General features: G+C 38.8%; 2 protein-coding genes across 3 annotated transcripts; both read right to left on the minus strand.

Annotated features, from left to right (window-relative positions):
* Positions 1-203: 203 nt before the first annotated feature.
* SMC5 (structural maintenance of chromosomes 5) lies at positions 204-38,536 on the minus strand. The gene is made up of 24 exons (XM_068176423.1): positions 38,398-38,536; positions 37,039-37,180; positions 35,921-35,973; positions 33,666-33,828; positions 32,353-32,487; positions 31,609-31,749; positions 29,090-29,251; positions 24,674-24,745; positions 23,630-23,885; positions 22,329-22,483; positions 19,684-19,797; positions 18,614-18,708; positions 18,282-18,414; positions 17,234-17,407; positions 16,946-17,115; positions 12,182-12,305; positions 10,820-10,942; positions 7,813-7,938; positions 7,076-7,171; positions 6,615-6,719; positions 6,291-6,410; positions 3,357-3,536; positions 3,174-3,269; positions 204-421 (listed from the first exon to the last, which is right to left on the minus strand). Exons 1-24 carry the CDS (start codon positions 38,496-38,498, stop codon positions 281-283), a joined length of 3,177 nt encoding a protein of 1,058 aa, XP_068032524.1. The 5' UTR covers positions 38,499-38,536; the 3' UTR covers positions 204-280.
* A 2,222-nt stretch (positions 38,537-40,758) lies between these two features.
* MAMDC2 (MAM domain containing 2) lies at positions 40,759-98,420 on the minus strand. 2 transcript variants are annotated; one of them, XM_068175637.1, is made up of 14 exons: positions 98,343-98,420; positions 98,100-98,213; positions 68,236-68,501; positions 67,430-67,514; positions 66,313-66,450; positions 63,778-64,034; positions 61,025-61,118; positions 58,287-58,433; positions 57,130-57,395; positions 47,423-47,516; positions 45,548-45,700; positions 43,502-43,761; positions 42,803-42,887; positions 40,759-42,493 (listed from the first exon to the last, which is right to left on the minus strand). In XM_068175637.1, the coding sequence occupies exons 1-14, from the start codon at positions 98,371-98,373 to the stop codon at positions 42,432-42,434; spliced, it is 2,052 nt and encodes a 683-aa protein (XP_068031738.1). In that variant the 5' UTR covers positions 98,374-98,420; the 3' UTR covers positions 40,759-42,431. The 2 variants fall into 2 exon arrangements, with proteins under 2 accessions (XP_068031738.1, XP_068031739.1); XM_068175638.1 differs by lacking the exons at positions 40,759-42,493; positions 42,803-42,887 and having other exon boundaries at positions 43,600-43,761; positions 45,552-45,700.
* Between the last annotated feature and the right edge of the window lie 33,800 nt (positions 98,421-132,220).

Raw genomic sequence — 132,220 nt, forward strand, 5'->3', positions numbered from 1 at the left:
CAATTATTTTAAAAAGTATATTTTCATGGAGGCGCTGGCATCGTGCCAGTGTCAAACCATGACACCTACTTTGGAGATGAGTAGGTTATTTGGAGAAAGTGACCACTATGAAAGACTTGAAAAAGAAAACCACGCATTTCAAATCTGTCAAAACATTTGTGTAAGTTTTAAGAACCAAAGTTCTCAGTTATCAATTTTTGAAGGGTTTTCCTCTTTGACAATTTCTGAATTCTTGAAAGCCAGATGTTTCAATAAAGATATATAAAATACTTCTGTAGAATTAAGATTCAATCATTCTTGAAAGGTGCCGTTGCCGTCTCTTGAAGCGCTTTATGTTCCATTTGTATGTCTCCAGCACAAAAGGTCCATTGCAGACAAGCAGCACAGTCATCCTGTCATTATAAGTGAGATTCTGCAGGAGCTGGTGAAAAACAGAAACCAAAGTCAAAATAGCTAGATGTTCCCCATTATCTAAAAAAGCTGAATATGATCTATGAAAAACCTTAGATCTCAAAAAATCATTACACTAGGATTACAACATGACAAATGAAGTCTATTTGTTCCTAGAAACCACCTCAAAGGGACTTATTCTTCAGCCAATTTTCATGCATTGCTATTTTTATGAGAAGAAAATTTTTGTTTCTAATCAGTACTTTCTCGCTGCCATCAATCTCATTGCTTTTTTTTGCTGTATTCATAGAATAACCCCACTCCTCTGTGGGCAGAGAATAATGTTTTTCCCTTTTTTCCCCAGGGCAGGACATGAGACAGTAATTGTACCCAAGTAAATCTATGTCTCTCTTTAGCCTTGTGCTTCTCTGAGCTAAGCAATTTCCATTAGTGGAAACTCAGAACAATCAAAATTACTTAGAAGTTGTACTGCTACCTTCTGGAGTAATTCCAGCACCTGGACTACTTTTCTGAAGTCTAACAGCCAAAGCTGGATACTTATGATAATCCAAACCGTGCCAAACACAAACCCAGCAGACAAAGATGTCACACAAACTGTAGATTAAAAGCAGTGCTCAGGATGACACTGAACAATTTACCTGCAACTGATGCTCAACTGGCCGCTTCCCTCTCCCCTGTCATTCAGGCATTACACCTGTTGTTGATTTTTCCCACTTAAATACAAAATTTTGTGTTTGTCTGTACTGAAACGAATCCTGTTTTCAATAAAATTTACCTAACCTTATTTACAATTTTACTTTACAGTGAAAAAAGGCCTAACTCCCAACATGGTAATTATCTGTAAGTTTAATAAATGTAATATGTTTCACCAGATTTGTATTAAAAATACTAATTTTCAAACCCACTTCTAAGAACATATTCAGTGCATCTACTCGTTATGACAGTGAATCACAACTACTCAAAATACAGTATTCCTAATCAACTTTACTGCACATTAATTTATATCCCTTCCCTCTGCAGCTTGCTTAAAAATACAACCAGGGGAGGTGTCAATACACTGAAAAAAAGTGTCATAGTTTTTCCTGTATCCACTGAGTACACACACGGAACTTGGCTTAGTAGGAAAAATTGTCACACTTTTTAATAGGTGATTCCTAGTAAGTGGTGACATATAGCAGAGGCTCAGGAACTGCAGGTAAGCCATGAAAAGCAGAGTCCGGCCTTCTCAGCCCGCCCTGTGCAGCCTTTTTAATTATCCTCTAATGTAGCCCACACAAACACTCTCAATCAACTAAACCTTTACATAACGTGCTCTCTCACTAATTTTTCTTGTGACAGGCCATTGTAACTTGCTATGTCACCTGCTTGTGGGGGGAAGAGGGAAGGAGGCACAGAGAATATCTTCAGCCACCTCTTCATAACCCTGTCTCTTGTTGCTTAATAATGCTGTAACATAGTCCATAGTTCCTCTTACCATGATGTTGAGTTTTTTTGCTTTTTTAAAGTTCTGAGATTTTTTAAATTTTGCTTTTTCATTTTAGTTTTGATCTTTCTGGTTAGCTCTGCATACTCAATTTTCCCTGTCTCTATTCTTAGTAATTTGACAACAGAGTCAACTTTTACAACAGACTCTGGACCCCAGACAGCAATTTTCTACAACTCCTTAAATTTGGGAAGCGTGAGAGTTAGTTGAGCTATCTATCTTTCAACATCCAAATCATTCTCTTCTTTCTCTAAGTAGGAGAGTGCATGGAAAACCTGATTCAATAAGGAGAGGAATCACAAGATGACAAAAGGGAATAGATAACAGAGAACAAAAAAGAAGTAATGCAGTCAGGAAATGACCAAACTGCATGGAGGTAAGCATACTGCAAGATCAGAAGGAACAACATGCATTACCTTCCATCTCCTTCCAGTAAAGTAAATGCTATGAGGTAGCTTTACTCAGACCCTTCGATTTCTATTTACTGAAAAAACAGGACATACCAGCCAGATTTTCTAAAATACATTGTATAACAGGATACAGGAGTGATTATCTTAATGAAAACAAGCACACTACTAACTGCTTGTCTCCCTGGTGTACAAGTAATATTTACTTGTACATAATTATTTATTTCAATTTGTCTTGGATCAACCTCAACATAGCATTAGTCTCTGTTAATGGTGCAAGTGGACAGCCACCCTGTTTACCCCCTTCAAACCTTGGCACTGCCATCACTGCATGACTAGTAAATCAACTGCCTTTTTTAAAATTTTGACCAAAGAGTACAATTAAACTGCTCACTCTCAGAGCATAGATCTCATCTTTTCTGAGCCTCTAAATCTCAGATTAATACAGGAAAACTATTTAAGTAATCATGTAGGACTCTTCTAGTTCTGATGTCAGCAGCACTAGCCTGCTCCTTCTACAGTATCATGATCTGAGTGGAAGTTGGTCTCTGCCACAGTCTGAATTTTGTGTTAGCTAGAGGCATTACCTTTTACAGCCTTTTCCATGGTAACCCTGTCCACTGGTAGCTAACACATGATACTTCAAGTGGGGCCACAACTTCACAGCAGGTTTCTGAGGAGATGAGCCTATGAGCCTTGGTCTAAATAGTCTGAATTTTTGCCTGACTGTCCTTAAAATGGGCAAATACTCGCTTTAATCCTAATTTCTTAGGTAAAATACAGTTAAGTTATACAGTGTTTATCAGTATACTATCACACAAAATCCAATTCTCCTACACTTTAAACTTCCTATTTCATTTTCTGCCACATACCTTTGGTGTAATGAGGAAGTACTGAGATGTCCTTTTTTTACAAGCAGTTTCCACAACCATTTCAAAAACTCTTCTCTCATTCATTGGATCCATTCCCTGAAAAGGAAAAAAAAAGTCTGTTCTCTCCACTATGTCATAAGCATCTGTATACAGAAAGAGCAATACCACACTATTGATTCTCACCTGATTTATTTCATCAACAACCCTGAAAGGACATCTGTTGAGTTCTTGCAGAGCCATCAGGTATAACATAATGGAAACAGTTTTCTCACCTCCACTCTGATGATATGGAGTCAATTCATGAAGTTCAGTTCTACTGTGGAATTTGACTCTAATGCGAATTCCATACTTCTCATACTCCTCCTGTGAAAGCCAGTACCTTTTAAACTAATTTTCTTTTTAATATAGCTTATTTTACAGTGACATGCAAACTAAAGGACATTTATACAAATGTACATGGGTCTACCAACTACTCAGGTTCAACTTAAAATCAATTTATTAATTCTGCTTCATCTATATATATTATTACTGTTTCATCTGTTTTCCTTCACTCTTGTCCACTTTTGTTACATAATTTCCAAAACCATTCCCTTTCCATGACTATGATTTGTTAATTCCTGTTAAGAAAGGCTTTATATGCAGTAAGAACATCAACAGGAAAATAAAAATCTTTGCTAGAATAAGAAAAAAGCAACGTCCCTATAAATCCCATTAATCAGAAAAAAATTGCCTCAGGATACTATCAATTTGAACAGTGGAGTAATGGTGCTTGTGTAGTTGTATACCAATCTGCACATCTTCAAGTGCAAGCAGCTCAAAATCCATCAGGACAGCCATTTCCTTTTCATACTTCAGTGGGAAAACCACACACAAGGATTCCAGTGCTGGCTTTTCTTTAACAGGAAAGTGAAACTTGTCAGCAGCCTCAGCCAATAATGCAAGGTATCAGGATAACAAATGTGGCTCAAAAGAAGGAACATGTAATGAAATGGATTCATGCTTAAGATGAAAAAGAAATCTCCAGAGGAGTCTCTATGATTCCTGAAGTTGTGTTCAGTGGCAAGTGAGTTCACTTGGCTGGTCAGAGCATGATGCTAACAACACCAAAGTTGTGCATTCAATCCCTGTATGGGCCATTTACTTAAGAGCTGGACTTGATGATCCTTCTGAGTCTTTCCAACTTATCTGGGATTCTGTGAGTTGTTCTGATTACAATTTCATGAGAAACAAACCCCAGAATCTAACGTCTCCAAACCCACTGTAATTTCAGATGCATTGGCAAAAGTAGGTTTGAAAAAGTGAAGAGACAGGGTAGCAAAACCAAATAAAAAAAGACTGCTGAGAAACACAGCCATGATGGCATCAGTCAGATCTTGGCTACTGCCACACTATTTTGAATGCCAGTTTGTATAACTGACAGACGTTCCAAAACCTGACACAAATGATGCTCAAAACTCCTTGTGGCGAATCAAGGAATGCAAGCAGTACAAATTCTGGCTACTAAGTGTTAGCAAGGAAAGTCAGACTGTTCCCAGAGGCTTCTGCTAGGATGTTAAGGAAGAACCCAGTGAAGTGTTTCACACAGTATCAGAGACGTTTTGGCTGGAAAAAGCCTCTGAGACCAAAGCCCAACCTATGACTGAACACCAATCTGGGAAATAGACCATGCCACTGAGCGCTCTGTCCAGTCATTCCTTAAGCATTTCCAGGGATTGTGACTCCATCACCTTCCTCCTCAGTCCATTCCATGTTTAATCACCTTTTCTGTGAAGAAGTTGCTCCTAATGTCCAATTCCTCCTATTATCCAATGGTGACAGCAGGTAGCGTCACCAAGGACATCCATGGATCTAAAGATTCCTATAAGGCAGACTAACAAAGTCTTGAACTTCAGTGTCACAGAAATATCTCTAATAAAAAGTAAGTCCACCTCAAGAGTCTCACTCTTCTTATCTACAGGTCAGGCAAAAGATTCTCCTGCAGAGAACGACAAGGAGTACAAACCTGAGAAGAGATTATCCACCCCACTATATTGTAGCCATTGATCTCTTGAGGAAAGAAGTTTTACTCACTGGCACAGTACTGCTAGCTAATCTCTTAAAACTATTTGTGACATCTTTGCAATAGAAAAGCAAGACCTTCCAAAGAAGAGATTCAGAAAGGCAGTCCACATGCCTTCTGCTTTCAAATCCTTATTGTTCTTTCTGTGTTCTCTCTTTCAGCATACTTATCTCTAAAAGACAGTTTTTGTGTAATATAGATCTGTCAAGGTTATTAGCAGAAGACATGAAAAGTCTATGTTTTAATGTTTTACTTTTTTGTATTACTAGTCTCCAGGTAAAAATTTTTATGCAGTTCATGTACAGAGCCTTACCAGTTACTCTTCTGCCCTGAGTAATAATTGCCACTGCTATTTAAAAAAAAGCTGCTTAAGTAATTTACAACAAAAAAAAATAAAAGCCAGAAAAAAATTGTGTCCACTTTCACTATTGTGTAGTCTATGTGTTAACATATGCAAGTCTTGACATCATCATTTCAGTGATCAATTTAAAACAAACTACCAAATTTCCCTCTCCAGTTCATCACACTGAATATTTCTCCTCAAGTTCTACTGCTTTAAACTCTTCACCAGAGGTAAACCCTACCTATAAAAATTACTGAGAAGATAACAGGATAGGCCAATTGATGGCTGCTTTCAGAACAGATCAAATGCTCCCAGACTCCAGTAGAAACTACATGTAGAACCAAATCAATTCAACACCTAATAACAGAAGATTTAGATGATAATAGAGGACAAAAATTAGCTGAAAATTCAGAATTAAATAATGAGCTTAATAAATCTGAGTAACAGCTAAGTAAATACAATGTTTCTAACCAAGCTTTGTAAGTTGTAGGCCTATTCCAAAAGTCAGGAGGTGAAGTCCTAGTCATTTGGATTAATACTCACTTGCCTTCAATCAGACTGGTAAGTCAGTTCTAGTACACCAAAATGCTGAGTAAAAGTTCAGTGCTTTTTTAAAAAAAAATCACCACATGACAATTTGTTATTTTTCTCTAGCAATGTATGACCAAAACGTTATGCATGAAAATATGAATGTTATATGAAAAATCAATCATACCTCATTTTCCATATGAAGATCAACTTCACCAACACACTGCATAGAACTAAAGAACTTACTGAACTTTCCATTAATTTGTTCAACCATCACTTTCAAGAGGTTTAGCCACTTTTCTTTGACCTAAAAGCAGACATATCCACATAAAATCAATTTAAGAACTTAATTTTCCCTTGGAGATAGCATTCACACTGAAAAAACATAGTAATTGGGGAAGTTAGTACCTCAGTTTACACTCAAAACAATCTGAAATGTTACTGTTTATTTCTGTACATACATTCCTACAATGACATAGAATTATGATACAGAAGTAACTTGAGCTATTACCTGTGAAATGTTTTGCTTATAGTTATTCAACTCATTTTTCTTTTCCTCTAGGTATTCTGTCAACTGCTGTATTTCTTGTGTTTGCTTATTGTATTCTTCAACAACCTGCCAGAATAAAAAACAAGCAGTCAGCAAAATATTTGCTAACTGTAACCCTGACTGTAAAAATACCACACTGCATCGAAACTGCTCAAACACAATTACACAGATTACTGCAGTGCACACTAAAGACAGATTTCTAACTTTAGAGCAAGGAAACTATAAACCTTTGTTTCTCTCAAATTGTTGCAACATCTTTTTTTTTAAAGAAGATTGAAACTAATTGAAATCTGAGTAGATGCAGAATCTGGTATTTACAACACATTGTTCCTACTGTCTAGCTTATTATACCAAGAGATCTAGCACAGAGTGGGAAACAAGTACAATGTAAGTAAGAGGGGGAGGGAAAGCAATGAACATACTGAAGCACTGAGGCCTGTGAAACAGGAAGCCCTGGTTTTCTCTTCATTCAGAAAAGCATCAATTTCCTCCAATGTGTTTGGAAGAGTCTGAAAAGCCTTTAAAGACAAAGGATTGCACATTACAAAGCAATACTAAGGAAGGACTCAAGCTTTCTTAAAAAAAGAAAAAATTGGATAAACCATAAACTATTTTGTTACTTTTAATCAGGATGTCACATACTAAAAATTTAACATAGCAAGGTTCCCCCAATAACGATTCTGGACAGAAAAAGAAAGTTGAAAGTGCTGTTACATAATTAAGATACATAATTAGTTGCTCCTTTGTTGCATAAATTGTGCAGGCACAGATACTCAGAGATTAAGTGTAAGACATGGACTATGCTAGATAAGTCATGCAAATGAATACTTCTAAGAGGCTGGGTCAAGACCTCAGTTCTTTTGTGTTGCTCCATTAGAGCAGGAAGGTATAAAAATATGGCCTCTATTTACTTCTGTGAACACAGGACTGTGGATTTCAATTGAAATCACAGGTCTAATTTTCTCTCTCCTATGCACAAAACAAAGCAGTAGTCAAAGGGTATCTCAGCACTATTTCAAAGGTGGTTTAAAAGGCTAATGACAGTAACAAAAGTACACGTAACCCTTTACTGAGAACCTTCTAATAAAAAATATACAATACTCTTTGCAGAAGAAGTTAGAAGTTCAAGAGATGTGTGAAAATTTCTTTTTGTACATACAACTTGAAATTCTTTTGGAAAATCTTGATCTGGACCCAATCTACAGACGTGTCGAGCTTGTTTCATCAATTCCATGCACTTCTCATAAAGAAGATGCTTCTTATTATCCAATTCAAGAAAACGTTGCTGTTAGAAATATTAAAAGATATTTTAAAAAATCACCACCTTTTATTTTTTAATATTATTGTGAATTTTCAGAGGTAACACTAGTATACTAGCAACAAACCACATCTGAAGCAGAAAAAGTAGATAAAACCAAAATATTAAAATATAAAAAAAATTGCTTCAACTGACAGAACTCATTATACCTCTCTGTTCATCAAGTCAACAGATGCTAAGGTAAATTGATCAAAAGCAAGTTCTTCAGAAATAGCTAAATTTATTTTCTCTCAGCTTAACAAGTGTGCATGAAGATTCGAGAGTTATCTTTTCAAGTATTACTGTTGTGTACTTCAGCTAAATATAGGAGCCCTCCAGTGGTGAAAAAAATTCAGTTTTCATTTGAAATCATACAGTTAGGGAAATTCTTGTTCCACAGTTTTAAAAACAGGACACAGACATTGATAGTCACTCTCATTACTTTCTGAAACTGTAACGGATCGTTATCTACTAACTACAACAGAAGCGGTAGTAATAGATATGATCATTAGTGATCATCTCACATTCACAATAGTTAGTTACCTGTTCTCAGCAGGTATCAACTCAAAAAACCTGTTCTTCTCTCCCTCTCCACTAAGCACTACTAAATAGATCTTTGCATTACAGATAAGCATTTCACAATTTTCACAAACACACTGTAAAATTATTTTTCTATACTGAGTTGGTGTTTTCAGAAAGGTTGGAAAGTTTTTAGAAGAGGCTTTTTTCAGACTACCCCTTCTACTTCATGAAGTCTCTTGCAAAGGAGGGAAATGTCACATGGGTTGCAAGGACTGGCATTAGAGCTGTACAGATAAAACAGTAACGGGAGGACATCCGCTTTTTTCTTTACAGGCAAGAACTCAAGCTATAATGAATTAGCATAAACATTACTATACAGCACAACAGTTACATTCCACTGGATATCTGTATATGCCCTGCAATAGTATTTTGGATCCCACAAATTTAAAAGTCAAATGGCTTCATCTGAAATATTTTGACATGATAATGAAGGCAAAAGATCCTGTGAGAGGCACTTATACGTTTTTTCTACAAGAAGTGTAAATTTTGTGTTTGATAATTTGCAGAGCCCAAATCAATTCTGAATCATCTGAAGTGGAGAATTTCAATTCTCAATTGTATATAAAGCTCCCACTTGAAGGGAGCTCTGCAGAGCTGCATGTAGCAAGGGTTCAAATGGATCTGTAGGCACTTAAAATCTGAAACAGATTCAATACTGAATATGCCTGATCCAAGCAAAGGCAAGTAAAATTCTTCAGTGAAGAGGAAAATATGTATTTGGCAGGAGAAACTTCAGTATGCAACAGAAAAACTAGAAAGCGATAGATATTTGGTGTTACTAGGAAGCATGTACTAGAATAAATGCATTGACAGTTCAACAAGTCACGTTTCAATTTTCACTCAACTTTGCCAGTTTACTGTCAACGCCCACAGCAAAATAAAATTTAGACAAATATAAATAGACAAGTTATTACACATCCTTATTTCTTCCATATAATAAAAAGTATGTGGCAATGTTAATGTTCCTGTTGGTTTCCTGAAGGGGCCTCAGTGGGACTCCACTTGACTCATACGCACCTTTTACTAGAAAGAAGGCAACTTTTAAGAATTATCAGAATGTTACAAATCACAAATCCTGTCTATCGATCTGACCAGACATCTAACTATGTAGCAGCCAAAGTTTTTCCCTAAATGATAAAGATGTGGACAGAAACATTAAATGAACTTCCCAGTGACAATGCACATTACTGACATGAGGTTCATGGCTTTGTAATACTTTCTTGCTCCTTACTGAGCCACAGCAAATAAATGATTTTCACTAAACTTTGATAAACTGAGTAAAAGATGCATCATATGTAAGAATTTATGCAACAGTGGTTTTCTGAGTAACATGCTGGATTGCATCTCTGTGTTCAAGTTACTTTATGCTCCTCTTTAAAAAGTTCTCTGCCTAATTTTCCAGCAAGTGATGGTAACTATAACTCGACTAGTTTTCTAACTACATGCTAAGACCATTCTTTTTGGAAGTACCCATCCATGCAAAATATCTCCTACCTTTCAAGCTGCTCTCCAATTTTTACTTCTATCTTTATGATCAAATTGAATTACTAGCTTATAGTTGACTGAACTCTTGAAAGACAAGGAAAAATCCCCAACTTACCGCCCTTTCCTTTGACAGTTTATTCCCCAGCACACTGAAAGACTGTACTACTACACAAATACAAAAACTGACCTTTGCAGCAATCCACAAGCAATGACAGCATCATCTGCTCTTAGAAATGTGTCCTTGCTGTGGAGCTAACTCGTCAGACTTTCTACCTGAACAGAGCATAGCTTCCTAATAAGAACTATCAAAAGAAGGATCATTCAGTCTCTTTTCTGTTCTCCAAGAAACACATTTAATTAGTATGAAGAAATGAGCTATGAAAGAAAGGTAAAATAGCTCGATTATGCTGCTGCACTTTCTGGTTCATCTTGAGCTTGTATTTCCCATGCGGCTTGGATCTACTTGTTTATGGACAGACTCAGAAGAAAGCAATTCTTTGAGTAACACCTGGCTTTTTAACACACTTTTTATTAAGTGATCTTTTTATTTAACACATCCAGGATAAGATGACTAAGTGGCACATTTTCACAGCAGCTTAGCTGTCTTAACTGAGGATGGCAAAGCTAGTATCCTGCTTTAAATGAAGAGGCTGAAGTCAAATTACAGAAATCAAGGCTAAATATTTAGCAGTACTAACAGCCACTTTAAACAAGGACACAGAAGCATCCTTTTCAACACCATAAAGGCTTCCCAGTGAGACATTTTCATAGTTGATACCCCAGTATTCATAAATATTGTTACCTGTGCAGCTCTTAGCTGTACAGTTCCTGCTTTGTACTCTGACTGTAGTCTGTTCTTCTCAGCAGTCACTCTGGTCATTTGAAAAGTCAAATCTACTTTGATGACATTCAATGGTACAATCCTCTAAACACAGGAAAACAAAGCAGGTTTTTTTTTCACCAGACTCAAAATGATATAATCACTACTTCAGAAACTACCCATCCTTTTAATCATAGCATACAATCATACAATCTCACATTGTGTTCAGGTCATCAATACTGCTGCCAAATTCAATGAAAAGTGATGACTCAGTTTCTTCAAGATGTATAGTCCACACGTACTTATAAATATCTACAAATACATATATAATTTCAACCAAATATATATAAATGCACATATATATATATGCAAATATATATAAATGCACATCTACATATGTAGATACACACACACACCTACTATCAACCCACAATTTTACATCAACCCTCCCTCCCCCCATTCTCTTTCCCTTCACTATATACCATCATGTGAAATATAAGAAGAGCTAAGGCCATCTCAGCTGTTAGTCAGAAAGAAGAATCCAACAGGTGGATACTGGTGGACATTGTATGTCACACAGAGATGGAAAAAAGGTAAAAAATAAACACTAAAGACATACACATTTTGTAATGACATTACAGTTGACTGACAAGATGTACAGCAAGTCTTATATCTGATGTGTTAACTGGAACAGCACATGACAACTTAACAAGGCTGTATTTTGGAAGTTACGCATCAGACTTTAATGACCACTAGAATCTGGTTTGATGACATTGACATTAAAATGATTGGGTTTTTTTCAAACAAGTCAGCCTCAGGAACATTCTAGAGGCTTCAAAACCATCAACAGATTGTTTACTGTCTAAAGGGTAGCTACAATTATGGGCCATTGAAAGCAACTGTTTATCATGTCTTTATGATCAGCATACAAATACAAATAAATCCTCTCCCTTAATGAAAAGGAGGATAAGGTTTCAACTATAGACCTAGACGACCTACAAGATAAAATTTTGAGGGTTCTAGCATCTGACCACAGTGGTGAGCCAAGGTCTGAGATCTTCTCTATTTGTAATTTTAACACAATGTTTCTACACTATGACATTGGGTACAGGTAAAAGTTTATTTGTTTCCAATTCTCTTAAGCAACTTAAAAATAATTATCAGAAACACAGACTGGAAAAAAAATTAGAAGGAGATGAAGAATGGAAAAAGTTAAGATTATTCAATAATTAAAAAGCTAGCCTGAAAACACTGACAGCAACAAATGTTGCATGCCTCCTACTTAAATTACAAGAATTGGACTTTTCATAAAAGTGGAACACATACCAAGTTAAAAATACATACCTTCATGAGATTCATCAATTCAGTAACAAGTTCTGCTTTTTGTTTATTTATTTCTTTGATCTTTACATTTGCCAGCTGAAATTCTTTGTCTAGGTCAATAGCATCTTGTTCCAGCTGTCTTAAACTATGGGAGGAATCAATATTTGATTCATTGTGATTAAAAATAAATTGTATTAAAAATACTAACATTCTTAAACTTGATGACTAACAGTTAGCAAGAATAGGAATTTGTACTCCTAAACATTCCAAACACATTGGAGGTATTTCCACTCTATGCACTTTAAACCAAAGAAATACAACAGACAAAAAAAAGCAACAGTTAAAGAAACTCCACTTTTTGCTACTAACAGCATCATTGAGCAAGCATAGTCATTTATTTCCGTAAATTTCACATTAAGAGAAAAAAAATCAGTGTAAGGAATAAATTTTTCTTCTCCTGATAGCTGTTTGCAACAATACAACACAGGTGAGTTCAGGAAGTTTACTTAATTCTTGTTACACATTCTAGCCAAAAAAAAAAAAAAAAAAACAAAAAAAAAACAAACAAACAAAAAAAAAAAAAGTATCCTCATCTCAGCGCAGAAAACCAGTTTTCACTTGTTTTAGACCTTAGGAACATGGAAGGGGAACCACGACATTTAGTGAGCTGCAGAGCATTTGGAGATCTTCCAAAACTCCTAAACAGGCCAAGAGCATGATACAGGAAACTGATCATTTTTGCTTTGATCCCTGGGAAAATTGTAAAACAAGTCCCTTCGGGAAGCAATTCTAGGGGCATAATGGAGAAGATGATCATGGAGACTCATCAAGCATTTACAAAGGGCATGCCATACCTCATGAACCCAAATGTAAAACAATGAGGTGACGGAGATCAAGTGGTTGCTGCTTATGTCAATTTTAGCTTTCTGTCAGGGTACCTGATAGAAGCTCACCTCCACACATATAAAAGAGACAACAGCAGCTGGCAGAAGTCCAAATAATACCCTGCATCTTAGCTACACCCAGGCCCACCACATGAGCCATGAGTCCATGAAATGCTTATCTCCACAAGCCCAGAGGAGCACAGGGCCATGGTACCAGATGGGAACGCAAATTCAGGACTCAGAGAAAGGGACACCCTGTCCCAGGACAGCCTCAGTACCAGTGGCCAGGTGTGAAAACCAACAACATAGTCAACACCAAGGCACCCTTTGGACTGAGGGGGGTTGCCTTCTTGCACTACAACTGAATCACAGATTTGGTTGAGTTGGAAAAGACTTTAGGATCATTGAATCCAACCACTAACCTAAAACTGCCAGATCCTTCACTAAACTATGTCCCTAAGAACCACACCTACATGTCATGTTACAAACCAAAAAAGTAACTGAAATAAAACAAAAAGCCACTCTTCCAGGTAATGATACAGCTCTCATGTAATTTCAGGCTCTGAAATGCAAAAGGAATACCTGAAAATTCTATTGTCAAGTAAGTCTACAGAGGTACCACACTGGGCTTCAAGGAGATGAGTGAACACATACATGCCTGTCTGTGACTCCATCTGCAAGACTGAACAGCAGTCCCCTACCCTAATTTAAGTAGTGGCACAACTTTTGGTGACAGCTCTCCTGGCAAAGGGAGAGTCTCACCACCTTTCCACCTTCCTTCCTCTTTAACAAACCAGCTATTCTCCACTGACTGCAGTTCACCTGGAAACCCTGTGGTTTCATGGCTTTTTCACATTTTAGTGGGCATTTCTGTTTGCATTAGCAGTACTGTGACTGCACCAAATATGCTGCAGTATATTTATGCGGGATACTTTGAATTACCTGAATTTTTCAGTGTGGCTGAGCAGCCTCACTGCTGGCCAAGTCCTGTGAAGGTTCACCAAGGCTACCAATTGCTTGCTGTAGCTCATGAACATAAGGAGGTTTTTGTGAAGCAGCATAGCATAAAAATTACACAGAGGAGACAAAACAGTGCTCCTACTTATGATAAAGAAGATATCTGAATAAAAAAAAGTAATTATATAACGAGTAGTCTTGTTTCTGACAATTTTGTTCTTATCTCTGGAGATTGCCCTGAATCTCTGTTCCCAAAGGCTAAGTCCTCCAACTTCACTAGTCATCAATTCAGTGTCAAAAGAAACCTCAGTTTGTAAGTGGGTACATTAGCACCCCTGACTGACCAGAGTCCTTTAACCTCTGCAGGCAAAAAGTCACTATCAGCTGCTGTTACTGAAACTTTAACCTCTGCAGTCAAAAAGTCACTATCAGCTGCTGTTACTGAGACTCCTCCCAAGCTGTTCAGCCCCCAGTGCAGTCCTTTGCACCTCCTGTAGAACAGCATAACGCTGGACATTGTATTAATAAATAGACATGATGGGATGCAGCAGAAAAGGATAGGACTCTTACTACTATATATTCAACGGTGCAAACAAACGTGAGGAAAGGGCGGAACTAGATAACTTGGAGAATAACATGTACAGGAAAACAGAGGAATATGAGGATAAGAAGGACATTAGATGTAAATAGTGGGCTCATTGCTACCCTTGTTCAGCCATGCCCAATTGGCACATTCTTTTTACTCAACTCTATTCCTCTGTCTTTTCTTGCTTTCTACTCATCACTCATGTGTTTGGAAATCTAAGTGCAAACAATTGTCACAGGGGGGCCTGCTTGTCTGTGATGGCTGCACCTGGCTGGAGAGACCACAGTGAGTGTACCATGGGATGATGTGATCATCCACGCTGCCAGCACCATGGTACAAGTGTGCAAGAGAGTGTTTGATCCCTAATAAAGACCATGGCATACTAGACAGCAAGTGGCCCAGGAGCTAAGACGTGTATGAGTCACTAAGGGTGACACCACAGGAAGAAATGGCTACTGGAGGGATCAGCCTGGCTGACACAGACTGCTGCCAATGTGTATGTACTTAGGAGTAAGATGACAGGAGTACTGCCTATGGGGTGCAAACTGGGGGAGTCGTGGCTACCTCTGTACATATATATTACCTCTATATCTCTGAGACAAGGACCACAGAATGAGCTACTGGGAAACTAGGGAGTCACAGCCACTTCAGCATGCAGGCACACATGGGTGAGGGAGGCAGTCTGTACAGGCCAACAAAAGCAGGGCTACAGCCTCAAGGGTTTGCATTTCCAGGTACAAGCAATTCAGGAGACTGAGGTCCAGGGGTAGTGACTGTGCAGATTCAGTGTGTCTGGAACCAGCTGCCAATGGGATCCACACTGCCCATAGATATGCACAATGAACCAGGGTAATTGTAATTTCATGCTGCTCAGACACAATACAAACATGAGGCAACCACCAGTGCTGCATCTGTCCAGTTGCTCTGTATGACCACTCTGCAATGTGTGGTCATACATACACATATGCTTTAGATGTGTTTAGATGTGTTCTGTGAGTGTCTAGTAGGAAATCAGGCTTAGCCTCACTACTGGATACATGCAGGAGCATTAACCTGCATCATCTTCATCTTCCTCTGAGTCTACTGGATCTAGACTAATTTCTCTCATTTTTTGAGTGCTGTGTTCCACACCATTCATGCATTCAAATTTGGAGACCACAGTCTGGATTAACTGAAGACTAAATAGGTAAACAATGTGGTTCTATAGTGATTCTTTGTTTGTTTCATCTTGCCCACAAGTCAGTACCACAGATTATGTTCTGTCCTGTTTAGGACTCCTGCAAGTCACAGGGAAGAGCAGAGAGAGGAAACCTGCTGTCAGGTTTTTAGACACTGAACTGGGTAATAGGCCTGCAGTTCACAGAGGAACACTGAAGCTGGGGAAGCGGTTGACAGAAGGTTCGTGAGATTCAGCAAGGACAAATGCAGAGTCCTCTCCTGGGAAGACAGTGGGTCTGGCAGTAATACAGGCTTAGGACAGACTAGCTGCAGCAAAGCTCTGCAAAGAAGAACCTGAGGCACTGGTGAACAGTGAGCTGTACATAAGCAAGCAGTGGACCCTGGCAGCAAACCAGGCTGTGTGAGTAGAAGCACAGGCAGGATAAGTGATTTTTCCTCTCTGTTCAGCACTGCACTCAGTTTGGACCACAATATGATACAAACTCAGAGAGCAATAAAGATGGTCAGGAGCTACAGCATACGCTCTACAGCACAGGATGAGGGCACTCTGTTTGCTCACCGTAGACAAGAGACCTGGAAACCACTGACAGGATGGAACAAAGTTCTCTTATGAGGTGCACAGTAGAAGAATTGATAGACAGTGTTCCTAGGTTAAAACAAGAAAGGTCCAGACTGGATAGTAATGTTGTCTACACTGCCTACTGGGAGTGTGTGCTTAAATGAAATACCTTGTTGAATCATGCCCTGACTCTGCCTTATGACAAACGGTAACAGAAAAACTAACTGCAGAGGCCCACAAAAACAAAAGATATGCAATGAATAATACTATGGACAATTGGGGTCTTACTCAATCCCTGACATGCTTACTTAGTACCATTTATGCACATTATGGCATTATCTAGGTATGTGCTACATAGTCTAGAAGTCAGAACAATAAACTAATATTTGAGTAAATACATGCAGTGATATTTAACTGGAATCCTATGATTTTACTACAGAAAATAATCTGGAACATTGCTACATATTGTCTCAGATACTGTCGTAATAATTTCTAAACACCTTCCTTGTCTTGAAAGGGTAAAAGCATCTGCAGTAAAAGAAAACAAAAATATTTCTGCTTTTAAAATGATAATATAGATATTATAGATTATTTCATAGATAATGTAGCTTGTTTCCTACCTATCATACTTCACACCAATTTTTGATTCCAACTGCCTCCTCCTGTTTCCTCTCTCTAAAAGCTCCTTCTTTTCTTGTCTGAGCTTATTGTCCTTGTGATCCAGAAGTTTCTGTGTATTGAACAGTGCAGTCAAACGTGCATCCAATGACTTTAACGTATTACTGATGTCCTGAAATAAAAGAACACGCACCACTAGCATACCATACTAACATATGCAGGCTCTGCTTAATGCATGATAAAACAGCTAGTGGTTCACAACATATACAGTTACAGAAATACATTTCTACCTGTCTTTGGTTTTCCAGTTGTCCTCTTTCCTCCGTATCCACTGAACTAGTGAGATGCTGTGCCTCCTTCAAGCATATGTTACTAGACAGGTTTTGTTTTGTGTAAGAAGACACTTTAATAACGTATTTTTCTTCTGCTGTATATATTTGCCTCAGATTGGTTTCCTTTATGACCTAAGAAATAAAGAAAAATATTAATCTGACAAAAAAAAAATTAATCTGATAAATGCTTTACTTAAGGCAATACTTTTCAGAACAAGGAATAAATGTGATTGATAAACAGAATAAAAAAACTTCAGCTTATTCAGGACCTACTTATTAATTACAAAAAACTCTGCAAAAAGATGTTAAGTTTAATGCAGCATTACCCTTGTAATTCAGACTGGTAAGCAAAGAACTGTTGAGATACTCTTGGAGTATATTACCATAACTAAAGAAGTCTGATTGTTAAGATATTACAGACAAAAATAAAAAATTATTAGCATTGGTACTGCATAGTGAACAAGGATTCTATTTGGTTCAGATATGTAACGTTACACAAGTATTCTGTATAACAAAGTACTCAAGAATGAATAGACGAAACCAGAAAGTGAGCTGTAATGTCTTAGTCAAGCAAATGCATCTGTAGGAAAAATACCAGAGCTGATAATTTTAAAGGACTCATATCAAAAAGGATACTACAAATAACCAAAGATTTGCTATAACTCAAGATACATGAAGAGAAAAAATATCCAGTAAATCAGAAATAGCAAAAAGCCTCCATAGGATAAGGTACATTTGACTAAAAATGTTGTCCAGTTTATATATGCAGCTTCATCAGCTATATTCTGTCAATTAGGTTTAGTGAATAATTAGGTTGATTGAATTTGTTAACATGTCTTGAAATATGTTAGCCCATAATGAAGTGTTCCCACTTCTACAAGGTAAATAAAAAGGATAAATAAAATTGCTAAAGCAATTTTTTGCATTCTCCATGTTTACTTGCCAAACAACTTCCAAAATAAAACTCCACACCACAGGTGCATTTATGCTTCTTCAGATACTTTACCCTTTCGATCATGTCTCTAGTCTTCTGTGTTCCCACAGGAACATTATGAACATGGTACTGGTAACAAAGGTAACTCATCACGGGAGCAGGAGCATCAAATAACTCCCGTAAATATGAATAAAATCCGTATCGGCTGAAGAAGAGATAAAAAAAGCAAGTATCACAATCAAATTCAGGTAAGCAAGCTGAAGTTACTGAAGAGTCAGAAAGAAGTCCCACTAACCCAGAATTGAACTGGTGATAATTTGATTTGCATAAAAATTTCTAATACATAGCAACAAAACAAACCCACTGCATTTAAAACTATTTCCCCAATACAATCAAAAACATACTGTAATTCTTCAATAGGTCTTGAAGGTAAATTTTCAGCACATGATTCAGCAGGTGCACATACAGCATTCACTCTTAGTTTCTGACGATCACGCACCTATATTAAAATTGTATTAGATTATTTGGTAAAGACCAGAAAAAATTACTATATGCAAATAAAATATTAATTAGTGACTCAAAGAGTCAGAATTATTTTCAACTGATGACCTCTGGAAGAACCTACAAATCCAATCTGGCTCAGAAATAATCAAGTTCTCTAAATGCAAACTCTATTAACGTCTCTGAAAACACTATTTGCTAGAGAAAATAAAAGCAATCAAAGAAACTCAGAGCCAAATGCTCAGTCTAAAGAGCTAATAGTATAAGTGAAGATTAGTCGAGCTGGTTAAAGCAGACTTGAACTGAGTTCCACAACCATGCAAGCAAGAAAAGCTCCCAGAACCTGAGATATCACCAGTACTGTTCAGGTATAAAAAAGTGGTTAGCTTCCATGAAGAGTGGATGAGTCTTCAAAAACTGCAGGACAGTTTGTCACTAAATTCACCATTGTGTTGACTGTAGTTGGGAAACACTGCGACAGTTTAATACCATATCTTCTGGTTTTTTCCTCCTGCATCATCTGCCTGACTTTCAAAAGGAGCAATCTTCTCACCGATTCAAGAGACAGTAAAATTATGAAAATACAAGCTTGATTTGCTGCTTGGACCACTGCATGTCACAAAAGATGCTTCCTGCCTCTTTAGTCAAAGGGCAGTGGAAAATTTTGGTACTAAATTTGTAATTTCCACTCTAGCAATTTTCTTGTACACACAGTATTTTCTATTTAAGTGATTATTACCTTTCCAAGGAAGACAATCTAAAAAACAACATTTCCTTAATATTTCTAAATCCCTTCACTTAGTCTAAGGTTTAAGAAAACCTTAATTCTGAAGAAAATCTTTGAACACTTCACATTATCTACTTGTTATGATATAGATATCTATCACTGTCATACAGATTTACTTGGTAGACTTCCAAGTTCAGGGCTCCTACTTCAATACTTAATAAAGTTTTAAAATTGGTGCCAACTTGCCTCCACCAGAAATGTCTCCATATCTTCTTGACTCTCGAAAACGAAAGCCCTCATGTCATTGGATGAAATGTGATTTTCAACATATTTTGCATGTCTACTGTCTTTCATATTGATCTAATAAAGAAAGGTAATGAGCAAGTGATTTAATACAATTCAACTTATCATCCCCAAAAAGCACTTTAAATAGTCAAGATGATATCCACACCTACATTTAATGAAAACAAGAATATGTCTTTAAATTTTTTTTTCCTTTTTTGCAACCAATTCTCTTGGGAGGAAACCTATGGTAAGTCACAGATGGCTTAATCTTTAGCCATCCGTATCCTTTTTCAGCACTCCTGAAGTTATCACCATCTCTCACCATACTATCTCTCCCTCTTCTGCCCCATCTTGACCTTACAATTGCAACTACCCCCCAAATTATGTGTAATGGCTCTGCTCCAGCACTAGTAAGGGTTTTTCAGTTAGCAACAGAAAACACCACACTCCTTAAACTGAAGTGTCTTTGAATTCCTAACAGAAAAGCCCCACATACTTAAAATTGATGAAGTTTTCCAAATCTGAATGAACCATTAATGTTTGTGGTTTTCAGTTAACTTTCATTAGTAATTAAACATTATGTCACTATACATGAAACATAAAGGCAAAATTACACAGAACTACACAATTTAATGATCTCAAGTTAGCGAAAGGGTGAGCACAGTTAACAGCAATTTGAAAGCTGGAATTCGTAATTACATGAGACTAATTTACATGATACCAAAGTGTACTGGTTTTGACCGAGGTAGGGTCAATTTTCTTCACAGTGGCCAGTATGGGGCTGTATTGGGCTTGTGCTGAGCAGAGGGTTCATTATACAGAGATGGTTGTTATTTCTGAGCACAGGTTACACAGAGCCAAGGCCCTTTCTACTCTTCAAGCAGCCACAGTGGTAGGGTAGGGGTACATGGGGGAGTGGGAAGAAACACAGCCAGAACAGGTGACCCAAAATGACCAAAGGGATATTCCAGATCATCATCCTCAGTATGTAAGGAGGAGAAGGAGAAGGAAGGCACTACACTTGGAGAGATGGCTTCCTAAATGTCATAGTATAGAAATGGTATTCTTAAATTTAGAAGGCCCACTAAAACCATGCCACTGGCTTGCTCCCCTTGTCCCCTCTCTGCCTCCTGCTCGAGTCAGATGGAGTTGAAAACTAGAGGCAAAAAAAAAGGTGAAAATTATGGGTTGATATAAGAATAATTTACTGGAAACAGAAATAAGAAAGTAACCAGTAACTGCAGCAATTTTAATAATAAAAGGTGTAAGACTAACAATTTACACTGAAAACCCCCGACAAATGCTGACTGCCCAATGTGACGTCTCCCAGCCTGAAAGGGATGCCATTCTCAAAAGCAAGAGTCCCTTTCCCTTACTCATGCTGCAAAGAGGTGAGGTTATATGGAACAAATTAGGGTCTGGCCACACCCTCTCAAGCATTACCAGAGTTTAACCCTGTCCTAGGCCAAAACCAAGACACCAAGTCACTGTCATGCATGATGGAGCCCTGCTCTCCTGGAGATGGCTGAACACCTGTCCATCCACAGAAACAGTGACTTAATTCCTTGTTTTGCTTTCTTCATGTGCATGGCTTTTGCTTTCCCTATTAAATTGTCTTTATCTCACACCACAAGCTGTCTAAGCCTTTACTTTTCTGATTTTCTACCCAATTCTGCAGATGGGGCAGTGAGTGAGCAGCTGCCTGGGGCTTGAGTGATGGCTGGGGTTACACCTTGACACAGAGAAAACAAATCCACACATCAATTCATGTTACAGAGGTTAATGAGGCCTTAAGTAAAAGTAAAGATATCCTTATTGAAGCATTTATAAAATTATCTTGATGTGGTCTTTCAGGCAGAATTCAAAGTTCCGGTAATAACAAGAAATAGTTGGGATTTAATTCTAAACAGAAGTAATTCTGAGTCCTAGTACATGCACCAAGTGTAATAATTTGTATATAAATATTCTAATATACTAATTTAAATTGTAGCAATATATTATTAAGTAAGTTTGCAATTCTGAAAAGAAGTGCAACTAGAGATCTTCTTCCTCTTCACATTACATGAAGCGTATATTGCAAGAGGTGCAATGCACTAAAAAAAGTAATATCCTCTTTGAAAATTTAGCCCCGCTATTCCTAGATCATACAGCTGCTATCAAACTAAACCAACACACAAAACAAAACTAGCAATTGATTTCTGTGTCTCTAGATGGCTGGGTAGAGCAAACAATAAAAACCACTCGGAGATCACAGAGGGAAGTAATCATAGCTGAGCAGGTTGTGCTGTAAGGGAAGATACTCAAATGGCAACTACCACCACTGCTTTTTTAAGTAGCAACTAAGAACCACTTAAGTAGTAAGATTGGATAACAACTGGTTGCACCAGAGGAAACCTGCAACAGGCATCCTCTTGTGGAGGAAAGGAGCCATCTCACCTTACTCAATTACTACATTGCCTATGGAATTCTAATTCTGAATATCTTGCATGTACTTGGCAGTACATTCCAAGATGTGTCTTAAAAGTTTTCCAATCATTCTCAAAGCCTTGCAAGACATAAATAATCCAACTGTGTTAACAGAGTGGTATGCAAGTAAATCTTCTTACCTCAAGCATCATGGGTTCACAAATCCTTTTTTTAAACTTGTCTTTGTTGTTTCTTAGCCACATAAGAGCAGAGTGTGTGTCTCGGAATCTCATTTTAAGGTTCTCTTCCTTCATATGCATTATGTTATTAAGTTGACCAAGGCGATCAATTATTCCTGCAATTTAAGGCAGTTTCTTAATCAGAGTCCACAGCAAGAACACATTGCAACCAGCATTTTCTGGTATCTAGTGACTACACTTCTCCAAAACTAAGGTTGTTAGTAAATGGTAAGAACTAAGTTTCTCTTTCCAGAATTGAGATGCTGCTACTTCTGAAGAAATCTTAAAAACTATAAATGCTTAAAATCTAAAACAGAATTAAAAACTTATCCAAAGAATAACAAAATATGGTAAGCACAGTAAAAATACAGGAATTTTGCCCTGAAGGTATCTTTTTTCAAGACTTGTTCTACCTTTGTACCTAAAAACGAAAACATCCCCAGAGAAAAGAGACAGTGGGAGTAATAATGTGAAATATCTGTGTTATTTCATGCTGGCAAAAACGAAAATGTGTGACAATAGACTGTGTATGAAAGCATCTGCTATTCAGAAGAGACAGAGATCAAAACCTGACAATTTTGTGCTATTCAAGATAAAATATAGTGTCTCCTTCCCCATGTCACCTGGACTCTCTACCTCAGTTTCTTCTTGGATTCTATGGCAAGTTAAGTGCCAGACAGGTACGTACAAATGAGCAACATTCACTGAGGAATACGAATACAACATCCTCACCACCTGTCAAGCTTCAATTTTTCAATTTCATTTTATTTCTTAGAAAAGACTAATTGCAAATCCCAGACTAATTTAAAGGAACTCTGGAATTAAGGTTACCCAAGTTCATCTAAGAAGGACAATTGCAGCATCAGCAGCTAATATATTACATATAATATATGAAATAGCTAAAGTATTGCCTCTTCAAAGCAAACTGCTTACTACAGACCTTCCTTTTTAACCAAAAAATCCCCGAAACCTCCAAACTGCCAAAGGAGTCTCCTTACCCAGAGATCAAAAATACTGATTCTTTGAAGGATAGTTTTAAGGTCAATTGTTACTTTTGAATCTTCTTGTTCAATGTTGAAAGTGGTTGTTACTTTTAATAAAGCTGTTAACAAGAAAGAGGACTGCTTTACAAGTAAGCCAACTACAAGGCTTGAAGTAAACACCTGGAATTATTTCACTACAGCAGGACTAGGAGATTCTGTACAAGCAGATTCATTAAAATAGTAAAATAAATTGACAAAGAAAAACCTTAAGTAACTTACTTTTCTCTTCCCGCTCTTGGTTGTTTTTTTCTGCTCTTAGATCACTGACATCATTATCAATATTTGCCCTCTCTTCTCGTATTTTTTTCAGCTCAGTATTAACAGCATCAATTTGTGGCTGAAGATTCTCACAGACTGCCATTGTATCCAGCTCACTCTGCCACTCCTCTATTATTTGTTGAGTTTGGTGTATTTTCTTCTGCCTGTTTGTTTCTTCATCTTTTTTCATTCTGAATGCTTGATTAATTTCTTCAATCTAAAATTTTAGTATTTCCAACATGAAATGAGTTTGGTATACAGAACCTACAACTAATACCTAGGATACCTGTGCAACTGCTATTAAATGCTGACATAACCATGCATCCAAACCCCAAGAGTTTGTTACAGTTCCAACAGCACTATGACACTGTTCCAATAGCAGTATGGCAGTTGAAGAACATAAGCAAAAACACAAGCAAGCCTATAAATCAATTTCTGAAGTTCCTTCATTTTCACAAAAGCAGAACCTTAAAGGTTAATAAATTGCTTAACAATTGCTTAATACATCTGAAGCTTAGTCTATGATTAAGTAAAATCTATAGCCCAAACAGAACCTGGAAGTTGACTTTGCATCCTTATACATGTCATTTACTATACATTTCTTGACCAGGTGCTTAGATGAGAGACTATTTCACATCCTTGCAAGGATGCCTCTTTTACAAGATGCAAATCCTTAGAAACAATAACCCCAGCCTCTCACACTATAGAGGCTGTAGCTTTTCAAGGAAAGCATATCACAAACAGCATGTGTGTATATGTCTCTGTCTATCAATATATATGCACACATTGTCTATTTTAGTAGGCAACATAATTTATGCAGTACACACCTCTCTCTTAGTAATTCCTGCTTGACTGATAGAGTTCTAAAGATATATCATGTACTGGAGGGAGTGAAGAGTGCAAGCACTTGCAGCATCTTCATAGAAATTTGACACTCTGCTAACAGAAGAGCAGACAAAAAACCAAAAACAAGCACCAAGAAAAATCAGACAGCAAGACTCTTACCTGTTTATCTTTAATCTCCAATGCATCTTGTTTCTCTTTACATTTCTGGGAAATACTTCTGATTTCAGCAGTCTGCATAGAGCAAGATATTTAAATTTACAGTCATATATTCAGTTGTATTTGTAAATAGTCAGATTTTGAATAGCATCTTGCATATGCATATTTAAGTATTTACTCTCCATTTTACTACTGACAAAGCCATACTCACCCATTTCTTATTCTTAACTGTGGCTATCTGTAGCATGTATAATTTCAGCAATTTGTGAAGACTTACATAATGGCATACATACTGTACTGTTAACAACCATTCAGCTATAGGTCTGCAAATTTTGGCATGATATATGGAGGAAGCTCCTAATCTGAAACTAAAATACCTCCATCCTTGATTTCAATACAAATATTACATTCAGATGCCTGCAATTACAAAACATTCTTGCCTCTTTCTCCACACCAACTCTGCAAAGAAAGGTGATAGTAAAGAGCGAGCAAGGTTTAAGCTCCTAGGCACAGGATGGCCAAATCAGGTTTTGTCCAAGTCATCCTACCTCTGAAATGCATTGTGCTAGAGCTAGATCCTACACAACTGAGCCTAACAACTTGTTGGCTCATGTGTAGGCATCCATGTCTCTGCTCCTTCTCTGTCCTCAGCTTCTATGAAGTGGAAGTTAACAATATAGGTTGGAAGGAATTCCTTGGCATCACCCAGTTCCATCTTTCTCAGTGCATGCTTTATTAGGTCAAGTTGCCCAGGTACTCACACAGCTGAGTTCTGAACACAAGGGAAGTACACTATCCTTTCTCTGAAAACTGTATTCCTCCTTCCCTGAACCCTCAAGGCTGAAGCACTGTGAAGAGAATACTGGAACACTGCAGAAGGATGGAAAGACTGCAAGGAAATTCCAGTGCAGACATGGAAACCAACACAGCACTCAGCAGAAAAAATGTCTTCCTACAAAAAGTCATACTGAAAACACTAAGATGCATCAAAAATTGAGAAAATAAAACTATGCAGAATTTTCTCCCTACCACAACCTCAAAAATCCCCCAAAATTTTAAGACTCATGAAGACAGTTTGCATAAAGCCAACACAGAAGAAATACATCTGAGTCTTGCAGTTGACTGCTATGAAGTACTGACTCTGTGATGCTCTTTCCAAAGAGCTCAGGGAGGCAGTCTGAAGAGGAAGCTCTCTCCAGGAAACTGATGCACAATGTTCACAAAACAATTCTGAAGGCTCTCAAAATTAGGACACTACTAAGGAACTGGAATTCTGCTTTTCATTCACCATTGTATTTCCAGTTATATGTTTATAGATAGACCTACATACAGAACAGAAGAACAATTAGAACTGTCTTTATGATTTTCATTGTACAACCAAAAAAGATGGCTTTACACTATTAAAGATTGCTAAAAAATTGCATTGCATAGTTAAGTCTGTTCAAATGCCTTTAAAGAGCCTGAAGAAACAGTTCTGAAAATACACCATTTCAAACTTTTGCTATAAAGTGGGTCCATTTCTTTTTTTCACATTCTACATGATACCATTCACACCACCAAGTGTTACTAAAAATTTTTATTCCAATCCAGAAATTGAAAGGGTTTTAACACAAAGAGACAGGAGAAAAAGTCATGCAATGTGTGGATATATTCTTTAATATAATTCCCAGATTTATTCCACCTTTCCTTGCTGTCCAGCTCCTTCCAGACAAAACTAAACTCCATACTAGGCTTTTAGCCAACAAACTTCAAGAAAGACAAAATGAAGATGTGGTTATTTCTGCTTTCACATATATATCCTCAAGTCAAGAGAAAGCCCTCAAGAAGCCGTCAGAATTAAAGTCATTTAATAATGGATATAAGCTTGGAGGAAAGGATCTGAAGAGAATTATATTCCCTACACGTCTGTGTATCCAGAACAGAGCAGACTTAAACTGCTTTCCCTTAATGCCAAATTGAAACTAATCAACTTCTTCTGGCTTACAGAATATTTACCTGTGAAATTCCTGCCAAATGCCTGCATTTATACAAAGATAGAATTCTAAGTTACAAAAAATTCATGCAGTCTATGAAAAGGCGAGGAACTAATCAAGACATAGCAGCTTAAGCCATTTTAAGCTACTTAAGCCTTGCACCTTCACATTACATCAAAACTATCTGACAGTGCAATCAGTGCTGATTCTCCTTTCCAAGGACATTTCAACAGCTGAACACCGAAAGTATGTGTGAGGGAAATAGATTTCAGCAGCTGAAAAAAAAGGTACTGCCACAAAAGAAAGCAGCAATACATCTCTCAGATCTTCTTAACTTGCCTGGTATCTTGCAAATAGTTCATGCCATAACCACATATATAATACAGTGTCTTACATCTTTTTCCACAATTCTGGACTCTTGAGTTCAAGACAAAAAAATAATCATTCAATTTAGACTTGAACATATCATTTAACATCAGAAAAAACAGGTTTGGAAGTGTCTCAGTATAATACTATATAAAGAATAGTATAAGTTATGAATAAAATACAAAATTGTAACTCATCACTGGAAAGCCATATTAGAGTACCTCAGTAAGTCTTCTATAAATTACTTAATTTCCAATTTACCCTCTTTCCTTCTTCCTGTATTTTTGGCTATTAGAATACTGCAGAACAAATGTACCAAATCCAATTTCCAGACATAAATTAAACAATACTTCAGCATACAGTTAACCTTCTGAATATAAGGTATGCAAAGGCTTTATTCATCAAGTTTAGATTGAAAAGAAGTATATGCTGATTCAAGAATATAAATTAATCATCTTGAACATTCTCTCAGGGTTTCTTCCACTGTTTTGTAGGAATTGCCTATGCTGAGCAAGCTCCCTGCAAGTTAAAATAATCACCATTTGTCCTAGGTTTCTCATAGAAACAAAGTAGAAACTTTAATGTAAAGTATTACTTTTATATGAATACAACCCAATGCTTCCAAGAACAGTGGCACCAATGGTGAAGTAGAACTGTTACCAGTTTCAAAATAACACAGTAGCTTGATACATATAAGTAGAACCTAAAAGGATAAGACCAAGCAGTGAAAACAAAGTTTAGCAATTCACAAGCATGAAGGCATTGTTGCACTATGAAAATTGACTTAAAATTTCCAGATGTTAACTTTTCTCTAAGAAAGTACACTTAACTTTAAACAACAAAAACCTTCAAAACAAAAAGCCCAACCAGACCAAAAGAAGGCAACTGCAGTAAGACTGCAACATTTTGGAGCAGTTAGGTATTTTGCTGCACAGCATAATAAACTCTTGCAATACTGCAGGACACAAAACCTAAATACTTTTACCAAAGAATTTTCCTATAATTATGAGTTACTTGAATACTTCCTAATGTTGGTGTAGTGTTTATCACAACAAAAACAACAATGCTGTGGAAAACAATCTGTAGGAGTTTTTTGTCTGGTTTTTCTGGTCTGGTTTGTGTTTGTTTTTTGTTTGGGGCAAGGGTGTGTGTTTTGGCTTGTTTTTTTTTTTTTAGAGGAAGTACATGACTAGTTTACTAACTCACAGTATATTAAATGCCACTGAAGTTTCAGACCCTCATGCTTCAAGGCAGCAGCCCTCTGAAGGTGTTGCATGCCTCCACATCAACTCCTCTGAGTAGGTCAAACAGAACTGACTGCGGCAAACAAACATTCTCATGTCATCATTTAAGTATGGTTATCCACTACCAATTTGTGCAGCTTATGCACACAATGACTTCTGAATAGTAAATACTACTTAAAATCCTGCAGGAAGTTACAGTACTCTTATTTTTCATATGAAAATAGTATTTTTCTATGAACCCAGGAAGAGCAGCTGTTGAAAAAAAACTTGCATAAACTGTAACATATAGGTAAGTTTCCCATTAAATAACCTTATGCATAAAAATATTCAAAACTGATGGAAGAATATTGTCTAATTAAAAAAAATCAAGTCCTTCTTATGCAATTATGTTCAATATTAGAGGAATGCTTTTAGGTCAGAAAAGTTATAATTTACCTTAAATAAACCACATTTTAAAAAGATAAAAGGAGCGAGCATCCCACAAACTCAAACCACAGAACAGATGAAAACAGGCAACTAATTCAATGGAATTATCTAACTTGGAGAAACTATTAACATTATATCCCAGAAGATTTTTAATGTACATTGAAGAGAAATTTTATGATTTGCTTTTACAAAACCAAGAGCAGACTGAAGAACTGCTACTAAAGGTTTACTAAGGAATGTATTCCTTGAACAGACACAGAAAAGGCACTGAGAACCAAGGGCACAGGTGCTTCACAAAAATTTCTGCTGAAACATCAATACAGCTTTAGAAACACACACTAGAGCTTTAGAAAGCTGAACACAGAACACCTGAAATATTATCTGTGTTAAACAAGGACTTCAGTACCTACATTATCTCTGATTTTCATATCCAGATTCTTTAAATTTTCTTCAACTTCTTGGATTTTTTTAGCCCATGGGATATGCATTTCTTTCAGACACTTCAGTTCTTTCTTAACTTGCTTTTGGCACTGTTTCACTTCTTCATGCTGTTCACGAACATTTTCATATTCCTTGGAGGAGTTGAAAGTAAAACAATGAAAAACTGCTGTATTATATTGCAGTATTTTAAACTGTACAAACATTTTTTTTTCTAAAACTGATGAGTGGTTACATAAAATCTCTTTCAGAAACTAGTATTAGAGCAGCTATGTAATTAATACTGTTACTAGTTCCAATGACAAAGAGTTGTAGGGATCATTCAGTCCCCAGTGAACAAGGATGTTCCTGAGGTGAAAAGCAGTAGAGTCTTCAGAATTAAAATGCACTTCAACAGTGATCAGAACATGAACAAGCTCATCGCTAGACTTCCTCTTTTCCTCTACCTCTATGATTAAAAAACAGTCTAATGTCATATTTGAGTTATGGTATTTCCAGGCTGTCTACTTCTTTATTTCACAACATCACACAGTGTTTACACATCTGCCTTCCAGCTGACTTGAGAGCTCAGGTGTAGCTGCGCTGCTTTGTTATAAAGGTAAATTCAACAGGTAGGTGCGTTTAGTCTTCAAGTTGAAATGTGCATTTTGGGGAGGATGGAGCAAATGAAATATCCACAGAAGGAAGAATAAACTCCCATACTACTCTCAACTTTAGTAAACCCCATTTTAAAACACAAAACCACTAATTTATTCTTAGGATTAAACAGTGCTAGGTGAAAACAACAAAAAAAAACCATGCTCTTGTAGAACAATGCAATTCTTCTTTTAGAAAGAGCTTGGTATTTTGCAATGTAAGAGAATACCAAAAATTCTGTCACAATTTGACAAATCACAAAACAGCAACAGAATGTGAAATTTTATTACAGCCCGTAATTCAGATATCCTCTACCTAGTAAAACAATTACATTGATGCTCTTCGATTTCAAATGTAAATTAAGTACATGAAAGATCTCTTGTTAAAATTTATTAGAATTTCCCTTTAGCCACATGCTAAAGTACATATTTACCTCCAGTTCACTTCTCTTTTCCCTGAATCTAATATACACTAGTGATTCTCTACTGTCAATCAGAACTCCACCAAGGTGTCAAAGCATACTGTTGTTTCTATGGATTCAGTGGCCAAAAAGTTACAGTTAACTGAGTACAACCACTAAAAGCCTTTAACATACTGAGCAATATAAACTGCCTAGAAGACATCAATGGAAGTAAGGTGTGACAAAGTCTGACTATACTAAGTATCACGTGACTAACAGCAATGTTCTCTAATTTATGGAAGGCAACTTAATTGACAGCAGATAAAGTCAATAGCTTAGTTTTCCTCTGCCAGTGTCCAGCAAGTCTTTAGAGTTCTGTAGAAGCAAATATCTTACAGCAGAGAACAATCATTATCAGTCTATATTTATTATGCAACACCAGGCCAGCACCACGTAGTAAGAAAAAATCCCACCATTCAGCAAGTACTGACATCACAGAAGGTATACCCTACTTCCTTAACATCTATCACCATCCATCTCTTTAAACTGCTACTCCTAAATCCTTCTGCTGTTAGCAAAAAGATTTGAAGGCAGTGATGGGATTTCCAGTTGCTCAAGATGCAAAAGCCATAATGTTCTTTACATAGCCATATCAGGCTTTGTTATATGCAAAATTGCAAAAGTATGTTTTCTGCATGCTTCACGAGCAGTAAATCAAGTTTTCTGGAAGTTCTATATCTGTACTTCATTAACTCTATACTTATATATATATAACATAACTCTAAGCTTGCACACAAGCCAAACAACATATCATTTCAGTAAACTGAAATCTCCGTCAGTTTTAACTGTTTAGAATCATTTAATATGACTAATCATTCAACACTAAACTAAGGTAGTATTAAAGTGCTCCTCAGAAAGACTTTGATTTGTGTAAATGACCTGCTCTTTACTCTAGGTTCTTTCAAATGTGTTTTAATATTTTTCTTTCCAAATGCTAATATTTTTGAGATTGGCAACTTAAATTCACTGACATGTCTGTCATGCACACTAAATTTAAACTAATAAATTAAGAGGAACATAACCTCTAAAAAAATTTAACAAAAAATACATTAAAAAAGTTACAGCTGAAGAAGCAAGCAGAGCTGTCTAGAGCTTAAACCACTTGCCTCTGCACAGAATAAAAGGAGTACTGCTCTTGGCCTGCACTGCTGGCTTTCCTAACTGTGCAGGAACTATCTGAACTACTTCTGAAGCAACCTATTCAGCTAGGTGTGTAAGCAAACATCACAGTTAGACCAGAATTTCAAGAACTGGCCTGTTTGCATTAAGCAATTGTAATGATATTCAGATGATACTCCAGTCACACTTCTTCTAAAGCAACTTTTGGCCTATTTCAAATTTCACAGTCTTACAGAAAACAGGTTAAGTGAGAAAAACACTGGAAATGAAACTTACCACCCACGGCCTTTTCCTCTCAAGCATCTCTATTAAGCCTACATGGCGCTTGCATTCATGGTATCTTTCAACATCTTGCTTGTACCGTTCAACCCTTTGTTTCATTTTCTCTAAAGAGGTGGTTTTTTCTCTGCACAAGTTCTGTAATATATATTTTCAGGTTTTACAGTATCTAAACAGTTCCCAGAAATAGTCTACATCTCACCTGTACATTAAAGCAGAAACTTAACATCAGAGGAGACATTTTAGTACAGCAGTAACTAGAGGGAAACCATCCAAAATGACAGGAACAGGAGAACAAAGGATTAAAATAATGGCCTGTATGGGTAAGGACAGACATCATTCCCAGAACACTGGTCCTTTTCCTTTTTGTCTGTCTCTTTATTTTCAAGGAAGTGAGCAATACTCAAGCAAAGGACCAAGCTTGTTCATAAGTCAATGACTTACAGAAGACAAAAGATCTGTCTAGGGAAGTTGTTGCCAGTCAAAAATCCCAGAGAAGAAAGTAGTACTTGACAACAGGCATCTCTCGTCTTTTGGGTCTGGACCATTTGCACACGTCTTTGTACTCAGAAGCATGTGAGTGTCAGAGTGAATGAGTTCTGAGAGAAGATTAGCATTATTTGCTAAAATCAACTTACCACAGACTTTGTAAATAAGTACCACTTTCTAATTCTGTTATATGTCAGGGTAAAATTTATTTCTTTTTTCCTGCATTCACTGCTGTCTGAAGAACGTATTTACCTCTACTTCTCTTTCCTTTTCTCTGAAATTTTTCAGTTCACAATGAAACTGGTACATTTCCGGAGAACCAATGGATTTTTCAGTGGCTTCGAGCAACTCAGTCTTACTCAGTTTTGTAAATTCTCCTATTTTGTCCTACAAAATTTTTAAAAAGTTATAAAAAGCATAGGATTAGCTAGAACAGTGCAATACAATAATACTGGATTTATACATTGAAACATACTTCTCATGAACATGACCTCACTTACAGTTTGACACTAAATAGCTCTGTCATAGTTAATGACCATCTCATGGAGTAGCCACCAAATCTTCCAGAGCATTTGTTCTCAGGCTGCTGAAGCAGCCTTGCAGTATAAATACTATGAGTAACTCAAAAGTTAAGCCACGTAGAAGTTATTATTAAAGCTGGCAGCTGAGGCTATTAGGAAGTATTTCTGTTGAAGACAGAAGAGCTCAAAACTGAGACTGATATAAGAAGCATGCTTGCTGTTGATACACTGGGAAAGAACAAATAAACCAGAACTATCAACAAGATAATACTGACTGAACTGACATTTATATACTAAATGAGAAAAAGTTTTTAAAAACAAAGGTATTTTACCAGAGTATGCTGGAAGTTCCAAACATATACTGTATATAAGTAAAAATGAACCATACACCACCTGGCATATTTTTATTTCTGCAGTATTAGCTTTCTAAACTTTAATGCTCTTCTGTATGTCTTCTTGAATTCAATAATAACCCCACGGCTAGGCTCTGATAAGGTTTCCTTTTAGTACCAATCCTGATGATCCACATGAACTGGGAAGAAACCTGTCACAACTTTAAGGTGCAATGTGAGGCAACTCAGCTCTCTACACAGGAATTCTGACCTGCATGAACCTGCATTCAAATACAGAAACTGCCAGTAGTATTTTCTTTATTCTCTCTCCTTTAGAACTTATTTTCCATTACAATGATTTTACTTTTACGTAACTCAATCCTACACATCTTTCAGCCCTATGCTCAACAAACTGCTGACATTACCAGAAAGGCTCTATTAGCAAGTGCTGCTACTTGACCACGAAGACAGGGAACATCAGCATCTTTCCTTTCAGAATCAACAGGTACAAAATTGTCCGATTAGTGAGCTTTAAAGGTCACACAGCTCTTCTTTTCTTTCACCATTACACCAGTATGGCTGCCTCACCCCTCTTGTTCTTTGTGCTGTCCCACTGAATTAGGTAAAGTGCTGCTAAAGCTAACCAGCAACAAAATCTTCTCAAAGTACAGCACTCTATTTGCACCCACTGTCTTTCAAAATTATTTCATACCTGAGGAAGAAACTGGCACAAATTGTCCACCTGGATGTTTAAGGCTGTAATCTGTTCTTCTACTGTTTTCAAGGTTGCTGGTTTTCCATTGATAAACCACACTGATGTGTTGTTCATGACATAAATCTCACGTTTGATAAGAATATTGTCTGGTGACTTGAACCTGATTAATAAAAAGAAGTGTTTACACTTTCAAGAACACCTGAAAATGTTACACTTTCAAAGGTTACTCAGTGTCAAAGTATTGTTAGAATTTATAGACAGCTAAATATTTAATGTAAATTAATTGGACAGTAGCATGAGATTCTCATTTTCATGATTCAGAAAAAATCCAGTACTTCAGTGATGAACTACACTCACATGGGAAACATCAAGAATATTGGCAAATCTTAACTCAGAAGTTACTTATGTAAATGAGATGCTCATGCTGAATGTATGAAATACTTAGAAGTTGTTACAAATATGAACAGTTTCTATAAAAGCATAATCTGTGTGACATTTAGGAAGTTTTAAAATTGCTGTGAATGAGGTACAATACATGTGTAAGTATTAGTATACAGAAATACATCAGTAAGCTGTGTATATATATTCAATTTGAGAAAAAATAGCATACAACACAAAAAAATACTAATTTATTTTTATTTTTTTCTGCTTTTAAAAACCACAGATACATTAGTTTTCATTTAGTTTTCTAGCTCCATACCTATTTTCAAAAATTTAGTCTGATTAAGATGCAGCAATAACAACTAAGTCAAACTCTTGGAATTTTAGTTTACTATTTTGATTTAAAAATTGTCTAGTGCCTATTAAGCACATTGTTAAGGATGGAGAATATAGACTTGCAGAGTGGCCATGTACCTCAGGACATTTAAGAATGGAGTTCAATGCAGAAGTGAGTACACATCTGCTGCTGGTGTTTGGACTAAGTGCCATAGGGACATGATCCTATTTCTTGATTACTGAACTATTACTTTCTGTGTCACCTCCTTTTAATTTATGAGACTTCCTTTGCTCCTTTCTTTCATTAAAATAACATCACTGTACTATCATAACTTGGGTTTAGCTACACTCCAAGCACCAAATTCAACAAAGGCAATACATGCCTACAGATCTTCAATTTTTAGTTCCTGTCAAAAAAGCAATCTTCTGCATCATTGGTCTTCCATTCTAGATACTGTATTTAAATATTTTCTACCAATCAGACAAAGGACTCAATTACACTGCAACCATGACATGTTATGTCTAATGAGCTATGAAATGCTAAATCTTCACACATTGCAAGATTCTTTCCAGAATTTCAAGTAACATTGCAATACATTTCTGTTAAAACAACCACACCATCTACCTGAAAGATATCCTATCTCCTGAACATATTGCCTGGCCAATCTCTAAAGAAGGTCTTACTTGATCAATCCCACAATAACAAAAATTGACAGACAAAAATTTTTCCAAGGCTATGCTGCAGTATTTCCTTTTCCTCAATAAAATTTTCAGAGAATCTGATCAAGGTGGCCAATTGCTATACAAATTAACACAGGCTATGAATCAGTTGACTATCTCTACTTTCTCTTTCATTCACGCCAAAAGACCAGGCTAAGGCTTATTAAAGTCATCTGTGCCATAGCATCCACAAAAGGATGCATGTAGTACTGCCCTATGCAGAAGCTATTAATGGAATATTAAGGCCAAAAGATTTCCAGTTGCTCTGTTTTATAACAGCTTACCTACAAGACTGCATTACGTGGAATTAGTCAGATCATTTATTTTACTTCTTTTCTAGCTGTATGTGATATTTTCAATGAGAATGTAGGCAAGCCCCTCCTACCAGCAGTATCAGTATAAGAAAGTGAAGACAGATCAATCTTTTTTAAAACTTAGACTTTTGTCTTTTTTTTCTTCAATTAAAAGAATTCCAACCACCACATGGTGATGGCAGTAGTGACTAAACCATCAGAACCTTAAATGGAATCAAAAGCTAAACACACCATATAGAACTATCTTTTTCTATGCATTTTTTGTACATCGAAACAAGGTGAAATGCTTCAGAAAGTGCGATCAAGAGTAGCCATCACTGCTTATTTCTTGTGTGATAATTATGTAACTTTATGTTTTGAAGCCTGAAGGAATTAAAAAAGTACAAATTAAGCTTAAAGACAGACCTCTGCACAACAAAATTTTTTCTCACAAGTTTGTGAATGACTGTGGGGGGAAATGATCCAATTAAAAGCACACGAGGAAACAGTTTTACTACTTACAGTTCAATTTCCACTATGCCTTTCATGCACCCCTGCTTCACAAACAGACCGATCTACAAAATGAATTTACAAGTTGTTATTGCAAAATTAAATGTATTATCTTACAAGAATAAACATTTGTATAATGGAGCTACTTAACAATGTATTTTATTGAAAACTTAAAAGAAAAATAAAGCACTAAGAATAAAGTAAGACACTATCCTCCACCAGAAGCATTAGCACCTCCTCCACAAGTTAACAATTTCTAATCAACTTCAGCCTCCAAAACTGAACAAATTATAATCAGCAGAACCACAGGAAGAAGTTCTTGTGAATTTGGGGAACAAAGACAAGACACTGCCAAGTACCTGTACTAGAACTGCCAATTCTAATAGTATGAAAACACATCATGAGAAGCAAAGAGAAATACCAAAACACAATACTGCCATGCAATCAATTCCCATATTCACATTTGCTTATGACTGAGCAGCTACAAGAGAATATGTGCAATCATTTAGACCCAGATTTATTGCTCCAAATCTACTCAGAGAAATTTCACCCAATGAGAATATCCAAGAAAGCAAGTGCAAAAATGTGAAAATTTCAAGATATACAGTTCCTACTACAGCGTCAATGCATATCTTGACAGTAAAAAGTGAAAACAGAGTAAAGCAATCCAAATTCTATTTAAATCAAAGATCAGTGCCACTATGCTTTTAGCTGAATTTTCAAGACACATTAGAAGTACATTATTTCTAGAGGTACTATGTATTTTGGAATTTATTTCAGACTGTGTCTATTTCTCCTTTAGTTGGTACTCCTTATCAAATGTTTAGGCCATTAAGTGGCATTTTTCTACCCCACTGTGGATGCTTAGCTATCTTCAAATAAAACCTCTAGTCGACTTAGATTACGCTACAATTTAGGTGTTTCCATTTCATAACTTATACAAGACAGCAAGTAGTTAATTAAAATAACCCTCCATTGTCTCTGGACCAGGTTACTCCTCAATTCAGATGCTTTACCTTTTATAAAATTAAAGCAAATCAAGGACAAGAGATTTTCCCCCTATCCTCTGCGTGAAAGCGCTCTGAATGAAATTCAGAGTAACTATGAAAATCACAAAAGCTCATAATTACCTTATCAGCTCGCCCTAGGAAAGAAGGTTTTCCAGCCAGTCCCAGGCAGATAGCACAAACAATGCTTGACTTGCCTGTACCATTAGCACCTACAACGAGGTTCAGGTTGGGCCCTGGATGTATCTCACAGACAGTGTATGTTCTGGAAAGCACAGCAAGTTTTTGAATTTTAAAACACTACATAACCTTTAAAAACAAAATGGAACTTGCTTAGAAACATTTCGTTATTTTATTAAACACATACAATTCGTCATCTAGACTCAACCGTGAAAATACCGTTTTGTAAGAAAGTCTCAAGAGTGAAAACCAACATTTCAGTGAAACACCATGAAATATATTCCCACCAGCCAGAGTACTCACCAGAACTTTCTTTAAAATCAGTGACTATGAAGAATAAAATCCAGCAATATGACAACTTCATAAATGAACTTACTAGGGTATCATTTTATTTTATGCATCAAAAAAAAAGACAGAAAACTGATCATGCAGTAGCTTTCTGAAGTTACCGCATCAGCTTATCTCTAGTGTTCGTTTTTTTTCTAACTTCATTTGATACCTTTCATCGTGTGCATCCAGAATGCCTACTGCAACAGGAACTATGGGAAGAGACCAAACCCACCCATGCTAACTCGTATCAAGTTAACACCCTAAAGTTATAAAGAACCATTTGATGTTCTATTCCTGCACTGTGCCAAACACAGAGAGCTGAAACATTACCACCAAAGGAGGAATACAAAGCAGTTAATGGCAAGACAATATCATAAACCATGTACTTGTGGAAGAGAAGGTATATGAACCCTTAATGAGGATTTAACTACTGTCTCCGAGAATTCAATTAACATCTAACACATAACTCACGCACTACAATACTGAAGATTTTCAAGGCTCGAATGGAGCCGTAAGAAAACGGTCCGACAACTTCTGCTGGAACAAATACGCCCAAAAATAATGGTATTCACAGTACACAGCAGCTGAAAAAACACGTGCAAAGACCACAGACACTTCACCCTAATGGGTCTCAAGGCCTATCCCCACTGCACTACGAGCACCTTCTGCAGTCTCCCCTTCTCCACTGCTTGGCAGCCACCTACCTGAGAGACAAAGAGCACGCAGAGGCTGCCACCAGGGAACACGCCCCCAGGGAAGCGACACTGCGCTGACAACCCCCGGGACTCGTAACCCGCAAAGCAGTGCCCCCCAGCAAGACACCACCTTCCATGGAACACCGCTTCCCGCACTCCCTCCTCCAGCCCTGGGTACCCGCGCGATCCCGCTCCGCTGCTTCGGCCCCTCTACGGCGGGGCGGAAGGAGCAGGCCGCGGCCGCTCAAGGCGGGAGAAATGCCCCCCGCTCACTCACAGAAAGTTCTTCATGAAGATCCTGACGATGGAGCCTAGTACGAAGGGGGACGTGGACTCACCACGCTTCACAATCTTCCCCTTTTCCCGCGCCGCCGCCATGCTCCCACCAGAGCACCCCCCCTCCCCCTTGGGGCCGGGGCCGGGGCCGGGGCCGAGGCCGAGGCCGAGGCCGAGCCCGCGCCGCGCTCTCAGCTCGGCCGCCCGAGGGGGCCGGACTGAGCCGCCCCAAAGCTCCTCATTGGCCTGGGCGCCGGCGCCCATTGGCTGGCGGGGCGGGGCGGGGCGGGGCGGGGCGGGGCGGGGCGGGGCGGGGCGGGGCGGGGCGGGGCGGCCGGTGTTGCTGGGGCGGCCGCGGCGGCAGCGCCCTGCCTGGGCCGGGTTGGCTGGTGCCGCGCCCCGCCTGGGCCGGGTTGGCTGGTGCCGCGCCCCGCCTTCCGCTACCCGTGCGGCCCGGTCACCGCCGCAGTTCCTGCGTACGTTTACGACGTTATGAGCGGCTGGGCGTGTTTAGTTTGGAGAAGACTGAGAGGGAATCTCATTGATGCATACAACTATCTCAAAGGCAGTTGCCAAGAGGAGGTTGCTAGACTTTTTTCAGTGGTGTCCTGCGACAGGAAGAGGAGCACTGACCCTAAAGTAAAGCTCAAGAGCTTTCCTCAACATGAGAAGAATTTCTTTACACTGAGGGTGGCAGAGCACTGTAGCAGCCTTCCCCTGGAGGTTGTGGAGTCTCCCTCTATGGAGGCATTCAAACCCCACCTAGACTCGTTCCTGTGTCACTTGCTGTAAGTGACCTTGCCTTGGCAGGGTGGGTTGGAATTGATCATCTCCAGAACTCCCTTCCAACCTTAACAATTCTGTGATTCCATGATTCAGGTTAATGGTTCAGGTAAGTAACATTCCAAGACTGCCTGTCAGACAACAGGGGCTAGTTTGGCAGCAGAAGTTCCCGGGTGTTTCTGGTCAGCTCAAGGGTGAGCCCAGGAGCCATGAATCCAGGCTGAGGCCTAAGGAGAATTCCTGAGTGGCCCAGACTGAGGAGTGTGGCTGGTGAATGCACCACAACAGACAGCTTGTCTTTTCTTTGAGGTGGGATGAGAGGCAGGTTTTCTCTTTCTCAAAACGTGAGAGCTAGAACAGTACTCAGTGTGTCTGTCACATTGCAAGAGAAGTGTGCTCTCTCCAGGCTTTGCCCTTACACCGCTGCTGCTTTGGAGTGGTGGGTCTCCTGAGTGAGGGCAGTCACGCTGGCAAGCTCTGCTCACAACCAGGTGGACAAAATGCCAGGTCTTTTAGTGCTTGGCTTGAGCAGCCTTTGTGAGTCTTCGTGATTGTAAAGTGAAGTTTATATTAGGTTTATTTTGGTGTGATACCGTAGTCAGAATACCATTTCATTTACTTTATAAAGACAGAATAACAGTGACATTTTATAACAGTTGTTATTCTGGATTTCTGTTGGTGTAAATGAGATCTGAATTTGCCCCTCTTTTTTGAAATTAGCAAGGATAATGATAAAATGAAAACTAATGGGACAATATTTAAAGAATAAAATCAAGATTAAACATAAGGACAGTATTGAACGGGAAGACAATAAAAGAGCTCTCCACTGATCTCAGGACAAGCTGAGTTCCAGTCCAGCACAAAGCTACATTTTTAGCAATCAAATACAAGCCCATTTACTGTTTGGGGCATTATAGCTGCTTTTCAAGGTTTTTTCATTTCCATTTTACAGATTTTGACACACCTGGGATCAAAGCAATTACTTGTAAGGTCTTCATTAACTTTTGAAGAAATTTTCAGACATTAAACAGGACTGGTATGGCAAGTCTCAGAAGAACTGTTCTTTGCCCCACTGTGGTCCTGGTACAGCTACTGCAGCAGTGAATTAAAAATAGTAAGTAAATATGGATCCAGGACAGAAATTAATTGTATGAGGAGTTTCCCATTTGGACAGAGCTGATAGAATATTTTTTTATCTCACCATAAAATTGAAGTTTGCCAGTGGAGAAATCTTAATGCACCGTACCCAGTTTTCAAATGTTTTGCAGCCATTCTTTCACTAATCTCTGAATTTCCTATTCTATGAATTGATATTCATCAGACACTGAAGTAAATGAAAGCCACCTTTCAGATTTTCTCTCTGTACTTTAGTCATTCCAAATGATTGAAAAGGTGATGTTCCCTACTTAAGGAAGAATTTAGGTGATGGTGAGCTTCCCCCCCACCCCTTCTTTGCCTCCACCCCTCTCCCCCCACTCAGGGCAATGCCTCACACCTTGTGGATAAGTATTTCCTTCAGTGATACTGATAAAATCACTGTAGAAATGAGGTCCCTAGAAATCACTCAGTGGAGAGCAGGTTAGAATCTTTCATTTAGGTTTTTATTTTATCAGCCTAAATCTGATCACTTTAATGGAGTGAGGCAGAGTTGCATAAATATTTAGAGATAGGAGCCTAACAGTTGTACTTCACGCTTCATTTCATTTACATACAGAGAACCACCAAGCCTGATTATTTTAACTGCTTCATCTTCACTTGTTTTCTGCTTAGATAATTTGAGCTGAATATTGATACCAAAACATGCACTTTTCAGAACAACTGTAAAATTGGGTTGATATGTAGGAAACAGTCCATTATTTGGTTTCATTTTTGAATAATAGCAAGAGTGATGTGTTCATAAGCAGGACTAGGGAGACTGTAGGTATCTAGGATGTGCAGATAAGATATCAATTCCTTTTGGCTCTTCCTTGGTCTCCAGGAAACAAAAAATGGCTTAAATCTGTGTGGTTAAATAAATATATGAGTATTGAATGTACTGCATTGAACAATCTCTTAAATTGTTTCTGTCACCAAAATCAAAATCTATGAAAGATGCAAGGACCTAGATCATCCTAGGTGCTATTGATCCTTATATGCTGTTAGGAAAAGCATATCCTTAGTTCTTAAAGGAGCAGGATATGGTCGCTGTAAGAAGAATTTCTACCACTCAGTACATAGCTTCCTGCAGCAGTTCAGATTACTTTTTGTTTGCCTTTGTAGGTGATATGATCCACACATTTCATTCTCTTCATGTTCAAAATTAATTCAGGCTACTTTATTATGTTCAATACTTTCTCCTTAAACTAATTAGTATGAAATCTAGAGCAGAGCAATAAGATGATACTCAAATTTTATTAGGAAGTTATAGTAAATTAAAAAAAAACCCTTACACACAAATTCATAAAACCTTAAAAAATAACAAGCTGTGAATTCAGTTTCTTATTAATATAAATGCAAGATATCTGTGGTTGGGCAAAGTGTAAGTGCATTCTCTGTGAGTGTACAAATTTAATAAAAGAACAAACAACAAGACTCTCATCCCAGAAAACATATGGCTTTAAAGTGTTTCATTTCATATAAATCCACAGCAAGCATCTTATGCTGTATTATACTGAACACTAAAAGTGAGTTTGTTATTGACAAATGTATTTGTTATAGCAAATTACACAGTCACAAAAAATTGCCAACAGACTATTAAGTTTTCCAGAGAGATTTGTCATTGAGAATAATTGCACTTAACCTGTAGGATAATACTAGTAGCTAACACTATTTTCTTTGTTATTTCAAAACATGTATAATTTTCTTAACAAAAATCCATTCTATCCCCAACACAAAACATTCACTGAATGCAGATTTAAGATAACACAATATTGGACTTCAAAGGTGCAACTTGAATTTCCTCTTTTTACTTGTATACCAGAAACATTAAAAAAATTAAAAATGAATGATCTGTGCAAAATGGGAAGCCTTTATGTAATTACTGATACCTCATGCAAAAGAGGAAATAATATCAAAAACTTATGGTCTAAGAAGCCCTGAGTCAATAATTTCATTGAAAAGGCGAGGAACATGAGTGGTCCAAGTTCTTCCTATGTATTGGTGTGTATTCAAACCAGTCCAACATTTACTTAAAACATATTTTAAAATAGGCAGTTCGTGCAGTTTCTCACATACAGTTCTTCAATGTGCTTCATTCCTTTCAGCAGACTGTATTTAATACTCAATTTCGTTTAAGCTGTCAGGATAACCTGATGAGAATTGAATTTCTTCAACTTCTGGAATACAAAGGATGAAGAAACACTGTAATTATTTTTGTCATACTTAATAATACTTACAGCAGAATTTAATTAGCATGCTGGATTTCAATGGGACTGTCATGTGGTTTTTAAAAAGTTTACAGCCACTTTACTAGTTGAGATTCTGAGGATGATCTCACATCCTATTAGAGAGTAAAAGTTCTGTACTAACCCAGCAGCCTGATATTAAATTCAAATGGAAACTCAAGGGAAATATCACCCACTCACAAACAAGCACTGTGAATTTCAGGTGTGTCTAACAAAGTATTAAGGTAAAAAGAAACTTACCCAAACAAGGTCCTGCCTGGAACAGAATATCATCAATAGCAGTGTCACTTCTTATTGACACACCACGGATTGCCTCAAAAATAATCTGTAAAGTAAGACACAAATTTTCATGAAACCAAATGGTGGAAGGACTGAAAAAAATAATAGCCATGCAACCTATTCAAGGGGTACCCTTTACCCCCGCCCCTGTCCTCCCTTTCCTTTCCCCTCCCTTTCATTTTCCCTTCTCCTTAGACAGACCTCTGGCTTTGCATCATCCCTTCTCCTTGGTGCTCCCTTGGAAAAACTACCCTACAAGAAGCTGCCATTTCATCACAGATCACTGGCTGTGTCAAATCTGGACAGGGCTACAGACAACTGAAGGAAAAGAAATTGCACAAATGATCCTGAGAAAGCCCTACCACTACTGACAAAAATGATGGCGTTTAAATTTAAATACTTTGAAATAGCATTTAAGTATGTTTAAAAAAATTTGAATTCATAACTATTTTCCTACTTGCAACCTATTCACACCTTTAATAAATCCCTCCCTAACTTAATTTGTAAAAAAATACATTATTTCATGTTCTTCAGGTATCCATTCAGTGCTACCTACATTTTAACATTTTAGTTTATTATTTTTTAAAACAATACAAAACTTTGGTTCTAGTACATAGTTCACTTCAATATTCCTATTTGACTACTTCTTGCTTTTCTTACCTGGTAGTTTGTATCACTTTCATATTCTATCAGTCCCCTTAGCCATGAGATGCTTTGTTCTCCTGTCCTCCTCCATAAAGGTATCTCTTCATCATCCCCTTCCTTTTTTAGATAAACACTTAATAATCCAGTCCCAGCTCCATACATATGATAGAAAAATGTCAGGCACTGTTTTCCAGATGTTCCTCTTAGTGGTCTTGAAACTAAGTATGCTCTCTGTCCATAGACCATGTTAGATGCCTCTATATACATGTAGTATCCTTAAAAAGATATATAAGTAAATATTAGCAAAGATATATAGTAAATATTACATTAATTTGGAATGTTCATTATGCTCAACATGATCATTATATTTTAAAAAAACCCACAATTGCAACTATTTTGATAATGATTCATAAACTTTCTGCATTTGTAAACTGTAATATTTAAGATACTGTAATAATTGTGTACTGTAATAATGATGGGTTTGAATTCATAAAGCCAAGAGATGATCTAGTCTTTCTAACAAGATTATAGTATGATTTAGTCTTTAGAGAAAAAGGCAAGTTATTTTATTATGCTGTCATATGAGCTCTAGGTTTTGATTTTTAACTGAAGGAACTTCTATGCATAGTGAACAACGAAGTCTTTGAAATGGATTGCACTAAGTTTGGTACAAACCAGCTTGGGAATTCTCCAAAACGCTGTATGAATTATTGACCTACAGCTGTAGATTATCTTCCTTTTCACTTTCTCTCTTGACTGCTGCTCCCCACCAAACTACAACCTGGCTTAGAGGGGATGTCTTCACTAGGGGTTTGCGCAGAAAAGAGGACTCCTCAGTATCACAAGAGACTCTCAAGCATCCACTGGCTGCTGTTGTTACTCTCGGCATTCCACGTGTCTTACTGATTCTTGGGAATTCCCTCTCCCTCTGAAGGCAATCTCACCCCCAGGACTTGTGGTGACAGGAAGGTAAAGGGACAGACCACAAAAGGGAGCACGGGGATTGCATGAAGGGTTCCTGCATTATCTGAGTTCACTGTCTCCTGGCAGAGTGTACATCTCAAAACAGAACAGTTGCTTTATGCAGTGGATGTGATGTGGGGATGCTCCTCAGTCTTGTGACACACCTCAGTTTGCTCCAGCTGGTGATATCTGAGTGATGGAATGAGGGGCAGGAATTTGCCTTCCACCAATTCACAGACTGAACCCTTAAAACTTGGTTATATCTGTTGAAATACAAAGCCACAAAAAAGAATACAAAGGAAGACTATACTACAGCTGCTCTTACACCAGGAATTGCACTCTGATAGAGATTGATTCATTGGAATTTTGAGACAGCTGCAAGTACATCTGAGGGTATGCTTTAGGCTATGGTTGGTGGTGATGCACTTAGGCTGATGGGGGTCCTACCTACCTAAATACTTGAACTTGCACTAGTGAGCTTGTGGAACACATTTTCAAGATAAAGGGCTCACAGGATCTCTTTTATTCTTCATGTTTTCTTTTAAGTTTGAACCCAAAGGTGTTCATGCAGAAGAATCCCAACCACTTGCACAACTTCCTGTTAAGAAATGAACTAAGGAATAATCATTCCTTATAATGAGGAATGATTATTGAGTCACAGACAGGCTTAAAAGGCTCTCAGTTCTGAAGTCAAGCTATCAGCCTCACTTCTCAGACCACTTAATGATCCACATTAACTGAAAATAGGTCTAAACTCAGTTTCAGGGACTATTCATATAAACTGGGAGTTTGGAAGGAGCTTTTTCTGTGGGATCTGCACAGTCATCTTCTTCTTTTATCTCCTAAGGAAAAGGCTACTTTGGGATGTGACAACCAAATTATCCACATGGCCTGAAGATAATTCAGATTAAATGTCATATTCTCAAAACCACTCATGACTCTGTGTAGAATGTGCTTACTTAATTTGATTAGTAGCTTTTCTGAAGAGAAGACTAAAAGCTTTCTCTGTCTTCTCAATTATCATTTGAAATATTTAATTAATATTTTTAATTAACTGTCAATCTCTGTTCTGAAAATTCAATGTGGAACTTAACTCACCTACCCCAGTAGTGTGGTCTCCTTTCGGTCCAGTGTAAGAAGTGGGAGTTGGACCCCTTCTCCTATGCCAGGTCCCACGACCTCTCTTCTTCTGGGTAAACACACACTCATCTTTTTCAAAAGTGCATTCTCCAGGAATAGGCAGCAACAAATCTGTAAGGAGAGGATATAGTTTAAAATTTCAAATACATTAGACTGATATATGGAGAGATTACATAAGTAATGTATTGCATTTCCTCACCTGCTGACATCAATTACAGCCACCTGGCAATACTTACAATAGTCACAAGCTTATACAAGCTACCTTCAAACTGTCATATAAAATTTAATTTAATTCTCTTCACATCTTTGGGAAAATCTGTGCCCTAGTCTAGCTCAGTGACTAGGATTCACTAGTGCTAGGATTCTTTAAAACAGCTTATTTGTCTTCCCAAGAGTGCTTTGCACTAGATTATCTTATGAGGTCTTTTGGTTTTAATCATTGGATTCAGTGGTCTTAGAGGTATTTTCTAACCTTAGCAATTCTATGATTCTATAACAGGCGGTTGTAGGATTACCAGTGTAATTTTCTTCACTGTTTTGGCTCCCCAAACACACATATAAGTTCCAGCATGTATAACATGCACAATAAATGAGCCTTGTCAAAGACTGGAATTTCTGTAAACTGAAATCAATGCCACATTCAGCTCTCCTCTGCTTCTTTGTCACCAGACTCTACTGCAGCCTACAACAGACCACAGAGCTGCAATTACTAGTATTCAATTCTATTAGATCATACAAAAGATGATACAGTTCAGGTGCATGCCAGGAAGCTTCTGTCAGGTAATGTTAATTTGTCATTCAGAAGTAGACATTTTGAGCTGCCTCCACCTTTTGAAGATGAGGAAGCCTTGCTACCTCTGGGGCATTTTTCAGGCATTTGTTTTGCTACCATCAGAGACAAGCCATGGCATGACTGTACACCCAGATACCAGTTCTGCACCTTTGGTTCTTTTTCCAATTACTTAAAAATTACAGCAAGGCAAAACAGACAACTGTTGGAAATAATTTAGAAAAATGGCATCTTGTTTTGCACATGTGATTTCTCTCTGTTTTGTACATTTCACTCTGAATGCATAAAATCCAATCAAAAGAGGTAATTAAAAAGCCATTAGTACATTGCAAAAGCTATTAGGACATTGCAAAGACATGGCTTTATTCCAAAGAAGAATGGAATTGTAGATTGTGCCTGCCTCATGAGAATGTTTTTTTTTTTTTTAAATTACGATACAATCGTTGTATTGTCAAACCTCACAAAGCCACAAATAGGGAGTTTGGTGAGTTCAGAGAGGTTGGCCTGTGCATGTCAAAGGGTAAAGTTTTGCTGAAAACCATTCAGTTCTTCCCACTACAGAGGGAGTCTTAGACTGCTTTTCTCTGTCTTCATCAAAGAACTGCAGCTCAGGTGAGGCTGTGTCTTGGCCTTGCACAACTGTACTTCTTGCCTAAAAAAAATTATGCAGTGTTTTGAAAAATACTGGTTTGGGGTCCATTCCTGGCTTCTTAAAGACAATTTGAAAACTACTTTTCACTCATTTGAACAGTGGGTTTATTTTAAAGCCCTCAAAGGACAATTCACCTATATACAACTGCTCTGGAGTCACTGAAATTTATTAGGATTTAGCTGGTACCCCTGTGAGCAAAAACTGGTCCTTGCTGGATGTTTGCTACTTTGCAAAAATAGAATTTATGCAATACTTATTGGAAAAAAATAAAAGACAAGAAACCATAACAGGATGAAGACAGCTGTAGGATAGGCTTGGAAAATGAAGCTGTATGATGAACTCTTAGTCAAAAGGATAGCAGCTGTTGGATGACAAATACTCATTGGCTTACCAGCAGCCTGGCAGCTTCCCAGGTTCAATGATACATCATCCAGTGCCACAAGTCCACAGTCCCAGAAGATTTTACACCAGCTAACAAAGACAACCTGCAATACAGGAAGGAAATTTCAGTACAAAACCTGGCACTGTTAAGAGTCTGAAATGTTAAGTGTTTTTTTCCAAATGCAGAGATAATTTTGAAATCTACAGAACAGGAATAATGGATCCACTTTGCTTTGGCATTTTCTGCCAATGACTGAATGTCGACTCCAGTGGGGACTAAATGTATGTTTTCAATCTAAAGAAAATATTTTCTTGCTTTTGTAGGCAAATTATGTATATCTGTATGTAATTCCCATTTTACTAGAGTATTTTTTTGTCTGTGAGAAAACAAGACTCACTAGGGTTGTTGTGGTTTTTTCTTGCCCAACACCCAACATGACCAGCTCAAATATCTTCAGCTGTCTTACCCTGAAAACTAGGAGGTTTCATCCATGGAAAAATAAATTTGAAAGAGTAATGTGGAGTGATGGACAAGAGTGGCTGTGGCAAAATGCAAAGAATAATAGAGATGAACTGAAACTACTACACAAATGAGATTATTCATAAGTGACTCAGTGCCATGATATCGTAGAGCAGGAGACTTGAAATGTTATTCATAATTCACAGTGTTCATCTGAGTTAGGGAAGATTAATAAAAACATCCAAGATCATTGATTTGAGTAAACATTAATTCTGCCATGGAAAATACAAGTCACTCATGAGATAGTAAAATAAAATGTAAAGAAACTGTAAGACTCTCAGTTGCCCTTCTGCCAAAGTTGACACAGATCTCTTTGAATTGCAGAAGACACATTAGGATTTGTTTTGTGAAAACATTGCTGGCGGTTTTCTTGGCCCAACTACTCCAAACCATCTGGCTGACCACTGGGGTTATGACCATAATTTAGTAGGAGCTTTTCAATAAACAATTGCTTTGTATTGAGGTCTATTCTAGTGATTGCAGATGGATTACTGTCACTTCTGATTGTTTAATCTTCTGGACAACACTTCAGTTGCATATTTGAGGTTAAATGCTGACTGACAAGTTTCATATGGGTACAAAAAGGCATTTAAAAGTTGTTAGAGCATTATTTAGTGTGTTATCTTCTAGTAGGCTTGGTAACACCTTCAATATGGTACCTACATGGTATTTTACCAGTTAGTTTTGCTATGCAGTATTTATTGACTCTTTTGCTTTTAATAACAGTAACTACACCAAAAACTTGGAAGCATGTATGTATTATGCTGCCCTGGGTGGAGCAATTTTTGAAACTCTTCCCATTCAGTGCTACCAATCCTGGTTATTATTGATTATCTGTCTTGTAAATTGCCACTGGTGTGGAGCTAAAGAGTGGCCCTGCACAGAATGCAAAACTGCTCAGCATATGGTGGCCTAAACCCCACACTTTTTTTTTTTTCTTCCCACTGTAGAACTGTATCTTAGCCTCAAGGTTTAACAGAAAAAATATTCTTTTATACTTTTTAAGTTCATTGTCAGCATACAGGGGCAATCCTTTAAAAACAGCAGCATGTCTTGGAAAAAAGCATAAAATAAGCGTAAAATAAGATACTGACATTGGGAGACTATCATTCACCAGAATTTTAATAAATGCATTCTGGTGGACATTTGTAATGATCTAAAGACATATTATACCCCTAAATCCATGAATCTTCAGAAAACCACACATGTAAGGGTGAAGTCAGTCCTCATTTATGAAATAATATTGCCACACTGTGGAGTAATGTTTTAAGCGATGCTTTAGTATTGACCTCACTGGGAACAGGATTAAGTTCTTTATTCTTAGATTGCAGTAATTTTTTCCATACAAGGTATGTAACTACCCATTGGTTCCCTAAGAAAGCCCTCCATTTAAAAAGCATCACAACAATAACTGTGATCTCTCAAAGGCCATTGAACCAGTGATCTTTGTGCAACCAAAGGATTGATCTGATTCAGTGACACTTGTAAATGTGTTCAGCTTTTCCATCTGTAGCTTAAGCTTCACTGGTTTTACACTTGATTTTTGTGGTGTTGAGGGACACACTGCCATGAGCACACTCTGTAATTTCAGGGATGAAATTACAAAGTCTTCTACTTGGGAGCTTCTGCTTGGGAGTGCAGAGTTTTCAGTATTGGCTATAGCAAATGTACTGAATTTGGCATAGTCTCCTCAATTTATTTTGCTGTTACATTCTTGATTTAGTTTTAGGCAGTGGACTAGAACATTTTTATTCACAGGTCAAATTTATTTACTCTTCTTCTGTTTTAAATATCCTTTTCTATCATAAAGCAAAATATTTGAGTATTTGAACTTCACCTACAAAATTGTATCAACTTGGATTTACTCAACAACTCATTTTCACACTTTTTCAGATCTCTGAATCCTTCCTACAGTCTCAGTAGAACTAATCTCAAGTTGCTTTGCATTTGTTCTTGTTTTAAATTAAAATATTTGCTAGTTCAGTTTTTCCAAAATATAATTGTATTACTTTATCTCATGCCTTGGAGAAGACAATAGGGGATTCTTTGTGCTGAGCTTTTTTTTTGGTTGTAAAGCATGGCAGATGAACAACATACTGATTGTTTTAAGCTAGGTAACAGAGATTCCTGGACTCACATGCTATTTTGGACGCTAAATTTAAAACATTATCCAGTGAAGGCAGTTGTTGCCTGTGTTACTGAAAAATAAAACATATCTCTCATGTCTCTTTTTGTTCCAATAACAGGACACAGCTAGGCCATCAGTTTCCTTCCAAACCATTGCCCCAGCTTAGAAGCTGGTTTGTTTTGTTTATATTGCAGTGCCTAATCAATGGTCCTGGCCTTCAGTCTTAAAGTATCAATAATCCTTTCTTAGCACTTATCCTGGATGATACGAGGTATGAGCAATGCCAGGTGAAAATGGCCAGTCGAGCAAGCTTCTGCTAGGACACCATATTGGGTTGTGCTGCAGATACTGGGTGAGGTAGAAGGGATTTCTCATCCTTAGCACTCAGTGACTCCACAAGGAGTTAAAACTCACATGCATGTAAAGTTAATCTGCTTTTAGAGGAGAAGAAATAGGAAGACATACAGTAAGGTGCCTTCAGTGTAAGGAGGGACAATGGGGAAGCTTGCTATAGGAGGTTTGGAGGGAACTGGACTGAGAACAGGAGAAAAGGAGATCCCTATATGTTCTGTGTGTTTTCTTTCCTCCTTCTTTATCCCAGAACATACACATCTTGTTCAATGAGAGAGCCAGATCAGCCAAACAGAAGAAAAACATGAAAACAGCGCAATCTGGTGATTTAAAAGCAAGCTATGCCTCTGCAGCAAGGTAATTTATCTTTTCCATCCTAACGAATAATCCTAGGTTTAAATGACACACTGTAAATCTGTGTAGACACAAAACTCAGTCTTTCACTTAAACACATTTAAAGTTCAATTACCTAAAGAAGAAGGGCTGTTATAGTGGAGTCTGAGGTGTTTGTTTTTTTTCTGAGAAGCTACTGTTGTAACTTCCTCACAGTGACACAAAACTCAGTATTACAAAATGAAAGAATAATCTGAACACGAGAAACAAAAGTGTGACTTGACAGGAAGAAGCAGTCAAGATGTTTTCACAGAAGACACAGAGCCTGACTTTTCAGTCAGTTATGCTAATAAAGAGCTTACATATAAGCATGTAAGCCAGGGACTGACCACACAGGGGATGGGAAAACCATTCTGACTGTCTCAGGGCTTTTCAATGCAGATATTTTCAGTGTAGACCAAATTACTCATAGCTAGCTTAAATAAAACTAGACTTTAAGTGGCTTGTATTTCTTTGGTCTAAACAGTCAGAAACTCATTTATCAAGAATTCAAGTAAGCTATTAAGGCAAAATTAGAACATTTGCAAGCTTCCGTAATTTAAAATAAATTTATTTAAAATGGCACTCGGCAGGCAAGTTCAATTTCTTGCCATGTAAATACAACAAGCTTCTATGGGAAAAATAATGTAATAAGAAAGCTTCTACATAAATAATTGGATAATATTGGTAATAAGCTTGTGACAGTTGAACAAGTATTTCTGAAAACCTTTCCTGTCCAAGTGCAGAAACAAACAATGAAAAAGAAACATAAAGCTAACAAAATAACCTAGTGCCGCAGGCTGTTAATCCTACATCTCATTTTTCTGGATTGCACAGCCTAGTAGAGAACATTGCCTGCACACAAATATATACAGGATGCTGATATTCTCATCTGTCCCTCATGACCCTCCCAGATTTCCACAAATCTACTGTAAGGGCTCTATCCTCATTCCAGTCAAACAGTTTCCTGTCCATTAAGGATCGGAGACACCAAAAGGAGATGTGTGATATTTCATGCAACATATCACCTTGCTTAGCAACTGTGAAGATGCAAGCCCCTTAGGCACTGCTTCCTAACCTGAGTAACTTTTTCAGTTTCCAGTATACTGTTTCCATAACCATGTATCAAGCACCACAGGAACTTAGGTTCCCATTTAGCAGCACTACCCTACTGTTTCCAAACTCTACCGTTCTTATATTAGACAGTCATTTCTGGTGACTGTTCTTCAAGAAGTTTTTTCTTTTAAAAGGTAAGGGAAGGAATGACAGGACTATCCTATAAAACTGCAGCTCATTCCAGCCTCTTTAGGGTGCTTGTGAGGATGAGGAGAAGGAGGACAAGGACAAGGAGGACAAGGAGAGGGAGGACGAGGAGAAGAAGGACAAGGAGGAGGAGGAGGATGAGCATGAGGAGGAGAAGAATAAGGACGAGGAGGACAAGGACGAGGATGAAGATGCCCTCCTTCAGTTAGCACCTGACTGGAGAACACTGTTTTTCATACTAGTGACTTGATCACAGGGATCTATGTTTTCATTGTTTATCCAAGATTAGTTTAGTCATTTACCTATGACTTTGGCGGACTAGCAGGAAACACAGATTTCTTGCCATCAAAGAGAACCAAATGCTAGAATCATTTAACATTGAGCATCACCACGAAGAAAGGTCCAAAGACACTCAGATCAAGTACTAGGAAGGCAGCAGGGTGATAATAGGTATTTAGGGAAACAACAAAGAAAGAAACCAGCACTAAAGTCTTTGTATAATGTCCAACCCAAAAAAAGCTGAAGAACTTGCTGAACTGGAGGTCTCAACTGGACCACTGTGATTACAGTCACTGTGAGATCTATTTTCCGTGAATTTTTTTAATCTTTTAAAAATGTATGTATACTATTAGCCTTCACAGCATCTTGCAGAAAAGTTTCTCAGTGTTGTTCTGAGAATGTCTTCTCTTTCCTTTTTCTTAAAACATGTAAATATTCAAGTGCAACACTGAGTCACTTGATATTTCTTTCTCACAATGGCAACTAAAATTAGTTATGGAGGATGAGAGAAAGCAAACAGATGAACTCAAGTAAAGAGAGCGAGGAAAAAACATCAAAGAGGAATAAAAAAATACTTAAGGAATGAAAACCCAAAAATGCAGCCACAGCTACTCTGATGAAAGTAGGATAGACTGTTATGCCAAATACCTTTCTGAGGATTTGATTTTGAACTCTTTGGGAGGTTCAAGCAGGTAATATAGCAAAATATTGCAATATTTTATTAGGCAGTATTGCAAAAGCATGCATGATGGATAAAGAACACAAGATGTTTGTTTTCAAAAACCTGAGTTTCAGAATGGTAACCCAAATCTAGGAAGAATGAGCAGAATTGATAAAAGCACATCAAAATGAACTCAAACCTTCATTAATTTAATATAGGTATTTGGATTTCGTTGTGAAGTTGCATATGAGGAATATTTTTCCATGCTGGTGTTTACCCACATACACGCGCGTGCGCGCATACACACACACAAAATATTAAATTGTAGATTCTTGCTTCACTGTTCATGTGAGCTTCTCAAGGATGCAAATGATATGTGAAATTTTCTTCCAGTTAGCTCCTACATTTTCCTGACATGTATTGGCATGGAAGATCAATTTCAGTACATTCAATCAACTGAAAATACTCTATATAATTCAGATTTAGGTTTTCATGATATCCTTCTAGAGGCTTATACAATAAACCATGAAGGATTTATTTTCACACTGATTCCCTGGGTACAGTATAAATCAATGTACACTGTATGTATATATGATCATAGGTACTCGCACCAACTAGGAGAGTACAAAGTAGAAAATCAGGATTTTAAATTCCCTGCCTTCTCACTTAATATTATCAGCATCTGTATTTGCAGTATGTGCATACACACACACACATAAATATAAATATATATGCACACAGACACACATATATGTATGTAGGTAAAGACATTTATGACTTGCTTAGCTGGATCATACCTGCCTAGCCTTTAAAACGTTTTATTTTCAAAATGTCATACTAAAGCCAGCTGGCCAGCTTCACATTTCCTGCTCACAGAACTCAAGCCATCAACTTGTGCCAGACTGCAGTTACCTAATTCAAAAAGAACTTGCAAAAACCATTACAGAAACCAAGCAATGAAAATCTGCATCTTTTTATTGTCCTGATACAAACAAATATGCTATCAAAACTAAAATCTATTAGATGGAATTTGTATTATTTTCTAAGCTTTGGAAGTAGTATTCGTAATAGAAAAAGGATGAAGGATGTGAGTAATTGGTTATTTTACAGCAATTGTTTTCTGGCTGAAAAAATAATTTTGACCTTCAGGACACATTGTCGCTGACTTGATCGGCTGTTAAGGAACTGCCAGGAGACTGTTTACTGTTTCCACATGGGCTGACCCAATCCAAAAGTGGGTCCTGGTAACCAAGAATATGTTCAGCCAAACTACTGTGCATGCCTACAACTTCTTACCATCCAAGTCTACATATGATACATCTCAGAAAACAATAATATAGGCACATCAGTCACTACGTCTGTATTAGAGGAATGGTGGCAGCCCATCTTGTTTTGAGACCACCTCTCTCCACTGAAAGACTGCTTTTCACTTGTCTATAACATTGCCAAGACACAGTGACCTCAGCTCAGATTTTCCATGCCAGGTCCTTGCTACAGCCTTGTTTTGGAAGATTTAATCCAAAACAGTTCCATCATTTCCAAGAGCCAAGGCTAGGAAAAAGAGTTTATTTTGCCCCTATTATTAAACAAAACAAAACAAAACAAAACAAAAAAAAAAAAAAAAAAACAAAAAAAAAAACCAAAAAAATCTGTGAAAATCTTGAGCACTCCAAGGCTTTGGAATAGGAACAGAAAAGTGTCAAGAGTCTGATCTTTATGCCAGTGCTATCTTTTCTGTCAAGTCATTAGTTTTTGAGAAACTAGAATTTGTAAGAAATGGGACAAGCAGGGCAAACAGAATGGAACATGAATAATATTACAGGGAAAAAAAATTTGGATTGTCCAGAGCTGAGAGTAAGATGAGGACTGGTGTGAGGGGCAGAGGGGTGGTTCATTGCCTGTGGGACAGGTTAGATAAAATAAAGATGGCTCAGTGAGGACGCAAGAGACACAAGGACAGGTCGCAGAAGACGGGACAAGAGTGTGTCATGTGTCTAAGCACTGTCTCCCTGCAGAGCCAGAAGTGTAATCCCTTACTTGCTGGTTCCACCATGCCTTTCTACCAGCCCAAACGTGCTCTGGTGCACCTCCAGGGCTGCCTACATTGACATACGTGGGTTTTGCCAGCTATTTCACTACGTGCTAGGCAGACATATCTTCACAGATAACCAACCTGAGTGTTTACACAGTGCCACACAGTAATACTTTGTTTCCTTCTGTTACCTTGGAAAGAAACAAACAAAATAAAAAACGATAAGACTTCAGAAAGTATTAAGGTTGAAGAGCTGGACATGAGATTGCAAGGAAAAGCCAGAATCAAGTTCATGGTGCAACTTCATTTGAGCCTGCTTCTAAATACTATAAGCAGACAACCTGTAACTACACCAGGTTTTCACCCTCTTCCTTAAGTAGACATGCTTAAACTTTGGCAATATTTGTCTTATTTATGCTACCTTCCCATCTGTAAACATACCTTGATGTACTTTGCCATTTACTATGTTTCAGAACTTCACCCATTTTCTTCTGTTTTTCTAAGGAAAACTTTATAAATTGAACCCCCTGACAAATACATAGTTATTTACCTAAGGGGTGCCTGAAGTATGGTTTGCTGAACACATGCTGACTTCTGTAAAGCCCAATAAATCTCCCAATATTTTGTGATATTTCAGGAATGCCTCCTCAAGAGAAACATTTTGTGACTTGTTTCCATGGGAAGGAAGACTTTCACGAGACCAGAAGCACCCAGAGAATATTTTTGAGAATTGCAAGAGGCCAATAAACCATGCTGCAGAGCATGGTTTTTACCCCCCTCATACACATCTTCAGGCTCAGAAGCAGCGAGGCAAGCTTCTTCACAACTGTTTTACATATCCTGACTTGTAGGAAAACAAAAATTGTTCTTCACAAATTCATGCTGGAAAAGATTTTCCATGTAAATGTCTGATGCTAAAAACCTGCCACCTCCAAGGCTGTCAACCAGTTCTAACAGTCATGCTCACATGTCATCACTACTCATGCAGCTGATTATGCTACATTAGCTACTAAACCCTTCCAGAAGTAATAAACACCTAAACAGGAGATGACACAAGTAAATTATAAGCTTGCCATTTTAACTTCTCTGCAAGGATCTTGGGATGATACTATGAGAAACTTTTCTGGTATGCACTTGCTGAGCACTAATAAAATTATTTTTTTATTCTCTAACACTTGAAAGGGAATTACAAATTATATTATCTTTTATGGATAAAGGACATAAAAAACCCCATTGATACTTTAGGATATCAGGTATCTGACAGAAAACACTATCCAACAGCTAGGACTGAAATTTTAAATGTAAATTTGCCTCTCAACACAATTAGGCCCCTGGTTTTTGGTGACCTTCTATGGTCAGTAACTACTGTTATTTCAAAAACTAATTTGTAGTGGACAAAATATTTAAGATGTTTGTCTTTAATTCAGAAATACTTGGAGTTTCAAGACAAGCTTCCATTCATATGTTCATCATATTATCACACTCTGGTCAACATGTAGTGATCCATCTCATTCTCTGCAGATGACTCACTGATAGTGCAAATCTGTTACAGAAATCAGGATAAATACAGAAGTAGCACGTATAGGAATCTGTGTAAAAGTCAGTCTTTGAAAAAAGAGTGGAGATGAGGAATTACAATGGCTTAAAGACTTACTCAGGAGGTGATGTCAAGTACCAATGAGTTCGTAATTTCCTGAGATAATGTAATGACGTCTCCAACAAGACACTGCTAATTTTTCAAGTCCATTGCTCTCATTTACATTGACTTCTGGTTTCATATTGTAACCCAGCAGTTGAGTTTAGGGAAGTAGGATCAGCTCCCCATTTTGACCAGAACTTGCCAGTACTTTTTGATTAGTTAAAATCTGCAATTGAGTGTGACGATGATATGACTCACACAGCAAATAAGCAAACAAAAATGAGAGGATGTGGAGCATGCTGAGAAACCAAGACACAGCTGGCTTTTGTTAGAGCTCCTCTGGTGAAGTCTCCAGCTAATTCACTTGGCAGGTATAGCTCACTTAGGATTAATCCCTGTATAAAAAAGAACTCTGAGAAGGCAAGGAAAATCTCCTATCAGAATTCAGCAAATTTGAAGAATTGGCTTTTACCTTGCAAGGCATAGGCTTCTTGAAGGAGATTTCAGCTTGAGTCCAAACTCCCTTTGGAGAGTCCAAGACAGACCAGATTTTCTCTTGAACAACATGATTCTCCTCAAAGATATAAACTGCAAGAGTGCCACTCATCTTGAAAAACCCATATAAGGCATAATAAAAACGCAGACAAAACTGCACGTTTCCTGGCAGGGTCGGGCCATACAGACGACCAATGTACCCAGGCTGTGATGTAAACTTTGTGTTTGCCAACAAGTAATAGCCTGCAAGACAGCATAATTATTGTATTTAATATGGTATTAGCACAGCTGATTTGGTATTAAAGCAGCTTCTTCTGTTATTGCATCAGACTTGGGTTATAAAAACAGTTCCAACTGGCAAGAAATAAATTATCACACTCTAACAGAAAATAACCATTTTTTTCCAAAAGCATCCTGTCTGCTTCTAGCTAAACTGGCACATGGCAAAGTTACCAGAAATAAGCACTTATCAAATTTATCCTGAAAAATTCCCTGGCTTGCTGACCTCACTGGAAAACTAGCCTTTTCAGGGATACCACAGTGAGACAAAATAAAAAAGGAGGGTGGGGCACAAGGCCTGTTATTCCCCGCACCAAATTTAAAGAACTGAGACTTTAGTGCATATGATTAATGATCATGAATACTCTACACAGAGAGATGTCTGAATTTCAGAACTTATTAATAGTCTTTTCACCATGTGGTTTCACTACACAACATTTATGTTTTCCCTTAAAAAAGCCAACTATCCTAAGCCTAGAAGAGTTAAAAGACCACTTTTTCTCTCTAAAAACAATGCATTAATTTATTATTACATTTACTTCCATATTTTTTTGGATTCATCCCTCCAGCAACTACAGAGCAGTATAGTGAAGATACTCTGATTTATGGCCCTGCCTGACTATTCAATAGATGACCTTCCTACTCGACACATGGGGAAGCACAGCCAGAGTTCCAGATAGGACCAAGCTGTGAACATTGACTTTTAATGGCAGAGAGTTGCAATGAGGTAAGCTAACCATTGTGCCAGTGATATTACTTAAAAGAGTGAACAATTATACAATAGGATAACCTTAACCTTTTATACAACGTTTATATATAGTTTGACTCTCATAGGAAAAAGCAGTTTTGATTCACCAAATCCAGTAGTGTGGTCTCCTGCTCTATACACATTGCGCTTCACTTTCACTCTGCTCCATCCTGGGCCATCTTTGTGATCTTGGTAAAAATTACACAGATCTTCCTCAAAATTGCAGCCTGCATTGGCAGGATTGAAAGGAGCTCCTAAAAGAAAGATGCATAGGTTCTGTTAGGATGAGTACAGTGTGATAAGTATAGGTTTGATGCAGAATGATGCCAAAGCATACTTTGGTTTGACTTGCTTTTCTTTACTGAAGATAAGCATGTGAAAAGATGTTACACATATATAGTGCACAGCCATGATGAAATCAAACTATCAAATTTCTATTGCAAGTTGGTCTTATATTCTTATATTTTTTGCAGGAGCCAGGAGAATCCCTTCTTCACAGACCCCCTAAAACACACATGAGCTCCACATATTAAGACTAGATTCTTCCTTCAGGATAGATGATTCACAAGGACATTCAGAGCATTTGTTTTCATCTGCTCCTTCATTGAAAAGATTATTAGGACAGAATGAGTGTGTCCGTGTGCCTGTGTGTGCACTGAACATCAACAGTTAGTATTTTTTTAAAGAGCACTTATTAAAAATCCTTTTCATAGTTATGTGTAACGTGTGTGCATATGCATACTGTAAGTAGGTAAGCAAAATAATTTTTAGTTCCTGTACCATCTCATGGCAACTTTGCTCTGGAGCTTGCCTCACACAGTGCTAATACTGCAGTGAAGAAAGCTGAACCATTTATAGTAAAGTTGATTAAAAGCAAAACTAAGACCCTCCCCAGCCCTGCTGATGGCTCCCTGAAAAAAAGTGACTCTGCTGTATGGGCCATGCTAGTAAGTAAAACATTTCTACTTCTTCAAAGGCCTCACCAGTCTCTTACAGAAGGTGCCTGGTGAAGGAGAGGCAGAACCCAAAGCTATCATGCAAATTTTGGCTTTGCCAGGAGCCCAGACATAGGACATTATGTGCATCACTCTACAGCAGCACATATGACTTTTCTTCACGGAGATGAAGAGTGTTTTTTTACCAGTGGCAGGTACACAGTCAATCAGCTTTAGTAGAACAAAAATTGTGGCTTTGGAGTGATGTCCGAGGTCTTTTCAGTCTCAGATAGGCCAAATCTAAGCCCTCCTATGTGTCTTAACTCTTCCTGCAGCCATGGCCTCCCACCTCTGCTTTCCTAATTAAATAAAAGGCAGGTGGAGCACTACCATGTGGCATCAAACCCATATTTTGATTCATCCTTTGCTGAGCAAGTTTAGTACTCTGGTACCTTTTCCTCCATTTGGCTAACATCAAGACTTCTGTTGAGCAAAACTTCCAGAAAAAAATAAAGAAAAAAAAACTTAGTGCTGTTATATATACTGCTATGGACAAATACAAGGAAAATGAAGAGCTCTTGCTTTTTAACATCTCTACTCAGAAGAATTGAAGATGACAATAATTGATAAGTCTGAAGGATCAAACAGTATAAGTTTTATTTCAACAAAGTATAAAGAAAATAATTTACTTTCATTTCTCAAACAAAAAACCCAAAACAACCACAAAAGCAACATTCAAAATCAAAGTTAGTAGGTGAAGTTCTAGATGAACCTATCATATTCAGAACAGATTCTGATCCATTCAGATTAGATCTGATTCGATCAACCATTCATTTAGATCTGAACTTCAGCCATTGGGGCAGAAAATGCTATAAAATTTATCCCATTTCTCAACAGCTATAACTTATCTGAAAATTAAAATAGAAAAAAACAGATAAGCAGCTCCAACCCCATGAAAATTGCAAGCATAATTTAGCATTTTTGTTGCAAAATAGAGCAAATAACAAAAAGTTATTAAGGAGATTATGAAATAATGGATTTACTCAGCCAGGAGACGTGGATTATTAATGATTAATGTATCTGGAATCTACCTCCTTCAGCAGGGATACTTCAGCAGTGGAGGCAGAGGTAGCAGATGCTTTGAGATAAGGGGGAAAACCAGCCTCTTTTTCATTGATTGCTTTAAAGAATTTGCCAAAAAAAATCAAACTTCTGACCAAAGGAATAGATGGCATCAGTGGGAAACCACTAATCTACTTTTGACTAGTGTTTAGTGCCACAGTAAAACCTCAGCAACCAGCTACTTAAGAGGCTGCATTCACAAATGACAATGTCCTTTGTCCCAAGTACCTCTACATCAGAGGTCACAGGGATTCAGGTGGTGTCTACTGTTGTGAAAACCTAACAAATACCCAACAGACATGCCCTTCCTGAGATGAGTAATACATCCTGGAAGAGTGAAGACAGGGAGGCCAAGGCTCATGTTTTGGCTCTGAAGAACACCTCAGGGCATGTGGCATGAAGAATGCCTACACTGGCATTAATGAAAAGCCCAGGCCATCTTCTCCCTCATACCATCACACCTAGGAAAATCCAACCCTCTCTTTTCTGTGACAAGCCTGCAAGCAGCAATTTCTCAAAACCCGTAGTGATACAAATACACCATTCAGTCCAGCACTCCAGCTGCAGAAACCTGAGGGAAGGTCTTTGGAAAGGAAGCATTAAAAATTGGTTTCTTAAAAATTGAATGGCACTGGTGTTATCTGCTGTTATGTTTTCTGAAAGAAGAGGAGCCCAGTGGCACTAGTCAGTTGAGAAGGTAGCACCAAAACTGCAAATACTGACAGTTCTGAGGGGCAAGGCAGAGGGGGGAAACAAGGGAGGTAAATAGCAGCAAGAGCTCATCATACCTGTCTGATTGCTGCAGTAAACTGGAGAGAAAGAAATGTCATCAAGGGCAACATAACCTCCCTTGGCGCTATTGAAAGCAACTTCAAATATTACCTAGAAATTATAATAAGTTGTTATTCGTCTGCCATATAGTCAGCAATAATTTTGGTACACGTCTTTGAAATACAGAATTCTGACTGAATGTCCCAGACAGACTCCAGCACATCTCATACAGTGCTGCAAGTGTTGGGACTAATTAAATTATATCACTTATTAGGGATATAAATCAGAGTCTGACCTTAGCACTAGATCATTGCTCACTCAAGGTAAAAGGAAAAACCAAAAGGAATATAGCACTTCTACTGCTTTATGAAGCACCACTTTTAAAGATGCAGTAAGGCTTCTGCCATTGTATTATACAAAACCACTATTCACAATCATCAGTCCGTACTACTGTTTTATCCTGTTTTATCTAGAATCTGTCTGGATCAAGAGCTAAAAAACCCCTATGTTCAGTATTCTGCTAGTAGTTTTCTGTAAATATCCTCAGACATTGAAACCTGTGACTTGGCATTAGCTGTAAGGGAAGATTTCCTGTACAGAATTTATTTAAGAACCAGAAAAGCTATTGCTGTGTTTTGGTTACCACAAAGATCAAACAATGTATTGTATTTAGTGATTCCCAGGGGAAATAATTTCCTCAAGTAAGTGGAGGACCATCCATAATTCTTGAGGAAGCGTCTTAAAATTTCTCTTAAGTATCAAAGGTCTGAGATACAAGAAAACTTTGAGAGCCACCCCCAGGGACAAAGTAAGGAAATAAGGACAAATGCTTTCAGAGTGAGATTATTTTCAGTGAAAGCAATGCCTGTGATGCTTTGTCTGAGGATGGGAGGCAAACTAGGAGAGCTAGTGAAAGAATCCTGAGCAATCTCCTTTAGCCAGATGAAACAAAGACGAAGGCCCTCTTGAAGCAACCAAAGAATTTATGTGTTGAGGTTTAATACTATTTCTATAAAATCATCTCTGAAATAATTATTGTGTTAAGTTACACAGAAATTCCTTGAGCAGATTAAAGGCCTGTCTAGCCCAGTGTTTTTTTTCCAGCAGAGAGCACCTACAGAAAAAACTGAAGACAATGACAGGCTTTCAGTTCTTCCTCCCTTGCATTATATTTCTGATGGGTTCTTCCGTTCCCATTAATTTTTCTGATCAGTTTTTTATCTTAATAATGGTATCTACAGTACATTGTGGAAGTGAGTTCTATGGTTAAATCATATATGAAAAGACCCTCTGTTCATTTTATTTTTAAACTGTTACATGGTAACTAAGAATTTGGAACAGCAATGTAAATTTTGAGAAACGGGGAACAGCTAAACTTTTCTGTGTCCTCCACGACTCTTAAGAGTCTCTAACATATTATACTTCCATCTTTTTTTATAAGGCTGAAAACTGTTATTTCATTGATGTAACTTCTCCATACTTTTAATTATCTGCATCTCCCTCTTGGACAATATTTTTTAATCTTTTTCTAATCTTCTTAAATTTTTTTTTAATTGAGAGAGCTGAAATTGCATACCCTGGTGAACACAAGGTTTCCCTGTGCATTTACCCAGTGGTACAACATCCTGTGTTTTGCAATTTATTCCTGTATGGATAGTTTCCAACATTCTGGATGTATTTTTGAATGCCACCAGGAAATAAGAGGATATTTTCACAAACTCAACAACAGTATTGCCAAGCTCAAAGTGATCATTAATTAATTTCCATCGATAGTACTAGGACTGAGTTTCTATTTACGTGAATTTAGTTTCTATTAAATGAATCAGTAATTCACTTACCATTCTGTATTATGAAGCCTTCTGAGAGCTGCTTTCCTTTCCTGTGAAGTCTGATGATTTAAATGAATTATCACTGACTTTATAGAGTGTAAAAGGCCTACGTAACATCTCATGAAAATTAGTTTTACCCCTAATAATTTCTCAAAATCTGCAGGTTTATGGTGAATTAGCAAATAATTTAGGTAGAATTAAAGCAAGTAGAATTTACTTGTAATGCATGTATTAGAAGTAGGTATGTACAGAGAGAGTATATGTGTGTATATATATAAAAATTACATATATATGTGTAAAATACACATATAAGTATATATGTATGTAAATAATATACATACACTGTTTATTTCAGTCTTCTAAGTTTGGGGTATTTTTAGAAAACACTAGAGAATAAAATATTCCATTTTTTCTGATACTCTTGAAAGTCATTATAATAACCATCAAGAGCTGTCTTTCACATTTAAGGACTACTGTACTTAGGACCCAAGTTTGGATCATGAACTGCAGGATCTAAGTAAGGTGGAGAATAGACCTCAAATATTTTTTTAATTTTTTCTTTTGCAGTATTTTTCTTATGCATTATTTTACAATACTCAACATCCTCAAAAATGGATCACAGAGTCACAGAAACAGGGCACTGAGAGAAGCTTGATTTTATTCAGCAACTAAAAATCCTCCCATCAGTCAGACTCTACAACCTCTCAAGATACTCTGATCAAGCACTAAATGACCTGGCTTCAAAATCAGGCATGAGTGTGTAAAGTGATCCCTCCTTGGCCTTTACTCAAAGGGTAAAGAAAATCACAGATCACCACCTTTACAGCCATCTTTCAGACACTAGATGGTCCCTGCTATGTTCCTGGCTTGGCCTGAGTTGGCAGTCATGTCTGTGGCAACCTGGAAGTCACAGCTGGACTGTGCAGGAAGGATTGCTTTACCTCCATGGGATACGGCGCATTGAAGTCGACTTCTGCTAGTGCCCAGTCTGCATTCAGTGCATTGTCTGTTTTCCAGATCTCTTCATAAAAGCCACTCATGTCTCTTAGGTAAACAGTAAAAACAATGCTGCTTTCCTGCTTAAGTTGATAATAAAAAGATAAGCAGCCAGATATTGGGACTGTGGTCTTTGGTGAGATTAGTTGGGCCACTTCCTGAAAATGTTTGACATAAACAGAGTCCACATACATGTAGTGACCTAGAAGCAGAAAAACACTTGGTATAAGGACACTCTTTAAAAAACACCACGTACAAGAATTCTCAGCAGATGAACAAGGACTAGACATATATATCTATGAGCAACATTGGTTGCTTCCTAGAAAATTTTAGTAATTCTAAAAGATTTTTTTCCTCTCTTTTCCTCCTCTGTGCAACCCAAAATTGTTTGGCTAACATACCACTGGCAAAATAGTCTCAGCTCTGAGAGAGACTCTCTTAAGTCTTTATTATTATTAGAAATAATATATTTTTCTATATTTGAAACATAATAAACTGTAAACTTTGGGAGCCATTCATAAATGGAAAAATGTGCAACAACTGTATAAGCTCACTGCTTCCCAACAGCTTGGTATAGTATTTAGTCTCTCATAAGTGCAACTTTTATTGAAGCAATCCAAGTAAATGAACAAGATTATAAGCCACGTGTTTTAATGCAGTTCATTTAATATATCAAATTATTGGCAAATAGCTTCTAGTCCTTACATATCTGCTCAGTGTTTCTAGGATTTGGTTTTAAAATGTCTTATTTTTACTGCATGAACTGGAGTTTTTATGTAAAATCCTTAAAGAAGATTTTTTAGGAGATGCTAATGAAAAGAAAAATGCATTGCATTTGAGGATAGTATCTTCCCATCATGAATATAAGCCAATATGACCTGTAGGATTTTCTAAGGGTACAACTTCTAATTCTTTGATTTTGGGAGTGCTATCTCAATTTAAACAGGACATATCCATGTTCACAAACATGCTGTGCATTGTAGTTTTTCTTCTTCTGCACTTCCAGAAGCACAGCAACAAATAGTATTTGGTGAACAAAAAATGGCTCTTCACAAGTAGAAAGCCTGGAGAAGATAGAAACATCAGACTGGAGGGGTACTTCAGCATGAACACTGCAAACTGTGCCATTCGGTTTGAGTGGGCACCACTACCTTAATTAGCACACAGCAGTCTCAGACCTTCAGATGTCACTTCTTGCTTCACTCTGGTAGAATGAGGGGAAAGGACTTGCTTGGCTGTGGGTCTCCTCCAGATTGCCCACTGCCAGTGATGGGTGACTTCAGCAATACTTGCCTGCAAGATTCTCAGCTCCACTTTTGTTCTGCAGTTTTAGCATATCTCATAGCTTAGCTACAATCTCCCTGGATGATGCAACTTCGCAGCTCTTGCAAAAGGAAGGCTCTTCCATGACTTTAGGCATCTTGAAGTCTTCTCAGTAAATGCTCAGCAGTGAGGGCTTGGTGTGAAATAGAAATTCTGTGGCTACAAGAAAACACATCCCTCCCAGATGGGAGCATTTCCTGTCACAGTACTTATTTAATAGGCTGATCCACTGTCTGCTGTTGAAGTTGTGGCGAGTGTAAACTTCCATCAAAATTTTACCATCATTTCAGTGCCAGGGAGTGACGCAGGGTTGGAGAGACACTCTGTACTCAACTCACACAATTGTGAAGTAAATAAGAAGGCACAGTGGCATGAGTTAAGGAAAGAGGATCAACCCTGCTTTTCATGAGATGTGATTCCTTGCACTGCCACAAGCATCATGCCACCCCAGACATACAGTGTGCAGCACCTGTCCAATGTCCTGACCATCACCTGCTGTGGTACTTCATGCAAAGGTGAAGTTATCCCACAACCTTCTTCACAGCTGTGTAAAAATCTCTTCCCTGAGCAAGGTGTCCAGGACAAACATTTCATACCAGGCAAGTGCAGAAATTCCAATAATTCTTCTCAGCATTATGTCTCTGAGGGGCTGTACTAACAGCACTTTTGACTAAAAGAAACAAAACTTCTAAACTGTACAATTTCACCCAAGATTCTTAGTTTTCCTACTCAATACCTTAGTTTTCCTACTCAATTTTCTCAGTAGCCATTGGAAAGAAAACTCCTGCCAGACATACAGGGCAGCAGAAGAAGAATCTAAAACTTACTGTGGCCCATACATTTAGAATATTCAGAAAGTTGAATTTTCCAGCTCTCACATCCAAAATTTTACTCGTACCTCTGAGTACTTTCTAATCCTAGCAAAGAGTGTAACAAACTTTTTATAAAGCTTACAGGCAATTTTGTGTGAACTTCTGCAAAATCCCCCAACCTCTTTCTAATCCCTTTTTCTTTTCCCTATAAATCACCCTTACCATCCCCACCCCAACCCCAAAATGGAAAGAACTCACATAATAATAACTCACAGTATGAGAGTCATACATGAATCACAGATTCAGATTTTTCCACTATATTTCTGCTCTACATTTGTTGCTTACCCAGTGCACTGTTAAATGTGTGGTCTTTGGGCAGGATAGACTGAGAATTCCGAATGTTCCCTCCACCAACAAACCAGTTGACGTTAGGATTCCAGCGGTTCACATAGCCACAAAGATGGTTCTCTTCAAAGTCACATTCTGCAATTGCAGACACCACCAGCTGATTGCACACATTTTCATTACAGAAATAGGAAGAGCAAATTGCTAAGTACTGACCTCATTTCACATATGGCAGAGCAGATAATGCCTGTATTTATAAAACTGGACATAGCATTTAAGAGCTCATAATAAATAGAAGCAAACCTATCCAAAATTTTGGTAATTTTTTGATAAAATTTTCATTTCCATCCTCTTTGGACCAATCTGTCTTTTCATCATTTGCCAGGATAGGACTGATGTAATTTAGAACCAAATAAAGCAGATTTAAATATACAACCTCTTTATAGTAAATAAAAGCAGAAGTTTTACTTGTAAATCAGGGATGGCTAGAAGCAAAGCAGGATAAGCATTTCATGACAGTAATGCAACTGCTTTGTCTTCTTCACATAGCCAAAGAATTGTGACAACTTGGTTGGACTCCACCAGAGCTCTCCAGAAATGTGAAGATCTCCCAGCCTCCTAGACACTGGAATTTTTGAAATTTATTAGCAGTTTTTAGCAAATATCATGAGGAAATGGCAGTAAGTGTAAATATATATATATATCAGCAGAGTTTTTTGTCTGCAGCCACAAGATGACACTTGTAAGGAAGCCATGAGCAGGCAGAGAGCAGAAATAGTCTTGCAGCTGTTATGTCTAGTATTTGAAGCAGTGCAAAGCTTTTTAAAATATAACAGTTGTTCCTGCTTGAAAAACAAATAGATTTGGAATTTTATTGTTATATTTAATATATGTGTGTATATAAATATATATCACAGAGAGAGGTGAAAAAACCCCACTTACTAGTTTGCGCACTCTTATCTTAAAAATTATCTGTATTGAATATGGCAGTGTACTTTTCAATTATGAAAAAGCCATTATCTTTTTTTTAAAGCCATATCTTCATCCAGTTTTAAAACAACCAACAAGGCATTCGCTTCTATGCAGAGAGTATGAGTGTTGAGTGAAGAGTACTTACCAATACAATATCCAGAAGTTATTTTGATTTCAAAAACTGCTATACTGGTGGATTTATCTTGTCTCATTTCACCTTCCAGTACCAGCTGCACAATATAAACCAAACTGTCAATTTTAGGATTTCATTAGTACCTCGAATATTTAAACAGGATAAACAGGAGAACAAATTAAATGTTTCTTGAGGAACCATCATCTTTACAGTCAGGCGTACTTTTGCTGAAAGAGCTTGGTAGAATGTATTACAGATGGAGCCAGTGTTTTTCTGTAGCCACAGAAGACTTGCTGAAGAACAATGAGACAAGGCAAAAAATTCCCACACTTCATTTAAGAGCATGGAATTCCATATTCCTCAGCTGTGGTTATGCAAAATGTTATTGTGAGTGATGCAACATGATGGTTTCTGGGTAGAAATACTCTTCTGTCAGCATGTGACTCCTTCCAGAAAGGCACAGAGGGCAGGAATAAGTGAGCACAGCTGCAGACCCAGGACCTGGAGGTTCCTGTATCTGCCATGTGGCACCAGCAGCTCTGCAGGGATACCAGGAGATGAAGCATCCTCATGGCAGGGCTCAGCTGGCCATGTGTCCCCATGAGCTGCTCCACGCAGTTGCTGGTCAGAGCACTGCCTTGTGCCAGCTCTGCCCATGGGTGCTAGGGACAGAGGGCTCAGCTGACTTGTGCTGCCAGCCTTAGACATGAAAGCCAAGAAAAGGGCTCAAAATAAGTTTGTATATATTATAAAAAGAAGTTTGTGCAGCCCAACATATGCATCAGAAAGCCTGTGGCATCTTCTAAAACTGGACTTACCTTATACTTCTTTGTGCTGTTAGTTAAATCTAAGCTAGCTATAAGCCAGCTGTCTGATGGCTCCTTGGTTGACCACAGCAAATGATCAAAACTTTCTCCTTCCTGCCTCAGGTACAAGTTGAGCCTGGCAGGATCAGGTGAGGTGTCTGAAGTTGTTGCTATCTGATAGATCAGTCTGACACAGCTCCATTCCTCGGAGTACAGATCAGGGCTGGACAGCACCGCCTTCTCACCCTCATAAGACGTATCCACAGAAATGTAATGTCCTGGGAACAGACACACACCAGGACAATAAATGTCAGAGGCTTTGCTTTTGCCTCCCTGGAGAAAGTAGTTATTTAGGAAGGAATGGTAATTCTGAGGTCAGGAGGCTTGAGACCACCACTCCTCTGGTAAGTCACTTAACCTTTTGATATCCTACTGTACTCATACAAGTGTGACTTCACAAGTCTCCCATCATGTTGAAACAAAATTTTTAAATTATTGGAAATTTTGAGACAAGACATTTTATCTTGTCTCAAAATTTTATTTATATTTATTTAATGCAGATTATTAAGTAGCACCCTTTGGAACTGATAGCTGTAGATAGACAATTTGACTGACAAGACAATTTGCACACAGAGAAATATTTTGTAGGAATATTTAGTTTTTTTATAGGTCAAAACTTTTTATTTTCATGTAGGTTTAAAAGCAATACATAAAATGAGACATTGCAGCTAAAAACTCCCAAAGCACATCTAGTTTCAAAGAATAAACCTAGAAAGACACTTCTAAATAGTAATGTTAACATGTTCAAGTCTGCTGATTCAAAATATTGCGAAATGTAAAGCAACATTTTAACACAGCAGCAATCCAAGATTATTTTAAAATTACTCTCTGGGGCAAGGTCTAAAACTGCCTTCCATATAAAAATGGAAGGGTGCAATGACGAGCTAAAAGTGCATGAGGAGGCAAAAAAAGTGCAAAAGAAACAATGTGTAGAAAAATGAGGCAACAATAAATAAATTATAGTGAAGCATAAGCATGGTCCTGGAAGCTTTACTAAGATATCAAAACCAAGATGAGAAGAGTAAAATGGACTACAGGAGTCACAGAAACCTGAAATACAATGTCAGAAACAAGTGATACAAAAAATGAAAACTTAAAAATAAATTTTAAAACCCCAAAACACCACAAAACAAAACAGTAAGACAAACTAAGACACCCATGTCTGAAACATTATCCCACAGATTATCAGGAAAATGATCCTGCTAACCTAATGTCAATGTACATTCGAGAAATCCCATTTCTGATACTAATTCTCATCACCGGAGCTGCAAGTATGAGTCAGAAGTGCTATCAGGGCCTTTGTCAAATTAGCCCTTTACTCAGCAGCACATCACACTTTCCAGAGATTATACTTGTTCTTTAATCTCCTCTCACTTGACCACAGAGTTTGTCAGTTTCCATGCATATGTAAATACTTGGATAACTCAAAAATGTCAGCAGCCACACTGATGTTAAATACATTGCTTGCCTTTGAGGCACAAAAATCCCCTCCCTAATTCTGCCTGAACCCTCCCACTCTACCAAGACACGCTGGGGTTGCTTCCCAGAAGCTCCCTTGTTGCCTTTTGAAAAGTATTCTCTCTAAAGGAAAAAAAATCATCTGCATGGAGGGTCACCACCCCCTCAAGGCAAAGCACATTTATAGATCTGCTTTATGAGGTTCCCAAAATCTTCTCCCATAGACCCCCCAGGAAGGTGCCAGGAGCAGATAATCACTCTGACAACACCTGATTCTTTGGGAACTGCATGTTACAGCATCCCCCTGCATCTGCTCCCTTTCTCACCTGCAGACACAGTGCCCAACAACCCCTTTGTACTGCATATTTTGTTTAACTGATGTAAGATAAATGATTGCTAGGAGATAGCTGCAGCCCTAAGCAGTGTAAGGGGCTCTGCAAATACAGAAAAGCTGCATTCACTTTCCCTTTTTAGGGAATGGAATTGTTTTTGCCTCTTATCATGATTTCTTTTTATATTTGCTGTCTGGTTTTAGTCTACTGGGGAAAGAGACAAAATCACTGGTAACGTACAAGTAACTTGTTACTGTAGCAGTATTTGAAAGAAAAATAAACACAAGAATAAATATTTTAAAATAGACCTAATGTGCATGCCAAATACTTAATCTGCCAGTATGTAACATGGGAGTCCGTAGCATCCACTTTCATGCATTAATCCAGTTAGCTCACACAAGTTAGCACAGACAGCATTTATTTGCTGGCATATGCCTGCCCAAGGTATGCATGTTTTTTCACAGGAAGATAGAGAGAAATCATCAAGACTCCATCAGAAGTCAAATGCTTAAATTAAAACATCTGGTTTTAATTTATGTAATTGATAATATCCTATTCAGATGAAGAATCTATGTTTTTAGGCTAGCCTGAACTTGGATCATTTTACTTACAAAGAAACCTACAATTTGGAATCCATGCCTGGCTATTTCAGTTTAGATTTCAGCCCTGTTTTTGTCTGTACTTCAAGAAAAACCCCACAGAAAACAGATCCTTCTTATAATAGTAATCTTTTTTCTTTTTTTTTTTTTTCCCAGAAATTAGCATTGACATAGGAAAATACATTCACATGAACACCTCAAATTACCAGCTATGAAGCTTAAATGGATGCCAGGATTTAAAACTGAATTATATGTAGACTAAGTTTCTTCTACAAAAATAGTGGTTTCAAAGAAAACCTCTTATAATTTCCAATCGGGATGATTATGTCAGTGTAAATTTGACTCTGCTATCTGTGTGTTGTGCACTTGCTCTCACTTTTGTCTGATTCACCACAGATAGGAGAGCAAAGATCATGAACTCCCTTTTTAACTGGGGATGGGGGTTGGTTGCTTTTTCTAAAAGGAATAATTTTACATATTCATTAACTCTCCAGAAACAGAGTGCTCTCACTCCCAACCTAATAATTTTAGCTTCTTTTGAAAACTTAAATGTGCAATTGGCTCCACTGAAATCAATGTGAGTACTGATAGAGAGCTTTATGTGTAGGTTCAAATGCTTTGCTAATCAGGATAAGGGAGCGTGGCACTTGGCAGTACCAAGCACAGAAAATGCCAACATTAAATTTCTTCCAAATGAATGGCGGCCTTTATCCTAAACTGCACTTCAGTACCAGCAGTGACGTGCCATTGATGCAGAAAGGAAAGTCTCACAATGCAGACCTCAAGGACTGAAGGACTGACACAGAGCAATTGTGAGAGCAAAGCAAGGCGAACCGGGGGTGGGGGGGAGGGTGGGGTCCGTGGAGTAAAGAAGCAGACAACTTTCCACACTTGTTTGTGGGAGTAATAGAAGGTTATTTTCCAGTCTGTGGAGAATTTGATGAATGCACAATGTGTAGCCTCTCAAAAATATAACATAGACCATGCCACATATTGCAGGATGCCACAATCCTCCTGTAAATGCTCATGACAGTTAATTTATAGCAGTCATTCAGGAGCTATCAAGAGAGGGCTACTCTTCAAAAGTCACAGGAAGGCAGATGAGAGTTGTCACAAAACTCTAGGAAAAGCCTGATGACACAGAAACACAAGCATGAAATTTCCAGCAATTACTTGCTCAGGGGGTAGATGCTGCCTTAGCAGAGTAAGAGGCTGTGCAAATACAGGAAAGCTGAACTTTGTCATTTTCAGACTGACATGACTTCTTGAGTATGATGAAGAGTGGCCTGGCAACTGTAGAGTCAACTCCCTCAGGACTCTGGGATACATCTGATCAGGTCCCATAGACTTATGCTCAGGTTCCTCAGGTGGTCACAAACCTGATTTTCTCTGAGGGACATGGCTCCCCCAACTACATTTTACAGTCCATTCACTCATGAGGTGTGGGGAAAAGAGGCTGCCAGTGAGGGTTCAGGCAAAAAATTTTTGAGCACCTCAGCCTTCTCCTCATCCTAGTTACCAGTTTGCCTTGCTTATCAAGGGAGTAAATGCTTTCTTTGACCTTCCTTTTCTGGCTGACACACTTATAGAGGCTCTTTGTTTTGTTCTTTGTGACCTTTGTGAAATTCAGCTCCAGCTTTGTCTTTGCCTTCCTCACCCCATTCCTACACAACAGGGCTGTGACTGTATAGTCTTCCCTGGATATCTGTCCTTGCTTCCTCTGACTGTCGATTTCTTTCTTGTCCTTTAGTTTGACCAGCAGGTCCTGATTAATTCCTTCCAGTCCTTTGCCTTTGTTATATGTGTATATGATAATTTGTGCAAATAAAATTGTTGTATGTTTTATAGTTATGTACTGTTAAGATATACTTCTATAAGAAGTTTTAAAACACACAAGCCAGTGACAGGGATTGCAACACAATGTCGAAACCACCTGGACAAGGGAGGGAGAACTTCATTTGCAATCAAATAAACGTGGCCAGCCCAAAGATGGATAGTCCATCAAAGTGATCCAAGGAACACCCGGATGATGAATACGCAATAAATATCTGAGATTGAGATAGCCGGAGCCATGGAGCCATCGGGGAGATACATCTCAATACCAGGGAACATGATCATGGGTGCTCATCACTCTCTGGACAAGTTTTTGTTCAACTGCCACAGAGAAAGAGCTCCACATGAATATGTGCAGTCTGAAAAGGAAGAAAAGGGACTCTTGCCTCAGGCAAGAAAAACAGTATAAAAATTGCTAGGACAGGACAGTTGGTGTGAAGCATAGGGTACCCTCTGCTGTAGTGGTCAAACCTGTGTCTCACCCACGCCGATACCCTGGCTTGGCACTGACCTTTTTGGATAGTGGCTTTTTCGTTGTTATTCTCTAAATTTTTATTTGGACCATTTAATAAATTTTCTTTAATTAATAAATTTGAGCATTAATTTATAACACCTTCTTTGCCTGAATTTTTACTCCTTTTGCTAGTTCTTGTGTTCTACAGAAAGCAGCCTTAAAGATCTGCCAAACTTCTTTTGCTCCCTTGACTCTCAGAGCAGTTTCCCAGAAGATCCTATTGACTACATCCTTGACAACCTGGAATTTTGCTTTCCTAAAATTCATGATTCTCACTTTACTCTTTGCCTGACCCATATCCCTCAGGACTGCAAACTCCTTGAGTGCATGATCATTGCAGCCCAGGCTGCCTCTAATCTTGACAGCCCAAATTAACTTGTGTTGGCAACCCACGGGTTCAGTATCACATCCCCTCTGGTAGGGCTGTCTATAACCTGACTTCAGAAGTTATCCTCCATGCACTACCGAAGTCTCCTGGACTGCCCACAGCTCGCCGTGTTACTTGCCCAGTGTTGAAGGCCCCTGGCCAGACAAGAGCCTGCAAGCACAATGCCTCTTGCAGGTGGAGCAAGAAGTCCTTTGTCAGCAGGCTCCCCTTGGTTGGGCAGCCTGTAGTACATACCAGCCTTGAGGTTCTCTTTGCTGTCTTGGTGTCTGATTCTTACCCACAGGCTTTCAACCTGCTCATGCCTGTTCTTCGGAGACAGAACTTGACACTCAATCCACCTCCTGAAACAGAGGGCAACCTTTCCACCCTTACTTTTCTGGGACAGCCTGTAGCCATCCACAGGTGCAATCCAGTCATGGGATTTGTCCCACCAAGTTTTAGATTTGGAAACGAATTAAAACTTCACAGCAGCACAGTGGCTTTCTTCTCTTCCTGTTTGTTTACCACACAGTGTGTACTGGTGGAAAGGCACTTTAGCTGAGCTGTCAGCTCATGCTGCCCTCTTGGAGGAACACCCTCTAATTTCACTGGTATTTCTTGCCTTCTATTACCTCAGGTGCCCTGGCTTGTCTCCATACGACATCAAATGTGCTACAGTGCGACCAGCACATCTCAGGTCCACTGGCTGAGGGCCCTCACCTATACCCTGTCCCTTTAACCCGCAGCTTGTCAAGGGCAAGCCTGACATTGTCCCCTTCCCTGACACATCTAGTTTAAACCTCTGTCAATGAGCTCTGCTCGCTCCTGAGCAAAGACAAGCTTCTGCAGACATGACAAAAGCCAGGGACTGCTAACTACCTTTGACAGCTGACAGCCAGCAGATGCCTGGTGAAGGCAAACACCTCCAGCCAGGACAAGGGATGAGAGAAAGGAGACTCAGATACATTTCCCTCACCAGTCTCTCACTGCTCAGGCTAGTAAGTAATGCACTTTCTACTCACATTTCTATGATGATGTTTTACCTACTATGTAACTTGAATGTCTTCTGCTTGACAGCTGAATCAAACTTTACAGGACCAAGCATGTGTTCCCTTTATATTCCTCCATGTCCAAGCAAAACATTGAGCCCAGGGGGAATTCGGACACTGTGTTTCAAGCCTATCCCTCCCAATGCAACTATGCACTGCAGCAGCAAGGCTGATTAAACTAGATCTTTAAAATCCTCCTGTATCAATGTTTGTCATCTTGCTGCTCTAATAAGCAATTCTATACAGAGCTTCTCTCAATTACACTTTGTGATGCATTAACTCCATAAGTCATTCACCCAATATTTCCAAAAATATATACATAAAGGTGGGCATCAGTAGATAGTCAACAGTGGTTATATCAATTGCTAAGGAATAAGGGCTACTGAGGTCAGAAATCATGCTTTTTCCATAAAAGAGCACAGAAACGACACTGATTGCTTTCTCTGTAAATAGCACAAACAAGACAAAAAGCCAGATGCTGGATAATAAACTGAAACAAATCGCATTGAGGGAAAAAAAAAGAAACAACCAACCAACCACTGAAATAAAAAAAAAATTACCAGTTAGCTTTTCAATGATACATTTCCTCTGTAAAAATTTGGAAGGGTAGCCACAGACTTGTTCTGGCTCTTCGTGGAGTTTATGTCTGACACAGCTGCTCACTTAGTTCAGCCACAGAACAGCTTTACAAGAAAAACTGAATATAAGCAGCAAGCTCCAAGAAAAACAATAATAAGCAGGAAAATTTGAGAAATTTACATTTGGTTAGGTACTCATTTATATAGAAAAATGGCAAGAAATGTCTAACACTTGCAAGTCCTGTCTTCATTTTTCTCTGTATTTCCCATACAGCAACAGGAAAGAATGTTACCGGGGTTCCTTAGGATAAAAGTCTCGATTTTGGATCTTGGCTTTAGTTTTGAGATTTATTTTTATATTTTATTGCAAAAAAAAAAGTAGAAAAGCAGTACATTTCTGAGATCTATGAAGTCTTCTTACATCTCCAGAAAGTTAGTTGGAAATATTAAAAATAAGCCAGAGGGACAAAATTTTGCAAATGAAGTTTGCACATGAATGCTCCATGCCCTCTTCCCCAGCTGGATCCTGCAGGTAAGAAAATGCAGCAACAGTGTGGTAGATAACCCAAAATGCTATTTTATTCCATATCTATCTGTGCCCAAAATTGCTACTGTCTCTCTAAGACCCAGCAGTGCAGCGGCAAACACGGGGGAGTGGGTGCTGGGTCTTTTTAAAACCAGGGTCACCCAAGCAGAGCTCTCTTGCCTCCACGCCCTGGCTCAAGCCAGAGGCTCCCCTTCGTGGGTTGTTTAGTTTCTCTCTTGCCTCTTGTTGTTTCGGGCAGGTTTGTGGGCCCACAACAGCAGCAACCCGAGAAGCTGCATTTCACAATCAAAACCTGTTTCAGAGTGGATTGTGCAATGTGGGGCTAGAGCCGTAGGGGCTGGAGGGTGCTGTTTTCAGTGCTCGGGGAGATCGTTTGTGCCCCCCAACACACCCACGGCTTGGGAACAGCAGCACCAACACCGGCGAGGTGAGGTGTCCTGTTTCAGCAGGAGGCAGAAAGACCACAGCACCAACACCCAGTGAACCAGAGGCTGACACCATGGGGCTGGAGTGTCCCAGCTACACCAGCAATTCTGCTACCAGAACTGCTTCATAAACTCCTGCCTTCCTGGTTATTTGATTCAGAAAGAAGCAGGATTTGTCTGCCGTCTTCCTCATGTCTCCCAGACCATGCAGTCGCCTGAGGAAGGCACTGTCTTGGGGAGGGTCACTCCCCCATTTTGAGTTTCCCCTTGCTCCCCAGAAGCCAGTGAAATTTCAGCACCTTTGTAACTTATGACTATTAGTGTTGTTTTTTTTTTTTTCTTGCCTGTTGCTATTTTGTTTTGTTAGTGAAATGTTATTTTCTTCACCTATATCTATTCGAATTAAGTTTCTCTTCATTGGTGGAAAGGAATTGATTAAAACTGTAAGGGTAGGTAACTAATTTCAGAGCGTCACTCATTAAATTGTCTTAAAAGAACACAAGCAGTGATCCACTTTTGCCAAAGCTGGTGTTTAATCCCTTCCCCTTGGCCCACGGGAGACTTGCAGCAGTAGTTTCTCCCCTGAACAGATGGATGCACTCAAAATACACATGGGACTGAGTGGAAAAGCCTAGCCCACATTAATGAACATAGAGTCTCAGTCCCAAAACATTCAAGGGGGTGCCATGATTACAGCTACTTGATGCTGCAGGGCATAATTGGTGTTTTCATTCCCATCAAGCCACAGATTATTTTATTTCTGGTAAGCTGTTAGATTCACACCAGACAACCTACATGGTATATCCTGGGACTAATCAGTGTTGTCATCACAGAAAAAACATTCTGTTCTTTAAGTCTCCTTGTCTCCTCCATGGTTTCTTAAAAGTAGCCCTGTGAAAACAGCTGAGGGATGGAGAGGCAGGAGTTGTGTGTTTTGTGTTTGCTGTCTGCAATGACTGGCATGCATTGCTATTGTCAAGGTTTTGCTTTCTCTTCTGTATCTACAGGGGCAGCAGCAGTTTCAAGCCTAAAGACATCACTTATTTGCAGAAAAAGCCCATGGTCCCACCTGGCCACTGCTAGCTGCCCTTCCAGCCAGGGAGGGAACCTGAATACCCCACCAGATCTACTCATCTTCTTCAAGGAGTCAACAGGGTTTCCAGGTAACTCTCACAAAGCTGAGTAGTATGTTAAAAAACAGAAGAATTTTCTTAGAAAAGCACAGCCTGGTGTGATGAACATACAGGCAGTTCACCCAGGTAGTCACCCACCTTACTCTGGCCAAATGGACAAACCTGACAACAGGAGTTCTTCCAGCAGCTTTCTCTCCAGCTCATCTTACTTTACGAGCTGAGTCTACCTACAGGGACTGAGATTAATGATTTCATCTTTTTCTTGTCACATTCATCAGACCAGGCCAGAGAACTGTTTGCCAGCCCCAGGGCATAAATCTTCCAAGGCTCCTTTCCCAAAGATGGCTTTATAAATTAATGACCAGCTCCACCTCCTGCCCTGGCCTTTGCTCCCCCAGGAAGTTCAGAATACAGCTGTTAGCAATCCTGTCAAAGCGAATACAATTAGCACTGAAATACTCTGTGACTGCGGCATCTGCTTGCAGCTAACTACCACTGTGGAAAAGTCTTCCAGCCTCCATCTGTCAGCTTGCCTGTGAAGGTCTGGCAAGGGTCCAACCTGAGCTTCTGTTTTCTGCTTCTGATTTAGAGGAGTTGCTCCACTGCACTGGGGATGCTTCCTCTCCTTGTTCTCCTTCAAGTCCCAAGGTCCTTACATCATGCACCAGATCTCCTGTTTGTTCTGAGCCACAATCATGTGGATTTTTTCCTTTCACAATGACCTCAACAATTTTTATACACTTTCAAATTTTGTTTCTGTTGTTTCAACCAACACATCAGTCTCACTAAACTGCTGTTCACATCATTCAGTTCTCATTTTCATGCTACTCATCACATAATTTCGACAAGTTTTCATATGCTGACACAAAGGCTGCCAAGTTTTTGTTAAGTATCTCTGATTTTCCTTCAAACAGCTCTTTCCAAAAGACATCTCCATGACTTCTGTTAGCTGGTATACATCAACATCTTCTGTTTCCAATATAGGTAATATTTGGAGACACGAGATTCTCTACTGTGAATTTCTTGAGGGGAAATAATTGAAAAAAGCTTTTTCTTCATTCTTTGGCATCCTAAATGAGTTTCCATTGCCCACAGTGCGCATGGAATATTAAAGATAAGGAGCAGATACAGTGGAAATCACCAAGCATCTATTTGTTCACATTTTTCATCTATTCCATTACTAGCTCTATTTCTTTGCTAAATCATGTTTCCACCAGGATCAAGCACCTACAGTAATGCACTGTGACATCTCTTCTACCACAGCTGCTTGCCTTGGTTGAGTGCATCCCTTCTTTAGCAGAAAAATATAAAATTTCATTTGCATTATGTTGTCTATTTACTTTGCTCATCACTCCTTTTATTTGCTTACATAGGTGCACGTGATGTGATGCAGTGGAGTATGCAGATAACATATTACAAGCTCTGCTCTGTATTATGTGCACATAATGTGCTCTGTGGTATGAGCACATCTCAGCCTGGCCAAGGCAAACCTGTGTAACTCTAGTCCACAAAGTTTTGGGGACACATCTTTGAAGAAAAAAACTATCAAATCTGCAATCCACATCAAACTGTAGGCTAGCACTCCACAGGGAGCCAGCATAAGGAATTTGGTGAACCAGACCATGAAACAAAGGACTTCTGGCTGTGTTTTTAAAGGGGGCATTTATGGGGCCACACTTCTCCTTGGATCAGAGTGACAAGAACAGCCATGAGGAGTAAGAGTTTAAGAAAGAGAAGAAAGAGATACTCCAACCCAATCAACCCTGTTTTGGTTTCTGCATGTCTGGATTTCCATCATCTGGAAGTTAGGCTTTTGTACATCAAAGGTAAAGATTTCTTGGTTGAGTCCTTGGTGTACTCCAAAGTGGTTAAACTAAAAGCCCGTGGTGCTTACAATCTAAGCCAACCTCTGAAGCAATCCTGGACTTAGGGAAGCAGTCAGATTGGTCACAGTAAGTAGTGCCCCTGGGAGGGAGAGTGCAAGTAAGCTTTGGAGTTGGCATGAGCAAGGAACAAGTCTGCCCATCATGACTTGGCTTTGCTTCATGACAGAATAGGGTCACAGCATGCATGGGAGGTCCTGGACCAGGTTTTCCCTTGGCGAAATAAAAAAAAAAACTCAGCTGGTGGCCTTCTGAAGTGCATCTGCAAACCATGTGGATGCACTAAATGCAAGATTATAAAAGTTAAATTTTTATACTGCCTGGATCTGCTCTCTCAGTATCTGCCAAATCACTTGGCCTACTGCATTACCCTGGAAAACAGCTCATCTGCCTCTTGTCTGTCTCTCCCAGCTGAACCAGATCAACTAAAATGTAACCTTTATCCACAAGCCTTATCTCTCCAAGGGAAACTACAGACCTGCTTGGGTAGAAATTACATTTATTCTGATACTTGGCTGGGCCCCAGAGCCGACACAGACAGAAAAAAAAAAATACTTGAAATATGTATTTGTTTTCACTGGTGTCAGAAGTTGAACTCCTATGAGTTCAGTTTCCTGCTTTACATAAGCTTAGTGGTTTCATATTCTTTTTTATACCAGAATCACTGGGATAACTGGCAGGCTTATGATGGGCTGATCGATGATCTCACATCATAAAATGCAAACAGAACTGCAGACCGGTGAGGCACATATTTATATACATGACCTGAAACAGCTGGCTATAGAAAGAGCTTACAGGTGAGCTAATCAGATCTGATGAGTGGGGGTAGTAACCTGGTCACAGGTCACCTCAGGGAACTGGCCAGGCCACACCATCAGTTTCCAAAAAATGCTGGAGATCACTGTCTTCTAACCAGTTTATCACTGCAGCCCCTTATTTCCTGCTCTACTCACTCAGTGGCCACTTTGGCCAGAGGAACCGGCCCTAAGCAAGAAAGTAGGGGCAGTGACTCATCTTCTGCCCCAACAATCTTCATCCTGGACCAGGTGCATGCGATGGTGAAAATTCAACATGCACAATCATAAAACCTTCAGTCAAGGAACACATCTATTGATGTTGAACATCACAACCACCAGGCCCCATGGCTAACATTTCCTGGAGTTCTGCACAATTGCATGCATCAATTAACCATTTCAAAGATTGGCTTCAGCTTATTAGGGATGCTTCTAGGCTTGAAGTCCAGAACATCATTCCCGCTTGGCAGGGGCTGGTAGCAACTGAAAATGTGTATGAGGGGTACAGACAGACTGAGCCAAAATCCACAGAATTGGAGAAGGGTTTATCAAAATAGTCCCGAGATGTGTATCTGTAATCTCTAGAACATCTCACACACACAGTGGTGAATTTACTGATGGTCTCAATACCCATAACATTCACAAAGTATTTTACAGGATGCTCTGGGCCTCTGTGGGGAGGGGCTGATGCCCTAGGATTCTCTCCCCCATCCCTAAGTAGTTGCAGTCCCTAGAACCACTGGAAGGATATTCAGTTATGGAGCTTCTGCTCCAAGCAGGGTAATTGAACTATCCAAAATTCGTGAGGATCAGTTAATATCAAAAGCAATACTCCGATATAAGGAACAGAAAGAGATAGATGACAGTATGGTATGAATGTTTAAAAATTTAGGAGATTTAGGAAGCAGTAATTTGCTTTCTACAGTGTATCTAACTGCTGATTGTAAGCATTGAGTTTTGATATATTTTAGCTTCCCTAGGTTTTATTTTAATTAAAATAGCTAGTCAAACCTTTTTTTGTCCAACTCCGTGAACCACCTAACACATTTGAATTCATCTCAGGCCATCAGATATCACCAGGCGCAGGACTCTGCCATCTGTCTGTCCCAGTCCAGTCTTCACACGTCGGTCACACTGTGGGGGCCTCTCTGCTTCCCCTTGCTAGGCAAGAGTCAACGAATTAATTCCTTCAGGCATCCCCTTCAAATGCTCCCCAGCTGCCCTGGGACATTTGTCATCACAAATGCTAAAACTTTATTTGTAACTCAAGCGTCAAAGATTTCAATTTTTTTCCTAGATTACTTTTGAAGTGAAAAGCTCACAAGAATGTTAGTGAATTTTAGCACTTTCTGCAATGTCATTCCAGTGAATATCCAGTATTATCCTCAGGCAATGGCTCACAAAGGAATTCAGCAAATCCCACTTGAGCTGTAATACAGATTTATCAAGACTGAAGTAAAACCTGAGATATAAATGAGTTATTGAAAAAAATCTATCAATCTGACCCTGCCAATTCATGAAACTGTTTTCTTCAAGATGTCCTCATTGACTCCTGTAAAAACTTGTCAAAACCTTCCAAAGTAATTGAGTTTATAGCCTCTCATTAGATATTTTGTATTATTATATTAGCATTATTCCCCCTAAGGGATCACTAAGGCCTTATTCTACTTATTTTATATCCTAAACAGCCTAGAGAGGAGGAGGCTGAGGGAAGGCCTTATTGTGCTCTTCAACATCCTGACAAGGGGAAGCGGAAGGACAGGCACTGATCTCTGCATTCTTGAGACCAGTGAGAGGACTCAAGAAAACAGCACAAAGCTGTGTCAGGGGAAGTTTAGGTTGGATATCAGCAAAAGGTTCTTCACCCTGAGGGTGGCTGGGCACTGGAACAGGCTTCCCAGGGAAGTGGTCACAGCACCAAGCCTGACAGAATTCCCGAAGAATTTGGACAATGCTCTCAAGCACATGGTGTGATTCTTGGAGTGTCCTTAGCAGGGCCAGGAGTTGGACTCAGTGATCCTGATGGGCCCCCTCCAACTCAGCATATTCTGTGATTTTGTGATCCTAGGTGATCAAATAGACATGAATGAAGTTTATGTAAATCCATAAAACACTGTTTAAATTAACTTACACTCAGTGTGCTAAATCTCACTGGGCACTTAACACTACCCCAAAGGAGTGGTTCCCTTGCAAATGTACATTCTACATTTGAGTATTGCTCACAATGCAGTTAAAGAGCCCCAAAATGTACCAGCAGATCTGACCTCACCTCCTCACAGCTGGCTGTTAGTACTCAAGAGTGGTCTCAGATGTATGCTCAGGTATGAATAATGTGTAGAATAAGCACACTGTGACACTACCCTCCTGTAGCCTCCCAGTTCCTGTGGTCATTTTTCAGTGTGGTGGTCTGCCTGTGCTGGTTGTGGTATCAACTGTATGAACACACAAGCATAACTAAGCAGCATGTGCCTCACATTTATTATGAATAAAAATAAACTATGCAGAAAATAAACCCTGCAGAAATAACTTTGCTCTATCTGCCAAGCTTTGTGTGGTCTTTCTAAAAATAGTCCTTAGTCCACGTCTTCTGAGAATGCCTTTTAGTGTCATATTTGCCACAAAGTATAACTCAGAAGTTGAGACAGAGCAAATGCTGGAATGCTTGAAGGCGTTACCAAAGTTCCTACAACATCAACAAACACATTCGGTGTCGATCCCAAACACATGTTCTCTGTGTCTGCAGCTTCCCCAGGAAGAACAAATTCTCTGCTGCAAAGTATTTTCTGCAAACATGTGTCCCTTGAGGGGAAATGGGAGCCAGGAGCTCATACTGGGCACATGTGAGTGCTCCCATATGCTGCTCACAGCACCGACAGGAGTGCTGGTGTGTCTGGCTGGTCACTGGCAGTGACTCACTGCTTTGTTTCTATTGAAACAATTTAAGAAACAGATTTTCAAGCCTGTCCCTGCAGCTGCTCCCAGCAGCTTAGCCTGTTACCCTGTGGAGTCAGAAACTTCTGCTGCTTGCAGAGAAAGCTCATTGTTTACTGAAGAAATCTGCAGTTCTGCTCCTCCAAGAAGTATCAATGGACATCTCTGGGAATACAGAGACAATTAATTCCTTATTAAATGTTAATAAGCGATTAGACTAGCTGGACAACTGTTATTTTGGCTTCAAATTTCATACACAGGCTGCTCAACTCTTTAAAGCAAAAAGGTGTAAGACTGTCTTTTCCAGCCTCTGCTCCAAGCTACAGACTCAAATAGCACCAACAGCTGCTTCATAACACACAGGCAAGATTTGTCATGAAACATGGTATCAGTGCAACCTTCTGACATGGTCCCCAGCCTCTCCCTCTGCTGTGAACCAGGAAAGACCCACTTCCAGAAACACAGAGGGGGAAACTCCCAGAGCTGTTGCTCCTCCACACTTCAGAAGCTGAGAGTAAACTAGGCCACAAGAGTAGATGTTTACCAAGTTTTATCTTGGAAAACAAGGGGAATAATTATAACCATTGGGAACTCAGAAAAGACAAAAAGACAACTTTTCAATGCATGATACTGAAATAACCCAAATTACCGAGCCCTGTAGCTGCAGTGTCTGAGGAAGGAAAGAAAGCACAAGAGCTCACATACCAGTCTTCAAAAGCCTGGTCTCTAAGGCTACCAAGAAGCTGATACAAGCTGACCTAGTATGAAACAATTACCTAAGTCAAAAAGTCTTCACATTCTGAATTTAGGAAAATATAATGATACAAGAATGCTGCAAAGAACTTTGCTATATGCATTTTACTTTTTCCATTTAAAAAAATTATAATGGGGGTGTCAATAAAAGTATCCTGCAAATAGGTAACTAAGTTTTCTGAAAGATTCTGTAAGATTAATTGAGGCTCCTGCTCAAAAGGAATGACAAAAGTCAGAGGGTCTGCAAAAGCTTACCAAGTTTTTTTAGTAAATTACACCCTTGCCAAGGAAATTGGTGTGTTTGTTCCTGACCTGCTATATAAACAGGAAACAGTGGGCTTTGGATAAAGGGGTAGGGTAAAAGAGAGGAGGGAGAGAGATGTTAATTAGAGAAGGAGAGAGAAAAAGAAAGAAAGAAAGAAAAGAAAGAAAAGAAAGAAAAGAAAGAAAGAAAGAAAGAAAGAAAAGAAAGAAAAGAAAGAAAAGAAAGAAAAGAAAGAAAAGAAACAAAAGAAACAAAAGAAACAAACAAAAGAAACAAAAGAAAGAAAGAAAAGAAAGAAAGAAAAGAAAGAAAGAAAGAAAGAAAGAAAGAAAGAAAGAAAGAAAGAAAGAAAGAAAGAAAGAAAAGAAAAGAAAGAAAAGAAAAGAAAGAAAAGAAAGAAAAGAAAAGAAAGAAAAGAAAGAAAAGAAAGAAAAGAAAGAAAAGAAAGAAAGAAAGAAAGGAAGGAAAGGAAGGAAAGAAAGGAAAGGAAGGAAAGAAAGAAAGAAAAGAAGAAAGAAAGAAAAGAAAGAAAGAAAGAAAAGAAAGAAAGAAAGAAAGAAAGAAAGGAAAGAAAGGAAAGAAAGGAAGAAAGAAAGAAAGAAAGAAAGAAAGAAAGAAAGAAAGAAAGAAAGAAAGAAAGAAAGAAAGAAAGAAAGAAAGAAAGAAAGAAAGAAAGAAAGAAAGAAAGAAAGAAAGAAAGAAAGAAAGAAAGAAAGAAAGAAAGAAAGAAAGAAAGAAAGAAAGAAAGGAAGAAAGAAAAAAAAAAGATGTCACCAGTCCTGGCTCTAGTATTGAACTAGCTGGGATGTCCAGGGACATGGAAGTGCCCAAACACCCAGGCTTTGCGAAGTTACCTTTCTACAAGTATGTTAGCCCTGTCCTGGAGATAAGTTTCTTGCCTTCTATGTAAATCAGCTACCACACATGGTACATTCTTTTAGACATTTATGGAAATAGTTCAGAGGGCTTCATTGGTTTTTGGTGGTCTTCATTTCCCCCTACAGTCCCTACCCACTTCTTGCCCTCAATTCTGTGCCTGCATTGTACTGTGTTGCGCTTATCTCCACATTATTATTATTAAATGTTATTCAGTCGTGCAATAAGCTGGTGAGATAGGAGAATAAAGCAGTAAGTATAGACTAGTTCATTACAGTTGGTGTTTTAAAAGCAATTAATTTAATTAATTGCTTTAGATGAAAATTTTTTAAATGTCATAACTGGAGAAAAGAGCAAAATAAATTATTTGGAGTATTACTTATATAATCCGTTTAATTTTAATCTCATCAGGGAATAATTTAATGAAGAATAAAAGTTTGGAACTGAACTACCCATCTCATGCTCATTTCTGATGATCACTTAAGTTGTCACAGTATGGTCCATTCTCCCTCACAGCTTATGGCTTTTTGGTTGTCAATGCTTGCAGACTGTTGCTGACATAAGACTATTGGTATTAGCTAGAGATGAGGGGCAGCAGAAGTGGTTGATAGAGGACTGACAGAGGTCTCGATATTTCATAATTTTTATAATTCTCTCAGCTTTCTGGGAAAAAATGAATTTATTGTTTGGCAAGATACTGCTGTAAAAAGTTGAGATAAAGTGATTGGAAAGCAGAGCTATGACTCCTGGTTAAATTTTGAAATTCTATGCTGTGTATCAATTCCTCTTTGACCCGGACTCCTTCAGCACCCTTTTCAACAGATATACTGTGGTCTACCTATGGAATGCATTCATGGCTTTGGACAATCTACCACTGCTAAACTCCTCTCCATGCTTTTGCAGGGCTGTTTCCTGTCACCTTCAGGCACCTCAGGAGACAAGAGTGACCACAGCAGCACTAAAGGAAACCCTGCAGCAGATTCCCTGGGCAAACCATGCTACCTCCTCCGTGATCTGTGCTTAAATGCCACAGACCTCCTGGCCAGATAAAGCCTGCAAACATCTCCCCAAAAGACTTTACAGGCTTTCTTCCATCAGGCTAGAGAAAAATATTCCTGTGAGGCCCCTTCTGTCTGCCACTCTTCCCTGCCAGGGGGTACACTGCAGTACAAAATACACACACACTGTATGCACTACAGTTCATACACACACACTGTACAAAATCAGATGGTACAACCACTGAATTAGAAAAGATCTTATGAGGATGATTCAGCTAGTGCAGATGTCCAGCAGGCAAAAATTCCATTTTCCAGCAAGTTTCAAAGATAAAGTAGGGGTTTTTTTTGTATTTTCACAGAATTGTTTAAATATTTTCAAGCTGTGGACATCTGTTGAGACTTCTTACTGCTCTGGGCTTCAACTTTCTCATAGTGGACTACCTGCAGGTCAACCATAGGCATAGCAATGAAACTCCCTTCTAGATGCATAACTAACAGAAAACACAAAATGGTCTCTCACAAAACAAAACATAACAAAACAAACCAAACAAACAAACAAACAAACAAAAAAAACTAGCACAAAATCTAAGCAACCTTGAAAAGAGAACTTTTTTAACTAAAAGAAAAATATCTAGCTGCCCAGCACAGGAAAATATCCTCATTCCTATGTTAGCAAGGGATGATTGATCATGTAACCCTATTTTTGGCTTCAACACCCATCAGCTGTGAGTTTATATTCATTTTATATTCAGTCCAAATTTATATAAAAACAAACACTGATTACAGCTCTCAGATTTTTACCTACACGTGGTAGTCCAAACTACACATACCACTCATCTTATTTCCATATAAGACAACTTCACTGTGCAATGTTCTCTCTTTTTCAAACAAACCACAGTTACTGCCCTAATAACTCTCCAGTTTGACACTCAGTTTAAAATAACAACTAGAAGTGGCTATATTTAGAGAACAATCTGGTATTGGTATAAAGCCTCTCAAGTTTCCGCTCAAGCACACAAGAATATCCTTGGCCAGGGAAGAAATCCCTCTGTGAAAGGTCTTGTAAGAATTCAAACGCAAAGCAATTAATGTATAGGGAGTAGAAATTATTCATTCATTTGAGTTCCACCTGCTTGTTAGTGAACTTCAACTAAGCTTCTACAAAGCACAGCTTAGATTAGTTCTGTCTAGCTATATGGATGCATATTCAAAATGTTAAAGGTTACTCTACTTGAAATGCTATAAAACAACATCTTAAAATAAAGCATTCCTATAGCTACATGTAAGTTTTCGAGATTGTCTATGAAGATGTTAATACCTCTCAGTGAGCATGGTGAAGCTTAATATTAAGCTGCAGATGCAAACATTAAACAAACCTTTATAATGACACAGACTAGAAAACACACTTTATTCTGTACAGTGTCAGAGTTTATCATTGCTTGTGCCCACATGATTATGTTGCTAAGGACTACCTCTAAGGGAAGAAAAAAATCTAGTATATCCAGTTTTCTTAAAAAAAATACTGCTGCTATATTTGTTACCTCTTAAAATCCAGGCACCAGGATAGCTGCATTTGCAGTTTGTGTATCTCTGTGTACTCTAGCACTCAAGGCAGACTTTACTTTCCTTAAGAACTCAGGAATTTACACAATCAAAAAGTAGTTTACACTATGGAAAACCATACCCAAATTTGTTCTCTGCTACTCTCTTGGAGTAAACAAAATCGTAGCTTAAAGCCAGAGCAGTATTAAAAGTTCCTCAATTTCTTGCAGTCCATATTGATTAAATTTTCTGAACTGAACATTTAAGGATGACACCAAACTGTCAGGCTCTATAATGGAAAATTAATTACTATGGAGTACAGGCAAAATATAACAACAATGGCATTACTCCAGTTCTCACTGTTCTACTGTAATCATACAGGACAAAACTGACTATCACCTGACACGGGTACACAAATACGATCCTCCTGGGATAAAAAATATCTCAGCAAGATTGTGAAGCATGAAGAAATGTGTCACCAGGTACCTGGTCTGCTGGTTTCAGCTCCTACCTAAAGCTTGCAAATGATTGTGATTGTCTGCCACCAGTGTTTACATGTCTAAGGCAGAAAATATACTTTGCTGTATACCAAGCATCTGGCACTCAGGGGAAGGAGAGAAGAAGGGATTTGCTAGAAGCAGACAACCGCAATAAATACTGATAATGAACTGCAGGTCAGCTTGAGGATACATGGCTTGGGAGAATTAAGGACTCTATTTCCCAAACAGATGCAAGGGAGAGAGCACAGACATTACATCTGTTTCATCACCTGCCTGAACATAGTGATAAGCTGAGAGCAACTCAGAGTCAATATCCATTAATTCATCAGCTTCTCTGCTGGCTCCAGAAAACAATGATGCCAATTACCATCAACTCTGTCATATGGCCTAAAATGAACTCAAATCACTTTGGCCAAACAGCTGCAAAACTATGGTCTCAGTCAAGGAGGTTCATGTGCAGAATGACCTGCCAAGAGTGATTAGATGGAGCACAACAATTTTGCTAAAACTTCCTCAGGATAACAACCATGTCTAAAACAGAACATGCCAAAGGCAAGCTTTCAAAAGGAAATTACTAAAAAAGTAGAAAATTATAAAGAACAGATCCTGTCACAAAATGCATCACAGCACTCTACACTTTAACCTATCTGCTTCCCACAAAATTCTGCAGTGATGAGCATTAGAAACAATAGCTACATGACAATCAAGCTCCAAAGATACCAGTAAGTAGCAAGTTCTCCATATCCTGCTTACAGCTAAGAGATCATTCATCTAACAGAATCTACAACAAACTAATTTCTTCTCTTGCATGAGGGTGCAGAGATTTCATATATACATACATATAAATGGTCAGACATCTACACAGTGTGTGATTATTCTGTTTAATTCTTAACTTTAAAAGAAACCATAAATTCTTATGTTCTTTTGCTGTGCATGAAAATATCTCTGAAAGGACACTGCAGTAAGGCTTTTTTTAACTTTTAGTCAAAAATATGAAGATGCCACAGAATCACAGAATAGTTAAAGTTGGAAGAAACCTCCAGAAATCATCTGTTCTGATCCTCCTGCTCAAGCAGGGCCACCTACAGCCAGTTGCTGAGGACGATGTCCAGACAACTTTTTAGTATCAGCTAGAAGAGAGACTCCACAGCCTCACAGCCACCCTCACAGTGAAAGAGTGCTTCCTAAAGTTCAGAGGGAGCATTCTGTGTTGCAGCGTGTGCCCGTTGTCCTGTCACTAGGTACCACTGGAAAGAGCCTGGCTCTGTCCCCTTCGCACCCTCCCTTCAGGTCCTTCAATTTATTTATAATATAAACTTCCCCCACAACCCTTCTTTTCTCCCCTTCTTTTCTCAAGTCCCAGCTCTTGCAGACTTTTCTCACACAAGAGATGCTCCAGTCTCTTAATCATCTTCACGATCTTTCATTGGGATCTCTCCAGTATGTCCATGTCTCTCTTGTACTGGGAAGGCCAGAACTGGATAGAGCTCCAGACAGGGCTTCAACAGTGCTGAACAGAGGGGAAGGGTCACTCTTGAGCTGCTGGCAACACTGCTAGTGCAGCCCAGGACACCATGAGCTGCCCTTGCCACAAGGGCACATTGCTGGCTCATGTCCAGCCTCGTATCCACCAAGGCCCTGGGGGCCTTTTCTGCTTAGCTGTTTCTAACTAGACCACAATATAAAAAACATGGAATGTTTTCTCAAAAGACCCTCCAGTGCTCACAAATCTTGCAGTAACCATAAAGACTTTAAGTCAGAAGTGACTTTGCCTTACAGATACCTATAACTCTTATGAGGCTGGTTGGATCCTTATAGCCAGGCACCAATCTCATCATCTAACCCTGAAATGGACACACAGATCTTAAAGTGGCATTTGTTGCATTCCACAGTTCTCTAACCCAGAGAAAGCACTCATCCCACCTGCTGACTCCAGCCCTTTTCAAGGGCCTTCTCAAGTCGTGTTCATGGTAATTTTTGAAAAGCAAGAAACCATGTTCCAGGCTGGAATAAATGTGAAAGAGGCTGGTGAAGGGAGTCACATTTCCATTGCCAGATCTACAAATGAATTAGTAAGTACATTGGACAATTAAGGTTCCCCATCTTATGTATGCGCTGAGAATTTCTACTGCAAGTGGAAAGTGCTTTTTGGAACACTTAAGAATTTTACTGAAGAGAAGTGTTTAAAGAGTAAATCTAAATTTTGTTTTGTGCATTAGAACATGATCTTTAATGTTATGATTAGAAAAGAGGGAAATCTGCGTATTCACAGGTATGACCAGGTATAATTAGGTATAATTGTCTGGCTTCCTTACTCTCCAGGCATAACATCTTGCCACAAATGCATTAGCATTTCCCTAGACTTCCCTGTCATGCAGATTGGAGGGATCTCCAATCCCTCATGCTCCAACCATGAGGGATAGACAAGGCAACAGTCTCACAGTATTGATCAATTGTTACAATCAATTACTTCCTTCAACAGCTTCGTATCTCACTATGGTTTTGTATACAACAGCTGTAAACTGCCCTTCCATTTCTGTTGCTCTTTATGCATTTTTAATATCAAATACAGTTTGTGGGCCAGGAAATTTGAAGAAAATTGGCACGTCACAAGAATGCCTCTTAAAACATTTTAACAGTTTGCTAATTGAAAACTGTGAAGACTCTGTTTCCTAAAAGATTTTGGCTAATGTTTCAAAGGGAAATATAATTACCATGATTCATGGTTATTTTCATACTAGACTTACAAGGTTTTCAGAACAGAGCGGAGTGCTAGTAATATGTAGTTCATACTTTATCAGAGAATATATCTATTTAAAACAGTATTCAAAGTACACCAACACAATTACTCACACTTGTAGTCTCAAACACTGATCTTGAGCTACATTTGGTAAAGGAAAATGTGTTGGGGGAAAGGAACAGACATATAGTGTAGAACACACTCTGTTGATCAAAAACCACTATACTATTACATAAAATTGTAGGAATCTTTGGCTTGATTATGATGTGAAGAGGAACTACAATAATCACACGTTAATCTCTGGTTGTCTAGAGACACAGTGAAGGATGAGGCAGAAGAGGCTTACTCTTCTCAATGGGAGCAATAAAATTCTTCAAATGATATAAAGCATTCTAAGCAATCAAAGCATTAAATAAAATCACATGGATGACTGTGGCCTTTGATTTGGCCTTCTATAGGACACCAACTGAAAAGTATTATTAAAACAGTAAAAACTCAAATGTTAAAGGAAAATCTGTCTAATTTTTAAACTATATTTTTGTGAGATATAACCACAGAAGATTTGGCCCTATTTGGTAAGTTTAATCAGTCAAGTAATTATAGCTTTGCTTGTATTGCTCTTGCACACAGTGGCTGGAGACAAAATGTCTCAGAAAGTAATGTAATGGGAGAGCTCCAAAAAAAGTGAACAAAACCAACTAGTTGTAACTGGTTTGGACTTACTTTTTCAATAAGCTTCCAAATATTTCTATTCAATAGCATCCTATATAATAAGAATATTAGGGCATTTTCAGGCTGATTCTATTAAAGTTCTGAACAGTCTGGACCAAGTGCAAAATGAACAAATCTTCTTTACTTGTAGAAATGCTTCTGGAGTGTCTGTGATCATCCTTTCAGCACAATTGCAAACTTACTTTTCCTCATTACAGATCTTGACTCACATTAGCTCTTGACCAAAATTTATCATAAAAATTTCTTCCCTCCAAAAAATGAACTGGCAAATGATCAGCTTTCCTTTTAATTTTTCAAAATGATTATGCATGTAGTAGGTGCAACAACCACGAAGTACTGCCTAACAGCACTTTTACTGATTAAAAAAACTCATGCCATGCTGTATCTTGAAATACCTGAAAGAAACTTAACTTCAGTTCATTTGCATCTTCCATTCTTTTTCAGAAAGCTGAAAATATTTCTAGCAGTTTTCAGTGATTTTTGCATGTCTGTACTTGAATTTTAACAAACTTCAACAACATCTGCAGGGCCAGGGGTTACATGCAAGTGATTTTTTTGACTGAGGTGATTTCACCTCCATCACAACTCCCAAATTCTCTTTTGCCCTCCTACAGTTTTTTCTTTTTTTTTTTTTTTTTTTTAATTCAAGTGGCAAATTATCTATTTTCAGTATTTTCATGCAAAACAAAGTCCAGCCTATTGTCAGAAGTGCAGGGTATATTCAGTAAACGTTAATTTTCTAAGAATCATCCTCCCGCTCCTGTGGCTAAATTCCATGGCTCAGTGTAAATCACACTACAGCAGTTGTTGACTCTATAAGCGCTGAATCAGTAACAGCTGTATGTGAAAATACACTTATGGGAATGTTACTATTCTGTGGAGAAGAGGAATGCTTTGAAACTCATCTCTCATGTAGTGACTCACTGACAACAATTTAGACTTTGTTTGTTCCATTACCCCTGCACAAGCAACTGCTGCTGAAGCTCTTGATGGACATAAAGTGCTCTTGGCCGTCTTTTTTTTTGCACAAGACTTGCCTCCGAAGATGGGGAAAAAATACACTAATAACTGTAAAGTGGGCATAGCTCAATAAAAATGCTATTACCCAGAAGCCTAGGATGAAAGTTACACCTGGGTAAGCAAAATGTAAGATTTCATACTGGGATCAGCAGGACAAGCAAAATATAAAATTTCATACTGGCATCAGCAAGACAAGGGATAGGCTAGAGCAAGATGGAATGCTCCTCACACATGGCACTACTATTAAACTGCCAGTGACAGCCTGAACAGGAATACAGTATGAAGAAACAAGTTGCTAACACAAGAGTGGTGGCTGAATAGTCAAAGTCGAGTGTACGGAAGAAATGGCACCTTTACGGAAGAAGTAAAGGAAAACAAGGAGAACACAAGATTCTAAGCATAAAAGAAGTGTGTGAGTCAGCTTTTCTTTCCCTGCTCCTCAGTAAGGACAGCTGTCACTCCAAATTCAATTACTGTGGCCAGGAGCACCAACATTTTAATTATCAGGACAAGGCAAAACAGACCGTGCGCCAATCTAAGGGCTTCTACCCCCCATCAATCTGCACTTGATGCAGAGATGCCCTGGCTACAGGTTTGGAAATCCCAAACCATTAAGCTCCTGTGGCAGGGTGAATTCATCAACTGAGATCTTGCCAGCAAACAAGCACTGGGGTATGCCAGGCTGGTTCTGCTGCAGCTAGGTACAAGCTGGTGCAAGTCTCCTTGACTCCCAAGTACACAGTGATCTCACAACAAACACGTGAGACTGCTTGTCTCATTACAAGAATTGTACAAAGCCAGCAATGTTACAACTTTTTTTACATTTTCAAATTATGTACTTCCCAATTTAAGGAAAATACTGTAGATAGATGGAAAGAAAACTACGACCTCAAATGTGCTAATTTATTTGCCAATAGGTTTTTAACAGAGCATGACAATAGCACACATCAGATATAGACTCTGCTGTGCCACAAAAACTAGGATTGCCAGTTATCACCTGCTTCATTACTCTGCATGTAACAACCACATGATGTGACAGTCACGATCAGAGAGCTCAGATCAGAAGAGGTCAATTTTAAGTCATATGGCACAGCTGTAAATACAAGCTATTTAAATGGTATGCAGGCAATGTTTAGATTTGAGATTCCTTATGCTGCTGCTCTCGCTCCTGATTTATCTGATGTCCTGCAATAGCTGTCCTGTTTCTTGAAATTATTTTCCTTATATTTTTAAGTGTAGCTATGTGATAAATATGTTCCAACAGACAAACTTCAGTTTCCTGAAACTACTGTTATTGATGTTGCTTGCTCACTAGCTTTCCATAAATTGCTACCTGATGGATGCCTGTTTGGAGTGTATCACAGGAACAGCGTCTTGGAATAATGAGGCAAAAATAGGCATATGCTTTAGGAATAAGAAAATAAGGCCATATTTGTATGTAATGCAATCTTTTACATCACTCTTCTGAGTGAAATCTCTTTTCCTTCAAAATATGGCAGAAAGAAAAAACATTATTAAAACCCTGAAATGTGTGCTATTAAAATGCATCCTTGGTGACATGAGATATGAAGAAACACACAGTTCCAGAATTTTTGAAGGAAAGCAACACTCATAAAAATATGCATTTGAAGCTGTCAATTATCCTATGAGAGCTAGGTGCATACAGCTGTATGAACTACTAGTGATAGCTTTAGTGTTTCAGTGCCACAAAACTCATTAGGCACATTAAACAGTGATCACTTGCTTTTTGGAGCACATTGCTAATATAAACAATCTCTCTTCCCTATAGGCTGCCATCGTAATACACAAGTTTCTTATCTAATGCTTAAATCCAGGCAGGCAGATGCAGCATAGCAAACTCCATTAGGGCAGAGTTAAGCTGAAAGCCAAAATGCACATTATTTTTAGCACTATTAAACTGGTCTCTGTTAGAGTGAAGGGCAATGGAAAACCAAACATACCCACAGTACACATAAAGTGCTGTACAGATATTCTAAGCAAAAAATGTAAACATTGCCCAGAGTCACAGAAAAAACATGCCACAGTTACTGTGTCTAATGAAATTTATCTGTAATACTAATACTGTTTGTGAGCAGGATGTTCTTACCATCAGGTTATGGCCAGCTCTGTGCTGGACATGGCTAAGAGGAATGCAAAAAATGCCCAAACCTAACACTTCAGAATGCCAACAATTGAACCAAGGCTGTGTTTCCTACTGCCGTTATAAGTGGGTCTGCATGCTTTTATTTATTACTCTACTCAGGATTACTGCCTATTACACACAGCATGTTCCTTTGTTTCAAAGACTGTTTTGGATTTGCAGAGCCTGTCTGTGGTCTAAAATAATTGTGCAATTTGGTTAAAGAAAATCCCAAGATTATTTGATGAATCTTACCCTACACAATTTGACAGTATGTATTAGAATTAACTGGTACTTCCCTTACCCACACATATGCTCCTGACAAAGAAGTGAATTATTGTGGAAATCAGCCACTATGGATCTGCAAAGCTCTATGCCCCAAAATAACTGGACATGAACTCATGCTCCATACACCTGTAGGTGTTAGTAGAACCAGCATGGTGTTCAAACTTCTCAACTATCTCTAACTACTATAGTAGCGATGAATAGAGATGTGATTTCTAAATTTCCTATCCATTGGTTGAGTCCAAGAGTTGAATCTTTGTCTTATATTCTGAACTTTAAGTAAAATTATCTGTTCAGAGGCATCATGAATGCAATTACATTTTGGTGGGCATGCCTACACCACTGAAATTAAAATGGACCATTGTCCCCTCTGTTTATGTATAGGAGAAACTCAAATAAAGCTTTCAGATCTTACTACTGGTAACATACAAATTGATCTGTTTCTCGTTTCAGAAGCAGGATTACACTATGATGATCTCTTCCTGAGCAACAACATTATTATGTTTCTTGTGTAGTTGGTATCCTACAAACACACAAAGCAGAACATGTTGCATGGAATTTCCCATGCTACTGGCTCCTTAGGGAACACACTGCCTCAAGCCTGATGCTGTACTTAACCAGCCTGGCCCATGACTTCAGTTGGGTGTGCTTCCCAGCCCACCCCAAGGCTCACTAGAAATTTATATCCACAGCTTTTTCTGTGTGTTACATTTTTCCTTGCATGGTGTTTGTCTGCTAAAATCATTATAGTTCCAGAAGGCAAACACCGAGCTAGCCAGTGACTGAAAAAGCTGACAGTTAAAAAAAGCACCTTGATATGCTTGAAGGTCCTATTCCTGAATTCAGAGTAATGTGAGAGAGCTTGAGGCTTATGGAGGGTTTCACTGAAGCAGAGATTTTATAGGAGCACAGGTCAACTGGACAGATGTCTGAATTGTTTCTTGTTTCAGACATCCACTTCACTAGGGCCTAATTTGCCAGTCTTGAGTAAAGCAGTTAGCAATGAAACAGCTATCCTTTGTAGCATTGAGTATTTTCTTTTGATTTACACTTGATTAAAATAGGCCCTAAAATGCCAGTTACAGGTATCAAAACTTTACCTAAAAAATTAAATTGTTTTCAATTATGAAAATTCTAAAATTAAACAAAAAAAATTATTGTATGCTGGAATTACCAGAACACTAAAGAGAAGCCAGATACATTTAAAACAGCAGAAACATATAAAACAGCAGCTAAACCTTAGAAATATATTAATTTAAGTGGGACTGTGTAGCTGCAAACAAAAGCAAAACTTACACTTCCTTTCTGTGTGCCCTGCCCATCAGAAGATACTGGCTTCCTTGGCAACTGGGCAAAATACTTTCAAGTATGGAGTGGAAATTTCGAGGCACGGTTTTAGTTATATTTACTTCACCTTGACAGTTTGGCACAAGACTACACTATTGAGAGATTTATAAAATGCAAGAATTTACACTGCAAGTCAGATAATCCCTGTGAACAACCCACTGAATGTAATTCTATGCCACAAATAACATTTTAAAACAATAAAGCAACTTTGAAGCAATGCAAGGAGAAGTGGAACAATTCAAAGCTAAACTGTGTCTCCTGTTCTTAACTTCCTCTGTTGTCCCAGTAAATTACCACATGTACATACACTGACCAGCAAGTACCAGGACACAGTGCTGCCATAAGGGGCATGGTTTTATAAAACAAAAGAATGGAAGAGCATCTAAGGAAGACTAGTTTTGCACACCTACTGTGTAAATTAGAATGAATTTTTTTCAGCTAGATTTAGTTGTGATTCTATGATGTATTTCTAAGGAGACCAACATAGTACCTTGTGTACCAAATGTTTGCACAGAATGTCTTGCTATGATCAAATTACAGACTGCAGAAAAACTGTTTATAATGGAAATGCTGACTATGAACATAGAACTATGCCTATTACGAGAGCTGGTATACCACATATCCTCCCAGAGTATAACAGTTCAGTTACGCATCTCTGAAAATGAGATGTGCAATAATAGAAGCTGTGCAGTCACTGGTATGTTTGTTTGTAAAGAAAGATCAAACTATGGTAACAAAAATTGTGTTCTGTGCACCAAAAAAGCAGGCTGCTGCTGATCCAAATCTCTGGTCAGAGGTTCTTATATCTTGAAACACTGTAGTGTGGATGTACACAACATGATACACACCCACTTCTGCAGGTTTTGCTACCAGCAACTCCCAGTCCCTTGGAGCTGAATCAATACTACTACCATGTGGCTGCCTGTAAATCACAAGGAGGAAGTGCTGCTTTGCAGACAGATAGACTAAGAGGGCATGGTGTTAGGAGGCATAGCTGGGACAGCAAAGAGGGTTATTAAATTTCCACCAGTACCTTCAAAAATGCAGGAAAATCTATGTGTATTTAAATTAATTAACTAAGAAATATATATCAAATAAATAAGAGAAAGAGCACGTTTTTCAATTTTTACATCCTTGCAGGCTTTTCAGAATTAGAGTACATTCTCAAAGCCTACTGACTAATCTAAAAAGTAACAATGAAGGTAATTTATTTTGCATAGGTGAGAACTGGGTGTGAATCAGGGGGAAAAAATAGTTTTTCTCAACTGAGAGACAAGCGGAATACAAAACTGGACCAGCCAGTTTTGAATGGAGCACTGATTAATGGTTTCTGAGGGGTTGTCTATCTCTGCATATCTGTACTCACCTCTTCATTATTCTTGGCAGCTGTTTTTGGGCTTAAAATCTTTAAAAACACATAGTCCCTTTTTCTGTGTGAGCACTGCTTTCACTTCATGAATGACAATTTGGTGAGCACATAATCAAAATTAAATTATCACCCAGTTACAACTATGCTGTGTAAATTTTTGTTTAGTCTCTTGTTCATGGAGATTCTGTCAAAAATTGGAGCCCACACTGAAAACTTACGAAGTAGTTGCAGTTGCATGGAAACTCTGTGCAGTGACTGACTATTCTTTTCAATAGCATTAGGTCTTGTAAAGCCTAATACAACTTACTGAAAGACTTCACTTTTTCTGTTCAACTGGAGGTACTATAAATCAGAGAAAAGTCTTAACTGAACATATTGCAAAGACATTCTTGCCAAAGACTGTCTCTTGCAATGCATAAGAAATGCATAAGGAAAGTAATGCATAAAGAATGGGACCGATGTGACTGTTTTTTTCAGAAAGAGGAATTGATAAAGGACACCTTTTCCCAACAACACATGAAAGACAGAGAAAGAAAGGAGATTTCTGAGGCATTTTGCAGAAACCTGCGGAGATGCCTGTGCCGGGGGAGTGCAGACGCCTCCCCGCAGGGCCTGCCTGTTGTCAGGGGACTGTCAACCACACGGGAGGGGCTCGACGGCGGCTGCTCCCCGCGGAAAACCGAGCGGCGTGGCACCGCCGGCAGCAGTGGCACCCCGAGATGCCGCCGCCCCGCCGCGGGCTCCGGCAGCGCCGGGCGGAAAGGCGAGCGCGGGGGGAGCTGCGCCCGGAGCGGCAGCGCTCTCACCTTCCCCGTGCAGCGTCCAGGGCAGATGCGCGTAGTCCCACTGGTAGCCGCAGGCGCTGTCCTCGAAGGTGCACGACCCGGGCAAAAGCAAGGCCGCACCGGCGAGCCGTAAAGCTGCAAGAACAAAACGAGCCCCGGTCACGGCGCGCCCGGCCCGGGGGCTGCCGACCGGGGGCTGCTGCCGCCCCCAGAGCAGCGCCAGGCGCGTCCCGGGCGGGCGGGAGGCGTCCCCGCCGCCCTTACCGTGCGCGGCGAGCAGACAGAGCCGCAGCATCTTCCGCGCCGGGGCCCGGGCTGGCGGCGGCGGGGAGAGCGCGGCGCTGAGCGCGGCCGGCCCGGGGCGCGGTGTGCGGCGGGGCTGAGCGCGGCCGCTCGGCACCCCGGCGGGGCGCGGGGAGGGCAGCGCGGCCGGGCAGGCAGGGGAGGGACGGGGAGGGACCGCGGACACCGCGGGTGGGCGGCCCGTCTCACTCCTGTCGCCGAGCGGGGTCGGCCCCGACGGTGGCCCGAGGCCGGAGTGGCTGAGGCTGGAGTGCCCTCCAGAGTGGGGGTTGCCGCCTCCTCTCCGAGGAGCCTGCGTAAGAGTATCACTCCCCGCGCAGAGAAAATGTGCTTTCTTACGTTTAAGTGTTTTTTTTTTCCCGCGTTTCAGCTTGTACACAGTGCATCGCTCCCGTCATTGCGTACCATCACTGGGTACTACACGAAGAGTTTGACTTTGTCTGACGTACTCGCTGTCAGGTGTTTGTGCACAACAGCAAGATGCCCACTCAAACACATCTGCAGAGGACAAAGGGGCTCTCACCCCACCAGAGCTCCCGTGTTACCACACCTTACCCTTCCAGCTTTCCCTTCAACTAAATCTGACCTTCAGATGACCATGGCAGGGTACCCTGGCGCTTTTAGCTAAGAATGGTCCAGCAGCTGCTGAGATGCTCCAAGTGCTGTAGTTCATAGGCTTACAGAATAACTCAAGACTAGACCACAACAGATGTCCAGTCCAAACCCAGCCCAAAGCAGAGCCAGCTTTGAGCTTAGACCAGGCTGCTCAGTTGGGCTTTGATAACCTCCAAGGCTGGTGACACCTGCCTGGACCTTGACTCCAGTCCTGGGCTGTTTTTGTGGGGAAAGTGTTTCTTCCTTGTGAATGCTCTGAATTTCCACTGTTTCATCTGTGCTACTCCCTCTCACTCTCCAGCCATGCATCACTCTGACGAGTCCTGATGCTGGATTACCTCTATCCCTCTCCTGTCCAGGACTGCTGTCGGATGTTGCCAAAGGTATCTCTCTTCCCAGCTGAACCCTCTCCTTGCAGGACAGGGTCTCCAGGCCAGCTGCCTCAGTGGCTTTCCCTCACCTCACATCTAAAAGAGATTAAGATCACTTAGTTTGTTGCATTGTGTTATATGTAACAGGTATAATTCGCGCCATTTTCTTGCTTCATATATATATAATGTTAAATAGTTGTTAGGATGTACCTCTTAGCATTAGAAGCCCCCCCCTTCTCAGGCAAAACTAAGTGTGTGTTGAAACCTGATTTACAAGCAAAGAGATGTGGCTCGCCAGGAGATGGGCCTTATCTGAGGCGATATGGAGACACCCAGGCGCTGATCATCGTGTGAACGACCCGAGTAGGACATCAGGAACATCCCCCCGGGCCGATACATGTGAATGCTCTGTTCCCGTAAATTTCATCAAGAGTTTCCATGACACCAGACTTCGAATCTTTCTGCCTTGTCGCCGAGAAGGAAATCTCATCAACTTATGGGACTTTGAATGAAACAAAGGACTGAATGCCGAAATCCTTGCTTCAGGCAAAATTTTCCCTATAAAAATCGCTTGTACCAGGATGGTGGTGTGGGGGCATAGAGTGAAACCTCTGCTGAGGCTGATCTCTGTGTCTTGCACCCAGCGCCGATCCCGGGCTCGGCACTGTCCTTTTCCGTGTGGCTGGCTAAGTTAGATCTCTATTGCTAAAATAAATTATTTTTATTTTTTTAATTTGGCTGGATCATTTTTCATTTATAACACATTGCAAGTACAGAAATTCTGAATTATTTGTCTAATCAGGGCTGCAGACATAGCATACTTTTTAGATTTGACTGGTGGCACACAATAGTATTTAAAAGACAGACTTCCGTTTTATTACCATGCTTTAATACCAAAGCATTCGGTGAATAGGACCACCAGAGACCCCTTTTATTACTCTCCAGGACCATAAAAGGAGTTCCAGGAGGAGTTGGATGTGTAAATTATTTTTAGGGAAGTGATATTTTTGTATTAGATAAGAAACACCTTTTAATGAATATATATGATTATGATGGATAAACTCCCTGTTGTAAAGTCTTACCTCACACACAGAATGAGGAGAGTTTGATCCTCTGTTTGTCTTGTGCAGGTAAAGAATGCCTGCTCTCTAATCCTTCAAATTGAGTTACCCCAAGTAATTCTGGCCAATTTCATTATCTCCATGAATTAATTTCAGTACTAAGGCAGTTGATTAGCTGAATTTCTCCAGCAGCTTTGACACATGCCCATTTTTACACAGAATTGAGTAAAGGGCATTATCTAGAATACACCATTTCTGAAAAGCTGATGGCACAAATAGCCAACTGATACTGATGACTCACCAACATAAGCACTCACTAAGAACAGCTGAAGTGGCTAATGGACTCAGTTTTTTCCTTGCTGATATCCAAGATGTTCCACCTCTTAGCAGAGATGGCTTAGCTGCTCATGTCAGCCACCGAAGTTTACAGCACTCTGTGTAAACTGTTTTTCAAACTGGCACCTCCAGCTTCCTGCAACCTCTCAGGAGCCAAGGAAGTAGCAGGTGTGTATGAATGAGATGACATTAAAATACCTGAAATTGATGTAAAACCTCAGTGGCCCACTACAGTCTTTCCCAAAAACTGTATAGAAGACATTTTCCTTAATAATGAATTTGTAAAAGCATTTTGCCCCTTATTGACTCATGTTTCCTGAAATCTCACCCCATCCTTTCCTGCTCATTTAATTAGGTTGTTCTCTTCATATCAGGGAGTAACATAATCAAGGCCATGTTAACCAGGCAATCTCACAAGGGAAAACAAATGTCAGAAGTGTCATTAATTGTTTTATAGGAGTATTTGATAGGTACAAGAGGCTTCTACAGATGGCTGAATTTAATTCCATAAGCACTTACCCAGTTTGTTCCTAAGCAGGCAGGAAATGGGTAAGCCACATTTGTCCTTACTGCCTTTTGAAACTCGGAATGCAGAGATCTAGGATAAGGCAGAAGGCCAGTTACACCTCCTGTCAATTCCTACTACCAAGTGAGCGTGCTTTTAGTACAAAGTTAATCCACAGGCTACCATTTGACTTTTATTAATTTGATTCAAATTTTTGCAGATTAACTGCAACACCAGAGAAGGAGACAAGCAGCAACTAAAGTCTGAGCTTTTCCAAATTCTCTGCACAGCTACAGATACTGTCCTCTCCAGCGTTTGCTTCGAAATCCTGGAAAATACACTTAATAAAAAACGCTCTTTGCATGCCCAGGCACATCCAAACTTTCCACTTGTTCTCAGACATTGGACACCATTACTGTTCTCAGCTGGAAAAGGATATCAGGACTGGAAAAGGAAATGAGGTATTGTAGTACCTTTCAGTGTTCAAACTTCAGTCATCTCATATACAAGTGTTAATATTATTATTTTATGCTTTATATGCTTTAATGGAACTATAATAATGCATGAAACTTTACAAGTCTACTTAGGCAGAAATCCTGGCATCTTTTTCTCTTTATATTTATCTTCAATAAGAAAAATACAAATAATTTGAGCCAAGCTCATCTAAGCTAACTTTGCTTTGGTGTATCCATATTTCTTATGTCTTTTGCCCATTGTGTCTGTGATTCACAATTCCAGATGATTCTGATCTTGCCTATGAGCCAGTTTCTGCAGCTGCTGTCTTCTCCATTCTCTGGAAGTATATCATGCTGTAGGAATACTTCCACTGGAAAGGTAGAAGGTACTAGCAGCCAGTGGCTGTGCTGGACATTTCTGCTCCCATACAGTTTACCATTTGAGGGTGGGGTAAGAGAAGAAATGTACCTATAGGATGAGCAGGAAAACTCCTGGCAGCATTATTTCATTCTTCTGGTTGCTATCACATTGTACTGTTAGCAGCAAACTGCAACTGCCAGCTGAAGCACTGGGGAAATCTCTTCTACTGCTATCTCCGGCATGAGCCACATGTGTTTACCAGCAAAACAGATACACCTGTGCTTTTGGGGATGGCTCAGAGAGGAAAGTAATTCACATTCTGTTGAACTGATTCTGTATAACACTTTGAAATGTCCTACTCTGCACAGCCTGACATGGTTTATTCCTAACAAAATGCACACGTTTGTCATGTTGTTTCAACTTACTGTGTCTTGATTCTGTGTATTTACTCTTCTGTGCACTGAAGTTGTATCTACTAATTGATGTTCTGAAAACTACACATGGAGACCCATGGAGCTCTCCTCTGCTTCGAGTTTGCTGAGGGTAGGTGACTGATCTTAAGGAGCACCTGACTTTGTGAATAGAAATTACAATCAGTCCAGTGCTGGGTCACCTGCTGAGTGAAGGAAATCCTGCTGCGACTGAGCTTGGCAGGACTGGCTGCTGCTGAGGGTTGTGATACAGAGCCATGGCAACAGACAGGAGGGGGTTGATCTGTTTTAGATGCTAAGTCAGCATTTGCTGTATATATGTATATATACGAGATACATGTATATCTGTAAGTGGTGCTGTACTTACAGATAAGAATTTAGTTAGTGGCTGAACTGAGCAAGTCTTAAAAAATATTCAATCATTCTGTAATATGCAGGGTTCTCATAGTAGGGAAAAGACCAGGAGGCCAATCTCAGGAGAGGTAAAGCTGGGCATGAAGGCACTGCTCCATAAAGCTGGCTCTTTCTGAGGAGCAACAAAGAGACTACAGGAGCCCTCTCATACAATAAAAGTACTCTCTTACATTAAAATAATCAGGTTACTTCTTATAATTTCTGCATTATTTTACTAAGATTATACTTTTCAGATCTTGTTTAATTCTGTGTAAAGGAAAGCCAGCTGCTGGAACGAAGTTGGTTCTTGTTGTACATCATTGTGGTTTCATGAAGAAGAGTAAAAGGAACAGTTACGAATGACGCCTGCATGTGAAATTACTAAATTAGTTAAATCCCAGTCATCTGTCACTTTGTTAAATCTCTGCTGGAACCAGCAAACTGCAACTTCCTCTTACAAAAAAACAAAAAAACAAAAAAAAAAAAAAAGAGACACCATTCAGGTGCCAGAGAAATAGCTAGCCACAAAATGCTCAGTTTAATAGCTAATGTATGGTTTACAACTGCTCTCACATCTGAGTTCTATGATTTTTTTTTTTAATCAGACAGCTAGCAGATTATTGGAAATGGTTGATTCATCATCCCTGGAGGAATTTAAAAGACATGTAGATGTACCTTTTAGGGACATGGTTTAGTCAAGGACCTGGCAGTGTTAGGTTAGTGGTTGGATGATCTTAAAGGTGTTTTCCAACCTCAATCATTCTATTATTCTGTGATTCTGTGACTGAACTGTACAGTATCTAAACATTGGCTACAAGGCTGAGAATGGGCCTGCTGGCCAGGTAATGGCCCCTGAAGGCCCTGGACATTGCTTTTAACTGCAAATTCTGTCCTTTTCTGTCAACAGAGGGTGGGCAAGTCACTGATTTTGCAGTTGGCATAAGTGATCAGGAATGTCACGAGGATACCCAAGCTTGATCCATCCTAGGCAATGCAGTTCTACAAGAGTCCCTTCTACAGCTTCACATTATAGGCTGGTCAGCCTTGTGGAGAAAAGGAAGCCAGTAGGTAGGAACTGGAGTAGCACCATCCTTGGCAAAGCATGAGAGCCAAAGTGAGATGGGCAATCTCATAGTCACGAGAACTACAGATGAAAAAGTAGTAGTAAAAAGTAGCCTTTCCACATGCATCCATGTAAGGGAGTTTCTTGGAATAAGTCCAAGCTACAGCAAGCACCTTGCTTCACTAGCAAGAGACAGGAACCACCACAAGAGAAGACCTCGCAAGACAAAGCTGAGTGCTAGAATTCCCCAGATACTCTGCTAGAGATGAGCAGTTAGGAAATTAACTCAGGAAGAAGAAGGAAGAAATATTACTATATTTTGGGTTTTGGGGATCAATATTCAAGGAGGTTTTGGTTCCTGGACAAATCCACAGAATTACTAAAGATTCGGGCATTTTAGTGAATATTTCAGCTACTCAGGTGAGAACAAAAATAAATGCTTCAATTAAAGCTGTCCTGTGAGTGTCCAGTTACTGAGGGTTAGTTATATCTAGATGAAAGAACAGCCTTTGCTGTTTGACATGAAAAGATGAGTTTAAATAAGTACAGATACCTGGTGTGACCCTTGGGGTGTCCTGTGCAGGGTCAGGACTTGGACTCCATGATCCTTGTGGGTCACTTCCAACTCACCATATTCTGTGATTCTGTGAAATATAGAATAGAGACTACTTGCAAAAATAGAGCCTAAATATTAATTCCAACACAAGTATATTTCTCATTTTTAAAGGGATTCACAGTACTCTGAAACAATATGTACTAGAGCAGGCAGTTATACAATGATTACCAGTGTAACTCTAGCTTGTAAATTGCAAAGTTTTCCCATGAAGAAAAAATTCCAGGAAAATCCAGATGGTCACAGGATAGAGTAGAAGGACAGCATATATTTTAAATGGGAGAGGTTTATCATTTACTTTGCATAAAGCTAGAGTTAGGATTTGGTTTAGGGCCAGGGAAATCAAAGACCTCAGAGCTGAAGTGCCAGCAACATCTTGCTCAGCCCAAAGACCTGGGATGGCTGCTGGGCTCAGGAAAAGCTGTAACTCAGTACACAGTAGAAATCATGAACAGGTCTTATCCCCTGCAAATATACCTAGTTTAAAGTCAGAGTCTGGGTTAGTTATCTGAGGACCACATTGGAGCAGTGTCCAATTGGCCAAAGTAAACTGTTCTTTCCAATATAGACTACCTGTATTCTGCTGCAAATTTTAGCTCTGAAAATAGAAAAGTACTTTTTTGCTCAATAAGCATTCAAGTGTCATTATCCTCTTTGGACATTGTAGAATGAATCAGTTAAGAGAAGAAATTGTAAACAAAAATTTGTAATCCAGAAATAACAAAACACCATGGACAGTAATTTGTACCAGATGCTACAGTATAGATGTAAAAGTAAATATAATTAGGCCTATAACATCAAATATGAGCAAATCAACATCACTGATTGTTTTAAAATAAGTAACTCTTTCTTATTGTCATGAACAAAAGCCACTGACAACTGCAGAAAACCTTTTATATCGATGGTGTCCCTTTTGTTTATTGGTTCTGTGCCTGTAACAATATACTTTTAAGATTTCTTTGAGATATCAGCTGCAGAAGAAGCAGGGGAATGCCCAGCTGTTCAAAAGCTATTTCATGATGCAGAGGACTGCATAATGAAAAAAAAAAATAGGGTTGCCATGGTAAAATATTATTTGTGTACAAATAAATGCCCTGCAGACAGTTTCTCCCTCAGATGACAATTCTTTTGCAGAACTTTGTAGAAAACAGAGGACAAAGCCAAATATTACGATATGTGCAGAGATGGAGAAGGCTGGGGGGGGTGGAGGAAAAAGGAAGTGAGACAAGAAAAGGAAGATTTATTCAGTGCTGTTGAAAATCATTAGTGCCTATGTTTTAGGATTCAGTGAAGTGGATCTGCATGTACCTTATCTTGCTATAAAGTAGCTTTCCAGGGGCTTCTTGAGACTGAAATAGGGTAATGAACTCCCCTGTCAGGGGCAAAATTTCTGCCAAAAAAAGTAGCAAAATCCTGCAAAGAAGGGTTGCCCTCTTTAAGAGAGATCTCCTATCACATGATTAGTTCAGCTGTGTCAAGACCTTTTCTGTCTCCTGAGGCAGCAAGGAACTAGCAGACACCATCTCAGCATTGTATCCTTGAGGTTTCAAGTCCTACAGCTGAACGTTACTGCACTCACCTGGCTGCTGGGCTGGAATTTTGTGTGGCTTGAAGTCATGCAGTACTCCACCTCTTAGCTGGGTATCTCCTCCTGCCTGTGACAGACCTTTCTCTTTGCCAGCACTGGAACCATCTCTTCTGTTGAAACATGCTGAATAGAGGATATGTACATATGTACATAAATGAAAGACATGCTCATAGCAATAGCAGTCCCAGTTGCAACCTCAAAGAGGAAGTGTATGACATTGAAAAAAAAAACAATCCCAAAACAAAAACAACCAACCCACCACCACAAAAACAAGAGAGCTGACATACGTATGGCATTTTTGCCTGAAGGAACTATGGCTGCAGTTTTACAAATTCATAACAAAGTGAAGAATACTCTTTATTTTACAACAACTGCAAAGGAAATCAGGACACCCACTCAATGCTAGAGATTGTTGATTATCACAAGAAGTATAGCTTCACTTTTACAACCATCCAAAGAGGCAGCTCCAGCTGCTCATCGTTTTTCTATTTGATATATAGCATAAATATATGGGCCATGAGATAAATATATATTTAAAGCTGTACAGGCAGGTATTGGCACAGGGTACCCCAGCCCACTCATGTTAAACGCCAGCATTTCAACAGATTACATGCAACAAAAAAAAATCTCTGCAAGCATTGCTTACTTTGATTACAGGTCACAACTTGTTAGCTACATGATGAAAAACCTGAATGGCAGCTCCACTGTGTTCCTGCATAGCCAATTGATCTGACTTCCACCTTGTTTCATGGCCAAAACTGGCCTTTCTTTTCCCTTCTACACCAATTTGTTCTTATCTGTAAATGTTGTGGCACTCAAGCAGTTGTTGAAAATGTTTAGTGCAGCATTTATTACAATGATCGGAGAAAGGGAATTGCTGGAACAAGAAAGGAGGGAGATGAACATGGTGGTTGTTTATTGTTTGGAATCATCCATTTCATTCCTCAGAAAGGGGACAGCTTGCTAATTAGCTCAGATGTTTATATATTTAGTGTTGTTTAAACACTTAAGGCCTGGTTGGCATTTCATGTCCCAGTTTTATACTTCAGTCTACTTCCTGGTTTGCCCTGCAGGTTGGTGTGAGAAGAGTGCACCTTCTGAAACTGAAATGTCATGTAGCTTGACTGAAACGTCAAGTTAATGGAGTATAGGACCCAAATAATGAACATAAAGAATACAAACCTGGGAGGTAAGAAAAATCCCTGTATATTCTGTTCATTAGAAGCCAATTTTCATGAAAGAGAGAGCATCACTTTGTCATTCCTGATCTGCTTTCCAACTAAAAAGTCTTGCCAATTTGAAAATCTGCAAGGACAAAAATGTCTTCCACAGGTTAAAATATTTGTTCCCTAGGAATTATTAGGGAGTGTTGGACATTATGAATGCTTCCAGATTGACAGAAGGAATGACTGACTCACACTGATCATCTCTAAAGAAAAAAATTAAATCTAGAAACTACAGAAGTTCTTCTTCCTGTTTTTAAAGCTAACAAACAGAGGAGGCTATTTCTTCTAAAGTTTCTTACTTAGACAAAAAAAAAAAAAAAAAAAAAAGCAAAGCCAAAATTATACCCCTTCTTGTGGCTGTGGTGTTGCCCTGTCAGCTGATCTGATCAATGTCTCCAACAATCTATGTGTTCACCCTGGCTACCTCACACCAGATAAACTATCAAATGAGCCAGTAGTGGTCTTTGCACCAAAAGCTGCACATCATGGTAAATAAGCAAATTTCATTTGTCAACAAAGCTACAGTTTTGTGGTTTTCTTTCAACCATGTAGAGACAAAAGCAGTGAGTGAGGATTACAGTATAAGGGAAGGTCCAAGAGGGGAAATGACTAATAATTAATGACACTGGTTATGAGGTTTCCATAGCAATGTGCTGTCATGGACTGGGTCCTATGACTGACTTATACAATATATGTATATGTTTTTGAGTTGTGTTCTCTTCTGGTTAGGAATACTCCACTTTTAGTGCTAGCATCATGACCAGATGGTTCAATAACTAGCAAGCTGCCAGATCCTGTTTCCTTCAGTTTCTAGACATCAATTGTTACATGTTCTGAGACAAACAGGAGTGCTTAAACTGGTTTTGTCCAAGGTGAATCCTCATAGAGAGGTTTATGACTATATTGTGCCAATATCTATAGCCACCTAGGGAACAAACCAGAATAAGGGTTGAGGTGCTCAGTTACAGGTGGGCCAAGAAGAACTGGCCTGCTCCAGGGCAGGGCTCCCACACAGATCTTACAGCTGTCACCATGACATAGCAACAACTTCATCAGCTTCCTCAGACTGACTGGGCCACTGCTCATCACTGTTCCACCTCCCCCAAGCACTGGGCTACTCACTTCTTTGTCCAGACCTAGCCTTATGAGAAGGGAGAGCTGGGCATTGTCAACACATCGTCTCCTAATTAACTTTGTATCGATCTCCTTTATACTTGGCTGATAGTCTGGAAGTCATCACACCATCTGACAGCTTGTGAATAATAGTATTAATTGATGGTGCCCATTAGCCCCAGTTATATGACAGTTGACTGTGATACTTAGCTCACCTTGTGCACAGTGGTGAAGCCATGGGCTGAAAGGGCCACAGAATATGGGAGAATAAATAAGAGCATGTTCTGCTACTATTTGTACGGCATTGTGCATAACAGACTAAAGAAATCTGGTGCTCCAGAATTTTTAAAGAAAGAACACTTTCAAATTTCTTTTTCAGCTGGGATTCCTCCCTGTAATTTCTCTATGAATAAGCTTTTCTAAAATTTACCATGAAATGTGCTTTGGAATCTATTTTAATCACAGATCCACATCCCAGAATCTCAGAGGTTAGCAGGTATCTCTGGAAGTCACTTAGTCAAAACCCCAGCTCAAACAGTAACAGCTACAGCAAGTTTACCAGGACTGTTGTTCAATGGGGTTTCTAATATCTCTAAGAATGGAGACTCCACCACCTGCCTAAGACACTGGATGCATTGTTTAATGGTCCAAACACTAAAAAAATTTTTTCTTCTCTTTAAGTAGAATTTCCCATATTTCTCTTTGTCTCTTGTCCTGTCACAGGGCACCATTAGAAGAGCCTGGCTTTATCTTCTTTATGCCCCCCATCAGGTGTTTGTACACATTGAATTACACTGTCTTGTGGTAACTGCAGTTGTGGTTCCCCCCAAAAGTCACATTCCCAACTAATTTTTTTTCTGTGAAATTAACAGAAACAACTGAACTTCTTTAGCTTTTCAGTCACTGATGTCAGGAAATCATCATCAGTGGAGTCCTGAAAATTCCCAAATTACTTGTGCTCTACTGCATTAACTCTGCAGCAGATAGAGTTGAAGAGCTGGAGAGCCCCCTGAGGGCCGGGGCAACTGAAAGTGAAGTTTCTTCCAGGTGTCTGAAGACCTTATCTGAAGATCTTCAGATCTTCTCTGAAGCAGATCTTCTTTTTCCTAAACATGTCTTCCATAGAAGACACCTTTTTCAACACCCCTCGTGTGCTCCTGCCATTCCAAGATTGTGCTCCATGCACTCCTGCTGCTCCTTTATACAAAGGGCAGTTCCATTTCCACAATCTCCCAGCCTGTCCTTCCTAATGAATCTGTTTCCCTACATCACAGCACTCTAGCCATCTAAGTATGTTTCCATTCATTGCAGTACACCAAGGTAAGTGCAGTGAGACTGTAACCCTGCAAATGCACATAGATCTCCAATTCCAACTATGCTCCCCAAGCTGCAATATATAATTAAATGGTAATGGGTGCTTGCAACTTAAATTATGAATTCCAAAAGAGAGGGTGAAGAAAAAAAAAATCTCATTTTAACCTCCATTTCATCTTCTGGTATACAGTCTTTTAGGAATACAGTCCTTTCTTTAACCAAGAAACAAGAATTTGTGATCTTTTCTCCAGCTTAATCCAAAGACTGTGGAATTACTAGGCTTTGGATGGAAACAGCAAAGAATGCAAGGGAATAACAGAGCACTACAGCAAATTGTTTCTTTAGTTTTCCCTAGTAACTCCTTTTGGGGAAATAATTTTGTTTAAGTTTTAAGTAACCCTAAAATAACGTGTTGTGTCTGACTTCTGTTTTGGTGCCAGTCAGAAAAAGACAGGGAGAAAGGAAACTCCATGATTGCTTGTGAGACAGTTATAAGCCAAGGAAGAATTTCAGGACCTTGAGAACCTACCACAGTACTGCAACCTGAGGTGCCCCAAAGGGATGGTGACATAGACACAATGACACTGGATCGTGTCACAAACACTTTCCCACATGGACTAGAGAGTTCATCACTTAAGGCAAAGGGATGAGCTGTGTTGCTTTTGGGAGGTGGAAGAAATAGCATGCATCTTTGTTCACCAGGCATTTCAAACACCTCTGTGGTGTTACCATATATTGGTCAGTGATTTCAAGGTCATGAGATTGTAAGGAACAGGAAGAGTGAAAAAAAACTTGTTAGAAAAAGGAAGGAATACAAAGTAGTAGGATGGGCAGGGAGGTCTAACCTCTACAGGTCAGCAGAGCCAGAAGAAGATGACACTGACTTCAAGAACAAAGAAATCCAAGCATGTACTGCAGCTATTTTTCATTACTTATAACCACAGGTATATATAATCCATTGTTATATCAGCTGGCAAATTGTGCTATTTGCAAAAAAACCCCAGACTGGCTTTTGAACAAAAATGAAAATTACATTTTTTCTGTTGCAACAGAAAATTTTAAGCTTGTGAAAGAAACTTGTGCCACAACAGTAGCAACTGTGAGCAAAAGCAGATGGAGAATAATGCTGAATGGCAAGTTTCTTTCATACAACAACCAGAGGTTAAACTATGTTAGATGATGATAGGGACCATTTAACAATGCCCAGTTTTAAAAATCAATAGACCCTAGTTATGTTTGGAACTCAGTAACTTCCTGTTTACAGCTGCTTAATCCATACAAGATTTGCAGTCAACGCACCTGACAATTCTGTTTATTTGCTATTGTTTCCTTTGCTGCTACTGTTAATTTTAAATTTGATGTCTATGCTTTTCACTTGAAAACTTGTCTTATCTATTTCATAATACATTATGATACCGCATCAAAATTTTAAACGGCAGTTATGGATACCTCTATAATGTAAAAATCAGTCTGTAAAACAAAACAGGAGTGATTTGAGCTCAGTTTAATTGGAGACTCTAGGAAAGGCATGCACAGAATGACAGAACCATAGACTGACTGAAGCTGAATGGGACTTCTGTTGGCCCACTGCTCATTCAGGGCCACCCAGAGCCAGGTGCCCAGGACCGTGTCCAGATGACTTCTGAATATCTTCAGGGATGGCATCTCCAGAGCCTCCCTGGGTAACCTTTGTCAGTGCTTTTTCACAGTGAAAAAGGGGTTTCCTGCTGTTTGTAGGGAATTGTCTGTGTTTCAGTGTGTGCCCATCGCCTCTGGCCCTGTCACTGGGCTTGTTTAGAGAGAGTCTGGCTCCCTCCTCTATGTGCACTCCCTTCAGGTTCTTGCACACCTTAATAAGATCCCCCCCGAGCCTTCTCGGAGCTCCAGGCTGAACAGCCCCAGCTCTTTCTGACTCTCCTCAAAGGAATCATACAGCACACAGGGACTGAAAACATAACATATGGTTTGTTTTTATATCAAGCTCAGAAATCACCACATTTTCCATCCCTAAAATGAGATGTTCTATTAATGGCCTGACTGTGCATTGTGATTTCCTATTATGCTATGGGTAAGTATATTAAAGAAAAGATAGCAGTACATATTCACCAAGCAGCAGGCACAAGTAAACACTTGCAGATTTTGGTTGTAATAAGTATAGAATGGGTAGAAATAGAGATAAAGCATGAGTATCCAAAATTATGGAGTGTGTTAAAATAAAAAGGAGCCATGTTTAAAGGTATAACGCCATGCAATGACGCTGACAAATCTGAAGTCAGCTGAAGAGATTATAGCCAGCTTAGTACTTGGCATGGATGTGGTAGCAATAATGGAAAATGGTAATTAAAATCTACAGTGTGTATGCAAAGTTGCATACACACTGTAAGTGTGTATGCAAAACTGGGACAAGTCATCTCTACTGGGTTGAGTTGTCCCAGTTTGAAGAAGCCAGAAGTTTTATGGAAAAGCCATGTGAAAATCTGTGCCAAAAAGGTATGCCATGATAAACAAAGCCTTCCTACTTGGAATCCCCTGATTCAGTCCTGCCAGGAGTTTTCCAAAATTGGTGTAGACAGCTTCACACAAAACATGAGTATGAAAACAGCAGCTATTGCTTTCTTATTTCCTCAGACCTGTGAGGAAATGTGGTACCTATCAGAAAATAAAAAAAATTTCATATGAAAGAAAGTATTTATAAAAAAATGACAAAACTCTCCATTGAAATAATTTGTGCATAAGAACTACTTGTGTTGATTTTCTTCCAATAAAGAAATTCATAAACACCACCAGAAGTGGAGACTTCTGTGAGAAGAAGAACTGAAAACATTTGGTTTTAAAGACAGACATGAATAATAAATTATTCTTCTTTGTGTAATTATACAGATCATAATTCTAATCCCCAGTATGTTCACAAAAACAAGAGAAAGGCTCCCTGAGCAAGAGGAACTACATTTCATGAGGACATCCAATTTAAGATGGAAATACAAGTTTGATGCTGTAAAACAGCTGGTGACCATCAGGCCTGTTGAATTCAGACCACAAACCCATTAGAGCAGGAACCGCTTCTCTGTTCATGACTGGTGTCTTATTTCTTAATTGGCAATGTTATAAGAGTAACATAAATAAGAGTAGAAAGAAGAGCTCTGATTTTTGTTAATTCAAACCAGAACTAGTATGACATCAGTTTGTTAGTGTTGGAAGCTAAATTTTGACATGCATAAATAACAGAAACCCTATTACACTATGTCAAGCACTAGAGAGTCCAATCATGTTTGACTTTGCTATGGTCACACACTCTGTTCAAAACCAACATTTTACACAATCACCTGCTTTTAAAAACAGAATGAATCCTTCATGTTTCCCTTGTAGATTTCAATGAAGATTCAGAATCTTCTGATGAAAGTAGAAGTGGAAAACACCACTAGAATTTGAAAAAAATCATACTTCTGAAATGCTGGCACAGGCAGAATTGAATCTTCAGCTTACTTCAACCTGTCTCCTAGTGATGTGACACACAAAATACCTGATTTTGTTTGTAATACTCTCCAAATAATATTAACTAAGTCTTTCTGCTGACAGTTCTTGTGTGCCAACACAACAGACTGAATTTTGGAAATAGAAAAAGAGTGCAGTAAAAGTCTAGAGAATAATAAAATACTGATATTTATTCATTTCCATAATAGACATAAGGAGGAAAAAGTAAAAAGTGAAAGAAAATAGGATCAGACATTGCTTTCAAGAAACTGTATGTAATGACTCAATTGTGCTCCCACTGAAGGAAGAAAAAGACTTTCACTTGATATTAATGGAAATAGGCAAAGATTTTCAGTCACCTAGAGATGCTGCAAACTGAAAAGATGTGTGCTGTTCAAATACCAGTTCAGCTGTAGGCAAAACAGCTGCTAGTTCACTGGAGGCAAACTTAAACCCATTTCTTGTTCTTTTGCACCCCCCTTTTCTCCACGACTGAAAGGTGCATGTAAGAGGCCATGAGTCAAATCCTAGTCTCAGCCAATCAAGCATAAAAGTCAACAAACACCCATGAAATCAAGGCAGGAAGAATAACATGCAAAAGAAGCCAAGTCTTTTAGGCAGGAGCACTAATCTGTCTGAGAAAACAGCCTTGCACACTTTTTCATTTTCAAATAGTTTGTACACAGCTGTGACAGTTATTTACCATTTCTGTCCCTGGTTGTCTTCAGGGCAAAGATTTGTTGGTACAAAAAACCTCTGCCCCCCTCCACCTTCACCAGCTGGAGTTGTGGACCTCTAGCCACCCCACTGTATCCAACCGGTTCCTTGGCAAACTTCCCTTCCTCTTAGGAATAGTGTCCCAAAGACTAAGTTCTGATTTGCACTTGACAAGCCTATCTGTGTTAAAAGAATTTGTAGCATGATCACAACAGAGGGCAGCTTGCATCTGAAGCCAATGACTACGTACACAGCTTCAGACATATCTTGGGTTTTGAAAGCCCTTAATACTAACCCTAGAACAATTGTCTGTATTTATAATGGTGATCTCTGACATGCCACTGGGGATTGTTTCCTAATCAGAAAGAGAAGAAAAAGAACCACAAAAGTAAAAGTTTTGCCAGAAAAGTAGACTAAAGCAGACAGATGGTTTATATTAACTGCAAGGGCATCCAGATTTGTGATTTTCTTTTTCCTTAACAGCAATATCAACAAACAAATTCAGAAAGCTCATAATATTTCTTTAACTGTTCAAACACTTAATCTCTTTGAATTCCTAAGGTGACAATCAGCTTCATCTCCCATACAGACAGGATAACTGGGGATAGATGGAGATCTCACCCTGCTCTGAAGACTTTTTAGTGGCAAATGGTGCACAAAACCAGAAGACATACAGAAAACCCTGCTATTCAGTATTAATGAAACATCATGCTACTGTTGTATTTTGTCTGTCCTAGCACAGGACATGAAGAATGCAGAGGCCTCCTGGAACTGCATGTGGTGAGAGAACCCACACACGGTGCAACATGTGTTGGTGCTGCCTGTTTGTAAATATCTGTGTATTGAAACACCCAGACAGATCTGCCCCAGTTTCCCTTGCCCCACCTCAGAGACACCATCACAAGTACATCCTGAGTGATGAGCCATAGGAAAAGGTCCTTCAGCAAAGCAGTCATTACAGTAAATTGTCTGCTTACTCCCATGTACCCTCCAGTAGCAAAGAAAATTATGGCAAAGAAGTTCATCTATTCTATAGGAGAAACTTTTGTTTCTCCTATACTAATCCACTCAGCAAGAGGCATTTTGCTTCTTGATGCTCAAGTTTCCATTCAAAACCTAAAATTTGTGGCCACTAGACTATTATCTCCAGGCTTGAGCCATCTTTTCTTCTTGGGTGGCTTCCACAGTTGTATACTATAATCAGGATCAATTATGCATTTATTTCTGACAAAGAACAGCCACTTCTCATGGTTTACTCCTCCTCTTCAGACAGTGATTGAGACAATTCTAATTCCTGTGTCTCAAACAGAAGAGGAATTATTACAAAATAAATAGGAAAAGGTCTCTAGACAGGATTTTTTGGAAATAGTTCTTCTTCCACACAGCAGGTCACTACTGGGCAAAATTTTTCATTAGAAAGTTAATACTAGGTCATGAGAAACCCTCTGAAAATATTAGGGCAGTCTCTGTAAAATTCTTATTAAACATCTGAAGCTGACACTTCGTAATAGACAAAAAAAGTACAAAAATGAACCAAATAAGAAAGAGGGAGCAAAACCTGTCTTTTTCATACATAAAACTTTGTCTATGCAGGGAACAGAAAAGCAGGCTCCTACGGCCCAAACCAGTGATGCAAACCAAAAGATGCAGCCTCATCAAACACCACTTCGCTGGAGTCACAAAACCTTCTCTGTGAAACAGCCACATGTGACCACCAAGTGCCTGAGCTGAAACTGCTCCTGCATCAGCTAGGCATGGGAATCCTGTGGGCCCAAGACCCACCAGAGGGAGAAGTTCCTCCTCCTGTGTTTCCTCACCAAAACCTAAATTATCAAAAAAACAGGTCCATGTTGAACAGCCCTTGGCTATAAGAACACCTCATCCCTGTAAATAATTTGCTGTTTGCTCCAGCAAAACAGAGGCAGCTAGGCTGTTTTTCATGGTACCACTCCTTTTTCATGGTAGTCACCAGAAGAGAGATTCCAGCCCTATTGTACCAATTGACACAGCTGTTCAGAATATCAGGTATCAGTATTTTGACAGTTTTATTTGTCATTATTGCCAGATGTCAAAGGAATTATTAACCCAGATGCTAGTGGTATCTGAGATGCCTGCAGCAAGGTTATGGTGACCCATGTAACAGTCTCAGCTCACATTCCTGTAGTCTGGGATTTCAGATGAGCCCTATTAGCAGATAATTCGTACATTTAGTAAGTGTTTATTTGTTTCTAATTGTACTTGAAGCTCCAGCTAACAGACCATAATTACAAGACCTTTAAAAGCTCGGGCATGACCCAGTAAACCGTCAGAACAATGAAAAGGCCTTTACAGACATATCACACTTTAAATTTAAAAAATATGTTTGAGGCTTGCTACTTTGTTCTAGTTTCACCAGCAAATAAAAACCTATTCTTCAGTTGTTTTAATAAGAGGTTACTGAAGTAACAACTACTTTCCTTCTACACCTCTTGAATTAGGGGAAAAGAAATTAGGAAAACAAAGAGGTGGGGAGTAAATCTTTCACTATTGATGTGATTTGGTCTGCACTTTTCATACTGTGTAAAAGCAATATGACTTAATAACGTTAGCATATCCTTTTGAGACAAAACTTTTGTTTTCAAGCTTTCTAGAGTAAAAAGTAACACCAGGTTGGGGATTTGCTATCCCCAAGATTCCCAAATCGCAAAAACTCAGTTTATGTAGAAAACGTGTTTTCCTGCCTACTCACCTCCTATACCTGTATGGCTGCTTTGCTTTATGTGCCACTGCCATAAATATTTTTGTTGCAGTTATTGATGAAATGTGAAAAAGGAGAAGTCCAGTGAAACAAAATAGAATGGGGAGAATGGACATGGAGATGTCTTTGAGGCCTTCCTTCTGCCTACATCTCTTCTGGAAGAGCTGTTCCTCCATGGGCTGTCAGCGTAATGAGGACTCAGGCATGGCCAGGCATAAAAACTTCTCTGCTAGTTGCAAAGAGTACGGAACAGAGAAACAAGAACAGCTCTAGCTTGAAGCATGTTTTGTGTCATCTTACCCATGTTTAGATTGGCTAAAATGCAATTACTACTTCCTAGTTTTGTAGAAATGTGTCATGGTTTGACACTGGCGCGATGCCAGCGCCCCCATGAAAATGTACTTTTCTAAATAATTGCTGTGAGATGTGATCAGGAACAGAGCAGAGCAGGCTCATCTTAGTAACAAAGGAAAGAACTTTATTAAACTACTACTACTATAAAAACTACAAACACTAAATCCTGGATGAAGACTTTCCAAAACACCCCTCCTCCTCCCACCTAATTTCTAAACAAACTCAACAGTGAGACACCACCCAGGATCTTGATCAAGTTGCTACCCTTCAGATATTCAAATACTCAATCTTTCAAGGGAGACAGGAGTCTCTCCTGTGCCACAGACCACCCCCCCCAGGAAACACAATTGCCACCCTTGTGTTTCCATGTCACACATGGCAACCGCCCGGAGAAAATCTGCCATGGTGACACTCTCCTTTCCATGTCACAGTGCTCTCACCACCGGGCATGGACAGACTGCTCACAGGGCTCTTTTAAGGATGCTTTGCCATGGACCAAAAGAGACAACAGTTCAGTTTCTCATTTTGGGACTACAGTCCCCCCCATTTTCCCCTGGGGCTGAGGGTCCAAGAGCAGAGGTCTTCTTCTCCTCTTCTTCTTCCTTGAAGATAGAGGGCTTCTCCACACCTTCTCTCTACTCCTCTGCTGGTAATCACTGAAACAGGTCTCCTGGCACACCAACGCACCACCCTAAGTGCAGCTTCTGTTAGGAGAATTTGGTTCAGTCTATGGCTAACAAGAGAAGTCCAGCCACAAGCCACTCTATCATCTCCTTCCAACTCGAGAATTTCTTCTTCCATCATCTCGGATCCCAGACTGTCTCTCTCCTACTTCAAATCAAGGAGGAGTAATATTTTACAAAGCCTTCGTTTCTCAGGAAAGGTTAAAAGTTCAGACTCCCTGGACGGCTGAAATCTCTGCCCAGCAGCCGATTCCCAAGGCCAAGGCTGGGCGCCTTCCCCCCACCTCCTTCTCCTCCGCGCCGGAAAAGTTACAGGTGCCGTCCGGACTCTCTATCTCTTCCCCCTGGGCGGGGGGAATGACAAAAACATCTCCACTTCTTTCCACCCTTCCGTCCACAGGAGCTGGCTCGGTTCCAGTCCTTCTACCCCTCGGCTCACCTCGACCAGGCCTCATGGCTCCCCCTCCCCCACCCAGCCCCATGGCTGGGCAGGGGAGGTCTGCACAGCACCTTGACCGGAACCAAAGAGAGCGAGCTCTTGGGAGTTCTTGCTTTTAACCCCCTGTGTTCTCAGAGGCATATCCCTATCTTCAGTGGTCACTTCAGGTGCCAATATCCAAACTTGACCACTGATTGGTTTGACCCAACTTCCTGAAAAAAAAAAAAAATCACTTCCATGTCAAACCACGACAAAATGGTTCAGAGTACTCATGTTAATTAGCACAAGAGAGCAAAATAAGTATCGAGAGATTATGAGCACTTGTTTCTACAGTGGATTTTCTTTAGTGAAAACTACAAACTTCAGCGAGGATGTTGTGGATAACACTGTCAGACATATTGTGGGATTCTTGGGGCTGTCCTGTGCAGAGCCAGGAGTTGGACTTTTATGATCCTGGTGGGTCCCTTCCGACTCAGAATCTTTTATGATTCTATGAGTATTTGCTTGGAACATTTTTTTCCACTCTTCTTACTCAAGGGAAAAAAATTATAGTAAAATACACAACATATAGGCCTAAAATGACAATTTATTCCTGATTCTTAAATCAAATGTAGAACTTGTTGTCCACATGAGAGTAGCTTGGATAAAATAGTAATTTCCTAACAATGTTGTCATTATGTGTATATAGGAAGAGCAAAGGTAAATTTTAGTTAAAGACAGCTTACAATTTTAACAGTCCACTTCCTTTTTGCACTTACTTGGTCTCATTTAAAAATTCTTTTCTCAAACACCTCTTCAATAACTATGCTCTTCTGACTTTTTCTCAGCTGAAACACAAAAATTCTTTGAGTTCATTGTGGAATCACTGAAAATTTACAGTCAAATGTAGGTTTTCTTTTATGTTTTTCCTTTTAAATCTCTACACATTTGGGGCAGGGGAAGAAGAAGGAAAGCAAAAAGAGTGTGAGAGGTCAGCATAAGTACTGCAAATTTTAAATTATGACAATAGTAAACTGAGTTTTTACTTTTAAGTGTCCAAACAATACTTAATTTTTTTTTATTTCTCCATGACTAAAATGAAAAATCAAGGCACAGTTATTATTCTCTCACAGCAACAGATAAAGTCAACACCTGAGGTGCATTGAGAAGCAATGTCTAGGAGAAAGAAGTAAGCATAATTAGAACAATGTGTATGTAGCACAAAATACCTCAGAGTCTGAGAGGACCATACTAACACTGTGCATATAAGAGACAAACCCTGAAAACACTGATTTATTTGGTACATATAAATATCACAGTATGAAATATAGTTTTTTGGTTGGTTGTTTGGGGTTTTTTTTAGACTGTGGGAAGCTTAACATGGTTATCACCAGATAATTATGCTTTTATATACCCAAGGTAGAACAGAACAGCATGTATCGCAGCACAATCAAAAAGCCTTAAATGTGAGTTATACTGCCACATGCAACTGTAGAAATGGTACTGTCTGTTCCTTAGGAATATGTATACACACTTTTCAGCAAGTAATGTTCTTGTGCTCTACGCATAATGTAAGAATGTCCTGCTGTGCCCTTGGTTTTATCCACCAGACTCACAAGGCATCTGCTGACTGACACAGAGCTCTAGGAATCCTCATCCTACACATTTTGCACCATTTTTTGATGTCAGTGACAGACTTTGAGTTCTGGACAGGTAGATCAGAGTAGAAGGGGTGGATCTGAACAATGCACACGTGGGTCTCACTTTTCACTCATTAAGTACCCTGTTACCATCTTCGCCTTCTCCACTCATCTCTGGGAGGTTGCTCTATCCCAACACATATGATTTTAGGAAGCCACTTCAGCTGTCAGTTGCCTTTTCATTTTAGAATCATAGAATTATTTCAGTTGGAAAAAACTTTTTAAATCAACCAATTATCATTATAATTTTGTGTTTTGTTTGTCAAGTTACAGAGGAAAAGAGTGGTCAGTATACGGCTAAACTCTAGAAAAGCATGCTCTCCGATAACAACGAATAAAGTTATTTTCATGACAATAGTAAACTACCCTTGTAGTGGGCTTGTTGACCAGAAAATGATTAAGAAACAAAATAATTTTCTGTTTTTACTAGATGAAAATAAGAAATATTTCAGAAAACTCGATGAAAATCAATCTCTTTAATGAATCATTACTATAATTTATGAGCTTTAACATTGCTTATTTTTGTACCTATTACATACTAATTTATAATACCAGCTTTCACCATGAGTGATTTAATTGTCATTAATAAAACAGCAACTTAAAGAGCAATAAACTGATATTCTGGCAAGAATATTCAGATGCGATTAAGCTCTACATGAAAGAGAAATTAAACCTATGATGTAACTATGATAGGAAATTTTCAACTACAGTACCTTTAGGAACTTCTTTAGGAAGACTAAGAAAATTATATACTAATCTTGTGCAAAAGTAATCTAATCCTGTCTCAAAAATAGCATTCTATCTTTATGTCTCAACTTGATTTTCAACAAAGACAAACAGAAAAGATGAACCTGTAAACAAAATTCACACTTCTGCTGAAACCAAATACACCAATGCAGAGAAGACTGAATTTTATATGATTTTAGTCTTCCCGAAACATCTGCTGACTTTTGTTTCTTTTTGTTTAAACTTTTCCACTGAAATCTGTCTAGTTCATCAACATATAGTTAGTAACTTAATTTCACCATTTAATACATAGTTACATACAGAAGGAATACCTGCCCCAGAAGATGTACAGTCATCAACAGGCCTAATCAGATACTGAGAGCAGATCCCAAGTGCTGTCCTAAATTATTTTAGCCAGGAATTTGTTAGTTCTTTATTAGACTTCATGTGCCTGAAAACTTTCTTTTTAACACCCTAATCTATTATGTAATTGTCTGCAAGTTAGCTTGCATTCTTCTAAATCCTCTATGAGTAATATTATCTGAAGAAAGTGCTCACATGCTTAACAGTTTGTGTATTTTTTCTGCTAAATTACCTAGTCTAACTAGTATGTTTTGTCTCCTGTCATTGTGAGGGGAAGAGGATGCAGGCACTCATCTCTTCTCTGTGGTGACCGGTGCCAGGGCCCAAGGGAATGGCCTGAAGCTGAGTCAGGGGAGGTTTAGGTTGAACATCAGGAAAAGTTTTTTTCACCCAGAAGGTGGCTGGACACTGGAACAGGCTCTCCAGGGAAGTGGTCACAGCACAAAGCCTGATGAGATTTTGAAAATCATTTGGACAATATTCTCAGGCACTGGATGTGATTCTTGGGGTATCCTGTGCAGGGCCAGACATTGGATTCAATGATCCTGATGGGCTCCTTTAAACTCAGCATAATCTGTGATTCAATGATTTAATGAAGAGCCAATGATTTTAAGGGAAAAAAAAAAACCTGAACTAAAACCCTTCAGATACTTAGCCTTTTGTCCCATCTCGTATTGAAATCAAATGGCCGAGTAAGAGTTAGGCAGGTAGTAACTTTCAGGTGTACCTGATTAGTTATGCTCTTTTTTCCTGCTGCTCTGTGTTGCTGCTGAGCGAAGAGTATGTAAGACCTGGCTCTTATTCATCTTTTTGTAAGAGAATAGTTTACAGAAACAAAAACATCAGCTGTCTCTCCCGGTGTGTTTGATTTGTCACTATTTATAGTAGTTTTGTTACTAGGACACTCCCACAGAATTAGGTGCGTATCCTGCACTTGACACACAATAGACATGATTCAGACTCACCCTTACACTTGCACTTTCTCTTTTTCTATACTGTTTGCAAAACAGACTTTAACCAGCTTAAACATAACAAAGTTATCAGAGAAGCAGGACATAGCCCTGAAAATGTAGTCTTTATGACAATATGAGCCTAATGCAAATGTAGCAAAACAAGAGCCATTTATGAAAGCAGGAAAGGCTTATTATATAAGCCTCCAAAACAGCCTCTGCAAAACCCAAAATCTGAGTCCAGATGCAGCTTTGCTTCTAGGTCCAACACAATTTTTGTTTTCTCCTGTTTTCTCCCCTTCCTGGATACACATCCAAATGGAAAAGAAAATAGAAACATAAAATTCTTACCTGTAGGTGAGAGTTTATTTTCTGGGTATGCCTTAGGAAATACATGACAGTTTAAATTCCTTGGTTCCCTAAGATGGTAATTTCTTCTTAAGAAGCACCTAGAGGTATACAACAGTCCAATATTTCTCCATCTTGGCTTACCTAGACTTATTTTTGTCTACAACTGGGTATTATAAAGGAATAGTTGCAAACTATTTCTAAATGTTTTGTTTAGACTCCATGAACTTGTCAACAGAAGCTATTTACACAGCTTAGCTTGACCTCTTGTTGATCTATGAAAATTAATGGATAGTTCAAACACTATCGGTTTTCCTTATTCACTAAAACTGCAAAAGAGGTATGCAAGTAAATAAGGATGAAGTAAAAAGTGTTCCATCTATTATTGTGAGCATTGTTGGGTTTTTCTCCCCAGTAACAAATTATTTTAATAACTGTGCTAGATCTAAAACTCAGAAAATACCATGTGAAAGACATATGCTATACACAGATCTGCTAAATATGACTACCACTTTGCCTAATTCAACCCCAAACAAATGAATACTTTTTAATTTAAATAATACATTTTAATACTTTTTTATTTTAAACATAAGATGTTTAAAATTAAATGTTACACTGGGTTTTTCTAGGTTTATACACAATGGAAGCAAATATTTAATATATGGAGTATTTGATGGTAACTGGACAGACAATATCTTGGGGGAGGAACAATTTAAAATGTTCTACTTAAAATGTTACACTGTTTTTGTGGAAACTTAAGACATGTTTGGAAAAGCTCCAGTGACTTGATACAGTCACATTTAGAGCTCTCAAGGTTTCATACCAGTGCATTGCTACATGGTGGCTTCATATACAAAGAACTGCAATGAAAACAAAAAGAAGAAAACATTTGGAGTGCTTTCACATCTCCAGACATATATTTTAAAAATTAGGTTCTACCTTATTTTAGTGGCAGGATAATTTATTTTCTTTGAGGTTTCAATTGCAGGGAAAGAAACCAAATAATGAAGAGCACAATCAATTTTTTATATGAAAATCCCCAATAAAACCTACAATTTGTAACTCAGAGAGGTCAGTGCTTGGGTTAGTGTCCCAAAATAAAACCTACAAATTGTAACTCAGAGTAGTAAGTTTCAGGGATGGGGGCTATAGTTATTTTAATTCCACAGAATTGAGCTTAAGCCATCTGTGTATTAAAACCACTAAAAACACCGAGAAAATACTTTCCCAAAAAGTCCTGAAAAGATTCCATTTGCTGGGGACCAGATGAGAATTATCTTACTCTTTATCACCTTGACTCAACACTCTCCATTTGGTTCTGAGATGAGACAGTGGAAAAAAAAGGGCAAAATTATTTGGTTTTAGTAACACATCTGGTTTTATGATGTTATACTGACTACAGCTGTAAAGAAAAAACCCAACAAACCAAATACTGGAAAAATAAAAGAAGAAAAATCAAGACTACATAATTTCAGAAAAATGCATTTTGAAAATTCTTTCCTAATAAGCCAAGAATTGTGGCTGCCTGGAGCTGGAGAAACATTACAAGATATGTTCTTGCTGGCCTTTACAGAAGGATGGGATAATGCATACACTGGACTTGGGTATCCATTTAGGGAATGGTCCATTTAGTTAACAGAGACAGATTTTGTATTTTCTACAGTTTTCTGAAGTTTTCTAATGATCATGACATTCAAGTTTGACCACCTTCGAATTAACAAGAGCATGAAGTTTTTTCAACAGTCAAATAAGAACAACTGCTATGTCTGCAGATTCTCATTTAATAGGAACCATTTTATCTCTGTTGGCTTCAGTGAAATTACTTGTAAGGCATTTGAAGACACTCTGTCAATATGTCAGAATAGTTTAAAGACATAGCTGTCAATACTCATATCAGATACACACCCCTCAATTTTAACTTGGTGATCTAAATATAATATAAATGTCAAATGAGTCTTAAATGGATTTGGTGTTTAACTGTGATATGAACTTTCTCAACTCCTCAGTTCAGATCCTACCCTTGAAATTCTGAAAAGAGATTTATAAGAAAGGCTGAAAATTGAAAAATGCGGACAGCTATAATGCTTATATGGGTCAGAGAAATAGGTGTAGTTACAGGAAGAGTGACTCTGGAATATTACTGAGGACAAGTTCTTACTCTTAGTTAGAGTAAAACTCTTTGTTTCAGGTGACACTAACACATACTGCCCACCACCTGTTTTACCAGAGTGAACTGCTTTATCCAGCAGTATGCAACAGCCTGCATGTTTTCAACTCTGTCAGCCTTTTTTAAAGTCCTGTATTTTAAGTGCATTTGCAGAGATGACTGAAAACTGTTCTCCAACATTCGCCTACTGAAAAATTACAAAACAGGAGGACAAAGAAGAAAAATAAATCACACCTTTATATATAAAATGCAACACTAAGTCATTAGTCATTGCATGTACTATATCATCTCTGTCAAGAGTTGCACCAGAGCACCTGATGGCTTACATCCAGTTGTGGAGTTTGGCTATCCTCAGCTATATTTGCAACTAAAGATCAAAGGAAGAGAAAACCATAAATGAAGTAAAATACATACACAGGCCCTCCCTCTGCTAGATACACTGTGTCCTCTAGCATCTGAGCTTTCATTTAAACAAACTTTCTACATTCCACCTATGCTTTTCTAGGATAAATATCTGGGGGAATCAGTTTGGAAGTCAACATCCTTTTACTGCTTTTTTTCCAATCCTGGAAGGCAAACTTGACATACTGACAATCAAGAGCAGAATAAAAGCAATTCTGAGCTATGTTGTGTTGAAGTTTCTTACAATCTTCCCAAACATTTTTCTCTGCCATGAATATATTACACCATACAGATCAGTAATATTCTTTACCTGAAATAATAAAAAGTAAAATCATGACTATTTTAAAGTGACCTGGATGACGGCCTGAGAAAACAGCTACAGAGTGTAAAAGACATTCTGTCAGTTTCCTGAAAATCAATCACTATTAGTTTGAGATTCCAGACTTACTGCATTGCATCTGTTATGAAAAAAATGTTTAAATAGTAAACAATTAATAGAAAACCGATATGAATCAAACAGTTTTACAGGAATTTTTTAGAAGTTCACAGTATTTGTGCATTCAGGGAAGGTTGTTGCTGAAGGCTTAATAATACAAATCTGTCACAAAATATAGTTTCTCTTCCTTTCCACAGCCAAAAATGGCATAAAAATCTGCAAAGCAAATTAAGCAGTATCATCTTAAGCAGGCATGATCTCATTTGCTATTTAAATAGTTTTTCAACAGTCCCTCCTCTCAACTTCTCCATATATAGAGAAAACTTTTTGTTTGACAGACAGATTACATTTTAACCATATTTGCATCATATAGTGTTATACATATTTTCAGGCCATATGCATTTTCTTCCCCATCAGACCCCTTCCATCATCATGGCTTTTGATCAGGGATTAAAGGCCTGCGTTGAAGAGGGGAAAATCCTAAAAATTAAGTTTTTCAGATTGAAGAGGCTGTTCCAGTTCATCATGCTGCAAATTATTATTTTAGAGGTCCAGTTTAGATTTCTGTGTCACACACAGAGATAAATGCTCATTATGGTACCAGGAATAACACATTAAGTCCTCATTCCATTAGTGTGGACTTTTAGAAGTCTTAAATATAATTTTCTTATATTACATAATGATAACAGGCTGAGAAAGATGAGCTTGATAAGTGATGATTCAAGTCTGCAAGGAAGCGAAAGAAAATTCTCACAGTTATCTTCTGGCACAGTGATACAAAATCTGGTGGAATTATTATGGAAAATGCTGTAACGTTTACTTCTAGAATTATTTTAAAATTTTTATCACCTTTTCTGAAAAAATCTATACATTCTTCACAAAGCATGCCAGAGTAATAGGCTGACAGAAAACTCATGAGGTTCAACCAGAAGTGCACAGTCATGCATGAGTGAACAGCCCCTGGCACCAGCACATTCTGGAGGCTGCCCAGCTGGGAAGCAGCTTCACAGAAAGCACTTGGGAGTCCCCCAGACACCAAACTGACCATGGGCCAGCAGTCTGCCCTTGTGGCAAAAAATCCCACCAAGAGCATCCTAGGCTGCATGAGGAGCAGTGCTGCTGGCAGGGGGACAGAAGTGATCCTGTCCCTTAACTGATCTCTGGTGATGCCACACTCAGGTGCTGGTCCAGTTCTGGGCTCCCCAGACACAAGAGACGTGGACATATTGGAGAGAGTCGAGCAAGGGCTGCAGAGATCATGAAGGGATCAGAGCACTGCTCCTTTGAGGAGAATCTGAGAGACCTGGGGCTGTTCAGCCCGGAGCTTTGAGAAGGCTCAGGGGGATCTTATTAAGGTGAAGGGAGTGTACTCCTGAAGGAGTGCACACAGAGAAGGGAGCCAGACTCTTTCTAGACAAGTCCAGTGACAGGGCCAGAGATGATGGGCACACACTAAAACACAGACAGTTCCCTACAAACAGCAGGAAACCCCTTTATCACTGTGAGGGTGACTCAGCATTGACAGGTTGCCCAGGGAGGCTCTGGAGTCAATATTCTGGAGTCAATATTCATGGTCCTGGGCACCCAGCTCTTAGTGGCCCTGACTGAACAGGGGACTGGACCAGATAGCTTACAGAGGTCTCATCCAAGTTCAACCAGCCTGTGATTCTTCACCACTGAGCAGCCAACTGTCAGTCCATGAGCTCAAAAATAAAAGTTTCTGTACTCAAGAAGACATGGGGAGTTTATTTTATTACTTCCTGCAATGCTACAAAATAAATTTTCCACTGGAAAGTTCCTAGACCATGCAGCAGTACTACAACAGCCCCTAAAATACATTACATTACCCACCTCTTTGCCATTTGTTGCTCTTTTATTGCCTTCTCACATTAGAGTGGCTGCTGTGAGCTTACTGTTTCTGGGCCAGCCCTCCACAACCACATGTGACTTTTTATAATACATTGTGCCTATCCTATCTCATGACTCAGTGCAATAATACACACCGAATTCCATTGTTACTTTAGGTGAAGACCATCAGAGAAGGGGACAGACTCAGGTCCACTCATTATGGGATTCATCACTGTTAACTAAGTATTCCCTTACAAACATACAGTTCCTAAACACTTGAGGACTTCAAATACCATCTTCATCACTGCTTTATCCACTAGCAAACAAGTCTACAAGCAAAGCTATTTGGTGAAGAGAAAGGTGGAGTAATTTTTTTTAAATACAGGATAGGGTCTGGGCAGTATGCAAACTATTGCATGTGTTTATGTTGTTTTGGTTTTAGGACTAGGATTGAAAACATCATTCTATCCTCAAAATCCAAAGGTATTACTCTAGACAGCATGAGTGTGTTTCAGCCACAGCATTTTCTTGACACAGCCACAGAGAAAGAATCCATCCATCCATCCGTCCATCCGTGGATCCCCGCAGTTCCCAGAGGGTTCCGCCCCCGAAGCGCCAGGATAAGGATAATGTCACCGCGCCCCCTGCTGTCCCCGGCCGGGCTCCAGGACCCGCTCCCGTGCTAATCCTGTAAGTCGTTCCTGCCTTCCTATCCAATTATTTTCCTGCAGCTACAGCCAAACTCAGGACGTTAAAACAAAATATATGAAGTGCAAGCGCTCTTTATCATAAAAGCCTTTGCATTTTTAATCCTTTTTTCCTTCAGATTACATTAAAATATCGTTTAGTATCTTCCCTGTCACATGGAAGCCTGGAGCGACTGCTGCTCAAAGTAAGCACTGAGGAGTCACTCCAAAACCACAACCTCGTAACACAATTAAGCCCCAGTACTAAAAGGGTGGGAAAATGAGGTTAAGTTCTAATAGAAATCAGTTTTCTACAACTGCAGTAAGAACTGCTGTTCCAGCAGAACACAGCTGTTTTCTTCTTTTTTTGCATTTAGAAATGGCATTGTATTGCTGCGATTTAACACAAAAGGAATGCAGGAAATATTACACATTAGAAATCCATATGCTATCTCTGTTTGTCCTGGACTTGAGGAACTTCTAACCTCTCCTTTTTGCAATGAGTATTAAGTGCTTTTTCTATGAGTCAGATAAATCTGAAATGGGGCTTTGTCAGCCCCGCATGAAAAGTGAAGTCAAAACAACAGTGACATCATCTCAATTAAATGAAACAAAATTAAAGGGCTCCCCCACTACACTTTACCACCACTCGCATATTCCTACCACATTTTCCTAACACTCGGGAACAGGAAGGTGTTTCATAAGAAGTTTAGGCATGGATAACCCCTGTCTTAATTGAATAAAATGACACTAAGTATGTCAGATCAGTAAGTCTAAGTAAGAATAAAATAATTCCATAATTATTTGGTTTAAACACTTGTCTTCTGTAAAGAATGACAGTGCTGCTAAGGAGTAGTCTTAAGTACTGTTCAGTATTTTAAGCAGACATTTACAGCATTGTTTTTTAATGTGTGGAAAGCTTGTCACATTCAGTAGCAGTGGCTGTGTTTTATATTCATTACACAGTTCAATGCAACACAGAATCTGTCACTTTGGAAGCCTCTTGCACCGACTGCAGGTTCACTAATATCCTTCATATTTACAATATTACTAATCTGTGTCACAGCTTTAACACTTAGATAAACATAAGCAAACCCAAACACAGTAAGTTACATGACTTCAAAATAAAAGACAGGTTAGGACATATTCTCACAAGTAAATGAATTTACTTTGCATCCATGTGAGTATTAATGGAACTGGGTTTGTGAAGACAAGCAGGGGGAAGTCCTACACACACCTGATGTAAAAGTCTAGTCTCTTCTTGATTCTATTCTAAGAATGCTCTTGAATCTTAGTTTTTCACACAAAACACTTCAGAAATTGTAGAAGCCTGACACTTTTGAATTATTGTACTTCAGATATATGAATGCTTCTAAAAATAAGAACATCATTTCATAACACACCTTTGTAGTCAACTGAATAAAAATGACAGCTAGTTTATATAAAGTTTTCTAGCAAAAATGTCAAATGCATAGGTGATAATGAATCAAAATATGTTTTACTTTAGACTTAGGCTGCTGAACAGGTTTGGCTTAATTAATAAAAAGTTGTCTAATAGAACCGTACCAGCTTTCACCTGATACCTTAATTTACTGACCTTAGGAGATCCACCAAGTAACTCAGAAGAAAAAAGCCGAGATACTTTTGAGTTGGTGTTGTTGTGGAAACTGCAGCCCAGCTGACTACAGTTCCGTGGATAAAGATTTCTGTATGAATGCTTTTGTTTAGCATAACTGAATTGTATTTCTCTCCAGTAGAAGCAGAGAAATATAGCCAGCATGGAATGATACATACATATTTCTCATTTTGCCTTAGTGACATTCCTATAAGCCATCAGATCTGACCCAGAAAAAAACACAGCCATGCCTACTACATTTGAAAAACCTTGTTTTCTATACACACACAAAAAAAAGATTATTCACTGAGTGAATGTATATTTAGTCTTGTTGTACAAAGAGGAAAAGCTACCTACTTTAATTTAAGTGAATTTGCATTTAACCTTCTCAATGGAAAATGTACATTTAAATGTTATGTTTGCTGAATAAACTAAACCTAAAGGACATGAAGATGCAGGTGTCATTAGTTAAAGCTATAAACAGACCTCACAGATGTGTGCACTTCAATTTCTGAGCTATAATAAATGAGGTGGCACAGTTGCTTCTTCTGTATTTTCCTTGTATCAAATACATTGAAAAGAATCACATTTATATCCTAGTCTTTTGAGGTCAGCCTCCTAGTGCCAAGGCATGGCAAGAATAAAGGTTAAAAAATGTACAAGTCACATTTTTGGAAAGCCAGAATGAGACATTCACCAGTTTCAGGATAAAGGCTAAAAAACAGTATTATTTTTAATACTATTTTCCAACCCTCTCTGCTACCACCTTTAATTCATATAATGTTTGCAATTGTATCTCATTACACTTGAGAGAAGGCAAGTAAGATCTATGCCTGCCCTTCAAGGCAAAAAACCCCTTCCTTACGACACACAGTATTTTGTGCATTAAAGAATAAAAAAGGTCAAATTTGTTTCCTGATCACTACACTAATACTAAACAGCAACAAAACTAGCTGTAGATGTATGCACATTTCCTGAGCTATCATAACTCTTCTTTACCTACATTAACAGGCACATAGTAGAGTTCCTTCCTAGCAGCCCCTTAAACCTCCAGATCAACAACTGCCCTGTCCTATTAACCACATCCAAGACATTTTATCTTAATAAGATATATTCAGAATGTCAGTCATCAACAACTCCACAAAAAATATCACTGAAAAATGAAAAGTGTATGAGCAGCTGCAGATACTGAAACCACAGTATTCCTGGGTTTCCCTGTATTTGCTTCCTGGACTTTAAAAGAAAGATGAGATTTCAACCAATGGCTCCACACGTATTTTGCCATCATCTTAACCAAAAATGTGATTTGATCATTTACAGAATGGAGGAACAAACAAGTGCCTGATTTTCTTTAGCAATCCATGTTAATATGTGCATAATATGTATAGCACGTTAAGCTACAGATACCAGGACTGAGTGCTGCAGGATCTGAAGGCTAAAGAGTTGTTATTCTCAGCAGTCTTCTGCTGATTATAAGTGGTTTTTTTTTCATTATCTAGCTTGACTAAACTAATTGAGGCTTGCATGCATTACCCTTAAACAAAAATTGTTCTCTGTTATAAAGTCAATATATTTTCAAGAGGGAGGGAGGGGGGGCTTAAAAAAAATCTCTTACTCCTTTATATTGCAAGACTGCTGTGAAGAAGAATTAGTTAGAGTATACAAATAAACAGCAAAAAGAAATTAAGAGGTCACAAAAATTCATTCTTTACCATTCTTATTGTAAATAAAAAGTAATCCTATTATATATAGAATCAGTTCTATTACATATAAGGAAAAACTCTTGAGACTGAACTTTGTCTTTCACTGGAAAATGAGAAAGCATTCTCAAAAGTAGTCGAAGATGGCATTTAGCAGTAAGCAGAAACATTGAAGATATTCTAAACACAACACAAAATATGCTCATTTATATAAACAATCATCCTGCACTCTGCTACAACAGGAAGGAAAATGAAATAGTTAAATTTATTACTTCTCCGAATCACTCCTTGATGATTGAAAGTAAAATCATGCTGAAACTACATTTATAAAGGGAAAGAATTTCAACATGAGTTTGCTGATATGGAAATTATAAAGAAATCTCAACACCATCCTAGCTAACATTGGACTAGCAGTGTGCATCTAGCATTAAAACCAGTTATTTTTCCTTTCAGAGAGGTGTTAATAAAATTAAAATAAATTACTTTTTTAACAGGAGGAAAAGATAGGTGTCAGACTTACAATAATTGGTTATGCATGATTTGCTGACTGAGTGCATATGACCAACAATTGCTGCTTAAAACCCATCTTGCTCTTCAGGCTGTGTACATGTACTCAAACCATTTGATATTATACATATAAAAGTAGTGCTGGAACTTCTCCCAGTCATGCAGGTCTTATGAAAAATGAATACAGAGTTTGTTCCTAAGAAAAATTTTGACATTAGTTAACATGTTGGGAACATTCACAATATTAAAAATTTATTTCTTAAAAAAACTAGAATTTTTATTAATTTAACATATTTTCCATTCAACAGAATGAGGAATTCACTGTTTGTTAGATTATTTCTTCTTGGCATTTCAACTGCACTTTTTTTCTAAATAAGAAGAGAAAAATTTGGAGAAACACAGACAAACTTATATCCACAAATGATGTCCATTATACCCAAAGTGTAAAGCATATGGAGTGTTTCTCAGAAATGTTTTATCCAAAAATATTCAGCATATTTTAGAGTGAGGTTTGCTTCCATTCCTTTTCTCTTTCATCCATTGGAGGACCTTGTTTGAACTGTCTG

Source organism: Anomalospiza imberbis, chromosome Z (assembly GCF_031753505.1).
Source record: "Anomalospiza imberbis isolate Cuckoo-Finch-1a 21T00152 chromosome Z, ASM3175350v1, whole genome shotgun sequence".
Taxonomy (NCBI): Eukaryota; Metazoa; Chordata; class Aves; order Passeriformes; family Viduidae; genus Anomalospiza; species Anomalospiza imberbis.

Excerpts from the sequence above, each read along its gene's own strand:
- SMC5 (XM_068176423.1), bottom strand. The coding sequence starts at position 38,498 with ATGGCGGCGGCGCGGGAAAAGGGGAAGATTGTGAAGCGTGGTGAGTCC. Across the intron at positions 19,798-22,328 it reads GTGAACCCATGATGCTTGAG|ATCAATATGAAAGACAGTAG; the intron begins GTAAGAAGATTT and ends TTTCTTTATTAG. Across the intron at positions 422-3,173 it reads ACTTCCTCATTACACCAAAG|CTCCTGCAGAATCTCACTTA; the intron begins GTATGTGGCAGA and ends GTTTTTCACCAG.
- MAMDC2 (XM_068175637.1), bottom strand. The coding sequence starts at position 98,373 with ATGCTGCGGCTCTGTCTGCTCGCCGCGCACG. Across the intron at positions 67,515-68,235 it reads ACAGCACAAAGAAGTATAAG|CTGGTACTGGAAGGTGAAAT; the intron begins GTAAGTCCAGTT and ends TATATTGTGCAG. Across the intron at positions 47,517-57,129 it reads AGAAGCCTATGCCTTGCAAG|GTTGTCTTTGTTAGCTGGTG; the intron begins GTAAAAGCCAAT and ends CCTGTATTGCAG.